Source organism: Ranitomeya imitator, chromosome 1 (genome assembly GCF_032444005.1).
Source record: "Ranitomeya imitator isolate aRanImi1 chromosome 1, aRanImi1.pri, whole genome shotgun sequence".
Lineage (NCBI taxonomy): Eukaryota > Metazoa > Chordata > Amphibia > Anura > Dendrobatidae > Ranitomeya > Ranitomeya imitator.
Window position 1 is genome coordinate 161,248,660 of NC_091282.1, and position 144,179 is coordinate 161,392,838.

The window sequence follows — 144,179 nt, forward strand, 5'->3', positions numbered from 1 at the left end:
ACTTCACACTCCGGCCACTAGGGGGAGAAAAAGGCTTTATTTATTGGGCCACTCCTCACACTGGTAAAACTAGGGACTGGGGAGGAAGTTAGTCAGAAGCTCACTGGGTTGGATTCAGGCAACATCCCATGGCAGGGGGTGTTGCAGGGAGAAGGCACAGGGGGGGTCCCTGTCAGGCATGGGAACTTGGCAGGTGCCTAGCGAACAGAACAGAATGTAACGGAACCACGCCTGCACACCCTGCGGCGGTATCCTAAGAAAGAGACACGAAGGGAAGGATATTGTGGAACCGTGTAAATGAGTTCAAGCACAAAGGAGAGCTAGTAAGAGTCGTGCCGAGAGAGAGAGAGGCAACATCTTACTGAGGCGCGTAGTCGGTGGCCGGAACACCGTAGGAGTAACTGACTTCAGGCCTTACTTCAAACTCCGCTGAACAGTTAATCATAGGTTGGCTGTCTACCTTACTACACCTACGAAGACATAGGGGGCAACATTGGGAGAGGGGCGTCTCTAGGGTCCCGGAAGACCTACAAGCCTTCCCGTCACACGGGTGGCGTCCTAGCCATAACATACCTGGGGGACGTTAGAAGCTAGTAACATCTGGAACCAAAGAACGAGAGAGAGCTGTAGAGAACGAATGAACAAGAACAGCAGTTGTGAGGATTATTCCGAATGCTCAGCAGGGTAGGACTACAACACACAGGCGCTAGTGGTAGGCAATGATTTCCATCTGAGAAGGAAACTCTGGATGTGCCCATCGGACCGGCTGGTCTCTGAGAACCCTGTTAAACGTACTCTGGATTGAGGATCCTGAAGCCTTCAGTAAAGAGGTAAAGAGACTGCAACCTTGTGTCCTCATTATTGACTGTACCTCACACCATCACCATCCACCTTACTGGGAAGCCCTGGGGACATACTTCACCTGTGGGAAGGTATACCATCCAGCTGCCATTCCATCACCCCAGTGGACCCCATAGCAGCGTCGGTCACCCTGACCGAACACCACAGGTGGCGTCACGAACCCCTGACAGACTGCTTTACTACTTTCATTGGACGCCCCTTAGCAGGGTCGCGGACCGGGTCTAGCCACCGTGACAGCCTCAGAACTGAACCAGAGAGGAGGCCCGGTACCGAAACGCGTGGCCCTGTGTCTGGGGGTGCTCCACATATGGGAGGGAAGGCAGCTCAATCAGATTGTACAAGGGGAAGAGGCAGAACAAAACCAATTTAGTAGCATTAATTAGTGGACAAAGCCACCCTAATTCAAGTAGAGGGGAAAAGTGGGTGGAACAGGAAGAAACAAACCCACACAATGATCAACCTCCCGTAACCATGGGTGAGATAATCAAAATAAGGGAGGGGAGTTTAACCCCAATATCCTCTATATCCTGGGATAAGCAGTCAGGGACCCCTCTCCAATATGGCTTGTGGTCCTCAAAAATAATTGTTGTGCATGAAGCCTTCATGCTTTCTTCTTGTACTGATGCACATATCTATTGAATTGTGAAATGCCTGATTTACAGACGTAGACATGAAAGCTGGCCCCTTACTCTGCATAAATAATAGATCAGGGAACATTAGTGCGGTAGTGAATTGATTCTCTGTTTTAGCATCTGACTGGTAAAGTGACATCAGCGTCCTGATTGATTGTCGATATTTATGCGCTTGAAGGATCAGCTCCGGAAATCTTTGGAAGACAGGCTGGTCAGCTTTTTTCTAGTGTTTCTTGAACCACTCTTGAAGGAACAAAAATTTTCCATTAGATGGCGCTGCTGCATTAAGAGTCAAGAAAGGGTTACCACAGCAGATAAGGCCTGAATGTGGATCCGCGCAACCACAGAACAGCGACCTGGGGCCCGAAATGATCCTGAGAACAGAACGTTCTGATGACAATATCCTGTATCGAGGCCGGTGTACCAGTAACGGGATATTAATACGTCGGAACATAACATGTTTTCTGTCTACACCTGACTTGTGGTTCTACATAGGCTTCAGTACATACATACTGTAAATCACCAGTGTCACATAGCAGGGCATAATGGTGTTTATTCTATGCGTGACTTAGGTCCTGTTCACACTGCCATCATCAGTCTAATCTATCAGGTTTGTGTTGTCTCTGATGGGCAGAATAACGCAATCTACTGCAATGTTCTACTCCACCTAAAGGCCCTGAGCATCTCCATAATATTCTGCTTGGCAATGAATGAAATGTCAAATGTCATGAACAAAAGGAGCAAATTATCATTGTCACGGCTGTGAAACACCCCCATGCTTTCAGATAAAATAATAGTTCCGATACAGGGAACCATACGTAGACTTTTTTTTTTAATTCAGTCATTGAGCTACAGTGGGGCAAAAAAGTATTTAGTCAGTCAGCAATAGTGCAAGTTCCACCACTTAAAAAGATGAGAGGCGTCTGTAATTTACATCATAGGTAGACCTCAACTATGGGAGACAAACTGAGAAAAAAAATCCAGAAAATCACATTGTCTGTTTTTTTTAACAATTTATTTGCATATTATGGTGGAAAATAAGTATTTGGTCAGAAACAAACAATCAAGATTTCTGGCTCTCACAGACCTGTAACTTCTTCTTTAAGAGTCTCCTCTTTCCTCCACTCATTACCTGTAGTAATGGCACCTGTTTAAACTTGTTATCAGTATAAAAAGACACCTGTGCACACCCTCAAACAGTCTGACTCCAAACTCCACTATGGTGAAGACCAAAGAGCTGTCAAAGGACACCAGAAACAAAATTGTAGCCCTGCACCAGGCTGGGAAGACTGAATCTGCAATAGCCAACCAGCTTGGAGTGAAGAAATCAACAGTGGTAGCAATAATTCGAAAATGGAAGACATACAAGACCACTGATAATCTCCCTCGATCTGGGGCTCCACGCAAAATCCCACCCCGTGGGGTCAGAATGATCACAAGAACAGTAAGCAAAAATCCCAGAACCACGCGGGGGGACCTAGTGAATGAACTGCAGAGAGCTGGGACCAATGTAACAAGGCCTACAATAAGTAACACACTACGCCACCATGGACTCAGATCCTGCAGTGCCAGACGTTTCCCACTGCTTAAGCCAGTACATGTCCGGGCCCGTATGAAGTTTGCTAGAGAGCATTTGGATGATCCAGAGGAGTTTTGGGAGAATGTCCTATGGTCTGATGAAACCAAACTGGAACTGTTTGGTAGAAACACAACTTGTCGTGTTTGGAGGAAAAAGAATACTGAGTTGCATCCATCAAACACCATACCTACTGTAAAGCATGGTGGTGGAAACATCATGCTTTGGGGCTGTTTCTCTGCAAAGGGGCCAGGACGACTGATCCGGGTACATGAAAGAATGAATGGGGCCATGTATCGTGAGATTTTGAGTGCAAACCTCCTTCCATCAGCAAGGGCATTGAAGATGAAACGTGGCTGGGTCTTTCAACATGACAATGATCCAAAGCACACCGCCAGGGCAACGAAGGAGTGGCTTCGTAAGAAGCATTTCTAGGTCCTGGAGTGGCCTAGCCAGTCTCCAGATCTCAACCCTATAGAAAACCTTTGGAGGGAGTTGAAATTCCGTGTTGCCAAGCGAAAAGCCAAAAACATCACTGCTCTAGAGGAGATCTGCATGGAGGAATGGGCCAACATACCAACAACAGTGTGTGGCAACCTTGTGAAGACTTACAGAAAACGTTTGACCTCTGTCATTGCCAACAAAGGATATATTACAAAGTATTGAGATGAAATTTTGTTTCTGACCAAATACTTATTTTCCACCATAATATGCAAATAAAATGTTAAAAAAACAGACAATGTGATTTTCTGGATTTTTTTTTCTCAGTTTGTCTCCCATAGTTGAGGTCTACCTATGATGTAAATTACAGACACCTCTCATCTTTTTAAGTGGTGGAACTTGCACTATTGCTTACTGACTAAATACTTTTTTGCCCCACTGTATATGAGTGCACCGCCAGATAGGAGGAAACAGTGGGAGCATACAACCCTCCAAAAGGGCCCCCACTCCCTCCATATAAGCATCTTCTACATGTCCTAATAATAAAAAATAATGTTTGCAATTGGGCTTATTAAAAGTTTAGCAGTTTTTAATTTTCACAAGCTTTTTGTTGCCTTTCACATTCAGCTTTGATGTAGTCCAGGGTTATAAATCAGCTATGAGGAGCTTAAAAAATAGATAAAAAATAAGACACAGATAGGAGCTACAAAATCTCCTGAATGAGCTCCCCGATTGAACCTCAGTTACCTCATTCTGCAGCCAGCTACACCAAATTACAAAAATGGTTTTAAGCTAAAAATGCATGAATTCAAGTAAGAAAAAATAAATAATCCCTACGACTCTCAGCAGGATTTACCCCTATAATAGGATCACTATGTCAGCCTAGCAACAATGGTTATAAATTATAATACTGCCGCAGAATTTAGTGTGAAAAAGCTTGAAAATGAGTATTGAGCACAAAGATTGGTCTGGTCCAGCAGTAGTCTGTGGCTTCTGGACCTCCTACTACCTGGGGCATTCCAGGAGCCTCATTTGATTAGTAGGCCGAGACCTCATTACAGCGCAGGACAATGCAGGCTTGGCATCACAGGAGTCTACTAATCCTGGCAGGCACTAGAGACAGCAAAGGAAGGGGGATGTGATGTCCCACAATTTAGGAATCATACAGTATTGTATTGGCATTGTAGAGTTGCTGTTATATAGCTATGCAATAAGGGTTTTCCCTTTTTAGAAGTTTGTCCTCCCTCTCTCCTTGTAGCCCAGGTCTGATGTCAGTATCCCCGCCTCACACAGCATCCACACAGGGTGAAGGACAATTGGCCCAACAAAGGCCACCTGAGCAGGACCCTGAGCTTCCGCCATCACCTCCACCAACGTACAGAAATCTGTAAAAACTCTTTTATTGTGTTTGTTTTTTTGCCGCATAACCATGTTTTTGTTTACTTTGTGCTGTAATAGCACTGTGTTATGTTGTTCATAAACCCCCCCCCCCCAAAACAAATTTGGGATAAAAAGCCATATGAAAAAAATATGGTTTAACGTTAACAACAAAAGGCTTTTGCTATGATTAAAATATATAGTCAAAAGCCAATCGACGTTTGTGGGACAATCATTTATACATCACACACATATGCTCTGTTCATAACCATCTGGTAATTAAGTAAATACAACACACAGAGTTCAGTATTTAAAGAAAAATGTAATTTTTTGAAGATAATATAGTTATAAATTTAAGAAATCACAACTGAGAAACAGCATAATCTTGCCAGGGAGTAGCACCCTGAGGAGAAACAAAATAATTTGTGAAAATATCTATTACTTTTAGTCCAGAAAGGGGACGGCGCGGAGGAGGACCATGTGGTGTAGGCCTACTCACATTGGGCAACATTTCTTCACCAATAGCAGATGGGGAGCAATCATGAAGTCTAGTAAAATTGTGCAAAACACACGCTTTAATTACTTCATTAATAGTAGACTCACTCAGCTGAATGGCAGACTGGAAGACACGCCATGTGGCACACAAAATCCCAAAGGCACACTCCACCAGTCTACGCGCCCTGGAAAGCCTCAAATTAAATACACGCCGCAGGTGATCCAGGTTGCGCCTGGAATAAGGCCTCATGACATTCCTTGTCAATTGGAAGGCCTCATCTCCCACAAGAACATATGGCAGTGCTTCAGCATTGCAGCCTGGGAGTTCGTGTTGTGGTGGTGGGAGGTCTAACTGGTTGTCACGTAGCCGCCGACCCATAATGGACAAATTGAGCACCCTAGAGTCTCCTGTTTGCCCATAGACCCAAATGTCTAGAATTATAAACCTGTAGTTACTGTCAACTACAGCTAAAAGAACTACAGAGAAAAACTGATTATAATTGTAGAATTGGGAGCCCGAGTTCGGCGGCTTACGCACCCTGATATGTTTCCCATCCAGGGCTCCGATGCAGTGTGGGAAGTCACAAGTGTCATTGAACCCACAGGCTATTTTTAGCCAATCAGCCATTTTTGGCTTAGGCATGTAAAGTTCCTGGAGTTTAGCCCATATTTCACTACATGTTGAGCGCACAATTCCAGAAATCGTGGACCGCCCAATGAGAAACTGCAGGTGTAGTCCCGCATAAGACAATCCAGTTGACAGGAAGCTGAAAGGACATAAAAAATAATATTAGATAGGTAACAATAGTTTACACAAAACATGGAAAAGCGCAAGTATGTTGTAGATTTGAAGACACAGGAATATCAATGAAAATAATATATATTTACCTAGGGTACCGTATTTTCCGGTGTATAAGACGACTGGGCGTATAAGACGACCCCCAACTTTTCCAGTTAAAATATAAAATCTTATCAAAAGTCGGGGGTTGTCTTATATGCCGGGTGTCATCTTATAGGGTGGGTGCGGAGCAATCTGCGGTCGACGTATATAGTGGGGGGGGGGGTCCCGATGACGAGTTGAGGGAGCGCCTCACCAGGAAGGTGTAAGTGAAGCAAACTGTCAGCGTCTGGGATGCCAGGGGTATGCAAATAAGAGAGAGAGCGATGCTGTGCCTAGAAAAACACTCCTCTTTCACTCATCTGGCTCGCCCTTGTATCCTATTATCTCTTTCTCTGCCTCTGCTTCACCTACACCTTCCCGGTGAGGTGCCCCCTCTCCTTGTCATTGGGGTCGCTCCCCCCACAATATGCGGCGACCTGCCCTATAAGACGACACCTGGCGTATAAGATGACACCCAACTTTTGAGAAGATTTTCATGGGTTAAAAAGTAGTCTTATTCGCCAGAAAATACAGTACATAAGTACAACATTACAAATACATATTTTGAATGTGCTTTTGCCATAATTTACACATATATTTTAAAATAGCTGCTAGCAAACAACCCTTACAAAAAACATCATCAACATACAGTATGTGAGGATGTTGAATACATACCGTAAGGTAAGGAGAAGACGCTCCTCTGCGGATATGCTTTCCCGCATCCTGGTGTCCTGATACGTGAGTCGTGGACGTATTGTCTCCAACAAGATATCAAATGTTGGTATTATCATTCGACAGTATAGGTAAAACTTATGAAAAAGCCGCAATATTTGTCCCAGTATTTCTTATAGCGTCCCTATGCGTTTCGCCCTCTCCCATCAGGGCTCATCAGGTTACCATAGATAGGAGTGTGCCGAAGTGTCTATAGTAATAAATGATCAGTGTGGATGCACCAGACATGATCAGACAAGTGACCAGATAAGTGACCTACTGTGGTGGCTTTAGGAAGATATTTTATTGCATTATGAACCATGACTTATATTGTATGACATCAGGCTGCTCTGTTTCTGCTTGGACATTGAGCCCAAGATGATTGGGATATTGTGATTTTTATCTAGCAAGCTATTTGTCTGCAACAGCCCGGTATCATTGTTCTATTAATTCAGGGCATTGATATGATATAAGGACTCTGCTAATGTATTTACACTGGTGGTGATTCACCCAATATGTCGATATGGGAAGCATACAATGATCTCATTTCTAGTGAGACCGTAATGATGCTGGGGCAAGTCGTGGTCACTGTGACATTAATGCAGCCAGTCTCTATCTATCCTAGTTGTATCTATTTAAGATATTTACCTTAGTTGTACTGGCCTAAGCATTTAGGGTGACTATATCTCAATTACTAAATTATCAAAAAAAAAACCCTAATAGGTCAGTACCTTAGATTTATGATACTTCATTGATTGATTATTTGTTGCAAATTTATTGCAGATTTTTCTAGCTAGATAGAGCCTTGTGTGAGTGTTGTTGGGTTTGGGCGTGGGTAGTTGGTTGGTGACACCTAGGGCTAGAAGGGACAGTCGACGAGGAGTGGGGGCGCCACATCGATTTATAGGGTGCCAACCTCCACTGTCAGGAAGGGCTAGTTCACTAGGAGCCCTCTGGGGTCATTTTAAGATTTTTTTTCCCTTCATTTGGGACATTATTGGCCCTATGTTCACAATTTTACCCAGCTCGGGTGTTGGTAATTTGTATTTTGTGTTTTTTTCAAACTATGGTTAGCATCTTTAAATGCATATTTATTAAAAGTATTTTTTTAGGGTTCTTTTCTTTTTGCGTTTTTTTCATCAATTATACCCTGTTTAAAATTTATTCTGGTGTTTTTTTTATAGGTAAAACTTATCAGCATGTGCACGCAGAGCTGTATAGAGCCTCTAAAAATGGCCTTTAGTGAGGCGTTGGGTCACCCACATTCTTCTTCTCCTCCTTTGCGGATTAACAATCACAGGGTATGGCTGCCCAAACCGATGCGACAAGACCCAGTTATATAACACCCGCTGAGTTGGGGTGAAGTGCAGTAGGTCAGACATGGTGCAAACGTTACCACAACACACCAACAGGTGCACAACCACAAAATGGCCATATGGGAGGGTGCCACCTGTTGTACAGGCCTTAAATAGGGTTGGTGATGCTGATTTAAATTAATTTCAGGCTACAAAACCGTTAAATGTCCATTTTGTCAGGTTGCATGGAAAAAACGCAGTACGGATGTCAAACGGATTACATACGCAACATTACATGCGCAAAATACGCGGCCACACCTTGCCAATGGATTGCATATGGAACACTATTTCTGGATTATTTCTGCGTATTACGGCGGTAAAAAAACAACCGTATTTTCATACGCCTAGTGTGACGCCGGCTTAAGGCCGGGAACACACATACGCGAGATACGGACGAGTCTCGCAGGTGAAAACCCAGCTCTGGTGCTGGCACTCCAGAGCGGAGCGTGCAGCTCCATGTATTGCTGTGCGGCTGCACGCTCTGCTCCGGTTTGCCGGCGCCAGAGCTGGGTTTTCACCTGCGAGACTCGGCCGTATCTCGCGTATGTGTGATCCCGGCCTAAATGTAAGGCTATATTCACATGCAAAATGTATGTTTTTTCAATCAAATTAAAAGCTTCTTTTACAGTACCAGCAAAACCTATGACACTTCACAATTCTCATTCACAATTTTTTTTCCTGACTGAAATTGAGAACTACAGTTGTTGTTTTTTTAAATCTGCCGCATGTCAACTCTTTCAGTGTTTTTGCAGTGTTTTTTTTTTCACCCACTAAAACCAATGTAAAGTGAGAAAATACAGCAAAAATGCATCAAATGTATTTAAGTATTTTAGGTAAATAAAATTAACTTTAATAAACATGTAATCTGCACCCAAAGTATGTGTGAACATCGCCGAAGTATCTCTCCTTAGCGGTTTCTCACTTTGAATGAGAGACCATTATGTGTTGTGAAATGGGGACAGGGCAAGTGGTCGGGGACTGCATTATGTCCGCCAGGCATAAGTGTGGATGCAGGAAGTTTGTTGTATATCTCATCCTGGAAAAGCTGGGTGAGGTATAAGGAATTGAAAAGCTTGACATCCCTAGCCCACGCCATGTATTGTTTAATGAATGCCTTGGTAACGGTTTTCAGGCCTGGACTTTTGTGGAATGCTAGGCACCTTTGGTAGCCGGCCTGCCCGACCTTCCCCTCATAGACTGGTTTTCCCTGTAGTCCTGGGGTCGTGCTGATGCATTACTGGATTTAGGTTAGTAATGGAGGAAAATTGTCGGAAGAGACAGAAGCCTTCTGTTCAAGAGACTAATTGACGACTGCCAGTCTCCAGTTCGTGCTATTGGTGTGAGGTGAAACACAACCTTTCTGATCCTTTTTCGGGTGGTTGCTGGTCGGCCGCCTGTGTAGTCAGTGAATCTGAAGCCTAGTTAGTGTTCACCCCAGTGGGGGCAAAGTGTGTTTTATTCCTTGATGTTAAGGTTTTACACTTATTTTTTACACCAACAATAAAGAACAGGAGAAACCCTGTTAAAACCAAACTTCTGTGTCTGTAGCTACAATAACAGTGTATGTAAACTGACATAGTACAGCATATAGTGGACCCTATGGCAACTTCCTGGAAACCATTTTTGTACATAAGACATAAAATGGTAAGTAACAAGCTGCTAAAAGCTTTGGAAATTAGCTAATTTGGGTCACATATACAACTAATTTTATATATTCGAATACACATTTGATTGCGTTACGATGCAGGGTAGGATCGAAGATCAAAATAAATTTTCTTGTTTTCTTGATTTATTGCTCCTCTGGCGATGATCTTATTTTATTCTCGCTCTTCCTGTGACTATTCCAATGTTTTATCATTATTAAAATGCTCCAAATGGTACCAGAGATATGGGCCTGCTCAGTGGCTCACAGGATCCTCTGGGGCGTGTCTTTAGACTGCTTTGCATTATAAGCCACATCCCCTTAGTAAAGACCATAAAAATATGCACTGCATAAAAAGACCCAAAACTCAAGTACTGATTGTTGAATTAAAGAAATAAGGAAACTGTATTTTATTCCTGCAGAATTCCTGCATTAAAGCAAAAAAAAAAAAAAAAAAGGCCACTTTTGACTTGTAGGGCTAGGTTGACACCAGGGTTTTTCATGTGGGTTTCCTTTTCTGCAGCCAAAACCTGCTCTCTTGGCAGTAAAAACATTGCGTTCAAAACTCCCGTGTTTCGCTGCATTTTTGTCATGTTTACATGTGTGTTTTGTCTACAGTACATGCTTAAGAAAATTCGTTTTGTTCACCAAGAACACTTTAAAAATGCTTGAAATGTAGAGAAAAACACAATTTCACTTTCTCATTGCTTTCAATGGGTGAAAAATGCTGAAAGAGTTGACAGCTAAAAATTAAAAAAAAAACTGCAGTTCTCAGGCTATGTGCACACATTGCAGATTTTGCTGCGGATCTGCAGTGGTTTTGACGCTGCATATCTGCATCAGTTTTCCATGCGTTGTACAGTACCGTGTAAACGTATGGAAAACAAAATCCACAGTGCACATGCTGTGGAAAAAAATGCGCGGAAACGCAGCGGTGTTTTTTCTGCAGCATGTCAATTCTTTGTGCGGATTCTGCAGCGGTTATTGCTCCTCAATAGGAATCCGCACAAAAACCGCGGTAAATCCACGGCAAAGCCGCGGGTAATCCGCAGTGTGATTTACCCGCGGATTTTGCAAAAACAGTGCGTAAAAATCCGCACACCATTCCGCAACGTGTGCACATAGCCTTAAATTCAGTCGGGAAAAAGATATCAAGCCTGTGCATGAGATTTCTGAAATCTCAGAGTTTTTGCTGGTACTATAAAAAGACGTTTTTAAGGTATAGAAAAAAAACAAAAAACCTGCTGAATGTGAACATAGCCTTAAATGACTGTTTTAAGTTCTTATATTTTATGCGCAGGGAGATGGATAGAAGAGAAGTAGCGCAATTCACCATTCCTCTCCAGCACTGCTTAGGTTAGACCAGTCTTTCCCAGACTTCAGTCCTTATGCCACCCCCACCAATAGATCATGTTTTCAGGATTTCCTTAGTATTGCACAGGTGATGAAATTTTTATCAAGGCATCACAAATTGCCACGGATTTTCTCATTTGTGCAATACTAAGGAAATCCTGGAAACACGATCTGGTGGGGGGAGAGATGGGCACATAAGGGCTGGAGTTTAGGAAACACTGGTGCACAAGACCCTGTCTATAGTTAAAGCGGTAGGTATTCTCATCTCCAAAATCCTGTCACAAAATGTAGTAGGTGCAATAATAATAATATTAACAAATACCTCCAATTAGAAATGTAGTATAGTTCTCCTGATAACCTATGTCGCTTACCATGTACATGGCATTGTAGTAGCTTAGGTATCCATGGTTACGACCACTTTCGACTGTCACTGTATGAGTGGTCATAACTAGGTAAGACCTCTCATGAGGTAATAGACATAGGTTATCAGGAGAACTATACTATTATTATAATTGTGGGTATTTGTTATTATTATTATTATTATTATCTACTACATATTAGGATAGGATCTTGGAGTTGGGAATACACCTTTGGGTATGTGCACAGGTAGGGAAAAGGTGCAGAATTTTCTGCACAAAATCCGCATCTCCTAGCAGAATCTGCAGCCGCGGATTTACCGTGGTTTTTATGCGGATTTTGTGCAGAATTTATGCGGAATTGATGCGGATTTTCAGCGGTTTTTGCCTCTGCAGATTTTTAACATGGAGGGGTGCAGAAACGCTGCAGATCCGCACAAAAGAAGTGGCATGCACTTCTTTGAAATCTGCAGAAATTCCGCACTGATTTTTCCGCACCGTCTGCACATCTTTTTTTTGGGCCATTGAATAACATTATACTGTACATCACAGTGCGGATCTGCAGCGTTTCTGCGCGGAAAAAATCCGCTGCGGATCCGCAGCAAATCCGCATCGTGTGCACACAGCCTTTAACTACAAATTTATCAGTAAATATATGTGTGCTATATGATGGAAATCTATAGAAACAAAAAGAAGGTAAAAACAATCTTAAAAAAATGCTCACTGAGCTAGAACAAATATATAATAAAATGTAAATGGCAATCCTTATCGAGTACAATAATACTGCCAATCTCCATGAAACTATCTACCTGGTCCTATGCTGAACTTTTCACATTCAACTATTATATCTTAGCATTTATAGACAGCAATGGGGAACTGTAACTCATAACTGATGGCCTACCATATACCCTTTTATGAAGTTGTCACAGATTCAAGGAATAAATACTACTCGTCATGCCATAGATATCAATATGCTATAGAGAAAAGAGTTTTGTTTTTTTGACGGAGGTCAAGATATATGATTAATTCACACCTATCAATATTATAAAAATGTCATCTGAGCACCTATATTAGCGCAATATAGTATAGGATATGTGACAATTCATGTAAATATATCAACATTATTGAAATGCAACTTTGCCGCAAATATCAGCACCGAAAAAGTGCAGTGGTTAAAATACATTATTTATGTCAACTCATACACATACAGTTAGGGCCAGAAATATTTGGACAGTGACACAATTTTCGCGAGTTGGGCTCTGCATGCCACCACATTGGATTTGAAATGAAACCTCTACAACAGAATTCAAGTGCAGATTGTAACGTTTAATTTGAAGGGTTGAACAAAAATATCTGATAGAAAATGTAGGAATTGTACACATTTCTTTACAAACACTCCACATTTTAGGAGGTCAAAAGTAATTGGACAAATAAACATAACCCAAACAAAATATTTTTATTTTCAATATTTTGTTGCAAATCCTTTGGAGGCAATCACTGCCTTAAGTCTGGAACCCATGGACATCACCAAACGCTGGGTTTCCTCCTTCTTAATGCTTTGCCAGGCCTTTACAGCCGCAGCCTTCAGGTCTTGCTTGTTTGTGGGTCTTTCCGTCTTAAGTCTGGATTTGAGCAAGTGAAATGCATGCTCAATTGGGTTTAGATCTGGAGATTGACTTGGCCATTGCAGAATGTGCCACTTTTTGGCACTCATGAACTCCTGGGTAGCTTTGGCTGTATGCTTGGGGTCATTGTCCATCTGTACTATAAGGCGCCGTCCAATCAACTTTGCAGCATTTGGCTGAATCTGGGCTGAAAGTATATCCCGGTACACTTCAGAATTCATCCGGCTACTCTTGTCTGCTCTTATGTCATCAATAAACACAAGTGACCCAGTGCCATTGAAAGCTATGCATGCCCATGCCATCACATTGCCTCCACCATGTTTTACAAAGGATGTGGTGTGCCTTGGATCATGTGCCGTTCCCTTTCTTCTCCAAACTTTTTTCTTCCCATCATTCTGGTACAGGTTGATCTTTGTCTCATCTGTCCATAGAATACTTTTCCAGAACTGAGCTGGCTTCTTGAGGTGTTTTTCTGCAAATTTAACTCTGGCCTGTCTATTTTTGGTATTGATGAATGGTTTGCATCTAGATGTGAACCCTTTGTATTTACTGTCATGGAGTCTTCTCTTTACTGTTGACTTAGAGACAGATACACCTACTTCACTGAGAGTGTTCTGGACTTCAGTTGATGTTGTGAACGGGTTCTTCTTCACCAAATTAAGTATGCGGCGATCATCCACCACTGTTGTCATCCGTGGACGCCCAGGCCTTTTTGAGTTCCCAAGCTCACCAGTCAATTCCTTTTTTCTCAGAATGTACCCAACTGTTGATTTTGCTACTCCAAGCATGTCTGCTATCTCTCTGATGGATTTTTTCTTTTTTTTCAGCCTCAGGATGTTCTGCTTCACCTCAATTGAGAGTTCCTTTGACCGCATGTTGTCTGCTCACAGCAACAGCTTCCAAATGCAAAACCACACACCTGGAATCCACCCCTGACCTTTTAACTACTTCATTGATTACAGGTTAACGAGGGAGACGCCTTCAGAGTTAATTGCAGCCCTTAGAGTCCATTGTCCAATTACTTTTGGTCCCTTGAAAAAGAGGACGCTATGCATTACAGAGCTATGATTCCTAAACCCTTTCTCCGATTTTGATGTGGAAACTATCATATTGCAGCTGGGAGTGTGCACTTTCAGCCCATATTATATATATAATTGTATTTCTGAACATGTTTTTGTAAACAGCTAAAATAACAAAACTTGTGTCACTGTCCAAATATTTCTGGCCCTAACTGTATAGGCAACAACGCTGTTCATATGCGGTTTCATTAGCGCCATGTAAGCACAGCGGTTATTCTGGTATAATTTCTTATCCTTGCTGCTCATATTCAAAAACAATCCGCCACCGCAAATACTCGTGCCAATGTAGACGTCGCAGCGGGCGACTCTAACCTTCATGTCCCAATAATAATGAACACAGTCAATACTTCTTTTCCATGTTAGCATATTTAGACAGTAAATTGGTAAGTCCATAAAATAATATTCAATATGTAATTTTAGATGACAAGGCTCAAATATTCAGATGGCAGTGGTTTCCCAAATTGTAAAAAATGGCAATAATTAGGGTAATGTCCAATGAAAATCTTATTCACAACAACAAGGGGTTTTCTACTTTCAGGAAGGAGGACCTCAAATGCTCTAAAATAACAGAGAAGGTGCTCATCCTCCATGGATCTAGTGGCGGCTCCCCGCCGCTGCTTGCTCTCGGTGATTTTGATGCAGCGGTGACGTAATGTTGATAGCAGACGTCACCGCTGTAGCCAATCGCTGAGATCAATGGCAGTGCTGAGGCAGACTGCATGAGCTGCTGAACTCAGTGACAGGTTACAGGGGTGATGTGTATGTTCTATGCAAGGTCACCGCTGTAGCCAATCACTGAGATAAATGGTAGCGCTGAGGCAGACAGTATGAGCTGCTGAGCTGAGTGATTGGTTACAGGGGTGATGTGAGCGGTCTATGTAAGATCACAGCTGTAGCCAATCACTGAGATAAGCAGCAGTGCTGAGGAAGACAGAATGAGCTGCTGAGCTCAGTGATTGGTTACAGGGGTGATGTGAACGTCTATGTAAGATCACAGCTGTGGCCAATCACTGAGATAAATGGTAGCGCTGAGGCAGACTGCATGGGCTGCTGAGCTCAGCGATTGGTTACAGGGGTGATGTGAACGGTCTATGTAAGATCACAGCTGTAGCCAATCACTGAGATAAGTAGCAATGCTGAGGTAGACAGAATGAGCTGCTGAGATCAGTGATTGGTTACAGGGGTGATGTGAACGTCTATGTAAGGTCACAGCTGTAGCCAATCACTGAGATAAGCAGCAGTGCTGAGGTAGACAGTATGGGCTGCTGAGCTCAGCGATTGGTTACAGGGGTCATGTGAACGGTCTATGTAAGATCACAGCTGTAGCCAATCACTGAGATAAGCGCCAGTGCTGAAGTAGACCGTATGAGCTGCTGTGTTCAGTGATTGGTTACAGGGGTGATGTGAACGGTCTATGTAAGGTCACAGCTGCAGCCAATCACTGAGATAAGCAGCAGTGCTGAGGAAGACAGTATGAGCTGTTGAGCTCAGCGATTGGTTACAGGGGTGATGTGAGCGGTCTATGTAAGGTCACAGCTGTAGCCAATCACTGAGATAAGCAGCAATGCTGAGGTAGACAGTATGAGCTGCTGAGCTCAGTGATTGGTTACAGGGGTGATGTGAGCGGTCTATGTAAGGTCACAGCTGTAGCCAATCACTGAGATAAGCAGCAATGCTGAGGTAGACAGTATGAGCTGCTGAGCTCAGTGATTGGTTACAGGGGTGATGTGAGCGGTCTATGTAAGGTCACAGCTGTAGCCAATCACTGAGATAAGCAGCAATGCTGAGGTAGACAGTATGAGCTGCTGAGCTCAGTGATTGGTTACAGGGGTGATGTGAGCGGTCTATGTAAGGTCACAGCTGTAGCCAATCACTGAGATAAGCAGCAATGCTGAGGTAGACAGTATGAGCTGCTGAGCTCAGTGATTGGTTACAGGGGTGATGTGAGCGGTCTATGTAAGGTCACAGCTGTAGCCAATCACTGAGATAAGCAGCAATGCTGAGGTAGACAGTATGAGCTGCTGAGCTCAGTGATTGGTTACAGGGGTGATGTGAGCGGTCTATGTAAGGTCACAGCTGTAGCCAATCACTGAGATAAGCAGCAATGCTGAGGTAGACAGTATGAGCTGCTGAGCTCAGTGATTGGTTACAGGGGTGATGTGAGCGGTCTATGTAAGGTCACAGCTGTAGCCAATCACTGAGATAAGCAGCAATGCTGAGGTAGACAGTATGAGCTGCTGAGCTCAGTGATTGGTTACAGGGGTGATGTGAGCGGTCTATGTAAGGTCACCGCTGTAACCAATCACTGAGATAAGCAGCAATGCTGAGGTAGACAGTATGAGCTGCTGAGCTCAGTGATTGGTTACAGGGGTGATGTGAGCGGTCTATGTAAGATCACAGCTGTAGCCAATCACTGAGATAAGCAGCAGTGCTGAGGTAGACAGTATGAGCTGCTGAGCTCAGTGATTGGTTACAGGGGTGATGTGAGCGGTCTATGTAAGGTCACCGCTGTAACCAATCACTGAGATAAGCAGCAATGCTGAGGTAGACAGTATGAGCTGCTGAGCTCAGTGATTGGTTACAGGGGTGATGTGAGCGGTCTATGTAAGATCACAGCTGTAGCCAATCACTGAGATAAGCAGCAGTGCTGAGGTAGACAGTATGAGCTGCTGAGCTCAGTGATTGGTTACAGGGGTGATGTGAGCGGTCTATGTAAGATCACAGCTGCAGCCAATCACTGAGATAAGCAGCAATGCTGAGGTAGACAGAATGAGCTGCTGTGCTGTGATTGGTTACAGGGGTGATGTGAGCGGTCTATATAAGGTCACCACTGTAGCCAATCACTGAGATAAGCAGCAATGCTGAGGTAGACAGTATGAGCTGCTGAGCTCAGTGATTGGTTACAGGGGTGATGTGAACGGTCTATGTAAGGTCACAGCTGTAGCCAATCAGGTATCAGGACTCAGAGCAAAATAAAGATCAGGAGTAGGAAAGCAAAAGGATTTCTCACTAATGTGAAACTGTTCACCAGCTCTGTGAGACAACGGACACCAACAGAACTGATCAGATGAATTCACAACAATCAAGAGTTTGTAAAGCCAATGGGAACAGATCCTGAGCCGGTCTTGGGTGCAGGAATTCCTCCACCTTACTGGAGACACCACGGGAACTGAGTCACCATTACTTGACATATTAATCGGCAGCTTCATACCATAATGATGACACATTTTGCCATTATCTATTAAATAGGGAGTAAACTACTGAGTCACACGTCTCCAATAATTACTGACGCTTTTATAGTAAAATGCATTAAACGTCTCACATTTCAACTCCATTTTCTGGCCAAGGAATTTATCATCTAGAAACATAGGAATGGTACGGAGCATTTTTCAGAAACATCTATTTTTCCTTATACAGATTGTTTTGCAAAGAATGAATTTAAAAAAGTTCAAGGTCACATTATTAAAATATGGAAAATTTCTGTTTGAAGAAATATTATTATTGGCTATAAATGAAAGTCTATGACTGTTATATACAGTATTTGACCCTTGATAAAGCAACGAGTGATGTGGCGATACATGGGATATACAGCACCAAAACTTCCCTTCAGTCTTTTGTCCTTTATGGTTTTTATATTGCTTGATTTTATTATTGTACATTAGCTACGATATGTAGCAATTGCTCTTCTTGCTGTGTGGGATCTAGTTCTTGTACTGCGCAGGGACCTTTGTTGATAGGAAGAATAGGGTTGTTCTGGCCTTTATCATGGCAAACCAGTTTGAGTTCTGTATATAGCAGCACATTGGTACTTTTTTTTTTGTTTTGTGAAACCATTTCCTTAATATTTTAAGAGACAATGTAATTGCATGCATAATCTGCCCATGGGATGAATAGGGCGAGGACATGTCCTGTGCTTCCCTCAGATCCAGCCACATGTGGCATTGTGCTGGTCTGTTGTGCTCGTCTACACATCAGGCGCAGGCATTGTCCCAAATGCAAGTTTTGCTCTTTTTATTTGGTCTTTGGGGGGATGGGGGAGATACTGAAGAGAAATGTTTAAACAACCATGTCCCCTTTTTACAGGTCACACATTGTATTCCACATTTCAAATCCGAGTTAGTTACATTGAAGTGAAAGTTATACAAACAACTAAAATTGAAGGGGTTGTCTGGGACATTTTTTACTTTTTACTATGGGCCTAAGCGCCAACAGGCATGTAGTTACTAATTACCTGCTGGCAGAGCGGTCACCGATAGCTCCTAGCGGCTTTCGCTGACCTCTCGTCAATAAAGCAGCTGTTTCTCTTCCACTCTGCTGTGTCAATGTGGCGCGACCGCCGATATCATGCCGACTGACTATCTGTGGCTAGTGATGAGCATACTCGGTACTTGGGTTTTCCAGGGCACGCTCGGGTGTCCTCCGAGTATTTGTAACTGCTCGGAGATTTAGGCTATGTGCACACGTTGCGGATTAGCCTTAGGGTATGTGCACACGTAGTATGGTCCGCTGCAGTTTTTCCTGCGGATTTATCACGTTTTCTATTGCGGATTCCGCTGCGGATTTACATCTGCAGTTTTCTATTGGTGCGGATTCCGCACAAAGAATTGACATGCTGCGGAAAAGAAAACGCTGCGTTTCCACGCGTTTTTTCCGCAGCATGTGCCCTGCGGATTTCGTTTCCCATAGGTTTACATTGTACTGTAAACTCATGGGAAACTGCTGTGGATCTGCAGCAAAATCCGCATCGTGTGCACATAGCCTTAGGAATTTCTGGTGCGGATTCTGCCTCTCCTGGCAGAAAACCCAGCTGTGGATTTTGTGCGGATCCGCAGCGTTTTTTGTGCTTTTTTTTTTGCGGATTTGCTGCATTTTTTACCCCTGCGGATTTCTATAATGGAATGGGTACAAAAACGCTGCAGATTCGCAAAAACGTAGTGACATGCTACTTTTAAACCACAGCGGATTTTCCGCAAAGTGTGCACAGCATTTTTTTTTTCTCATTGATTTACATTGTACTGTAAATCAATTGCGGATCCGCAACGTGTGCACATATCCTTCGTTTCCTTGCATGCAGCTGCATGATTTACAGCTACTAGCGAGGTTGATTACATGTGGGGATTTCCTAGCAACCAGGCAACCCCCACATGTACTCAGGCTGGCTAATAGCCGTAAATTATTCAGCTGAGGCAACGAAAACTAAATCTCCGAACAGTTACAAATACTCGGAGGTCACCCGAGCATGCTCATCACTATCTGTGACCACTTTGAGCCAGCGAACAGGCAATTAGTACGGTAACTACCTTCCTTCTAGTTCTCGGGCCCATAATAAACACATTTCTGGAACCATTTTATTTTTTTCAAGGCTGGAGTCACACTTAACGTTATATAAAAGAAAAAAAAAAAATCAGTCTTATGCTCACTGCTGAGAGTCAGGCTATGTGCACACATTGCAGATTATTTGCGTTTTTTTAGCATTTTTGCGCTATAAAATCGCAAATAATCTGCATATATTAAGCATCCTATCATTTTTAATGAAATCCACAATTTCTGTGCACATGATGTGCGTTTTTCCGCCTGAAAAACGCATTGCGGAAAACTAATGAACCTGCTCATTAATTTTGCGGTTTTCCCCACTGTCTAATGCATTGGGAAATGTCTGGGAAAAAACGCGCAAAAAAACACATGCGGAAATCTGGCAGAAATGTCCGGATTTTCACAGGAATTTTCTGCATGAATTCCTGAACGTGTGCACATAGCCTTACACCAGTGTTCTCCATATGGTAATCCGTGTGTAGTGTGTTCGCAATGTAATGATGCGATTTTTTTTTTTCAGCCATTTGTCCGTATGACATATGTATGGCTTTACATTTCTCACATTTTCCCAATTTACCGTCCAATTAAATTAACTGGCTCAAGAGTATGAAATAAATAAAAAACTAATCAAAGAGGCCAAACATTGGGTCCACAAGAATAGTCCTCAAATCTTTCAAATAGAGGCCCTGCTAGTGTCTAGTTTGCCCTGGTTTGTGAAAAACATATGTGACAGGCTAACCTTAAACACAACTGAGCGGGTACTTTTACATTGCGTCTTGTCTCAACATTTTGGGGAGCCTTGCCCAGTGATTGTTGATCCTTGGAGGCGCGTTCCTGGAATTTTTATAGGTTGCCAGTACAAGCAGCATGCCAAACTTCTTAGCCGATGCAATTTCCTGGCTTCAGGAAAATGTGTGCGTATTTGTCGCATGCTATACAGATTGTCCGCGTGGTGTCCAAGTTGTTATCGCACCCATAGGCTTGCATTAGTGAGTATCGGACGACATGCGTGTTCAATCGCAGCATGCTCGCATGCCAAATACGCCTGAGGGAAAAAAACGCTGATCTGAATGGCCTCATTGAATAACATTAATCTGAGTGCAATGTGATCTTTTATCGCATAACACTCGACCATATTGGACAGTAGTGTGACGCTGGCCTAAAAGACGGGGCTCGCACCTTAATTAGCAAAAGAAGCCTCTAAATCGTGGGGAAATATACCAAACCGTTTCTAGACACACATGACCATGTCTACTCAATGTTACTTTCTAAAACAGTTATTGGAGAATAAGCTTTAAAAATGAGAAATGGCTTCATAAACTTCACACGATTGCTCTGTTTTTGGCACATTCTACCATTAGAGTAAATATTCTCAGAGAATAACCATAGCTTGTGATTTAGAGAGAAAGGCTATAGATCGCCCTACTCATACCAACATCACCACTTGCGCTGGCTATAAGCAGCATGCTGGTATGTGCGTCTATGAATATACAGTAGCTCTGGTCCTTCACAGGCTTCATGTGCCAGGCATCACACACAGAATGCCAGTGAACTAGTTTGTCTGCTTGCTAAGGAAGTAGGTTTAAAGGCTTGCACTGAAACTCCGCATTCAGCTAGATTTACATACACACCTGGTATTCTCACATGCAAGTCATCTCTGGATGTCAAGCACATCTAATAATTACAGCCTAGGTTTAATTCTAATTTCCTGGGTGGCTCCCGAGTTCCACTCCCTATGACAGACCGCATTTAAGTTCTTGCACCGAAGGAGGAAAAGATTTTGTCCCTTGTTTCTCAAATGGTGGACAACAGTGAAGACTCCTCTTCGGGTACGTGCAGTTATTTTCAGGTAGATTCAACCTGAAAAGAACGAACATACGCACTGCAAAATAAATTGCTTTGTTTTTGTCGTCTTTTTGAGATTCAGATAACCACTGCAGGCTACGAAAGTCGTGAGGCCATTAAAAGTAGTGACCTGACCATTTTTCAGGCAGCCACCCGCCGGTGTATTCATGAAGTGCCTTCATAAACTCTGCAGATATAGTCTACAAGTTGTCATCTGTGCATACCCTCATCGTGCAGAACTGCAGTTTCTAATTGTGCATTTTAGGACTATTTGGATTAATATGGCTCATTAAGAGTTTTATTTTATTTTTTTTCAATCTGCGCAAAGCTGGTGGATTTATAGAAAACTAAAGTTTGTGGGGTAGTTTTGGTGGTGGGTGGTAGACAATCCCTTCAATTTAAGAAAAGATTATCCACACTATTGACTTAATATTTTTATAGGCTTATTCCTGGGATGGCGTTCTACTCACTCCCTGCCAAAAATAGGAAAAAATGGTGGCACCTTTAGGTAAGGCTAGCAGGTGACACTGGTCATTTGCATAACCCAAAGAAAAAGGTGTCCCTTAGTGTCCAGCGATAGATTAGCAAGTGTCACCCACAATGTTGTCTGATGTGAAACTCGAGTGAATCTTTCGTCCAAGAGTCTTTATTTTTTTTTATAAGCCACATCAGATGCGTTATGTCAAATGCTACAACATAACACCATGGAAAATTGGATGAAGGATGACACTGATCTTCACACCTATTGTGTTGTTATTAATTGGGTTCTCTGTGAGTGAAATCGAAGTCCCTCAAGAAAGGTTTTTTTTGGGCCCTCCCAATAAAAGGGGTTATTGTTCCTATAATGCAGCCATTTCCAATGCACTAGAGTAGGAGAAACCAGAAACTATACCTGTCTAAATAAAATTTCAGAGTATTGTAATGATTTTCAGGGGTAATAAAGGTTAGACTTCCAAATGATGAAGCATTCAATTTTCTATTCCTGGAGGACTATATTCATAAGCTCAGCAAGAAAAATAAAATACTTCCAGTAGGGGCACTTATACATTTAAACCACATCACTAATATTGTATAGGACCCCTTATGCCATCAAAACATATTTTACCCATCAAGGAATGGTGGATCCTAGTGTCAATCATATTCAATACAATGGAGCAGCACTCCAGAAGGTGGTTGTTATGCTTCACGTCGTATCTGTTGGAACATTCAAATCTACTATATAATTGTCTAAGGGTCACTTCCGTCTGTCCTCTATGGCCGCTCTTTCCTCCCCGCAGTCAGTGCCCGCTCCATACTCTCCTCCAGTCATCCCTCACACAGGGTTAATGCCAGCGTTACTGGAGTGCGGTGTAACGCACTTCGGTTACGCAGCTATTAACCCTGTGTGCAGCATCAATAGTAAAAAGATCTAATGTTACAAATAAGAAAAAAAAAAAAAAGTTATTCTCACCCTCCGACGTCACGTCCTGTCCTCGGCAGTGCAAGCGGCAGGTTCCGGTGCGAAGAATGCTATGCGAGAAGGACCTGCCATGACGTCAGTCATGTGACCGTGACGTCATCACAGGCCCTGGAACTGAAAGCTGCCGCGTGCACCGCACACAGGCGACAGGACTACAAGGGGCCCTTGGATGGAGAGTATGTTTATTTTTTAACCTGTTACATACGTGGTTGGGCAATATACTACGTGGCTGGACAATATAGTACGTGGCTGGACAATATACTACGTGGTTGGGCAATATACTACGTGGCTGGGCAATATACTACGTGCCTAGGCAATATACTACGTGGGCTGTGCAATATACTACGTGAACATGCATATTCTAGAATACCCAATGCGTTAGAATCGGGCCACCATCTAGTTAGAGCGTATAACTGGCGATCTTGACTGCACAGCAACATTTCTGGTAAAATACCCTTCATCAAGCTTGTGGCAGAATGGGTATAGTATCTTAGCCAGTTGAAGCAATGTACATGCACTCATCCATTCATTCTAAGCACGGTCCGTAGTCTCCCCAGGAGGTCTGCAAGAGAACTTACCAGTACAAAGCAAGCAGCAATGTGTTGGAAAGGGAAAATTCAGCACATTCATCTGACAAGAAGTCCTTTATTATAAATGCAATAAAATAAGTCCATACAGATATTAAATGAACGCACTTGTTTTATATGTCTGTATGGAGATACTCATTATAAAGGATTTCTAATAAAAGGGCTTATCTTTCTAGTTGCCAAATTTCCCCTTTCCAGTGTTAAATTGCTGTGCTGCACCAGCAGGATCAGGTACCGACCGGCTTAATATTCTCAGCTGTGCATCCCACAGACACGTGAGGGGAGCTATAAACTCCGCTGCTGTAATGCCCCCATCAGCCATTACGTTCTATGGAATCTGACCAGACATGTTACTTTTCTCCCCACATGCAAAGATCCTTTGGTAGGTACTAACTGTGGCATTCTTGAAACCGCTTATCAGATCATTTTGTAAATGTTTTGACCTTCTCTTCTAGCCATTGCAATATGGACTTTGTTGCTCATATTTGTTTGCCCGTTTTTCCCCACCATTCACTGGCTGTTCGATATATTCCACCCCACAACTAGTGCCATGATTAGGAGATAGGCAAAGTGAACAAAGTCTTCAATGGAAAAAAACAACAAAACTCAATTTTGTGATGCTCAAAGTTAACATTTTATTAAACAACTGATTTTCTTTCAACACAGTGGGGTAACATTGGCTCAAAAATTAGCTAAAAATACCCCAAATCCATTTTACCATTGAGATTTTTAATACAGCATTGTCTGGAACATTTCAAAAAAGTTACAATTTGTGCAGGGTCAACAGCAGTGGTAAAATGCAGTTACTCTAATGTATTGTTTTAACACATAGTGTCATTTGGAGTAACTCTGTAGAGAAGTTTAACGATGTACATTTGGGAAAATGTGTCCAACAAAGAGCATAAAGGAATCCTTCATACAATGGAGTTCTTAAAACTCTTCTCAGGCTGTGTTTAAATGGGACATGGGTATTGAGAATGGATTTCTGGAAATGCAATCATCTGGTTGTAACTCTGCTTTGGCAAGGCAGCTCTTCGGAACAGAACGCAAAGCTGAACATGCTTGTGATACATTTGCCCGTGAATGGCATACCATATTCCTGTTTGGGGGAATGGAAGGTCTGGGTCACCTTTTTGAGGCAACTGTATTCATTCCACATTGTTGCTACACAGGCAAATGTTCAAATGCAAGAGACAATTTTATCAAATCAGTTGCATGTTTTTTGGATCTTCACATTCATACTGAACAGAAGGGAACAATCAAGACATTATTCCTTCCAAAATTACACATTCCCCTCAACATACAATAAAAAAAAAAAAGTAAAATGGAAGGATAACAATGATTTACAAATCAATAAAAGGCAGGTACCCTCTATGACAAGGTAATACATAGAAACAAGTTCGATCTAACAGTAAACAGTTCAACTAGAACAATTGAGAGCATCCGAGACTGGGGAGAAGGATATTTCCCAATTTCAATTGATAACTTCACATTTGTCAGTGGCAATGAGTTGGAAGATGCAGTTATACATTAAACTTATCCACAAAATGTCAATCTAGTTGGACTTCACACAACAACTGAAATAAACCATGCATTACCAACAGTCCTTGGTCTACTTGAAGACCCCAAGACATACCTAGAAAGACATGAAGTCTTCCAATTTTGTTATAAGTCACTTATGATATCAATACTGCAAAGGTCTTAGGGTATGTTTCCATGTGCCGGATTACATTCGGAGTAGCTGCGGATTGAACGCTGCATACAGCCACAGCGTTCAATCCGCAGCGTCCAGATGTTACAGCATAGTGGAGGGGATTTTATGAAATCCCATCTCCACTATGCGTGCAAACAAGCATCTGGCGGCCCTGCGTTTACGGACATGCGGCGCGTCTTTTTACAACGCTACATGTCTGTTTACTTAAGGTAAATCACAGGGCCCTATGTATGGGGTGCGGAGATTCCAGATGTGCGCAATAAACATATCCGGAATCACCGCGTGTACAGAAGGGGGCTGTGCGTTGGGTGGAGCGGGGTTTCCGCTCCGTCCAAAGCACCGTGATTATGGACCGTGGACACATACCCTTAGAATTGTTTGTTCAAAGTAGGAATGTGAGATACAAAGTATATTACTATAGCAAAAAAATGTTAAAAGTTTTTTTGGTTTAAGACTAGGTGACCGTAGCTTTTGTGACATGTTGCCTGATGTAGAAGACTTGTTCTCCAGTAAAATTGGGGCATGATAGTTACTGGTGCTGCAACTTGCAAATGTTTTTATACTGGAGAAGTTTCTTTGTGAACTTCTACCCATCACAAAAATCAGTCGGACATTTTGAGGTGAAGCTCTAGGACAAACCCAAGGATGATTTTACCAGCTGCGCTTGCATCGCGCTGTAGTAGTCTTCAAATGAAGATAAGACATTAGACCATTATGCCATTCAGCTGCTAGTTGCAACATGTCCATAGTTCTACATCAGGCAAAAGTTAGTAGTAGCATTAAAGTTTACACATTGCAAGCAGAGGATGCCAGAGGCCTAATACATTACATCTAATGGAGCATGGGACGGTTGCCTGCAGAAAAACATTCAGAACTGGAAGCCGACTGATTGCTATAAACAATAGCTCCCTCTTATTGTTTTCATACATGACCTCACCCAGTTTGTGGATTAGGCCAACATGTATCACAAGAATGTAGAATCCATTCACTTAGAAATAATTAAAGCATTTGCCACCAGAGACTTGATGCTTCAGGTAATATTGTTCCCACCCACAAAATTATTCGTCACATATTGAAGGCAGCTATAATTTAAGGACAATGCAGGGATTCACTTTAATGCACATAGTGTATCTTAATTCAGAAATTGCTTTCCAGCATTAATACATTGTCTTGTAAACCAGAAAGTGTGCCAAAAAAGTGGGACTGGATTGATTAAAAAGGTATGGACACAGCCAACATCTGCAGGACATTCATGGAGGGACTTTGTTCTTTTCCATACTGAATTTGGATGGGTGGGGGATGATAAAAAAAGGCTGTTTTAAGATGTCTACACAGAAAATACCTTGCTTTTATAATCTGTTATAATCAATGGCCATTGTACAAATTTGTAAAATAAGCTATCAACAAGGAAAACTAGGTTTTGGCATGACTTCTGATCATACAGGGAGATAAAGTGACAAAAGTGCGTCTCCTTTACCCAATCTTTCTGGGGAGGTCTGCTGTATGCGTGGACAGCTTAAAGAATTATTCCCCAAATCACAAGTTATCCCCTATCCAAGGGGTAACCCGCAGATCACCAAGGTCCCGGTGGTTGGATCAGCAAGTTTACCCATAGATGGAGGCTCTGCAGCAGCCCCATCTTGAACAGGGCAGTGGGGCGCATGCTTGACCTCCGCTCTATTCATTGTCTACGAGATTGCCATAGAATCAGAGCACCGTACTTGACTGACCATTTCTAGCAGCCCCAATTACAAGGAATGGAGGGGAGACCAAGTGTGTGCACCTCGGCTCCAGCCAACATACGGCTGCAGAACCCTTATCTCAGGAACACTGGAGATCTCAGCGATCAGCAAGGTGTATTCTATCCACCTGGATTATTGCCAAAATCATAGGTTTAGTTATGAAGTGTTAGAATTCTTTTCTTCATGGCTGTCACAGGATTATTGCAAACTGTTCCATCCTCATCTCAAAACTGAATAATGGCTTAGAAAGGGGACGCTGAAGGGGACCTTGTAAACTCTGAAATGTAGTCAGGATTTGTAAAGCTTTTACTTGTGGATTAGAAATGCAAGAAATGTTATAACATCCCCTCCATGAAAGTGGTTTTTGGCCCCGAAGAGCTGTATAATGCCGTCTCTTGTGCACCACCAGTACCACACTGAGGGCACATAAGACACGCTACATGGAGCCATCACATGGTCTTCATTTAGGATTCCTTAATAGCACGAACCTTCTGGTTTACAGAGACACGAGAGCAAGCACGTTTAATGCCGGAGGCAATGTTTATTACAGATACTGACAAGCATTTTTTTGGCAAATATTCCAATAATCACATCAGTAAACATTATATCTCCCTTTTTCATTGGCAGCACTTACGATGAGGGGGGAAAAAAATGGATTTCAGTTTACCCAGAACGCAAAGAAAATCCAAATAAAGTGTTCCCACATGGACCTTTTATTTTTAGTTTTAATTAAAGTAAACTGATACATTGCATGAAATGCAACTTTGTGCTGTCTGATGATCACAGTATATCTTAAAATTAAATATATCTGTACTTTAGTTAAGCTCCTGGTTCGCAGGAGGAAAAAAATCTTTAAATATACATGTAGGTAAATAGCGTCTTTGCATAATCTTTTTCAAAAATACTTTATATCCGTATATAAATAAGTTACCTACATGGTTACATTTCTTAATGTGTCACCCAAAAAGGTTTCTTGGTTACACCTCTTCACAAGAAGTAAACCTTCCCCCGTTCTTTACAGAACGGGCCCCCGCTTGGTTTGATACCCGCTCCCTCATTAACCCTCCCTTCACTCCTTGATTTCAATAATGCTGAAATTCTTGAAATGGAAATTGTGATGTTTTCCACAATACAAGTAGCAAAGTCATAGGAAAAACCCATACAATAACACTCGCGAGTTGTTTAAAACCTGAGCGTTTGGCCCATTACATAGCAGCTTTGTGATTTCATCATGCATGCTCACACCCACGCAATCCTTGCACACGTACAAGCACACTCCTAGACGCTGATAGGCCACAGTGTGCTTCCCGTTGCTTTAATAAGAGGGGAAGCGGTGTAGCTAATACTTAACTACACGACATATAAACAGGCAAACACCTTAAGGCATCCATTGAAGTGGGGGGAGGGTATGATTTCAAAGTTGAAGTTTAGGTTAAGGACAGGTGTACTTTTTTTTATGTAATTCTGTCTCAACCCTTAATGTTTTTTGTGTGTTTTTTTTTTTTTAAATACATTTTTGTGCAAATTTTTTTTTAAACCTTCAACCATTTAAAGTTGAAAATCTTGCATTTAAGAAAGGTCAGAAGACAGACATTTATCCAAAAAGCACATTATGCTACATAAAACTTAGAATGCGCAGTTTATCAAGTATAGTCACTGGGGTGCCAGGAGGTATACTGATTTCCACAGATAAATGAGAGTCCAGAGGAGGAGGAAGAGCAGAAAGCAGCTTTTAAATAAGCGGGATAAAAGGTAAGGTTGGGCAACAGGAGAACGAAAGGAAATTAAAAAAAAAAAAAACTCAGTCTTGCTAATACTGAAACTCTTGAAAAAAAAGTTTCTTTGCTTTATCCTAGCGTAACACATCTGGAATTTTAAATAAATAACGTTAAGTATTCACATCTTGTTTAAGCAGAGCTTTAGTGCCAGGACTCTGCCCGTTGTTGGTCAAATTCTCCTATTAGTCTTTTGATGTGGGCAAGCTTGTTGTGCAGGTATGCACATCGATATTTTTCTTCATAATAGTTCGGACTTGCCTGGAAAGAAAAGAGAACATGTGTCAGCTTCCAATTAAAGTACCCCAGGTGCAGAATGGTAGAAGTCAGGCTGTACGGCAGACCATTATGTTCCCTACTCCCCCTATACACGAGTGCTCTGCCAAGCACAGACGTTGGAAACTGAGAAAGGAGAAGACCTGTCGCGGCCTCTCACCCCCTGAACACAAAAGGATCAGGCATTGAAATTCCAATTACCTGATCGTTCTCTAATGAACTCTTAGGGTATGTGCACACGATGCAGATTTAGTGCTGAACTGCAGCAGATTTTTCTGCTGCAGAAACGCTGCAGATGTGCACTGTGATTTACAGTACAATGTAAATCAATGTGAAAAAAAAAAAGCTGTGCACATGGTGCAGAAAAATCTGCGCAGAAACGCTGCAGATTTCAAAGAAGTGCATGTCACTTCTTTTGTGCAGTTCTGCAGCGTTTCTGCACCCTCCATAATAGAAATCCATTGGAAAAAAAAACGCATAAAAAACGCGCGCAAAAAACGCACCTGCGGATTCTGCCAGGAGATGCAGATTTAGTGCAGATTTTATGCAGAAAATTCTGCACCAAATCTGCATCGTGTGCACACAGCAAAGGGAATTTCCATGCCAATGATAAATAAAACAAGGAAATAACTTAAATAGCAAGATACCTTACTAATATATCTGTCTGGCGTGGTTTCAATGGTTGATGCTCTAGACCAGTGGTCCCCAACTCCAGGCCTCGAGGGCCGCCAACAGTGCAGGTTTTCAGGATTTCCTTAGTATTGCACCTGTATCACCTGTGCAGATGATCACATTACCACCGATGCAATACTAAAGAAATCCTGAAAACCTGCACTGTTGGCGGCCCTCGAGGCCTGGAGTTGGGGACCCCTGCTCTAGACCTGTGTCTTCTATGGCACTTCTGGTCCTGTCCTTGAACAGCGTACCTTAACCCCTTTATGACGTATGATCTATAGGTACGTCATGGTCACCTCCTGATGTGGGCTCTGACGCTGAGCCCACATCTTTTCGGTATGACCGCTGATATGATCAGCTGTAATGTGCCTTTAACAGCCGTGGGTGGAACTGCAATCCATATGCGTTAGTCAACATGTTAAATGCCACTGTCGATCACTGATAGCGGCATTTACTGTAACTTGCGATTACCAGAAGTGTGTCACAAAGGTGCCCATCGGTGCCCTTGTGACATTATTGTGGGGTATCGATGGACTGGCATAACAGCTGAGGGTCGGTAAAAGACCCAGTGCCTATCATTGAAGATCTATGGATGCCGGCCCATGGCCGGCGTACATAGGAGTTCATTTTGGCTACACATAGAAGGGCTGAAGCCTTGCTATGAGTAGCACAAACAGTCGGATGATCACAGATTCAAGTCTCCCAAGGGGACTATTGATTGAAGAAAGTAAAAAGTGTAAAAAAAAAAGTTTTAAAAAATTAAATATAAAAAGTTCAAATCACTCCTTTGCCCCATTCAAAAAGAAAAAACAAAAAAAAAATTACATGGTTGACATCAAGGAGTTCAGAAACGCCCAATAAAAATCTAAACTAATCAGATCGGTAAATGGCATACAGAGAACAAAATCAAGAAGCCAGAATTTCCCCTTTTTTTGGTCACCGCAACATTGCAATAAAATGCAACAGGTGATCAAAACATCGTATCTACCCCCAAAATGGTATCAATAAAAACCGCAGCGCACAAAAAATAAGCCTCATCCCGCTCCAGATCACAGAAAAAAAAAAAAAAAAAGAGAAGCTACGGGTCTTGGACTTTTTTTTTGCAAACTAATCTTTTCACTACTTAAGTAAAAAAAAAACCTGTAGACGTTTGGCATCTACAACTCCATATTTACCTGGAGTATCATAATGGGAGGGTAGTTTTTCGCTCACTGTTCATTTCAATATTAAAGCCAGTCTCATTTGTCCAATTCATACAAAAGTGGGCTGACTTCGCAATTAAATTAGTAGTCTGCCGGGCTCAGATGTCAGCACAGGAAGGACAGCAGGGGCAGGGAACAAGTATCAGAGCAGTGACCGGCAGATCGGAGCACTGGGGTTAATTGAAACATTAGTAAGGTATTGAACTTTAAAGATCAAGTTTTTATTGGCTGGAAAAGCCTGTAATGTCAGAAGTTCTATGCCTTGATGAGCAGACAGGTGTACCTTGCAATGTTCTATTATACATACTCATGTATGTACACACAGTGAGCTCTGCAAAAAAACAGAACTGTGGCTGTAAACCAAGTGGTACATCAATGGAGTCAGGGTCTCTTCCTATATCAGGCTGCTCTAAGATTAGGTAGCAAAAACCTGCTGACAAATTCCCTTTAAGGGAACTACATTGATCTGAAGTAGTCTATCAAAATAAAACCTATAAGTACAAAATGTATTTGATTTGTTACATTCTTTATTGTGGTAGAAATTCTTACCGCTTTAAATTTGTTGTACTCCTTAATAACCTCTTGTTGCACAACCTGCAAAGAGAAATACAAATGTTAATACAATCCCGACAAAAAACAAACAAACAAAAAGCTTTCAAGATAGATAACCCCTTCACGACATGCGCCGTACATTTACTGCGCATGTTGTGTCGCTCCCCTTGATGTGGGCTCACAGTCGGAGCCCACATCTTTCCTGGCACATGTCAGCTGTTTAGAACAGCCGACATATGCCCCTAACAGCCTTTGGTGGAATTGCGATCCACCCCTTTCTGTTAGCCTGTTAAATGCCACTGTCAATCTGACAGCAGCATTTAATATGATCGCGACGGAAGTGCCGTCACTAATCCTGCCCATCGGCGCCCGTGTCACATGACTGCAGGTCGCCGATGGGTTGGCATTACAATCCAGGGACTGTAGCAGACCTCTGTGGTTGTCATTGCCAGATTGCTTTGAGCGCCGCCCAGTGGTCGCCGCTCATAGCAAGTCAACAAGGCGATCTAGTCTCCCCATAGAGACTATCGGAGCTAGTGAGAATTCAAAGACAAAATGTCAGAATGACATTTTTTGGTCACCGCAACACTGCATTTTAATGCAGCAACGGGCGATCAAAAGTTTGTATCCACACCAAAATGGTATCATTAAAACAGTTAGCTCAGCGCGCAAAAATTAAGCCTCACCCAGTCCAAGATCATGAAAAATGAGACTACAGGTCACACAAAAAAAAAAAAAAAGGATTTTTTTCCACCACTTAACCTATACATTATCTACAAACCTGGACAATCATAATGGCAGGTCATTAGCATCTGGTGAACATTGTAAAAACAAAAAACAAAAAAATCCCAAAAATTGTGGAATTGCACTTTTTTTGCAATTTCACCGCACTTGGATTTTGTTTCCCCGTTTTCCAGTACACAATATGGTAAAACCAATGGTGTCGTTCAAAAGTACAATTTAATTCACAGCCAACTTCATGAATATTAGACATTTAATCCATCCAACGTCTCTGCAACATTGCCTTTATCAATGATATCTGTGGGAGATTCTGTAGGCGGGCTGCCGATGCTTCAGTGCTGCGATCCCATCAAACTGCAACTTTTTGAAATCCAATTACATCTGACTTATAGAGTGACGAAGGTTTTCATCTTATAATCCCTTGTTTTTTCCTTCAGAGAAGCACTCTCATTTTTTGAGTGCACCACTCTTTACTAACTTGATTTAGTTCAAAAGTACAACTCGTCCCATGATAAACAAGCCCTCCCATGGTCATATTGACCGATAATTACAAAAGTTATGGCTCTGGGAAAGAGCGAAAAGTAAAAACGAAAAAAAGGCTGCAGCGTGAAGGGTTTAAAGTAGGTGACCATGAATATTGGAGGACTTTTTTGTGCTACAGAGCAGTTGCAATTTAAAGAAACAATTCACTTCAAGGCACAATAAGTTATTCTACCATGTCACGCTTACCTGATATTCTTTAGAGCCAGGGGTAACACGTTTCCTCTGTGCATCCAGATGCATAAATTTCCTAGTGATTTTGTCTATTCGGGCATGCAGTTTGCGATATTCGTCATATTCAGAGTTGAAGTCCTCTTTGTAGCTCTGCCTCTGCTCTTTGGACACAACAACTGTGTATTTTCTACAAAAATAGTTGAAAGTTACAGTGAGCCACTCATGAAGACAACCGCACTTATTCAAGCTTCATCAAAGTTTCACGGGATTAGGAAGCCCATTTTTAAAAATATGAAGATTGGGAACTAGCTGAAGAGAGTTAGAAGGGCACATCCATTTATTCTCGTCTCCACTGAGACAACTTCACAGGTAGGTCAAATATGAGGTGTCCTCAACCAATAAAAGCCCTCTAGGTTTTCTGTGTGAATGTCTGTATGGCTTGATTTTTTTTTTTTTATCAGACAGAACACAGACCAGGACATTCCAATTGTGATGCTCAACATCGGTTCAGAATAGGACTTGCTTTGAGTTTGAAGGATCTCCTATACTCGGATGTGAGAGACTATGGGACCAAGTGCTGTATGACGAAGGAGGGGTGTGTGGGAGATGAACAACAGCTGGACATTTCACACAGAGGTGTGAATACACCTTTAAAGGGAATCTGTCAGTAGGATCAAACCTTCTAAGCAGTCTATAAGACATGTAGGTCATAGGAAGCTGACTAACATGACAGCCAGGACCTGTCTACACCCATGACTGTTAACCTGTTACATGCCATTAGCAGTGATCGGCATAGGGACTACTCATTTTATGTGCCCGTGTGATGCGATTGCAGGGTACTGATGAGCTGCTATAACAGCAGGGGTCTGCTGGAGACCTCCGTACTGTGTATAGTACAAGCAATCAGGTAACGGGTTCAAGTGCCCAAGAACCTTGTAGTGTCCACACATTTTGCCCGGCTTGTGCTTCTGGAGATATACACCCCAGAAACTAAGTGGGCCAACTAAGTGGGCCAACTAAGTGGGCCAACTAAGTGGGCCAACTAAGTGGGCCAACTAAGTGGGCCAACTAAGTGGGCCAACTAAGTGGGCCAACTAAGTGGGCCAACTAAGTGGGCCAACTAAGTGGGCCAACTAAGTGGGCCAACTAAGTGGGCCAACTAAGTGGGCCAACTAAGTGGGCCAACTAAGTGGGCCAACTAAGTGGGCCAACTAAGTGGGCCAACTAAGTGGGCCAACTAAGTGGGCCAACTAAGTGGGCCAACTAAGTGGGCCAACTAAGTGGGCCAACTAAGTGGGCCAACTAAGTGGGCCAACTAAGTGGGCCAACTAAGTGGGCCAACTAAGTGGGCCAACTAAGTGGGCCAACTAAGTGGGCCAACTAAGTGGGCCAACTAAGTGGGCCAACTAAGTGGGCCAACTAAGTGGGCCAACTAAGTGGGCCAACTAAGTGGGCCAACTAAGTGGGCCAACTAAGTGGGCCAACTAAGTGGGCCAACTAAGTGGGCCAACTAAGTGGGCCAACTAAGTGGGCCAACTAAGTGGGCCAACTAAGTGGGCCAACTAAGTGGGCCAACTAAGTGGGCCAACTAAGTGGGCCAACTAAGTGGGCCAACTAAGTGGGCCAACTAAGTGGGCCAACTAAGTGGGCCAACTAAGTGGGCCAACTAAGTGGGCCAACTAAGTGGGCCAACTAAGTGGGCCAACTAAGTGGGCCAACTAAGTGGGCCAACTAAGTGGGCCAACTAAGTGGGCCAACTAAGTGGGCCTTCCTCACCAGGTTAATATCAAATATCTGGGCACTAACTGCAATTCAGGCACACCGTTGGCCTCAGGAGGGGAGGGCATTTGGATATGCGCGTGCCGATTTTGCTGCACTTCTTTTTGAGATTGCCATGCCGCTTTTCCAAAGCCTTTGAGCTTCCACTGATTTACATTTATGTTAACACAAGGCCCTCAGTGGGGACTTTCTGTGGATTGAGTAGAAGCTTCTATTGATGCCATTTTGGGGTATAGAACATTTTTTTTATCAGTTCATATTTATCCTGTGCACTACCTTGAGTGCTTACATTGAGGTTTCCATATAAATGAAATACATATGAAATAGGTGATTTAGATGAAACCCCCGAGGGATACACTCAATGAGGAAGGAGAGTTTTTCCATACTCCGATTGGCCTCTGTTCAGCACTGGCGGACCTCGCTTTTGTACATGCCTGAAAGGACTGACACCGCAGGATCATAGGCCAGAAGGCGCTAACAGTGCCTCAATCTGCCTCGGAGAATCTTCCGATTTTTGAGAGGCAGAATGATCAAAAATCGGCAATTCAGGAATATTTTTTTTTTTAATGCCAATCGCCATGTGGTAAAAGTGATAAGACAGCTTTATTCCTCAGGTCAGTACAATTACAGAGATACCCCATTTATACGATTTTATGTTTTGAAGTTTTTAGACAATATAAGCAATTATACAGACATTATTTTGCATCGCTTTATTCTGAGAGCCAAGAGTTTTTTTTTTTGTTGTTTTTTTTTTCCACTGATGAGCTGTATGGCGGCTTGTTTTAGGTGGGACAAGATTATGAAAAATTTCCCCCAACAATGTCAGAATGGTTTTTTCTTTGTTTCACAATTTTACAGCACATGGAATTTTTTTAGTTTTCCAGTGCACTATTAGATTAACTGAATGGTCATTTAAAACTACAACTACTCCCGCAAGAAACAAGCCCTCATACGTCTAAGTGGACAGAAAAATAAAAGTTATGGCTCTTGGAAAGGAGAAGAGAAAAGGCTACTTACATCATATAATCTGGGGGCTCGGATGTAGAGGAAGGGTCTGATGTTGTGCAGGTTTCTTGAACGTCTGAATATGAAAAAAATATATATTCTATTTAGCATAAAGTTATAACCGAAAAATAATGGACATGAGAGTGATTACATTAGTTTGGAAGTATATTTATACCCTCACCTAAACAGTTTTTGTGGACTACCACCATCTTTTATGTCATAGCTCGGAAGGTAAAAATTATAATTCTACACTGGTTTAGATACAACTGGAATTGAATGCAGACTAGATTGACAGATTTCTACTGAAAAATGCACAACTATTTAGACTTTACCATGCCTACGTCTACAAGGACGTATATAACCATTATAGCAGGATATACAATGTATGAACGTTTATAAACCAAAGTTCTACCACCACACTGGAGAGAAAAAAAATACATTACACTGCAGAATCCTATAAACTTCCATCAGAGACAACACCCTGTAAGGACACCAAGATAAGCCATCCTGCATGACTCCGCAGAAAGACTAATTACTCAGCTTTTTAGCTTTGAAAGATATGTTAAAGGGTCCACATTGTGCTGGGATAAAAACATATGTTCTGGACATTTTTTTCTAGTGATTGAAACAAATACACCGCAAGTCTGCTGTACAAGTGATCAGAACATTCACAAATCTAACATGAGAATAGTACTTGTGAGAATTCAGGGAATCTGATGGAATATCCTATACACCTAAATTCCATATATCACTGCATCCCTCTGAAGAGAATGAATAGACTGACCATTATCCTGGTAAATCCAGTAGGTCTCTGCATAGTATGACACTTAGCACGGCTCTGGTCGGCAGTAAGGGACTACTAACTTCATTGCTGGACCAAGGTTGTGTAATCTCTGCTCAACCCTAGCGACCGGTCATCTTTACTTATTACCAAGACCACCCAATATTGCAAACACATTTTCTCACTCCAACACGTGTATAACTTGGTGCAGAGTACTGTAATTTTACCTTTCTTTTCATCTGGCTTGGGGCTTATTTCCATCTTTACAATTTCATCTTTTTTCAGGAGAACTGGCTTTTCTTCCACGGGTTCGGTATCCAGTTTTTTCCGGTCCTTGTCCTTGGGTTTTTTGGATCTTTTTGTTTTTTTGTGCAATGTGCCATTTTTATTGTCCGTGGGTTCAGATTTTCCCAACTTAGTTGGCACGGATATAGAATTATTTAAGGTAGTCCTAGAGGTATATTTATTTTGCTGGTCCTCGTAGGTGCTGCTATTTTGACTGTCCATGGGCAGATCCTGTGTCCCCCTACCCTCAGGGGTACTGGGAGAGTTGGAGTTAGAGTTTATATTTTGTGGGTTTGAAGCTGGAAGGCGTGCAGGCGGAAGTGTAGGAAGTGCAGGGGTGGCAGCAGCGGGCGGAGGTGGTGGCGGTGCTGGTTTCTCATTGGCTGAACCTAAATGTCCATTTAAAGTTGGCTGCACTCTATTTGTAAGATGAGAAATCCTTGGCTTCTTATTCATTAATGGATCAATGAAATCAGTATCCAGAAGACGTTTCTAGGAATAATTAAATATGCATGCATTTTAGAAATGAAAATGGCGTAAAACAGTTAACTACTGATGGCTAGGTCTTTATAAAAAGCATAGACCAACGCTCAGAGAAAGGCCTCAGATACTGGAGAGAGCAGCAGTTATGTATGATAACCTATTCGGCATTAGCTTGTTAAAATGCTGCAATGCTGAGAGTCCACTAAATAATGACAAGTCACAGACACGTTATGTTATTTAGTACAAATGTAAGCACTGCCATCAAAAACAAATACCAGCCATCATACACTTACTAAGTGTATTTAGGTCTCTCTGGTTATTTATCATACGCTTTCCCAAGCATCAGGTTAGATTCATCTGCAGTTGAATCGCATAACCCTTTCATGATTATTTTCATTTCTTTGCTCTTCCCAGAACCATAACTTTATTATTCCCTCAATATGGCCATGCGAGGGCTGGCTTTTTTTTTTTTTTTTGCGGCACGAGCTGTACTTTTGAACGACAACATTGGTTTAACCATATGCTTTTTTTTGGTTTTGATTTTTTAATGGTGTTCACTAAATGCTAAAAACAAAGAACCTTGACAAGTTTGGTATCTATCCAAGTGGTGAAAAAAAAATCCAAAGTTTGTATAAAAAAAAAAAAAAATCTTTTTCAAGTCTGGTAGGATTTGTATTGTTCAGGGTCTTAATTTTTCTCTGTGCCGATATGACATTTTAATTGATATTTTTGAGTAGATATGATGTTTTTGATAGCCTGTTATTCAAAAAAAAAAAACAGCAATTTTGGAATTTTGATTTCTTTCTCATTACGTAGTTTACTGTGATTGGATTAATAATTGTTATATTGTGATAGATCAGGAGATTCTGAACACCGCAATATCAAATGTGTATTTTTTTATTGTTTTATTTTAAATGGGGCAAAAGGGTGGAGCGACTTGAACTTTTATATTTTTAAACACTAACTTTTTACTTGCCTCACAAGTCTCCTTGGGAGACTTGAAGCTGTGATCTTCTATTTCTTGTACAAAAATCTTCTATAAACGTTGACCCATGGCGGCGGTGGTGGTTTTCTGCAGTCCCCTGGATGTCAAGCCAACCCATCGGCACCCCACAGTCATGTGACAGGGGTGTCAATGGGCCGGGTTTGTGATATGCTTATTCTGCGATCATGTTAAATGCCACTGTCAATCTGATAGCAGCATTTAACAAGTTAACAGCAGCAGGTGGATTACTAATAGCATATCAAATCAGCCGTCATGTGCTGGCAAAGATGTGGGCTCAGCGCTGGAGCCAGCATCAAAGGGGAATACACAACCTACAACATACCTAGAAGTCATAGGTTGTGAAGCTGTTAAAATTGCAGCCAGGCGGTTACCGAAAGCATGAATATCAGGTGGAGATTAACCTGTAACTTCCCATAAGTCATCTGTTTTTTGTCATAGGGGAGCATGGAGCGGTTATAATCACTATACTGTGAGTGTGGTTGTAATCACTTGGCACACGCTGCAGAGACTATGTGCCATCACGTTTGGTCACATGAAGAAATCATTTACACAAGCAGACATTTCCATAGACATATACAATACCTGGGCAGGAGATGTAGATGCAGCACTTAAAGGCGGAGAGTCTGATTGACTGGAGCTGGTAGCATTCTGATTAAGCTTTCTGTTAAAAACGAAACCACACGAGATTAGAACATGACAAAATATCAGTAACCAACCTTAATATGGTTGACTAATGTACAAATCTATAGAGAATGTGCTCTGAGGTCTGAAAAAGTGCCAACATATGAAGGTTGCTTTTCTGTAACTCGGGACAGATACCATATACAACTAGCAATAGCCGCTCAAGCAAAAGTAAAATAAAGGAGGACAAAGCTACAATACAAGACACATGTGCTACTACAAGTACAGCAATGACAGGCACAACAGTAGGAGAAGCAGCCTCACAAGGCTAGACCGGAGCTCCCACCAGCCTAACTCATGGCCATAACCCCTTTTACTGCTAGAACAAGAACTAGTGACATCAAGAATGCGGACTTACTAGCTAGATGGGAATTTACTAACTAAATGAGAATAACTGCACAAGTCTCAGTCTGTCAACAATTTCACAACAGGCACGTACCTGGAAAGGACTTTGTCTAATAACTGTTTGTCAAGCTCCGAGTAACCAGGCCAATCTCGCTGGATTTCCTTGTAAACATAGTCTTTAAGAGTATATGAATTGTCCTTGGAGTTCAAATTGGCAACCTAGTGAGGAAAGAAAAGAATAAGGCTTTCACATTAGCTGAAAGGCACAACTGTTCATAGATGAAATTTTGCTTAAATAATTTTTGGTGACAAACAGGACAATACAGCCATTAGCTGGAGTTCAATTTTGTCTACTGAAGCCAATCCTTAAGTCAGAATTCAAAGCAAGTTACATAACCAAAAAGGTCATAATCATGTATTTTTTTGTTTAATTTAAGATGCAAGGATACAATCTCAGCTACAGATCGCTTAGCCAAGACCCACATATACCTTGAAATTAGGGCACTACACATTGCCAACTTATTGGCACCCTGCAGCTATAAAATCAGATGCATCTCTTCCCCAAATGTGTTCATGTGTTTCTATTAATACACATCATACTATACTTAGTCCATCACTTACTACTACTCCACAAGACCCGGAGCGCTCCACAACCGGGCATGAAAGTTCCGAGCACATATTGGATTACTCCACAACACAGCCTTCTATAGTCTTCAGCTGGTCCAGGTCCTTTAAAAGGCCATGCTAAATAAGCCAAAGCCCACAGTGCAACAGTATAGCCCTTCAGCATGCATCTATTAATCCTCAATACAACCAATATTAAGAATCATTTCTAACAATACGACATTTTATTTTGGAATGCAATGTCATGAATGTTCTGTCTGAACTGGAGCAATAGACTGTGGGAAATGATGCTGCAAAGCTGAATGCATAGCTGCACGTCCTACACAAGTAGCAGCCACACATCAATTGCAAAGCAGTGTGGGGGTAGAGCAAGAAATACTGGATTTAAGATATATTCCTTTCAAGATTCACTTGAGGTTTTACTCTTGAAAGTGTATCCTTGCAGGGCACGTCACTAAACTGGGTGCACAAGTGTGCGTAAGGTATCAATATATGGCAGCATCTAGAAATAGGTGAAGGTGGTTATACTGGAGGTCCCTCTTGGAGCCCACAACCTTCTACAATATATCCTAGAGCTTCATACTGGATGTAGAGACCATAGGGTTACAGATGTTTGCTCTTCTAGGCACTGAGAGCCACATAAGACGGCCTTCTTTCTCAGTACTGCGGGTGTTTGGCTCACTGGCAGGGAAGAGTACAGGGTTGCACTGTTTCAGAGGTTGCAGAGCACAAAGACTCAGTCTGTGCCATTTAACCCACTACTGAGATTACAGTTAGACTACAAGAGGGCACAAACAGCATGGGGGTTTGCATATGGAATCCAAAGGGAAAAAATAGAAAGCATTCCATGCCTTCAAAATGTTTGCATTAAAATGCAAAGTTCTGGAAAATGAAATGTATACAGGGGACGATGTAGTGCTAAGCAGAAATTCCCAAACATCCAGCTAGTGCAGCGCCCAATAAGGGTGTGCATGCATTCTGTAACAAACCCTCAGCTCCCTGCAGCTAAATATAGAGGCCAGTATGCCAGTGCGGATGATGAGCTAGCACTGTATGCCTGCTGACAGCTGAAATGTAATGTAACAAAGAACTCACTTTCCCCTTGTGTAAGGCCTCTTTCACACTTCAGTCTTTTGGCGTCAGTCACTACCGACATAGTGACGGATTGACGGATCCGTCACAATTGTTGCGAAAACGGTTCTAACGGATCCGTTTTTTTGACGGATCCGTTACTTGGGGGTTGTCTGGGAGAAGTATCTACTTTTTGGAGCATGCGCAATTGAAAAAACGGATTGGGGCGACGGATCCGCCGAAAAAACGGTTGCGGCGGATCCGTCGCCCATAGGCGCCCATTCTATGGAATGGCGGACGCGACGGATACGTCGCGATCCGCCATTTCGGCGTTGACAAAAAACGTTCCAATGTCCGTCTATTTTCAGAAAACGTCCGCCAAATGTCGACGGATCCGTCGCATGGCGGATGGAACGGACGACCATCCGTCACAATCCGTCACTAATGCAAGGCTATGGGAAAATAACGGATCCGTCAAAAAAAATGACGGATCCGTTATTTGAGGAAAATGGCGGTTTTAGACTGACGCCAAATAACTGAAGTGTGAAAGAGGCCTTAGGGGTTGCAGAATTAACCCTTATGGAGGGAACTTTCTATACCATCTCGGGGTAGCAAAGTCAAACCGTCAATATGCTTAAAATATGATAAATACTTCATTTTATCCAAAGAGAAAGGCGCTGCACTATTATTGTAGTCAAAACTACCTTATAGTGCAAGTGTGGACAGTGACAGCTCAACTACAGTGACATTGTGGGACAGATGGACCTACTGTAATCTGTCAGACAATCCATCTGCACAGAAGTCATGGGGGTGCAGTAACTGGAAGCCATGAGGCTACTGTGGACAGAACCCAATTAACAGAGCGTGTACATAGAAGAGCTCAAAAATTACACGTAGGTGACTACATTAGGGAACATTTACTGTTTATTGTCCTCGTTTCTTGCTTTTTTGCTTAGCTCCACCACGAAAGAGCTGTGATCGGAGACTACACTTTCGCCTGTGCCTGCAGGGAGTCTGAGACACACCCCCTTGTCTCACATTGGTAGAGGCTGCTGCATTCTCCTGCCCCCTGCAGATCTCTCCCCACAGATTGGCTGATGTATATAAACACAAGCCAATCACACTCAGCAGGAAGTCTGAGTATGGTGAAATGATGGTCTCACCAGCAGATTACGAAGCGACCCATAAGCGGAGTAGAGAACTGCCACATTTACTGAAGCTGGGCTCACTACATGATCTGCGCCTGAAAACCGCCACCAATGTCTGCACAGGTTCATACAGGTGAGCAGTGCTGGTGATGTGCACATAATTAGGAATAGTTGTGTGCATAGACTGACATTGTTCTCAGCAGCATGTGTCCGGTTTATACAAGGCATTTGCTGCCAAGAACAATTATTTTTATGCAGGCTTAAAGAAGCACTCGAACTAAATCTGTCTAAATGTGTTGTGTAAGTACAATACTCATTGATTGCAATCTTCCCCAGTTTCCAACGCCGCTCTAGTCCACTTATTACTCGTGACCGAAATTCCAACTTGCCACATCACACCGGGGTTGGGTTTGTGCGAGAGGCGAGTCACTTTTACGGGGCACGTCTATGAAGTGTCAGAACGAGACCACAGACATGCATTGTAGAAGTGACTTCCGGCTCATACAAACCCCAGTGTGAACCGGGAAGTCCGATATTCAGTCAGGAGATAAGAGCACAGCAGCTGGGAACCAGGGAAGACTGCCATCGGAAGGTGGTTTATTGCACTTGCATTACACAACACCTCTAGACAGTTTATCAGCGCTTCTTTAAAGATCATTTCACAAAGCGTTTTGATCGTTAGTCAGGCGATCAGCAGCTTGTTTACACTGCATGATTATCAGGAAACCTGCTTCCCTAGGAACGCTCATTCAGGATACTTGTGTAAATGAGCTGTAAGGGAAGAAGAGTCTTGGTAAAGTCTCATTCAGAAGGCCTTTGTTTCACACACAAGATCTACCCAAGCTTTAATGGATAGAACCTGTGACTATTACGGTTGCACAGGAGTGGTCGACACCCAGACATGACAGATTTGGATCATAGTAATGTATCAATGTCGCCAAAGTAAAACAAGTGGCCTGACAAGTGGTCAGGAGTGGCCAAGTCCTTCAGACATCAGAACATTTACTGAGCTTAGACTGTACAAATCGCTACAAGCAGATAATCTGCCATCCGTGCAATATGTCCAATGAACATTAATGAAAAGTATAAGGATCACAAAAGTCCTGAAACCCCAGAAGATGGAGAAGAACAATGAGAAGGCAATTTAAAAAAAAAGTAATCCACAAAAATGGAAAAGATGTAAAAATTGCACTTATCTAAAAGCATGTGTGAAAGGCACAGTCTAAATGTATGTCTATTTTGCGTGAACTATTCTTACCTGTGGCAGGATAACACCAAGAGAGTTCTTGTCTTTTTGATTAACACCATCTTTATGTAAACGAGCAAGTATCTCTGGTTTTTTATATGGCTTCAGTGCCAGAAGATGAATCACCCTCTCCCTGTACGGCCGCTGTGCAATACTGTTGCCGATATTTGTCTTTCGAATGGTGTTTGCTGGATTAATTGGCGTGGACCTTTTCCGTTCTGGTGCTGTATCTAAAATACTATTTGCTGGTTTACGAATCTGGACCCTCTTCCCTATAAGATCAGCAAAAAAACAAATACAAGTTAAAAAAAAATATATATATAAAAAAAAAAAAAAGTCCAGAAGTTGCCAAATTCCATCACCAGCATATTTCTATACTCCAGCTGTGTTCAGTGATCACATGGCCCCTGCACACGTGCGCGGCCCGCACATCTTACAACACTGGCACAATTAGGTTTGTCAAAGTTAAATAGTTTCTTTCTTTTGGACGCTGGCATTCATTGCCAGGACTTGTGCAGGAAGAAGGGCACGGCAGGAGCACTTAAGGTTACTATGTGTCACGGGCATATTTCCAGTATAAAATGAAAGCTTCCCATTCAGATCCTATATTTTATTTATGCAATTTTTACAGGAAATGCCTGTAGATGACCAATTGAAAATAGGAGAAAAAAAAAGGACTAAATATGCCCAAAAGACTAGGTTTTTAACTAAATCCCCCCTCCAATTTTTTTTTTGCAAGATGAGGGTTGGGTAGCTTAATTTAACAATTGACCCTTTTGTTATTCAGAAGTCACTAGTGGGGGCATTTGAGGTTTTCTTTAATCTCCCCTTCTAAAAACACATGAATGTAAAGAACATTCAGGAGGCGGGAGATGGCCGACAGCTAAGGAAGGCTTGGCCATCAGTGATCACATGCGCGCAGCCAGTTCTACATGGGATACATTAACGTTATTTATGGATTATTGGGCAACAGTATTGTGGCTACTAGCCTCATTTATTGTGTAACCAGCAGAAATTGTGCATAAAGACCAAAAACCTTTAACCAATACATACCTAAAAACGGGCCGCCAGGTTTTATAACCTTTGTACTACGGCTTCGAGTTTCTTCTTCTGCTTGGGTCATGCGGTCTCTTGTAAGCTGGTAGGAGTCATTGGTGGCACACACAGTTATCTTATTTTGAATGAATCCCAGACAATTTAGTTTTGATACACCATTGCTAAAAAACAAAACAAAAAAGTATTGGTCAATGGGAGAAATGGAAACCGGTAAAGAAAATCACTAATCACATTACAGTTGCTACAGACACATACGCAGATGATTAGTTTAATAAGTGGAGGACACTAACATTTGTCCACATCTCTACAGGCTGCTGCACCACAGACCAATGCTGTGCCAATAACCAGTCTTATTTTGAGTTGTGACTCTGCTTATAGTTGCAAAAATATAAAAATGAGGACGATACATTTAGTATATAATGAGCGCAAGATATTTAGGAGAATTTTTTTATTTAGGAAAAATATACTGTATATACTCGAGTATAAGCCGAGATTTTCAGCCCAAATTTTTGGGCTGAAAGTGCCCCTCTCGGCTTATACTCGAGTCAAGGTGGGTGGCAGGGTCGGTGGGTGATGGGGTGAGGGCGTTGAGGCATACTTACCTGCTTCCAGTGATCATGACGCTCCCTGCCTGTGCCACGGTCTTCGGTGCTGCAGCTCTTCCACTGTTCAGCGGTCACGTGGGACCGCTCATTAGAGAAATGAATAAGCGGCTCCACCTCCCATAGGGGTGGAGCCGCCTATTCATTTCTCTAATCAGCGGTGCCGGTGACCGCTGATAGAGGAAGAAGCTGCGGCACCGAAGACCAGCTGTACGGGGGAAGGAGCCGGATGCCGGGAGACGGTAAGTATCGCATATTCACCTGTCCCCGTTCCAGCCGCCGGGCACCGCTCCATCTTCCCGGCATCTCTGCGCTCTGACTGTGCAGGTCAGAGGGCGCAATGACGCATAAAGTGTGCGCGTCGCTCTCTGCCTGATCACTCAGAGCGGAGAGACGCCGGGACCGGACGCTGGGAGCTGCAAGCAAGAAAGGTGAGTGTGGCTTTTTTTTGTTATTGCAGCAGCAGCAATGGCACAGATATATGTGGAGCATCTATGGGGAAATATGAACGGTGCAGAGCACTATATGGGGCACAGCTATGGGGCAATAATGAACGGTGCAGAGCACTATATGGCACAGCTATGGGACATTAATGAACGGTGCAGAGCACTATATGGCACAGCTATGGGACATTAATGAACTGTGCAGAGCACTATATGGCACAGCTATGGGGAAATATGAACGGTGCAGAGCACTATATGGCACAGCTATGGGGCAAGAATGATCTATTTTTATTTTTGAAATTCACCGGTAAATGCTGCATTTCCACCCTAGGTTTATACTCGAGTCAATAAGTTTTCCCAGTTTTTTGTGGCAAAATTAGGGGGGGGTCGGCTTATACTCGGGTCGGCTTATACGCGAGTATATACGGTAATAATTCAGCCCAAGTTATATGCAGGTGGCTGTTCTGCAGCTGACTGCCAGGGAAAAACAGGCAGTAAAAATATTAATCGCTGTCCATGTAATACAAGGACCACTGGATTCTGCCAAAAATAGACCAGATCTCACAGGAAACGCTGTCCCGTCTCCTGGCAGTCCTGAGTGGTGGCTTCCCTCTAATGGTCAGGGCTGTAACTAATAAATGCAGGAGAAGCAATCACACAAGGGTACGGAAAATTAAAGTAGGCCAAAAGGTTTTGTTTTTTTTTTTTACTCAAAATGGAAAGTCTATTGCCATTAGAGACCTGGTCTTAGTTGGGGGCCCTGCTCAAGATTTTGCTGTGGGGCTCATAAGATTCACGTTAAGCCACTAGCAGCAGTTGTTGTCATGAGTCAAACCCTCTTAAATGACCCAATGTTGAAATGTTTTTGTGACATTTAAAAAAAAAAAAAAAAAAAAACCTGACCATTTTGTTCTGATGGCTTAAGGTACCTTCACACATAACGATATCGTTAACGATATTGTTGCTTTTTGTGACGTAGCAACGATATCGTTAATGAAATCGTTATGTGTGACAGCGACCAACGATCAGGCCCCTGCTGGGAGATCGTTGGTCGCTGAATAAAGTCCAGAACTTTATTTCGTCGCTGGCTCTCCTGCTGACATCGCTGGATCGGCGTGTGTGACACCGATCCAGCGATGTCTTCACTGGTAACCAGGGTAAACATTGGGTTACTAAGCGCAGGGCCGCGCTTAGTAACCCGATGTTTACCCTGGTTACCAGCGTAAAAGTAAAAAAAAACAAACAAACACTACATACTTACCTACCGCTGTCTGTCCCCGGCGCTGTGCTCTGCACTCCTCCTGCACTGGCTGTGGGCGTCGGTCAGCCGGAAAGCAGAGCGGTGACGTCACCGCTCTGCTTTCCAGCCGCTGTGCTCACAGCCAGTACAGGAGGAGTGCAGAGAAGCAGAGCGCCGGGGACAGACAGCGGTAGGTATGTAGTGTTTGGTTTACTAAGCGGCCCTGCGCTTAGTAACCCGATGTTTACCCTGGTTACCGGCATCGTTGGTCGCTGGAGAGCTGTCTGTGTGACAGCTCTCCAGCGACGCTGCAGCGATCCGGATCGTTGTCGGTATCGCTGCAGCGTCGCTTAATGTGAAGGGGCCTTTACCTTTCAATTTTGCCCAGCCACCCCCATCAAAGAAGTTTACTGTGCCAAACTCTTCATTAAAGCCCATTTAAAAACACAAGGACAATGCCAATATAAACCAAAGGAACAGCAATAAATAAAGAAAAACTGCAAACACCCAAACATTTCTTTACCAACATGACTGACTATATAGCGCTAATTCGGTCCATAGAATAGATTAATATTGGCTGTAGGTTTGGCTTACCTTGACACCGTTTGCTGGATACAATCAAAGCTGCCTTGGGGGTTATCTTTTCCTACATTTGATAGATAGAAGTTAAAGTTGTGCATTTCATTGTGGCAGTCTGACTTTGGAATCTTGATATTCTAGAAACAGAAAGGAGAAAGTGTTTAATGTCCAGAAATAACCAGTACAATACCAGCTTGGAAAGGCAGTATAGTGATGAAATGCTTCTTTATTTGATTCACTTATATAGCGCCATTAATTCCACAGCTCTTTACAGACAATGTCCCCATTGGGGTTCACAATCTAAATTCCCTTTTAATGTCTGGAGTGTGGGAGGAAACCCAGGCAAATACGGAACATACAAACTCCTTGCATGACCCCATAACACCAGAAAAATGTGTTTGATCTATGCAAACAATTATGTGGTGAATATAGTAAACTCATTACTAGTTTGTAATTTATCTGGAGGAATTGTGTGCGGCCATAAGAAGAATGGCTAAGTACGGTAAGTCTGACAGATCAGTAATTCTTAAGGCCTGGTCACATTATGTTTCAGGTTTACATTTAGCATGTACGCAGCAAAGGGATCCCATGCTACATTCAAAAATGTCTTTCTGGCTTCAATCAAGTCCTTATACATAGATTGTATTATTTCAGCCTTCAGAGTCCAGTAAAAAATTACATTAAACCTTTTTTAATAGGGAAGTTTGTGAAGAAAGCCACTATCCAACCAAAACGTTCAATACTTTTTCGTGTTTGTTATATGTATGCCATAATATCCCATGGATGATGGCTGCTCTAACTGCTGAATCCGTCCACACTGACTCTTGGCATTTGTGTGCATGTCATGATCTTTTCATATTCCTTAAAGGGAACCTGTCAGCAGGATTGTGCACTGTAACCTACAGACACCGTCAGGCCGCACCGTTATACTGATTACAATGATACCTTGGTGAAATCAGTCTTGTGGCTGTTTAGTTTGTATGTGCAGCTTTGACCTGACCCTAAATTTACATAATTATATTGGAAAAACCTTCTGAAGGCAGGCGCCAGCTGTGACCAGCGCTGGGGCACCTTCTTGGAGGCTTTATTTCTTTTTTTTAAAGAACTTAAATAAAACTACACATGTCCCTATGTACCCAATGTTAAAGATCGGTACGCAGGATGCATGCAGAAGTAGGCGGAGCTAAGGAAAGAAGTCCGCAGTGCCACGCTGCGGACTCGGATGCTAATGTGAACTTGGCCTTACTGAGCACAATCTTGCAGACTGGTTCCCTTTCGGGTATGTGCACATGATCAGTGGGTACAGGTGAAATTTATTTTATGGAAGCTCACGTCTCCACAAGATGAATAGACATGCTCTGGTCTGGTAACGCCATGTTTGTCTCCACGGGTGTGCCGCGGGAGTCCTTGGATGCATAGTGGGCACAGGGTTTCTTGAAATCCCATGCACTATGCAGTAACAGCTGGCCGCTGCCCAAATACGCAGCGTTCAACCCACAGCGTTTACTGATCATGCGCACCTACCCTTAAAGTAAAGCCTGTCACATTGGGTGTGGGATACCACTGAGCAGTCAGCCTCCATTTAACATGCATGAGTTTGTTTTTTTATGTATATGCTAGAAAGGATATAAAAAAAATATAAAAACAAGCGTGCTGTGGGCAGGACCTTAGAAGATCTAAAAAAAAAGTTTTTTTTTTTAAAAATGTACGTTTCAGCTCACCCTGTCATGATGTAAAATCCAGTTTAATGAGCCATGTGGTGCACAGAATGAAGGAAGATATAGAAGAGATTTATCCAGCCTCGTCCCGCGGTTTAATAAAGAACCCATGGACTACAGCTTGTAACCGTACACATTTATGTTTTACATGTTTGTATTTAAAGGGAACCTGTCACCCCGTTTTTTGAGATATAAATACTGTTAAATAGGGCCTGCGCTGTGCGTTACTATAGTGTATGTAGTGTACCCTGATTCCCCATGTATGCTGAGAAATACATTACCAAAGTCGCCGTTTTCGCCTGTCAATCAGGCTGGTCTGGTCAGGTGGGCGTGTTCACAGCGCTCCTTTCTTCCCCAGCTTTCCGTTGGTGGCGTAGTGGTGTGCGCATGTCCAAGGTCCGAATTCCCATGCAAACTCGGCTTTGGGAAAATGGCCGCCGTGATCTCTTGTGCGCACGCGCGGCATCCCGCGGCCATTTTCCTGAAGCCCCGTGCAGCAGAGCACTCCAACTGCGCACACGCGGCCCCAGGAAGATGGCCGCCCCCACCGATGAAAGGGATGACAGCGCAGATCGCGCGCTGTTTCTTCACGTGGGCGCAGGGAATTCGGACCTTGGACATGCGCACACCACTACGCCACCAACGGAAAGCTGGGGAAGAAAGGAGCGCTGTGAACACGCCCACCTGACCAGACCAGCCTGATTGACAGGCGAAAACGGCGACTTTGGTAATGTATTTCTCAGCATACATGGGGAATCAGGGTACACTACATACACTATAGTAACGCACAGCGCAGGCCCTATTTAACAGTATTTATATCTCAAAAAACGGGGTGACAGGTTCCCTTTAAGGAATCTAATAAAAGCTATTTTATTGAACATTGGGATGATTGCGGAAAACCTATTGTGCATCCTTAGCAGATCTAGTTAATTACAGACAATGAAGCCAAGATTTCAGTCTGCTTGCTACACCCTTCACCGTCTTTCCACCTGGAACCTTCCGTACACTACTGTACAGCTCGGTATAATCTCTGAACTGCAGGCACCCCCCATCACAGTCTAAGGACCCAATGCTCTGGCATCAAGCTAATAAAAATTAACAGGGCGAGTCATGATTTATTATAAGGTATACTGTATTTAGAAAAGAAAAAAAAAGGGCAGAGGTGTAAAAGTGCCAGAAGCCCGGCAATCTGTCAGTGATGAAAGTCTACAGGTAAATGATCAGTTGACATTCTTACACAAGCTCCAGCATTGGTCAATATCACCTAGGCAAAGATTAACTTCCAAACATAAGGTAGCTGAACCAGCTGGACAGGTTCAGGACGACATGACGGCTGGAAATACCAGCTGTGGTTTTGCCCAGCACAACATATGTAAGGTGACATGTCTAACAGTCTGGAGAGTTACCACTCAAAGAGACAACATAAAATGACTGTCTAAACCAAGCCCAGGTATTCTGTACATGACAGCGGGGCAGTTCAGTGCCCTTCCCACCTCTCTGCCGCTTGTACTGACAGCTGTGTCCTGGCAGGAGCCAAGGAAGAGCAGAGAATCAAGGCACACGGTGAACGTCTGCGCCCATCATGGGTGCGCGGAGCATCTGTGCATGATTAGTTTATCAACTGCCCTTATTCTTTTAACTCCATATGTAAAAAAGATTAACACAGGAATAGAGTGGAAAACTGTATTTAGCATGAGGCATCAAGCAACGAGTTAGGAAGATAGTGACATGTATGCATTTGTATTTAAATAGCTCTAATTATTTGCTCCAATTACTTTGGAAGGTTTTTAACAAGACCAACTGATTTGCCCCCCACTGGGAATCTGGCTGCAGCGACATTCCCAGATAATCTCCACAAGCCTCAACCCTTCTGCAAGGAAAAAGGAAGGGGGAGTGGAGGTGCTTAGTCTGGAAAGCTTAAATGGAAAAAAAAAAAGAAAATCTAGAAAGCAAAGTCACAATGTTTTACAGGAAATAAAGCCACATTTCACAGTATTGATAGGCAGGACCTGCTGTGGCTGCCTTCCAAGGCAATCATGAAAAATGCACTAACAGTTATCAGTCTGGCAACCACACCAAGCCTTTCCAAGAAAAGGAGTGCGTCACAGAAAGCAAATAGTGTTTGTTTTTTTTCTTTTTTAATTAGAAACTTGCAAAGCATGGCTATTCAGGCATAACACCCCATTATAAAGGACATGCTGGGGTTGTGTGGCCAACGCACTGTTCCATGTCTGGAAATATGATGTGGCACTACAGCAAACGCTGCACATTTCACCCTCAATGCCACCAGCTGTCACAGATTTCATCCAGACTAAAGCAATAGTGGCCTGGCGATAGGTGTTGGCACAAGTGCCCGATGTTTCCAGCTTTAGACTACTGCCTAGCTTTCCTCTGCTAATGCTACATGGACTTTCAGAGCCACTTTTCATTCCAGCAATGATTCTTGTCCCTGTTGTGCTTGGAGATTTTTGGCGATTAATGGCACATCTTGTGGCTACAGACTACATCTACACTGCAATTCCATGATATCACTGACCAATGTCCAATCTATAGAGATCACAGGAGGCTGTGTCTGCTAATGCAGAGAAGCCCTCTCTTAGGCTTCTTTCACACTTCCGTCGTTACGGGGCCGTCGGAAAGTGACGGCGCGACGTACCGTCAGACGCGGTGAAAATTCGGCACAACGTGGGCAGCGGATGCAGTTTTTCAACACATCCGCTGCCCTTTGTAAAGTCCCAGGGAGGAGGGGGCGGAGTTCTGGCCACGCATGCGCGGTAGGAAATCCTGGATCCGACGTACAAAAAAAACATTCCTATGAACGTTTTTTCGATACGACAGTCCGCCAAGACACGACGCATCCAGTGCACGACGGATGCGATGTACGGCCATACGTCGCGATCTGTCGGCAACACAAGTCTATGGGCAAAAACGCATCCTGCGGGCCCATTTGCAGGATGCGTTTTTTCCCCAAAACGACGCACTGCGACGGAGGCCAAATGATGCAAGTGTGAAAGTAGCCTAAGGCTAGCTTCACATTTGCATCTGTGTGCAGCGTATCATCCACAACCGCATGCCAACGCAGCGTTTATCCACATCATCTTACGAATGACGGCAAAAATAAACAATGCGTGTGCATGTTTTGCCTGCGTTTTTTATGCACATGCGTTCGATATTTCCAGGAGGGCCTGTCTCAATCGGTTCCTGGACATGTGCAGTCTGAAGTACGCAAGCGTTCCCATAGACAGTAATGCGATTTTTTTATCACTCATCCGCCTGCGCATATTTGAAAAAAATTTTACGCTTTCAAAAATGCAACATGTTGCGTTCACCAGACCACCGCACAACGACGCATGCGTAAGCAAACGCAGGCGAACACATGCAAACACATGTACCTGCATCCACAATGTAAAAGATATGAAAACATGACATGTGGATGTATGCGTCAGAAATACTGTGGACAACTGCAAATGTGAAACCGGCCTAAGTGCTGCAAAACCAGGCGCAACTCATGGGAAAAAGTGTCACCTTTTCTGGAGGCACGCAGGCCATTTTAATTTTTGATTGGAAACAGTTGCTGGACTCTTCTGGATGGAATCGCAAACTCACACTGTCGACTCCACCAGGCAGAGGCAGAAAGGACAGTTTGCTTCCATTTTGCAATAAAACCCCATGGACACATGCAGTGTGTGTAATATGTTAGGCACCATCTTATCTCATGCACTGAACAGGAATGTACAGGATGTGCAAAAGGTCTAAGGATTTGTGTCCACTGTCTGGATTACATCCAGACTAGCTGCGGATTGAATGCTGCATACAACCGCAGCGTTCAATCTGCAGCATGCAGAAATTACAGCATAGTGGAGGGGATTTTAAGAAATACCGTCTCCACTATGCGTGTGAACAGGCACCGACGGCCCTGCGTTTCCGGACATGTGGCGTGTCTTTTTAGAACGCAGCATGTCTGTTTACCTTGCGGCAACGCTGCGTTGCCACAAGGTAAATCACAGGGCCCTATGAATGGGGTGCCGAGATTCCAGATGTGTGCAATGAACACATCCGGAATCACCGCGCGTATAGAAGGGGGTGGCACTTTTGGGTGGAGTGGGTTTTCTGCTCCATCCAAAGCGCCAGCAATCCGGAACGTGGAACCTTACGCTAACAGATCTTGCATGAACTAATGTTTAGGGCCAAGGTCAAACTGTTTTTCCAAACAATTAACAGTTATGGAAAAAAAAAAAAAAAAAAGAAAAGCTGGAAAATTAAAGTATGGCGGGGGTTTTAAATCTGCAGCATGCTCATTCTTGTGCGGTAGTTCAATGCAGGCTTATTCACAATGTTTAGTATTATCGGAATAGGGAGAAATTCACAGCCAAACCTGCAACAAAATCAGCAAGGAATCAGTGTGCATTTTGTCTGCAAATTTGTTAAACCCAAAACTGAAATTTTCCGGAACATGCAAGCGCCATCAACTTAAAACAGAAACTTTTCAGCACAAGACAAACCAAATGTTTGTACATCCGTTGGCATTAAGCCCACCCTGACATATTCAACATGGCACAACATAAGAAGATAGTCATCCATAGGATTCATGTATATAGTATAGAAATGTGTGGAATGAGAACAAGAGGGTACTGCCAATATGTGGAGCGCCCCAAATCTGCACTCCATGTTACTGTAAGAACCATATGTGCTTGTTTGGCTGCAAACTTAGGCCAGTTTTGTTTTTTTACATAAACTTCCCGTGTGAATGCAGGCATGACGTTTACATCTACTTTGGACAAACCAGGCTTGTTACAAGGCCCATGGCAATGAGCTCGGTGTCCCCCTGCAGCGACCCCTACAGTCACTGAAGTGTTCAGTATCCCTGCAGCATTATGGATCGGCCACTTTACAGCCAATCTGAATGTGTGTGTTAAATGTGCAACTGTCTAACATACAAGAACCGCAAAGTTCTTTATTACGATGAGAAAGAAACGTGATGTCATTCAGCCTCCTCCATTGAGAAAATATGCAGGTTATAGGAGGTGCTAACATGGAGTTCTGTTTCAACATGTGGATGGGACAAAAAAATAAATTGCTGAGAAAGGAGCTGGGCTTCAGTAGTAAGGAAAGCTGCGCAGAACTTCAATAAAAAGGACATATGAGTAAGTTGCATAAATATATTTAAGATTTGTTATAAATGTGGACAGTCCTTTTAAAAGGGAACCAGTCACCAGTTTAATATGCAGGCACCTTGTAATAGAGCAGGGGGAGCCAGGCAGATTAATATATACAGTTCTGAGTGTAGAGATTAAAAATAACTTGTGTTTTAACCATTTACTCCTCTGCTCTCTGGGATTTTTGGCTCAGTGGGCGGTCCCATCAGTGATTGCTCTACATACACCTCTATAAAGAAAGCGGTCAGCGATGGGACCACCCACTGGACCGAAAATCCCAGAAAGAGCAAAGGTTTAAATAGCTAAATTACTCAGTTTAATAATTATACCTGCTGCACTCTAACATGATGGCTTCAGTTTGGACCGGTTCCCTTTAAGCATTACACAATGCCAAATCAGTAGGTTGTCTAAGGCAGGACAGGTCAACCATGGCAAGACATGCTGTATGATTTTCCAGACTTCAGTGTGGGGGAGAACACAAATGATCCCCATTTTAGCCCTAAAGGGACATTACCAACGTTGAAAGCTACTACCTACAGGAAAGATCATAGCCCTCTGATTGGTGAAGGTCAGACCATTGGGACCCCCAACAATCCAGAGGAAGGGCCATTGAAAAGGGAGCTAGGCAGAAAAAAATATTTCAAGGAGCAGAACATTTTTTTTTTTTTTTTTACACAAGACTAAAACCAAGCAGAGGGGAATGTTCACATACCTTATAGCCACATTAAATTTTATTACAAAAATCTAATACTTGTGTTTTACATCTCTGCATCCAACTAGAGATCAATTCTCAAAACTGCATGTGAAAAGCAGATACTGTACCTTTAAATTGCTATAAACATGGCAGACATAACAGACTTGTGGGTGTACGTATACGTATGACTTGTGTTCTTGGACAGGGGGGCTTTGATCAAACTAAAAAGGGCCAAAAAGGGCAGAAACCATGTGAGCAAAAAAAAAATCTTGACACGAAGAATGAAAAATGTGAAGTAAAAGTTTCTGATGTCAGGAGGAATAAATGCTTACACATTGTACAGTGAGCCAGGACACCCATTTACCATAAAGCCGTCACAAAAGCATTTCACACACAAGAGCTCTAAATACAGCCAAGAAGCTGTGAATACTTACTCCTTGGAGTCCCTGAAATTGAATGGATGGTCGTGCAGGCATAGAGTTCTAGAAAAACAAAAAATGAAATGTATTAGAAGTGGAGAAGTTTCATTTATTTGAAATATACTGTCCCATAAGAAGAACACAGAGGACCATATAGACCATCATTGGATCAGCAGGGATCCAGGCTGAAATGGCACACTCCACCCCCCACACCAGTACCACCATTTTCCCTTAAGGGCATGTGCTCAAAGATCATATTCTCAGAAACATTTCCACAATCAAATTGTTTCGTTACAAACCGGATTTGTTGCACATCACATGCCTTATTCTGCTGTGGATTTTACCTATTCATTTCAATGGGGACACCAAATCCACATTACACTGCTGGTCTGGCATTGATGTAAATTTTAGTACACTTTTGAAAAAAAAATTTAAAATATTAAAAACCACCATTATGAATAAGTGCAGGAATTATGTACAGAATTTAGATGCAGTGTATTTTATGTAGATTTCTAAACTGAAATAAGCAGTGTGCACATATAGGGGGTCTCAAATGAAGAAAAAGGACTGAAACCTTGGAAGTGCCGACCATGGTGACCAGACGAGACCACACATCTGCTGCCAAAGGTCTAGCAACAGGGGCGGTGATGGCAGCACAGACAGTAAACATCAGCTCAGGTATGGGCTCAATAGCAATGAACAAAGCCAACTAAACATTTAAAAACCAAAAGTGCTCTTGGATAATCTAATTCATAGCCAATTTATTAAAACAAGAAGGTCCAATAAAATGGTTCCCAGTGCAAATTTCACACGGATTAGAAAGGGTGCTCCTTCTGGATGATCAGTGCATAGAAGAATGTCTAATATGCGGGCGAGCAAAACGTCATTTACACCTCATGATGACAAACAAGCAATACAGACTAGCCCTAATGAGCTCAGCATGCAACTCAATTTGCAACTTGGAACTTTGCTAATCAGATTCTTTCACAGATCCTACTAAAGTCTAAAGCCCCCCCCCCCCCCCCCCCCCCCCGTCACACACAGCGAGATCGCTAGCGAGATCGCTGCTGAGTCACAAGTTTTGTGACGCAACAGCGACCTCAGTAGCGATCTCGCTATGTGTGACACGTAGCATCGACCAGGCCCCTGCTGTGAGATCGCTGGTCGTGTCGGAATGGCCTGGACCTTTTTTTTGATCGTTGAGGTCCCGCTGGGTAGCACACATCGCTGCGTTTGACACCTTACCAACGACCTCATGACAGGAGTCCCTCATTGAGGTCTGTTAATCGTCATGAAATAGCTGCCATGTGACATCGTTGTACAGGTCGCCGCATCGCTGCTGCGTCGTTGGGGAGATCGCACTGTGTGACATCTCACCAGCGACCACATAGCGACCCAGCGACCACATAGCGACGCAGCAACGATCCCTGACAGGTCGTATCGTTGTCGGGATCGCTTTAGCGTCGCTAAGTGTGACGGGGCCTTTAAGCTGGAGTCACACAACGATATCGCTAACGATATCGTTGCAACGTCACGCTTTTGGTGACGTAGCATCGATCCCGCTAACGATCTTGTTATGTGTGACAGCGACCAACGATCAGGCCCCTGCTGGAAGATCGTTGGGGAATGATCAGGACCTTTTTTTGGTCGCTGATCACCCACTGTCATCGCTGGATTGGCATGTGTGACGCTGATCCAGCGATGTGTTCACTTGTAACCAGGGTAAATATCGGGTTACTAAGCGCAGGGCCACGCTTAGTAACCAGATATTTACCCTGGTTACCATTGTAAAAGTTAAAAAAAAAACCAGTACATACTCACATTCTGATGTCTGTCACGTCCCCCGGCGTCCACAGGGTTAAAACTGCTTTCGGCAGGAGCGCTGCTAATGCACGCACTGCTGCTGAGAGCTTCCCTGCACTGACTGTCAGCGCTGGCCGTAAGCAGAGCACACGCTGTTACTGCAGGCGCTGACAGAGCAGGGAAGCTCTCGGCAGCAGCGCGTGCATTAGCAGCGCTCTTGCCGAAAGCAGCTTTAACCCTGTGGATGCCGGCGGGGGACGTGACATCAGAATGTGAGTACGTAGTGTTTTTTTTTACTTTTACAATGGTAACCAGGGTAAATATTGGGTTACTAAGCGCGGCCCTGCACTTAGTAACCCGATGTTTACCCTGGTTACCGGGGACTTCGGCATCGTTGAAGACAGTTTCAACGATGCCGAAGTCGTTCCCCTGATCGTTGGTCGCTGGAGAGAGCTGTCTGTGTGACAGCTCCCCAGCGACCACACAACGACTTACCAACGATCATGGCCAGGTCGTATTGCTGGTCGTGATCGTTGGTAAGTCGTTTAGTGTAACCAAAGCTTAAGGTACCGTCACACTAGACGATATCGCTAGCGATCCGTGACGTTGCAGCGTCCTCGCTAGCGATATCGTCCAGTGTGACAGGCAGCAGCGATCAGGCCCCTGCTGTGCTGTCGCTGGTCGGGGAAGAAAGTCCAGAACTTTATTTGGTCGCTGGACTCCCCGCAGACATCGCTGAATCGGCGTGTGTGACACCGATTCAGCGATGTCTTCACTGGTAACCAGGGTAAACATCGGGTAACTAAGCGCAGGGCCGCGCTTAGTAACCCGATGTTTACCCTGGTTACCATCCTAAAAGTAAAAAAAAAACAAACACCACATACTTACCTACCGCTGTCTGTCCCCGGCGCTGTGCTCTGCTCTCCTCCTTACCCGATGTTTACCCTGGTTACCGGCATCGTTGGTCGCTGGAGAGCGGTCTGTGTGACAGCTCTCCAGCGACCAAACAGCGACGCTGCAGCGATCCGGGTCGTTGTCGGTATCGCTGCAGCGTCGCTAAGTGTGACGGTACCTTTAAAGGTATGTGCACACGATGCGGATTTTGCTGCGGATCCGCAGCAATTTCCCATGCGTTTACAGTTCAATGTAAACCTATGGGAAACCAAAAACGATGTGTACATGCTGAATAGAATACGTGTGCACAGACTCCAGATACTCTAGCCTATACGGCGATTTAGGAGTACTGCGTGTGGACGGCTATATGTTGGTAAGATGCAACACATACCAACTTGTCTGGTAGCCTGATAAAAGCAAAAAAAACACATATATACATATATACATAATATCCCGTCCCATCTATTACCATGAAACATGGGATTAACATTGGCAATGGGGCTAATCGCTGTGCAGCCCTGTGTAACTGATATGTGCAGACGGCAATATTATTATTATACATTTTTATAGCACCATTTATTCCATGGCGCTTTACATGTGAAAAGGGGCAAATATAGACAAATACATTAAACATAAGCAAAAATCAAGGCACACAGGTACATAAGGAGGGAGGACCCTGCCCGTGAGGGCTCACAGTCTGCAGGGGATGGGTGAGGATACACTAGGAGAGGGAAGAGCTGGTTGTGTGGCAGTTCAGTAAGTTCAGGATAACTGTAGGCTTGTCGGAAGAGGTGGGTCTTCAGGTTCTTTTTGAAGGTTTCTATGGTAGGTGAGAGTGATGTGTTGGGGTAGAGAGTTCCAGAGTATGGGGGAAGCACAGGAGAAGTCTTGTATGCGGTTGTGGGAAGAAGAGATAAGAGGGGAGTAGAGCAGGAGGTCTTGTGAGGATCGGAGGTTGCGTGCAGGAAAGTACCGGGAGCCCATGTCACAGATGTATAGAGGAGACAGGTTGTGGATGGCTTTGTATGTCACTAAGAGTTTTGAACTGGAGTCTCTGGGTGATAGGAAGCCAGTGAAGGGCTTGGCTTAGGGGAGAGGCTGGGGAATAGCGGGGAGGCAGGTAGTCAGGCAGCAGAGTGTAGGATGGATTGGAGTGGTGCAAGAGAGGAGGCCAGAGAGTAGGAGGTTGCAGTAGTCAAGGCGGGAGATAAGGGCATGCACTAGTGTTTTTGTGGTGTCGCAGTGAAGGAATGCGCGGATCTGGGAGATATTTTTTGAGTTTGAGACGGCAGGAGGAGGCAAGTGCTTGGATATGTGGCTTGAAAGAGGGCAGAGTCCAGGAACACCCCGAGGCACCGGGCATGTGGGACTGGGGAAAGTGAGCAGCCATTGACATTGATGGATAGGTCTGGTGGAGGGGTAGAGTGAAATGGGGGAATATGCAAACTGTTTGGGAACAAATCGATTATATTAAAAGGGGTTTTCTAGGCTCCACATATAGTTACATAGTGCGACTACAGACTGACGAATCCCGACACTCCAATATGCATACATCGACTGGCAGCTTATCTCTGGGGAAAACAATGCTATTGGTAGTCAGAAATCAGATATACGCTATCGACATCTCCCTATCAGTCGGGCGCCTCCATACACCTTATCCCATTGGCTGAACCTGTTGATATCAGTTCAACCAACAATCTAATGTCTGTGGGGGGCTTTTAATCTCTATTCAGAGGGTCCCAAACCATATTAAGCAATTTCAACCAGATTATATTCCTTCTTGGCAACTAACAAGGTAACCCTGGTACTCACAGTCACAAGCTGTCATTCTCTAATTGAACATAAACATAGACCATTGAACAATTCCTGCTTTCTAGAACAAATGCACTCTGACGGCTGCCAAAACCTTTATGTCTATTCATAACTTGATACTTCTGACCGGATATCAGGCTCCTTGGCAAACCACACACCAGCAAACTTGCAGGAACTAGCAGTTGTTCCAATCAGCAGATTCAGTGAGTAAACCAGATCTTCTGATAAAATAGGATCATCAACATAGCAGCCAAACAAGTCTGTTCAGGGAAGCTAGGAAAATATTGTCTCTACAAAGTTAATTTGGTTTGGATAATCCCATTTAACAGGTCATCCGTGAAAATCGGTATGATTGGACAGCAAGTCTCGCGACCAGAGAGCGAGCCTGGATACGTACGAAGCGGTCACTCGGGTTCGGAGAGCTGCAGCCAGTCCGCGCATTGAAGTCTGAGGTTGGACTGATTTGCATGAGCCAAAAATGTGTGCTGAAAAGAACAAAAACTAAAAAGGCCTTTTAGACCGTGAAGAGCTTTTCATGAACCAATCAACCCAACTGCATCAGGACAATAAGGGCTTGTTCACACACTGCGTTTATGCTGCATTTTACTGTACCAGTGAATGAGACTTCTGATATCTCATGCTGCTTGTTTCACCTTACAGATTTGAACAAAACATTTTTGGGCAAAAACTGCAGCATGTCAATACTTTCAGAGTGTTTCCCCAAAAAAAGTGAAGCATAAAATTCAAGTGAAAACGCATAAAAATAAATAAATACTGATTTTACAGAGAATTATTCCTGACAAAAATGAGTTTGCAGCAGAATAATTGGCCACAAATGCCAAATGCACGCACATACCAACATCGCCATGCATGACAGTGGGTTACATCCTCCTTTACATGTGCTAAGAGGAGCCATACCTTTACCTTGGTTATGTCAAGTTATTGCCGCACTTTTCACCACAGCAGGAGAAACTGCACATCACTGGAAAACCACAGAACCAATGTCACTAATTGTGCATCTGATTTTGAAGCAGATTGTGCATGGACAAAGCGTTTTTTTCCACCTATCTCAATGGAAGAAAAAAAAAATGCAGCAAGTCTGCCATAAAAGATGACAGTACTGACATGCTGTGGCAGAAAAAGCTACTTTGGTAAACTTACATGAGAAAATATTTGAAGGAAATCTCACTTTTCTGAATGTAATACTTAGCATTTTTCTAGAATGAAAGCCCTCAGCAGAGAGCTACATATGACAGTCAGGTCAGAGGTCGGAGTACCAAGGACAGGCTGCACTGTTCGGAGCAGCAATCAATGCAGTGGGGATATAGAAATACCCAAATCACCTGAGAATGTTTATAGCAAACGTTAAATAGCTCAGGATGCCATTCGGCACATCCTTGCCAGTTTATCCAGGTGATGCACGTGGAACCAACCCAAAATTAATTGAAGAAAGTAAAAGTTTAGCTATTTGCTGTCACAATTAACATGACAATGAATAAACGTTTTGACCACAGACGAAACTTTGAACCAAAACACTGATGAACAGGTCATGTTCTTATGTACCAGAAAATTCTGCATGAGGTTTGAGGGGAAATAGCCATCCAGAAGGAAAAGGACCATACAAGGTTCCCATTCACATAAATAACCAGTCTGAACCACTTTAAGAGCAAATATCGACTAATGTGTATGGCTGGGCTGGCATGGTGAACATTCACCAGATGGTATTTCAACCATAAAGCTACTTTATAACTTCCACATGAATTCAAAGGGCTGGAAATCCCCTTCATTCAAAAAAAAACAAAAACGTGTAGTCTATATTGCTGGGATGCCTGGTGTACGTGATCTTGGTGGGACGGGATGCTTGGTGTATGTGATCTTGGTAGGACGGGATGCTTGGTGTACGTGATCTTGGTGGGACGGGATGCCTGGTGTACGTGATCTTGGTGGGACGGGATGCTTGGTGTACGTGATCTTGGTGGGACGGGATGCCTGGTGTACGTGATCTTGGTGGGACGGGATGCCTGGTGTACGTGATCTTGGTGGGACGGGATGCCTGGTGTACGTGATCTTGGTGAGATGGGATGCTTGGTGTACGTGATCTTGGTGAGATGGGATGCTTGGTGTACGTGATCTTGGTGAGATGGGATGCTTGGTGTACGTGATCTTGGTGAGATGGGATGCTTGGTGTATGTTATGCATCTTAGATGCTACAGTACCGCATTGCTTTTGGAGCAGAAAGCATTTTTTTGTGCTTGTTTGGCTTTTTCTTTAATTTTATATACAAAATCAAGACCGCTGAAAAGCATAAGCTGCCTAAGGAATAGTTAGGTCACAGCTGTCGAAGCCTGAAGCACATAACAGAAGTTAAAGGCAGAATATGTACACATCAAGTTACCTGAAAATGCCGCTATGAGCACCAACCCCTCCAAAGAAATATCCTGGTGTGGTGCAATGGCCTTGCAAAACCTTTATTTATGCCCTCACCAGTTTACACCACTTGTGGCTCATTTCTGCAGTAGGGAAACTTCGCATACTGTATATTTTATAACATCTTCAAAAGAAAAACTTCACTGTGAAATTAAAAAACCCAAGCTGATGTAACAAAGCCTAAGGCCTAGAGTTCTCGCCCATGAATGGCACTCTTAAAGGAGCTTTCCTCTTAAATGTTATTGCATAGCCTTGCGGATGTTGAAACTAGGCACAGCAATAGACACTTCCCTGCTCCCAGTGATTGGCTGTAGCCGGTAAGAAATCATTGGGCTCAACAGCTCATACAATCTAAAGCAGGAAAAGGGTTTTGAATACATTTTTTAGTACAGAAAAACAGATTCTACACAATTGCATTTTTTACATGCAGTTTTTCGGGATCACCATAGGAGCCTAGAGTAAAACACGAGAAAGTGAACAGATCTCCAGCATGCTTAAAATAGGCAGGAGATCATGAAATCACATCCACTTTGCTTGGACAGTACAAAAAAAGAAGATTTTCCAAACAAAAAAACAGTAAAAACTGGTCATTAGTTTTACCCAGAAGGTGGAGAGATATGCAGTCACTGCAAAGCCAAAGTGGATCCAAAAGTAGGAAGAGAGGAAACACTGCTGCTTGTAACTTCTACAAATTCCTGGGCTACGCTCATAAAACTGCTACAAAAATTGGCAAGCAAATAAAATGCCAACTTATGACTTTTCCCATGGATTCTGCCCAGTTTAATGCTTTATTGGCATCGCAGCTCTCTACGTCATCACACAATTAGCCAGACACTTGCAGAAGGCATACTTTAATTTATTAATGAGGCCTCAGGGGGTCCGGCTCTCCTGTTATTTGTTCACAAGATGTCATAATGCAGACGCTGACAAGGTAGCCCTCATACATAGCTATGCAACATTAATTCACAGCGGCAGCAGACACATGCATACAGATTGCTGGGGTTAATCTATCAAGGGCCTGACATTTAGCATTGCTTAATATTTAGAGAGGCACACTGGAGTAAAGACCAGCTGGATTTCCTGACCAGATCCATCAGATGAGGTGGGGGGTGGAGGGCAGGAACAAAAGCAGCATTGCTGAAAGGCAGTGACGCAAGATCCCTGACGAGAAGATAAATAAATGCTGGCTGTGGATTTTCAGCTGATGTTTATCACTTACAAGAAAGTAGCTTCCCCCTTTATAGGAACTGTAATATGTAGCGCACCGGCGGCACGACTTACTGGCTGCACGACTTACCGGCAGCACGACTTACTGGCTGCATGTCCTGTTATACTCCCCAGAGGCAGCTACAGAATTCCCTGCTAGTAAGAAATTAAGCATATACATTGAATCGTGCCTGTGTACTTACCAAACCAATCAGGATGATTGTAACCCAATAGCGCCAAGTCTAACAGAAAACCATTGCTTTCGTCCCTGTGCACACCGCGTACACCCCAAGGCTATAAGCCCACGATTCGGAACTAGCAGAGCCGTCTATTGAACGCAGGTAAGTCCCCTTGTGTTCACTGAACCGTGCGGATTTACTGCATCCAATACATTCTATTGATTACGTTTCTGTTGCCGAGACTAGCGTGTCCGCAAGAGAAATTAACATGCTGCGGTCCTGAAAGACGCACCACATATCAGTCTCTGAGGGCGATCCGCAGGCGCACATGCACAGTGGACCTGGGGTTTCTAGAAATCCCATCCGCCGTGCTGTCACATCTGGCCGCTGCAGTTTTGACAATGCATAAATACGAAGAGTCAAAACTGCAGCAGCTCCTAATCATGGACACGTACCTTTAGGCTATGTTCACACGTTGCATTTCTGCTGTGTTTTCTGCAGGCAAAACCTGCTCTCTTGGCAGTAAAGAAGCTGCTTACAAAAAGCAGGTTTTGCTGTGTTTTTGTTGCCTCTTGTGTATGCTGATAAAATTTAGTGCACCCAAAGCAATCATGATGCAACTTCATTAAGGTTTTTGCACCAAAAACGTACCAAAACCTGATACCTGAATTTTTTGCTGTTTCTTTCACTTACCCATTGCTTTCATTGGCTGCACTGACATGCTGCAGTTTGCAAAAACAGCAGCTTTCAAAATAAGTCGCGTGTGCATGAGATTCCTGAAATGTCATCGCTTTTGCTGTGGTACTGTAAAACAGCTTAGAATTTGCACACACAAAAAAAAAAAAAGCAGCAAAAACATGTGAACATAGCCTTAGGCTACTTTCACACTAGAATTGTGTGACGTACGTCGCAATGCGTCGTTTTGGAGAAAAAAAACGCATCCTGCAAAGTTGCCCACTGGATGCGTTTTTTTTCCATAGACTTGTATTAGCCGACGCATTGCGACGTATTTTGGCGGACCGTCGGCACAAAAAAAAGTTGCATGTAACTTTTTGCGCGTCGTGTGTGCCATTTCCGACCGCGCATGCGTGGCCGGAACTCCGCCCCCTCCTCCCTGCCAGACATTACAATGGGGCAGCAGATGCGTTGTAAAACTCCATCCGCTGCCCCCATTTTTTTTTTTTAAGTTTGCGTCGGTACGTCGGGCCGACGCATGGCGACGGCCCCGTACCGACGCTAGTGTGAAAGTAGCCTTAGAGTAACATTTTATCACAGATCAAAAGTGAGTACTTTTAGGTACACTTTTATACTATGCATAATTTGCAGTTTCCCATTTGCCTGCACAGAAGTCATTGAAAACTGTGGTATGGTCAGCACCATTTACAAGGGGCACCAGAAACTTGAAAACTACCATACTTTCAATTTCTTTGTTTAAAGATGCCTTTAATAGGGTATTGAGAAAGGCTGCCCTGTAACAACATAAGCAGAGGCTTTAGGGTATGTGCACACGTTGCGGATTTTGCTGCAGATCCGCAGCAGTTTCCCATGAGTTTACAGTACAATGTTATGGCTGGCAATCAGGCAACACAGCGTGCAGTAATCAGCGCACATACAGAGATCTGGCAAAAACCCAAAACAATAGGACGAGCTCTGAGACGTGGAATCTCTGTAGACTGCAGTACCTGATCTATCCTCACACAACTGGAAGCAGCAGTGGATTGCGCCTATCACTACCTATGCAACTCGGCACTGCCTGAGGAGCTGACTAGCCTGAAGATAGAAATACAAGCCTGACTTACCTCAGAGAAATACCCCAAAGGAATAGGCAGCCCCCACATATAATGACTGTTAGCAAGATGAAAAGACAAACGTAGGAATGAAATAGATTCAGCAAAGTGAGGCCCGATATTCTAGACAGAGCGAGGATAGCAAAGAGAACTATGCAGTCTACAAAAAACCCTAAAACGAAAACCACGCAAAGGGGCAAAAAAGACCCACCGTGCCGAACTAACAGCACGGCGGTGCACCCCTTTGCTTCTCAGAGCTTCCAGCAAAAGATAATAACAAGCTGGACAGAAAAAACAGAAAACAAACTAGAAGCACTTATCTAGCAGAGCAGCAGGCCCAAGGAAAGATGCAGTAGCTCAGATCCAACACTGGAACATTGACAAGGAGCAAGGAAGACAGACTCAGGTGGAGCTAAATAGCAAGGCAGCCAACGAGCTCACCAAAACACCTGAGGGAGGACGCCCAGAGACTGCAATACCACTTGTGACCACAGAATTCACAACAGTACCCCCCCCTTGAGGAGGGGTCACCGAACCCTCACCAGAACCCCCAGGCCGACCAGGATGAGCCACATGAAAGGCACGAACAAGATCTGGGGCATGGACATCAGAGGCAAAAACCCAGGAATTATCTTCCTGAGCATAACCCTTCCATTTGACCAGATACTGGAGTTTCCGTCTAGAGACACGAGAATCCAAAATCTTCTCCACAATATACTCCAATTCCCCCTCCACCAAAACAGGGGCAGGAGGCTCCACAGATGGAACCATAGGTGCCACGTATCTCCTCAACAACGACCTATGGAATACATTATGTATGGAAAAGGAGTCTGGGAGGGTCAGACGAAAAGACACCGGATTGAGAATCTCAGAAATCCTATACGGACCAATAAAACGAGGTTTAAATTTAGGAGAGGAAACCTTCATAGGTATATGACGAGAAGATAACCAAACCAGATCCCCAACACGAAGTCGGGGTCCCACACGGCGTCTGCGATTAGCGAAAAGCTGAGCCTTCTCCTGGGACAAGGTCAAATTGTCCACTACCTGAGTCCAGATCTGCTGCAACCTGTCCACCACATAATCCACACCAGGACAGTCCGAAGACTCAACCTGTCCTGAAGAGAAACGAGGATGGAACCCAGAATTGCAGAAAAATGGAGAGACCAAGGTAGCCGAGCTGGCCCGATTATTAAGGGCGAACTCAGCCAACGGCAAAAATGACACCCAATCATCCTGGTCAGCGGAAACAAAACATCTCAGATATGTTTCCAAGGTCTGATTGGTTCGTTCGGTCTGGCCATTAGTCTGAGGATGGAAGGCCGAGGAAAAAGATAGGTCAATGCCCATCCTACCACAAAAGGCTCGCCAGAACCTTGAGACAAACTGGGAACCTCTGTCAGAAACAATATTCTCAGGAATGCCATGCAAACGAACCACATGCTGGAAGAACAAAGGCACCAAATCAGAGGAGGAAGGCAATTTAACCAAGGGCACCAGATGGACCATTTTAGAAAAGCGATCACAGACCACCCAAATGACAGACATCTTTTGAGAAACGGGAAGGTCAGAAATGAAATCCATCGAAATATGTGTCCAAGGCCTCTTCGGGACCGGCAAGGGCAAAAGCAACCCACTGGCACGTGAACAGCAGGGCTTAGCCCTAGCACAAATTCCACAGGACTGCACAAAAGCACGCACATCCCGCGACAGAGACGGCCACCAAAAGGATCTAGCAACCAACTCCCTGGTACCAAAGATTCCTGGATGACCGGCCAGCACCGAACAATGAAGTTCAGAGATAACTTTACTAGTCCACCTATCAGGGACGAACAGTTTCTCGGCCGGACAACGATCAGGTTTATTAGCCTGAAATTTCTGCAACACTCTCCGCAAATCAGGGGAGATGGCAGACACAATGACTCCTTCCTTGAGGATACTCGCCGGCTCAGATAACCCCGGAGAGTCGGGCACAAAACTCCTAGACAGAGCATCCGCCTTCACATTTTTAGAGCCCGGAAGGTATGAAATCACAAAATCAAAACGAGCAAAAAATAACGACCAACGGGCCTGTCTAGGATTCAAGCGCTTGGCAGACTCAAGATAAGTAAGGTTCTTATGATCAGTCAAAACCACCACGCGATGCTTAGCACCCTCAAGCCAATGACGCCACTCCTCGAATGCCCACTTCATGGCCAGCAACTCTCGGTTGCCCACATCATAATTACGCTCAGCAGCAGAAAATTTCCTGGAAAAGAAAGCACATGGTTTGAACACTGAGCAACCAGAACCTCTCTGTGACAAAACCGCCCCTGCACCAATCTCAGAAGCATCAACCTCGACCTGGAACGGAAGAGAAACATCAGGTTGACACAACACAGGGGCACAGCAAAAACGACGCTTCAACTCCTGAAAAGCTTCCACGGCAGCAGAAGACCAATTAACCAAATCAGCACCCTTCTTGGTCAAATCGGTCAATGGTCTGGCAATGCTAGAAAAATTACAGATGAAGCGACGATAAAAATTAGCAAAGCCCAGGAATTTCTGCAAACTTTTTAGAGATGTCGGCTGAGTCCAATCCTGGATGGCCTGAACCTTAACCGGATCCATCTCGATAGTAGAAGGGGAAAAGATGAACCCCAAAAATGAAACTTTCTGCACACCGAAGAGACACTTTGATCCCTTCACAAACAAGGAATTAGCACGCAGTACCTGGAAAACCATTCTGACTTGCTTTACATGAGACTCCCAATCATCTGAGAAGATCAAAATGTCATCCAAGTAAACAATCAAGAATTTATCCAGATACTCACGAAAAATGTCATGCATAAAAGACTGAAAAACAGATGGAGCATTGGCAAGTCCGAACGGCATCACCAGATACTCAAAATGACCCTCGGGCGTATTAAATGCCGTTTTCCATTCATCTCCCTGCCTGATTCTCACCAGATTATACGCACCACGAAGATCAATCTTAGTAAACCAACTAGCCCCCTTAATCCGAGCAAACAAGTCAGAAATCAATGGCAAGGGATACTGAAACTTAACAGTGATCTTATTAAGAAGGCGGTAATCAATACACGGTCTTAGCGAACCATCCTTCTTGGCTACAAAAAAGAACCCTGCTCCCAATGGTGACGACGATGGGCGAATATGTCCCTTCTCCAGGGACTCCTTCACATAACTGCGCATAGCGGTGTGTTCAGGTACGGACAAATTAAATAAACGACCCTTAGGGAATTTACTACCAGGAATCAAATCGATAGCACAATCACAATTCCTATGCGGAGGAAGGGCATCAGACTTGGACTCTTCAAATACATCCTGAAAGTCCGACAAGAACTCTGGGATGTCAGAAGGAATGGATGACGAAATAGACAAAAATGGAACATCACCATGTACTCCCTGACAACCCCAGCTGGTTACCGACATAGAGTTCCAATCCAATACTGGATTATGGGTTTGTAGCCATGGCAACCCCAACACGACCACATCATGCAAATTATGCAGTACCAAAAAGCGAATAACTTCCTGATGTGCAGGAGCCATGCACATGGTCAGCTGGGCCCAGTACTGAGGCTTATTCTTGGCCAGAGGTGTAGCATCAATTCCTCTCAACGGAATAGGACACCGCAAAGGCTCCAAGAAAAATCCACAACGTTTAGCATAATCCAAATCCATCAGATTCAGGGCAGCGCCTGAATCCACAAACGCCATGACAGAATACGATGACAAAGAGCACATTAAGGTAATGGACAAAAGGAATTTGGACTGTACAGTACCAATAACGGCAGAGCTATCGAACCGCCTAGTGCGTTTAGGACAATTAGAAATAGCATGAGTAGAATCACCACAATAGAAACACAGTCTGTTCAGACGTCTGTGTTCGTGCCGTTCTACTTTAGTCATAGTCCTGTTGCACTGCATAGGCTCAGGCTTACTCTCAGACAATACCGCCAGATGGTGCACAGATTTACGCTCGCGCAAGCGACGACCGATCTGAATGGCCAAGGACATAGACTCATTCAAACCAGCAGGCATAGGAAATCCCACCATTACATCCTTAAGAGCTTCAGAGAGACCCTTTCTGAACAAAGCCGCTAGTGCAGATTCATTCCACAGAGTGAGTACTGACCATTTTCTAAATTTCTGACAATATAGTTCTACATCATCCTGACCCTGGCATAAAGCCAGCAGATTTTTCTCAGCTTGATCCACTGAATTAGGCTCATCGTAAAGCAATCCCAGCGCCTGGAAAAATGCATCAATATTACTCAATGCAGAATCTCCTGGTGCAAGAGAAAACGCCCAGTCCTGTGGGTCGCCGCGCAAAAAAGAAATAATAATCAAAACCTGTTGAATAGGATTACCAGAAGAATGAGGTTTCAAGGCCAAAAATAGCTTACAATTATTTCTGAAGCTCAGGAACTTAGTTCTGTCACCAAAAAACAAATCAGGAATCGGAATTCTTGGTTCTAGCATCGATTTCTGATCAATAGTATCTTGAATCTTTTGTACATTTACAACGAGATTATCCATTGAGGAGCACAGAGCCTGAATATCCATGTCCACAGCTGTGTCCTGAAGCACTCTAATGTCTAGGGGAAAAAAAAGACTGAAGACAGAGCTAAGAAAAAAAAATGATGTCAGGATTTCTTTTTTCCCTCTATTGGAAATCATTGAATTGGCTCCTTGTACTGTTATGGCTGGCAATCAGGCAACACAGCGTGCAGTAATCAGCGCACATACAGAGATCTGGCAAAAACCCAAAACAATAGGACGAGCTCTGAGACGTGGAATCTCTGTAGACTGCAGTACCTGATCTATCCTCACACAACTGGAAGCAGCAGTGGATTGCGCCTATCACTACCTATGCAACTCGGCACTGCCTGAGGAGCTGACTAGCCTGAAGATAGAAATACAAGCCTGACTTACCTCAGAGAAATACCCCAAAGGAATAGGCAGCCCCCACATATAATGACTGTTAGCAAGATGAAAAGACAAACGTAGGAATGAAATAGATTCAGCAAAGTGAGGCCCGATATTCTAGACAGAGCGAGGATAGCAAAGAGAACTATGCAGTCTACAAAAAACCCTAAAACGAAAACCACGCAAAGGGGCAAAAAAGACCCACCGTGCCGAACTAACAGCACGGCGGTGCACCCCTTTGCTTCTCAGAGCTTCCAGCAAAAGATAATAACAAGCTGGACAGAAAAAACAGAAAACAAACTAGAAGCACTTATCTAGCAGAGCAGCAGGCCCAAGGAAAGATGCAGTAGCTCAGATCCAACACTGGAACATTGACAAGGAGCAAGGAAGACAGACTCAGGTGGAGCTAAATAGCAAGGCAGCCAACGAGCTCACCAAAACACCTGAGGGAGGACGCCCAGAGACTGCAATACCACTTGTGACCACAGAATTCACAACAGTACAATGTAAACCTATGGGAAACAAAACGCTGTGCCCATGCTGCGGAACAAAACGCGTGGAAACACAGCGTTTTATTTTCCGCAGCATGTCAATTCTTTGTGCGGAATCCGCAGCGTTTTTACATCTGCTCCAATAGAAAACTGCAGATGTAAATCCGCAATAGAAAATGCGCTAAAAATCCGCAGGAAACACCGCAGCGGTTTTGCCCTGCGGATTTATCAAATCCGCTGTGGAAAAATCCGCAGTGGACCACTCTACGTGTGCACATACCCTTAGAAGTTATGCTTCCTCATGGGCTAGAGGATAACATGCCAATCACTGGGAGTTTGATTGGTGGGATATAAAGAACCAGAACTGTGCAAAGCTTGGTTCTTATAGTTGTGCAGAAGAGCTACCAGGTTAAGCCATCTCCAGCGGTCCGATTAAGAACACCCCACTTCAGTCACATGGAGCTCTATGGAGGCACAGTTCTCAGGAACGGCGAGGATCCCAGTGGGCAAAGCCCCAGCAATTGGAAAATGTTCCCCTATGGATCGAAGATAAATGCCAAACTTGAAAATACCCCATATGCACACATACATACCATGATTCCAACCACTAGTGCAGACTGATTAGTGTGTGGTCTTTTATTACACTGGAGTACAGATTTATATAGTGTGGAAAAGCAGAATTGGATAACTGCGTGATCTGAAAATTACTAGTCACATGATAGGCGAGCTGTGCACATAAAACTAAACCCACAGCCCCTGTGTAACCTTTACCCTGCTTGACCTCACACCTCTGACATCCTAGACCCCTGCACATAGTCGCATTAGGGTATGTGCACACGTAGGTTGGATATCATCTCTGCAGATTTTTCCGCACCTGTTTTTGTAAATCCGCAGGTAAACCGCACTGCGGATTTACTGCTGAATTACCGCGGTTTTTGTGCAGATTACACCTGTGGATTCCTATTGAGGAACAGGTGTAAACCGCTGCGGAATCCACACAAAGAATTGACATGCTGCAGAATAAACAACGCAGCGTTTCCGCGCTGTATTTTCCGCAGTATGCGCACTGCGGATTTTGTTTTCCATAGGTCTACATGGTACTGTAAACGCATGGAAAAAAGCTGCGAATCTGCAGCGTCAACCATTGCAGTAAAATCCGCAGCGTGTGCACACAGCCTTACGGTCTATTCAGTTCTTCAGAGTATGGAGCAGAAACCTCCGAAACCACAAGGAGCTCAAAAACCAGAGACGATTAGAATACAGCCGTAAGACAGACATTGCATTTTTTGCAAAACTCTGTAGTTGCATAAACATTGTAACTGGCATTTTCATCCCAATCCCAGCCGGCTTTGCCAAAAGGGGCAGCACATTGGCAGGATGGGGCAAGGCTAGGCTTGTCCCCTATATGAAAATATGTGCACTTTAGAAATGTAAAGGCACATCTTCCTCCTATCATTTACCATGCCGGTCTTAAAGGGAACCCATCAGCATGAAACCGAATTGCAATCTTCAGGTCTCATGCTATAAAGCCGGGGGAGCCAAGTAGATTACGGTAAGTTTTGTGAGGAAAGATTCAGTAGAACGTTTTATTCATTTATTCCTCCTCTGTGGGATTTTTGGTCCAGTGGGCAGTCCTATCCATGATTGACAGGTGTCTGCATTCAGAGAGCTGTCAGTCACTGATAGGACCCCACACTGGATTAAAAATCCCACAAGGAGCAGAGAAACAGGTATACAGAATCTCACAAAACTATAATTATGTATACTATATTCTACTAACCTATTCACCCCCTCCTATATATGCAGATTAATCTGCATTTTCATGTGATTTTTTTTAATAAATCAGCCCCTCCATGTGTGGTTTGAAAGTTAAGAGATTCTGCTCAAAAAACTCCTATATAAAAACTACACTTAGTTCTCTCTGCAATTCCCCTATACTTCTAAATGATCATACTTGTGATCCATATTTTCTCTTATGGACTTCTGGACACTGGGGCTGCCTGGAGCACCATATGGCAGCACAGGATACAGCACAGGGACTTGGCATACAGCAACTTCCACAGTGTAGAAATCCTTGTAACTACAGTCAAAAACAAGTTTGACAATATTTTGGATGTGCTGCATATTCAGGTGGATTTGCAATTTGATAAACTGGGCAAATTAAAAGCAGATGTCAGAAAGTATCAGCAGAAAGAACTGATCGAGTCGTCCTTGTACATTCAGAATGAATAAACCTCGAGCAGAACACGTCAGGTTTTCTCAAGTACGGGCGCAGGGCACATCGGAGACGTCACGTTGGTGTGGTTGGCGAGTTCATTGGCCCGAGTCAATGCAAATGAGTATGTGCGCTGGTGAATGTTTGGGTGATCCGTTCAATCTGACCTTTCCTTGGTGGGTAAAGTCTACAGCGCTTTGATAAGTGAATACATAATCTGAGTGAGGAATACACACAAGGACAGAACTATATCAACAGCTACAGAGAAAACCAGCCACATGACATCACCAGGATTTCACTGAACTGCAGCATTTTACAGACTCCAATGTATGATTTCAAGATCTCAATGTAAAACGTATGCCAAGGAAAATGTTCCAGAAGGACAGTGGAAAGTGCAGTCTGTGTTGTGCTCCCAAAAATAAATGCTTGTAGCTCACAGACCCAAGTAGATGAAGAGTTAACAGAAGGGGGAAGACCTCTGGGTGAATGTGCGCAGTGCCCAAAACAAGCCATGCAAGGAACATTTGGAAAAAAGCATTTGTAGAGCTCACAACAGGTAATTAATAGAGGAATGAAGGATAACTAGCTGAGAGCATGACCCCTTATCCTGAAATAGGATCACATACTACTCGATGTGAATATTTTTCTGCCCAATGATGACAGAAGTATTCTAGGAGTGATACCTTTACTGGCTAACCAGAAAATAATATGTTTGCACGCTTTCAGGATTACCTGAGCCACTGTGCCTCAGTAGTCAGACGCACTGTCTACCCAACATGTACGTTTCTCTGCCGGTCAGGTGGATACCTGTGCCAACTTTGTTGTAATGCCATTTCAAAAAAATAAATAAATTGCTGGTTCTGTGTATTAAATCAGTGAAGTTAATGAGAGCAGATATATTTTAATGAATTAACTTTTCCCCCCGTTTTTAACAATCTATTTCAAACAGATGATTACCAGACGTGCGTTTGGAGTTAAGGTTCATTTCCATGGATCAATCGGCGGCACGATATGATCCGTGATCATTTCAATGCGCCCTGAGCACGTATACTAAATCGCTCGGTGCACATATGCTGCCATTAATCTCAACCGATGCATTGCCGAGAACGATCACCTTTTAACAATGCAAAAAATAATTCCACCCGATAAACGAATATCATCAGGTGATAGACAGCCTGTTTACACAGCAAGAAAATTGTGAAACGAAAACCTTTAATAATGATCGTTCAAAAATCTGTAAGAGTCAATGGCCCTTTAAGCTGACATGGTTACAGTATAACTGATTGTCTGCTAAAGACAGGGACAACGTGTTCATTCTGTGAGTAATCTGATCCGCCTGCATTAAGTGGGGAAAATTTGAGCTATGCAAGTTTTCTTTCAGGCCACGCTGGACGATCTAACAGCAGGGGCCTTTAAACTGCTTGCGATTATGTGAGTGAATCACTCTTCACAAATTCTCCCTCAAGTCCCAGCTGACTGTGTGTAAACAAGAGCCAAGAAGAACAACAGTGAGCAGTGGCACAAGGGGTCACTAGGCCGAGCCCAGAGTACACCATGGCTTGTGTCCATGCACCATTTCCTGCTCGGTTTATAGTCTGCTAAAATGAGAGACCAGATCCTCCTGGCATTTTAGGTGTTCTTATATGGTCAGACTGATTGATCTTACAATTAAGTAATGCTGAAGAAGAATGCGGCCTGTAGTTTGGATATGTTACATATTTAGATTATGGTGGAAAAATCTCCATGAACAAGATTTTTCCAGTTGAGAAGTGAGGCCGCCGGTGAATACAAAAAACCTGCAGGCGTTTCAGACTGACACCTAATACCAGGAACAGTAGATCCCTTTTACAGAAAACAAGAATTGCACAATAAGCAGTTTCCTGTGCGGGATTTTTGGGGCATTAGGTCTCTTTTCTTTTCATTAAAGCCTCCCTAATCAAGGCAGGCAGCACTGATTAATCCTGTCAAGCAGAGCAGGAGCAGTACTTAGCTTAGGAAGTCATGTGATCACATTTAAAGGGAAAAAAATGGTGGAAGTGTCAGGACACGTTGTTACCTGCTGTAAAAGAAGCAAATGTACTTTGTACAGGTAACAGGGTGCTGTGCGACCAGCTGATCTAGTCTGCAAGCCATCACCATTCAAGAACCAGCCACAACACAAGCAGTAAATGCTAATAAATCTTAAGATATTGGGACATACACCTTAAAGGGGTTGTCCGGTCAAAACTGACAAGTTTGTGACTGCAGACTTATGAATCCCCCCAGAGCACGAGTGGTGCTGTGATGATTCTCAGCCAGAGCGTGCAGTCTTGTTTGCCATACACTTGTATGGAACAAGGTCGCACCTTCTAGTTGTCCACTTCACTGGTCGGGATGCGACCGGATTAAGGCCCCGTCACACATAGCGACGCTGCAGCGATACCGACAACGATCCGGATCGCTGCAGCGTCGCTGGAGAGCTGTCACACAGACAGCTCTCCAGCGACCAACGATCCCGAGGTCCCCGGTAACCAGGGTAAACATCGGGTAACTAAGCGCAGGGCCGCGCTTAGTAACCCGATGTTTACCCTGGTTACCATCCTAAAAGTAAAAAAACAAACGCTACATACTTACCTATTGCTGTCTGTCCCCGCTGCTCTGCTTCTCTGGTCTGGCTGTGAGCACAGCGGCCGGAAAGCAGAGCGGTGACGTCACGGCTCTGCTTTCCGGCGCTCACAGCCAGACCAGAAAAGCAGAGCACCGAGGACAGACAGCGATAGGCAAGTATGTAGCGTTTGTTTTTTTACTTTTAGGATGGTAACCAGGGTAAACATCGGGTTACTAAGCGCGGCCCTGCGCTTAGTTACCCGATGTTTACCCTGGTTACCAGCGAAGACATCGCTGAATCGGCGTCACACACGCCGATTCAGCGATGTCAGCGGGACCTCAACGATCAAAAAATGGCCCAGGCCATTCCGACACGACCAGCGATCTCACAGCAGGGGCCTGATCGCTGGTACGTGTCACACATAGCGAGATCGCTACTGAGATCGCTGTTGCGTCACAAAACTTGTGACTCAGCAGCGATCTCGCTAGCGATCTCGCTATGTGTGACGGGGCCTTTATCGGTTTTGACCGAACAACCCCTTTAAGGGCTCATTCAGATGTCAGTTTTTTTTCCTCACGTATAAGAAAAGATGGACCATGAAAACCGATAAAGTTTTATCAAAATCAAATACTTGGAAGTATCAAAAACCACTATTTAAAATATGACCTCAAGGAAAAACTGCAGCATCAAAAACAAGATAATCCAAAAAAGCAAAAAACGCCAGCAACTAAATTTATCTAAGAAATGCTACAAAAAATCTGCAACATAAAGAACCAACCAAATACTTCTCATGAGAACATAGCCTCAAAAAAAAAAAAAACCTGACAGCTGTCAGGGACAGAGACCATGCGACTAGTCAGACAGGTGGGACCTCTTGCAACTTTTTCCTGCCCACTTCCCAGGATTGACAAGTCTCCTATATGTGCATATTAGGAAGAGACCAGTTAATAGAGGGCGGCTATTAGGCTATGTCTCCACGTTCAGGATTCTCTGCACTTTGGACGCAGCGGATACCCCACTCTGCCCAAAGTGCCGCCTCCTGTTGTACACACAGTAATTCCGCATGTGTTCATTGAACACATCCAGAATCACCGCATCACATTCGTAGACTGGATAATGTTTACCATTGTCATGAAGTACAATATGTCACGAGAAAGCAATGTTAGAATCACTGGGACCAGTTGAAGCGTTCCAGAATTATTACCTCATAAAGGGACAGTGGTCAGAATTGTAAAAATTGGCCCGGTCATTAACGTGCAAACCACCCTTGGGGGTAAAGGGGTTAAGGGCTATGTGCACACGTTGCAGAATGTGGTGCAGAATTTTCTGTATAAAATCCACATCTCCTGGCAGAAACCACAGGTGCAGATTTGCCGCGGATTTAGTGCGTTTTTTATGCAGAATTTGTGGATTTTGTGTGGATTTTATGCGGTTTTTACCCCGGTCAGAAAGGGTGCAGAAACGCTGCAGATCCGCACAAAAGTGACATGCACTTCTTTTAAATCCACAGCGTTTCCACGCGGATTTTTCCGCACCATCTGCCCAGCTTTTTTTTCACATTGATTTACATTGTACCGTAAACCACAGTGCGGATCTGCAGCGTTTCTGCGTGGAAAAATCCGCTGCGGACCTGCACTAAATCTGCATTGTGTGCACATAGCCTTAGGCTGTTTCCACGGTCAGGAAACCTTCAGGATTTGCTGCATGCAGCTGCAGCAGCCGAACGTTACAGCATAGTGGATGGGATATTATGAAATCCCGTCTTCATGATGCGTGCAGGGCCGCATCTGGTGGCCCTGTATAACCGAGCATGCGGCGCGTCTTTCCAGACTGCAGCACGTCTATGTATCTTGCGGAGACGCTCTATCTCCGCCAAATAGTGCCTGCTCTGAGCAGGCTCTGTGAAGCCACCTCCCTCCCTGCAGGACCCGGATCCGCGGCCATCTTGGATCCGGGGCTCGAGCAGGGAGGGAGGGAGGTAAGACCCTCGCAGCAACGCGATCACATCGCGTTGCTGTGGGGGGCTCAGGGAAGCCCGCAGGGAGCCCCCTCCCTGCACGATGCTTCCCTGCACCGCCGGCACATCGCGATTATCTTTGATCGCGGTGTGCCAGGGGTTAATGTGCCGGGGGCGGTCCGTGACCGCTCCTGGCACATAGTGCCGGATGTCAGCTGCGATAGGCAGCTGACACCCGGCCGCGATCGGCGGCGCTCCCCCCGTGAGCGCCGCCGATCGCACTGGACGTACTATCCCGTCCATGGTCATAGAGGCCCACCCCACATGGACGGGATAGTACGTCCGATGTCAGAAAGGGGTTAAAGTATGTTTTCTCTGAAACACACCTGACTGGGATACAGACAGTGCCTGATGTGCTGCACACAAATTAGGTAACATGTACACAATGGGGAAAAGTACGGTATTTGATACACTGCTGATTTTGCAAGTTAACCCACCTACAAAAATTTGAAAGATCTGTAATTTTTATCATAGTTACACTTCAACTGTGAGACGGTCTAAAAATTAAAAAAAAAATAAAAATAAACAGAAAATCACTTTTTTTTTTAAATTGCATGAAATAAGTATTTTATCACCTACTAACCATCAAGAATTCACAGACCTGTATGGGTATGTGCACACGATGCGTATTTTGCTGCGGATCCGCAGCAGTTTCCCATGAATTTACAGTACAATGTAAACCTATGGGAAACCAAAAACGCTGTGCCCATGCTGCAGAAACGCAGTGTTTTATTTTCCGCAGCATGTCAATTCTTTTTGCGGAATCTGCAGTGTTTTTACATCTGCTCCAATAGAAAACTGCAGATGTAAATCCGCAGTGGAATCCGCAATAGAAAACGCGATAAATCCGCAGGTCAATATGTCTTGTGTTTATTTATAAAAAATATCAAAAACTTGAAAAAAATATTTAAAAAATTAGCAGTTTTCAAAGTTTGAATAATTATCCCTTTAATCCAGATGATCATACCACAGCAAACCATTAATAAATAACATTTCCCACATGTCTGATTTACATCAGCACCATTTGTAAAACGTTATTTATTTTGTTAGCATTTTAGGAGGTTTAAAAGTGTAGAAGCAATTTTTCATGGAAATTTACAACATTTATTTTTTTAGGGAACTATCCATGTTTGAAGTGACTTTAGGGGTCTCATATCAGCACCCCCTGACATTGAAAACTGCAGTCAGGTAGTTTATTAACCCTTCAGGTGCTTTACAGCAATTAATGCAAAGTGGTATGACAAATGAAAGTGTATTTTTACCACCTAAATGTAACTAACTTCTGAACAGGTTACTACAGCTGTCAGACTAAGGCCACTATTTGGTCATGAATTGCCATTGCAAACATCAAGACCACAAAATCATGATCTGAGGGCACCAATGGGGGTAAAGAAGAAGCCCCCACACAAACATTTAAATTGCTGTAGTCACTATTGACAGCAGCATCTAAGGGGTTAAACAGATATGGACGGTGCAAACACTGATGGTGGCTGATGCAGCAAGTTGTCAGCTATAGTGTACAGCAGACAGCTGCTGGATTGTCACCTGTATGGGTTTACTATTCTTTTATATCTCAGGTCAGTTAAAAGATGTATTGGCTGTCATTAAGGGGTTAATCTATTTTCAGTTTTATGCTAATGATCTGCTCGTGCCCCTAGGGCGGGTCTGGAGGGGGGCTGGTGTATCTGGTGCTCTGATTAGGTATTCAAAAGGCAGACTGCTGACAGGTCACTGATCCCACACTGACCCGCCACCTAGTTTACATAAAGAATATCAGTATATACCAAAAAAAAAAAAAAAACCACCTGCAAGCAGCAGCATAATCGCATGCTTTATGTGCCAATACATTTTTTGTAACGTTATTCAGCTTGAAAAAAAAAAATCAATTTGAAAATGGCACCTGCCGCACCTGTGCAGTATCAGGTATCGGTGTCTATAGCTGTGATCCGATGGCTGCTACTGCGCATGCACCGGCAGCAACTTACTGGGGAAGAAAAAAAATTCCTCTTCCAAAATGGCGCTGCCTGCGCAGTAGCAGATCAGAGATAGCAGAGAGCTGCCACTGTGCATGAGTGAGTGGTGCCATCTTGGAGGAGGAATTTTTTTTTCTTCCCAGTAAGATGGCGCAGCCGTCACATGTACAGTAGCAGCTATCGGATCACAGGTATAGACACATAGCAGCTACAAACTGATTTTTTTTTCCCCCCCAAGCTGAATAACGTGAAGAAAAAGTATTATTGGCACATAAAACATGCGATTATGCTGCAGCGCAGGTGTCACGGCTGGTACCTGCCTGCAGAAGTTTTTTTTTTTTTTTAAAGTACCGTATATACAGATATTCATTACGCAAACTAGGGGGCTGTCAGCAGTCTGCATTATGAATATCTAATCAGAGCACAACAAACAGACCCCACTCCAGGCCCACCCTAGGGCACGAGCATATCATTAGCACAAAACTGAAAAAGATTAAAGAACAACCATAAGACCGATTTAATCAACCAAGATATCATTGTAATCAGTATAACTGCACCGACCTCACACTGTAGGTTACTGTGCACAATCCTGCTGACAGGTTCCTTTCAAGCATTTCACAGTCAGAGCAGCCTTGCCAGTCTCCAGACCTGAACCCAATAGAAAATCTGGAGGGAGCTGAAACAATGCTGCCCAATGACAGCCCTGAAACCTGAAAGATCTGGAGAAGATCTGTATGGAGGAGTGGGTCAGAATCCCTGCTGCAGTGTGTGCAAACTTGGTCAAGAACTAAAGGAAACGTCTGACCTCTAAGGCTACGCCCCCACGGTCAGTATTAGGCCGGGATCACATGCGAGAAACACGTCCGTGTCTCGCATGTGAAATCCCTCCTCTGGCGCCGGCACTCCAGAGCGGAGCGTGCGGCCGCATAGCAACACATGGAGCCGCACGCTCCGCTCTGGAGTGCTGGCGCCAGAGCTTAGATTTCACATGCGAGACACGGACGTGTTTCTCGCATGTGTGATCCCAGCGCTAGGCAGCGCTTTGGACGCAGCACATGTCCAAAGCTGCCGGCTTTTGAATGCAGGTGATTCTGCATGTGTTCATTCAATCACCTCACCCAATACATTGGATTGGTGATATTTATCTTGCGGAGACTGAGCGTCTCCGCAAGATACATAGACATGCTGCAGTCTGGAAAGACGTGCCGCTTGTCTGTCTCAACAGGTAAGCTGGAGGCGTCTGTGCATGTATAGTGGAGATGGGATTTCTTAAAATCCCATCCACTATGCTGTAACATCTTGCGGCTGCAGATGTACACAGTGTCCAAACCGCAGCATTTACTGACCGTGGGAACATACCCTAATTGCAAACATTGTTTTTCCACTGTATCAAATACTTATTCTATGCATTAAAATGCAAAAAAAATGTGTAAAAATCATTAAAAAACAAAAAAACAAAATCACATTGTATGATTCTCTCAGTTGAAGTGTACCTACGATAAAAATTAGACCTCTATTCTTTGTAGGTGGATAAACTTGCAAAATCGGCAGTGTATCAAATATTTCCCCCCCACTATCAGCTGTCAGGTTCACTTTAACCCAGCTTGAGACAATAGCTGAAGTTTTATTTACTACAGGAACTCCTTTTTGCAATATGTTGAGAAACATTTTACACTTTACTGTTCAGTAACATATGGCAGATTGAGCAGTCCTTGTGCCTGTAATAAATCAATTTCTACTTTCATTACCAAGGTAATCTTGCTAAAATTCATTATGCAGATAATATCAGCAGATAAAAGTGGTGACACATCTTGGCCAACGCCTGTGCAGCATATGATTATTGTACAGCTATGGCTGTGCTAAATGTGAGCCATTTCCAAAGAAGCTGCAACCCCCTTCAGTGAAATGCTCTGGGGCCTGGTAGCCACAAGGAGGATTTAGAGCCTTATCAGTCCATGTGAACGAGTCGACAATGACCTGAAAATTGAGCAAATGCTGATTCACCGAGTGATCTGGTTTTTTACGGTAAAAAGTCAGTTAGCAGCAACACATCACCCCCATGTAGGTTGGAGGTTACACCAAGCAACTGGCAGCGTTAAATAATGGCTACAACTTCATAGATTGGGGACTGTATAATAGACAACTAAAACAGGCTGGCCTCACTTGCCATGCACACAGAACGATCATAGATCTGTGCACATAGAATCATTGTTCTCAGAAGTGCATAGCGATATTCAGGTTGCATTCACACAGTCATGCTCTCTGCATTAATCTTCCAAGTAAATCACCATTTCACCTGCATGAACATCATAATGGCTGCATGGTTTAGCAGTTGAATCAGCTGTTTCCCCGCAAGATAAGGGCAACCGTAAAAGGACCATGCATGACCCTTTCATGTGAACGCAGCCTTAAGCTTACAATTCATTTTACCAGAGATCGGAGAATCACATTTTCCACATTGGTTGCCAATCGCAAGACCCGTTTATAATGAGTATGGAAAAACAAGCATTTTTAATAAGAATTCATGTTAACTGGCCAGTCTAAATGCACCCCAACAGTAGATGTGCTGCCAATAAAGATGTGGGGACAGTGATTGTACTCATTTTTCCCCATACATTTTTGTTGGCCCATGTCAATGGGACAGTATAGGCTATGTGCACACGATGCAGATTTAGTGCAGATCCGCAGCGGATTTTTCCGCGCAGAAACACTGCAGATCCGCACTGATTTACAGTACAATGTGAAAAAAAAAAGTGTGCACATGGTGCGGAAAAATCAGCGCGGAAACGCTACGGATTTAAAAGAAGTGGATGTCACTTTTGTGTGGATCTGCAGCGTTTCTGCACCCTTCCATTATAGAAATCTGCAGGGGTAAAAACCGCATAAAATCCGCATCAATTTCGCATAAAATCCACGGCAAATCTGCACCCGCGGATTCTGCCAGGAGATGCGGATTTTGTGCAGAAAATTCTGCACCCCATTCCGCAATGTGTGCACATAGACCTATACAGTAGATGCAGTATGGAGACACCAGATTCCATATGGTGGCCCTATAAGCCAGTAACAAACTGCATTAAAGCAGTCACCAACATAAGGTCAATCAACACTTTGCATGGGTAACAGGATCCACACTGAATGACGAAGATGCAATTTAAGCATTTATGGGGCAATTTCATTGCAGGTGAATGTACATGGTGATCAATCCAGCAAGTGAATAATGTAAGGTTACTATTAGTTTAATTAAACCACTCAAGACAATAATACTCAAAATAAAGTAATAATTCTCATTAGTCTTGTCCGCACAGAGAAAAGCTGAAAAAAAGGCCTCACAGGCCCAAGGCTAGAGAAGTGAAAAGTGACAGCTCAGCAGAACTCCACAGACTGAATGAATGCGAGACCAGCTGGCACCGTGGCAAGGACAGCAGAGCTGTATATGCACTGGAAGCCGCACTGCTATTTAAAAGCTGTCACCGTGAAATACTGCTCCAAATAAAGCAATATTATCTGAAATGCCACCCATGTCCAGCCAGCCCCAACCATGCTCATACTTGCCACATATACAGAATTTTATGGCAGCAACCTCCCCATATAGATATCACTAGTTACCAGCAGACCGCAAGTTACAAAACAACGCGAAGACACATTAGTGATATTTCTATAATTAAATAGAAATCATAATTTAATTTACACCATAAACATTCATTTCAAGGGAAGTTCCAGAAAACTGGAAAGCGGATTATCGGCTCTGGTAGTGGCCAGTGAGTGTACGCCATAGGAGGTGGCCACATTAAAACACATTTAGGCAGTGTTAACCCCCCAACCCCCACAATCCCAAACCAGGGGGCGGGGGTGTGTGAATAGGACTGACAACACTGCATTATGAGCCACACTCGAGCTTTTACAGAAGCTATAAAATAATTCAGCTCTTCTATACAGGTACAAGTATAACGCCCATGCAGATACATAGTCAGCCACCAGATAAAAATCCCATCCCAACAATGGCCAGGATAGAAACCAAGACTAAGGCTGCCATAGCCATCACCGACGAGTGAAGTTCTAAAGTCAGCCCCACCTGCTCTATATAATATAGAGCCCGCAGGACAGGCCCGCTACAAGGGAGGACAGGGCCATGGGGACAGGGCCGCTACAAGGGAGGGCAGGGCCATGGGGACAGGGCCGCTACAAGGGAGGGCAGGGCCATGGGGACAGGGCCGCTACAAGGGAGGGCAGGGCCATGGGGACAGGGCCGCTACATGGGAGGACAGGGCCATGGGGACAGGGCCGCTACAAGGGAGGACAGGGCCATGGGGACAGGGCCGCTACAAGGGAGGACAGGGCCATGGGGACAGGGCCGCTACAAGGGAGGGCAGGGCCATGGGGACAGGGCCGCTACAAGGGAGGGCAGGGCCATGGGGACAGGGCCGCTACAAGGGAGGGCAGGGCCATGGGGACAGGGCCGCTACAAGGGAGGGCAGGGCCATGGGGACAGGGCCGCTACAAGGGAGGGCAGGGCCATGGGGACAGGGCCGCTACAAGGGAGGGCAGGGCCATGGGGACAGGGCCGCTACAAGGGAGGGCAGGGCCATGGGGACAGGGCCGCTACAAGGGAGAGCAGGGCCGCTACAAGGGAGAGCAGGGCCGCTACAAGGGGGGACAGGGCCGCTACAAGGGGGGACAGGGCCGCTACAAGGGGGGACAGGGCCGCTACAAGGGGGGACAGGGCCGCTACAAGGGGGGACAGGGCCGCTACAAGGGGGGACAGGGCCGCTACAAGGGGGGACAGGGCCGCTACAAGGGGGGACAGGGCCGCTACAAGGGGGGACAGGGCCGCTACAAGGGGGGACAGAGCCATGGGGACAGGGCCGCTACAAGGGAGGACAGGGCCGCTACAAGGGAGAACAGGGCCGCTACAAGGGAGAACAGGGCCATGGGGACAGGGCCGCTACAAGGGAGAACAGGGCCGCTACAAGGGAGGACAGAGCCATGGGGACAGGGCCGCTACAAGGGAGGACAGGGCCGCTACAAGGGAGGACAGGGCCGCTACAAGGGAGAACAGGGCCGCTACAAGGGAGAACAGGGCCATGGGGACAGGGCCGCTACAAGGGAGAACAGGGCCATGGGGACAGGGCCGCTACAAGGGAGGACAGGGCCATGGGGACAGGGCCGCTACAAGGGGAGGACAGGGCCGCTACAAGGGGAGGACAGGGCCGCTACAAGGGGAGGACAGGGCCGCTACAAGGGGAGGACAGGGCCGCTACAAGGGGAGGACAGGGCCGCTACAAGGGGAGGACAGGGCCGCTACAAGGGGAGGACAGGGCCGCTACAAGGGGAGGACAGGGCCGCTACAAGGGGAGGACAGGGCCGCTACAAGGGGAGGACAGGGCCGCTACAAGGGGAGGACAGGGCCGCTACAAGGGGAGGACAGGGCCGCTACAAGGGGAGGACAGGGCCGCTACAAGGGGAGGACAGGGCCGCTACAAGGGGAGGACAGGGCCGCTACAAGGGGAGGACAGGGCCGCTACAAGGGGAGGACAGGGCAATGGGCGGGAGGGGGCAGATACCGGGGCACGTCACCCGGGAGGGGGCAGATACCGGGGCACGTCACCCGGGAGGGGGCAGATACCGGGGCACGTCACCCGGGAGGGGGCAGATACCGGGGCACGTCACCCGGGAGGGGGCAGATACCGGGGCACGTCACCCGGGAGGGGGCAGATACCGGGGCACGTCACCCGGGAGGGGGCAGATACCGGGGCACGTCACCCGGGAGGGGGCAGATACCGGGGCACGTCACCCGGGAGGGGGCAGATACCGGGGCACGTCACCCGGGAGGGGGCAGATACCGGGGCACGTCACCCGGGAGGGGGCAGATACCGGGGCACGTCACCCGGGAGGGGGCAGATACCGGGGCACGTCACCCGGGAGGGGGCAGATACCGGGGCACGTCACCCGGGAGGGGGCAGATACCGGGGCACGTCACCCGGGAGGGGGCAGATACCGGGGCACGTCACCCGGGAGGGGGCAGATACCGGGGCACGTCACCCGGGAGGGGGCAGATACCGGGGCACGTCACCCGGGAGGGGGCAGATACCGGGGCACGTCACCCGGGAGGGGGCAGATACCGGGGCACGTCACCCGGGAGGGGGCAGATACCGGGGCACGTCACCCGGGAGGGGGCAGATACCGGGGCACGTCACCCGGGAGGGGGCAGATATTGGGGCACGTCACCCGGGAGGGGGCAGATACCGGGGCACGTCATGGATGGCTCCCTGCCCTGTGCACCTGGAGACCAGGGACCAGCTGGTTCACAGACCCGGCAGCCACGTCCGCCCTCACCTGTAGCCGGAGCCGTTCCGGGGAACTTTCCAGACTTTCCCGGACTCCAGCACTAACTTCTGTCACCGTACAGTCATTACAGGGGTCGGTGACCAGAGTGCCCCACTTCTATCCTGTCCGCCATGTCACTTACCTTAGTGTTCTGGTAGTTCTCCAAGGCTCTGAAGGCGGTCTCAGTGAGTTTAACGTGAAGCACGGTGGTCTGGTCCTGTGTCCCCCTCTCGCAGGACAGCCCGTACCTCCCCTCCTCACTAAGAGCCGCCATCTTCCTCGCTCACTCCCTCGTCCCCTCCCGACTTGTCGCTGAGCAGTGGGTTTTGTATCTCGCAGCCTAACTTGCTTTCGAGTGAACGAAGCGGAACATGCAGCGCTGATTGGCTCCCGGCTCCTCCACTCCGCGCACGTATAGGCCTGCGGTGCACATCTCCCAGGCTCTTTATACAGGGGGAGGCGGCTTTTCCTTTTCGTGTGCTAATTCAATGACTGTTGTGACGTTGAGCGGTGGGCGGGGCTACCCGTGACGTACGAGGGACAAGCAGCGAGTGTATTCTGACATTGCCGGTGACGTCGGCTCCCTGCTGAGCTGGGGCTCCAGTGCGTCCGCTGCCGCCGGCCAGTGTGCGCCGGGGAGCAGCAGCGTGTATGTCTGTGCTCCTGGGCCACAGTGCAGCCAGGAAGTGACGCTGTGCACTCAGTGTAGTGATGTTAGGGGGGATTCCCATCCCAGGGAGGGTCAGGCCATGTTCACACCTGCAGTATTTGGTCAGTATTTTACCTCAGTATTTGTAAGCCAAATAGTAAGTAGCTCCATCGTACAGTGCATGTTGTATATAGGGCTCCATAGACCGGTGTGTGTCCGGGGCTGCAGTGCCCTTGCTGACGTCCCCCCACGTCTTGGTGACCGACCCTTTGTGGTAGTGATGGCGCTGATCCGAGCTCTTCAATGTGCACTCAGCTAAGGTCCAGTTTCAAATAGCGAGAGCGACGTTCCCACTTTGCAAACCAAGGTCATCGTTCTCGGCAGCGCAGCGTCTTCCGTAATCCGGATCTGTGCTGCCGAGAGCAGTGGCAGCGGCTGTGCGCTGAGTGTTACGGATGGATCAGTGCGTAACAGCGGAGGGTCGGGCAGCGAGCGCCAAACCCCAAACATGTCAGCACTCTGCGCACCGTGCACAGGTCTACGGCGTCGGGGCTGGGATTACGGACCCTCACATCAATGCTGGACATTTTGTAATAAAATGTAGAAAGCGTGTGCCAATGCAATGTCAAAATGAAGCCGTGTTTCCACATGGAAATGCTTTTTATTCTGCAGAATGTCCTCATCAAAGCACACAATTGTCGATCTGCTCTGATTATTGCCGTGTTTTATGCATATTTTCTGATTTTGGTTCAGATTTTCTGCATTCTTATTAAATGTAGAACCAAAAACACATGGGCTACTTGCATAGTGAGCAAGTCTGTAGGAACCTGTTCACACCACCAAAGAACTTGAAGACACAAAAACGCACAGAGAGGTCAAAAATACTCTGTTGTAAAAAAAATTAATAGTAAATAAGCAAGTGCTAGTCAAAAAATTAAAAAAAAACAGGGTTTTTAGTTAATACGTTTTTTTGCAAAAAAATGTATGTTAAGCTGCTCCACCAATCGCCAAGGTATACCCATAATAGAGCAGTCCTATCTAATGTATATAATCCCTATCTGATGTATTTAAAAATTTATTTATTTATTCTTTATTCTTTTTAAATGCTTTTTTTAGAACAAAAATTCTGGGGTTCTACACTTAAAAACACTGCACAATGCACACGTAGATGGAACCTCTGCGGATTTTTCCGCACCTGTTTTGGTAAATCCGCAGGTAAACCGCACTGCGGATTACCTGCGGAATTACCGTGGATTTAACGCGTTTTCTTTGTGGATTTTGTGCAGATTCCACCTGTCTTTTTACACCTGCAGATTCCTATTATGGAGCAGGTGTAAACCGCTGTGGAATCCACACAAAGAATTGTCATGCTGCGGAATAAACAGCGCTACGTTTCCACGGCGTTTTTTTCTGCAGCATGTGCACTGCGGATTTTGTTTTCCATAGAGTTACATTGTACTGTAAACGCATGGAAAGCTGCTGCGAATCAGCAGCATCCAATTCGCTCCGATCAGCAGCAAAATCCGCAGCGTGTGCACATACCCTTACTGCACAAAAAATACAGGAGGAAAAAATGCAGCATTTACACTAGGAACACGGCCTTATAGCTGCAGCTTCTCTGGCTGGCGCTTCCGCTAGTATCCAATCTTTATGGTGCAACGAACTCCACAATGCAGTGGAGTTCCCTTACGTCCACCAGCACGTTCCACTACGTCCACCAGCACGTTCCACTACGTCCACCAGCACGTTCCACTACGTCCCCCATCACGTTCCACTACGTCCACCATCACGTTCCACTACGTCCACCAGCATATTCCCTTACGCCCACCAGCATGTTCCCTTACGTCCACCAACATGTTCCACTACGTCGACCAGCACGTTCCACTACGTCCACCAACACGTTCCACTACGTCCACCATCACGTTCCACTAGTCTACCATCACGTTCCACTACGTCCACCATTACGTTCCACTATGTCCACCAGCATGTTCCACTGCATCCACCAGCACGTTCCCCTACGTCCACCAGCATGTTCCACTACGTCCACCAGCACGTTCCACTACGTCCACCAGCACGTTCCACTACGTCCACCAGCACGTTCCACTACGTCCACCAGCATATTCCCTTATGCCCACCAGCATGTTCCCTTACGTCCACCAACATGTTCCACTATGTCCACCAGCACGTTCGACTACGTCCACCAACACATTCCACTACGTCCACCATCACGTTCCACTAGTCCACCATCACGTTCCACTACGTCCACCATCACGTTCCACTACGTCCACCATCACGTTCCACTATGTCCACCAGCATGTTCCACTGGGTCCACCAGCACGTTCCCCTACGTCCACCAGCACGTTCCACTACGTTCACCAGCACGTTCCACTACGTCCACCAGCACGTTCCACTACGTCCACCAGCATATTCCCTTACGCCCACCAGCATGTTCCCTTACGTCCACCAACATGTTCCACTACGTCCACCAGCACGTTCCACTACGTCCACCAACACATTCCACTACGTCCACCATCACGATCCACTAGTCCACCATCACGTTCCACTACGTCCACCATCACGTTCCCCTACGTCCACCAGCACGTTCCACTACGTCCACCAGCACGTTCCACTACGTCCACCAGCACGTTCCACTACGTCCACCAGCACGTTCCATACAATATAATACAAAGGAAGTGTTCCAAAGTCATGTACTGGGGTACTGGGCACAGTGATACTGGAGTACTGGACATACTGGTAGTGGTACTGGGGTATTGGGCTCAGTGGTAGTAGGGAACAGAGCATTGTGATACTGGGGTACTGGGCATAGTGGTATTGGGTTATTGGATACAGTGGTGCAAGGGTACTTGGCGTAATGGTACTGGTGTACTGAATACCATGGTACTGGCTATAGTTATGGTAGAGTGATGGGCACACTGGTAATATGGTACTGGGCGCAGTGGTGTAAATACCAAAGGAGTAACAATGTATTTGCTCAGAGAATAACCTGTGTTTCTAGGATGTGATGACGGCCATGGCCGCCAATGATTTAGAGAAGAAAGTCTGAACTGCGTTGATGTGAGTGCACAATATATAAAGTAGTGCAGAGTATTATAGACGATCAGGAAGGGGTGCAGTAGGATAAAAAGTTTTTTATTAAGGTTTGTTTGTTGTTAGGAACCTATCTATGGAGTATGGTGCTCAGTTTATAATGGACCATGATTTACATTTTTTTGCAAATAGAATCTTGTCTCTTAGGGTATGTGCACAGGTATTCTTGAGGTCTGCGGATTTTTCCACAGTGGATTTGTGAAAACCGCAGGTAAAAGGCACTGCGTTTTACCTGCGGAATTACCACGGATTTACCGCGTTTTTTGTGTGGATTCCACTGCGGTTTTCTATTATGGAGCAGGTGTAAAACCGCTGCGGATTCCACACAAAGAATTGACATGCTGCGGAATGTAAACCATTGCGTTTCCGCATGTTTTTTTCCGCAGCATGTGCACTGCGGATTGCGTTTCTCATAGGTTTACATTGTACTGTAAATGCATGGGAAACTGCTGCGGACCCGCAGCTGCGGAAACGCTGCACATCCGCAGCAAAACCCGCAGCGTGTGAACATAGCCTTATAGAGATAAATGTGCTAATCTGTAAAAATGAACTCTCTTCAAAGCCAGAATTGCATTATAACATAAAATAGACTTTTTATGAATTACTTTCAGATAGCTGATTATTTGAAGCCTCTTGTCTATGTGTCTGAAATCTCCTAACTGATTTTTTTTTAGTTGAGAAAGAGACTTGTGAAAGCCACAATACCCAGGAAACATGAATCAGTTATTACAGAAAAGATGCACAAAGATTACATTTTGAAAACATTAGTTCAGCTAACTTAGTGCTTGCCATACTCATGTAATAGTTGTCAGTCTACGGCCATTCTTAAGTTAAAGGGAACCTGTCACCCCGTTTTTTGAGATTGAGCTATAAATACTGTTAAATAGGGCCTGCGCTGTGTGTTCCTATAGTGTATGTAGTGTACCCCGATTCCCCACCTATGCTGAGAAATAACTTACCAAAGTCGCCGTTTTCGCCTGTCAATCAGGCTGGTCAGGTCGGGAGGGCGTGGTGACATCGCTGGTTCTTCTTCAGCTTTACGTTGGTGGCGTAGTGGTGAACAAGCAGCGTGCGATCTGCGCTGTCATCCCTTTCGTCGGTGGGGGCGGCCATCTTCCTGGGGCCGCGCGTGCGCAGATCGAGTGCTCTGCTGCACGGGGCTTCAGGAAAATGGCCGCGGGATGCCGCGCGTGCGCATTAGAGATCGCGGCGGCCATTTTCCCAAAGCCGAGATGCAAACTCGGCTTTGGGAAAATGGCCGCCGCGATCTCTAATGCGCACGCGCGGCATCCCGCGGCCATTTTCCTGAAGCCCCGTGCAGCAGAGCACTCGATCTGCGCACGCGCGGCCCCAGGAAGATGGCCGCCCCCACCGATGCAAGGGATTACAGCGCAGATCGCGCGCTACTTGTTCACCACTACGCCACTACGCCACCAACGTAAAGCTGAGGAAGAACCAGCGATGTCACCACGCCCTCCCGACCTGACCAGCCTGATTGACAGGCGAAAACGGCGACTTTGGTAAGTTATTTCTCAGCATAGGTGGGGAATCGGGGTACACTACATACACTATAGGAACACACAGCGCAGGCCCTATTTAACAGTATTTATATCTCAATCTCAAAAAACGGGGTGACAGGTTCCCTTTAAGTCCCCATACACTTGCACCTTCGTTTCCGTCAAGAGCTCATAAGTTAAGAGGAGGAAGACAGACACTGCAAATCAAATAATCGAGTTGAAATTCAACATGCACTATCGTTTTTCCTCAACCTGCTCCAAACACCCAATACACATTTGCTGGTTAGTTACTCTGGCTGAAATCTAAAGGTCCCCATTCACTTTACACTTTAGACTAATGTCTGCTGCACCCGCCAATATTGACGGCCGACGCTCTAATGTGTATGGGGGAACCGGTCAACTGATGGTGGAGATGTTAGTTGAAAATATCTGATTTTTGCAGCCGATCACTTTGTTCTCTCGATGGTAAGCCTTTAGAAAAGATGTCTGTTGGCAGCTTTCAATGGGAACACACGAACCCTCGGCCAAATAAGCGCTCCTATATATAAGAGAGCCAGCAAGATGAAACCATCATTCGGCTGGCAGCCATCTAATGTTATGGGAACCTTCATATCATACATTTACCTAATATCCATTTGGATCCTTGCTATTTCCACCAACTCCCTCATACAGATAAGATCTACCAAGCATGACGTTTTCTGCTGTCAATTTCCCTTAACCATCCCTAGAAGACTCTGTCTTTGGCTTCACTAATGCTAGCCATACTTATTCAATAGGTGTCTTCTTGGGGGAGATGAGGTTGAACATTTTGAAATCCCTCATGCTCAATCTATGTGTCCCCCACTATCCGCCCTTGTAGACAGGCTGTCTCCATATATATTGGATTATTGGCAAATTCTGATGAAATTTTCAAGACATGTAATACATGCAGCAGGCTACAACGGCTTTGTTCTACCTTCTTCTGTATTAGCATCGCATCAATGATTAACCCTGGAATAACATAAGTTGCACAGATATAAAGGACACCCCACCAATTAATATTTCTACTCCCAACACATTCATCATTGCCTCAGGCTTTTCGCATCTCACTGGGTATCCAGACTATAATAGTTAACATGAAAGGTCTATTTTTCCACAAGATGCCCATGGATGCCCAACAGTCCTGTATAGATCGGATACCGGATGGCCCGCATCACCGAGATATGTCAGATGATAAAAGTGTGTGCCATGATTTTTTATGGACATGCAGACATCCCCATATGATTGATGATACTTACACCACTACAGTTATTGAAACTATTATAAACCTATCATTTTACTGCTCCAGACATGACAGGGCCTCATATGGGAATTACACAATGGCAGAGTGTTTGTGAAAGATTATCTTTAATTATCCTCTTGTTGCTTTATGCAATCAGCTTGACAGATCTCTGACAGTCTGAGGAGTCCAAAGCTCAGTAGCAGACATGTCCTAGTATGTGTGAGCGTGTCAATGATTCTGCTGTAAAGGGAGACTCCGCTGATCATTGACATTAGAAAGCTCAGACATCTCTGTTGTGATGGGAACCAAAATGCCCTCAGGCCTCCTCTATATATGTTTTTTTCTGTTTCTTTTTGGCTTTAAAAAAACCTCAATGATATATACTTTTTTCTTGTTTTTTTGTGTTCTGATACTACAAACATATAAGAAAAGTTTTTTTCATAAAAGGGCTGAGGGAAGGAATAATACAATATCTATCATAGTTTACTACTCACTTCTATACCCATGTGTGCCTCTAATTTAATGCAGGTACTTATTTATTTTTATTATGTCAGATTCCATCATGCCATATTTAATAGATGTTTCCTTTAAAACTTTCATATGAGGAAGAATACCTCCATTATTCAGTGCTGTACAGAGGTTTCATATGGCAAGGCAGTGAGTAGCTATGACTCTGCATTAGGTGTACATGGTAAGCCCATACACAGGGTTGCTGCAGTGAGTAGCTATGGCTCTGTAGTAGGTGTACATGGGGAGCCCATACACAGGGTTGTCGCAGTGAGTAGCTATGGCTCTGGAGTAGGTGTACATGGGGAGCCCATACACAGGGTTGTCGCAGTGAGTAGCTATGGCTCTTGAGTAGGTGTACATGGGGAGCCCATACACAGGGTTGCCGTAGTGAGTAGCTATGGATCTGGAGTAGGTGTACATGGGGAGCCCATACACAGGGTTGTCGCAGTGAGTAGCTATGGCTCTGGAGTAGGTGTACATGGGGAGCCCATACACAGGGTTGCCGCAGTGAGTAGCTATGGCTCTGGAGTAGGTGTACATGGGGAGCCCATACACAGGGTTGTCGCAGTGAGTAGCTATGGCCCTGGAGTAGGTGTACATGGGGAGCCCATACACAGGGTTGTCGCAGTGAGTAGCTATGGCTCTGCAGTAGTTTTACATGGTGAGCCCATACACAGGGTTGCCACAGTGAGTAGCTATGGCTCTACAGTAGGTGTACATGGTGAGCCCAAGCACAGAGTTGCCGCAGTGAGTAGCTATGGCTCTACTGTAGGTGTACATGGTGAGCCCATACACAGGGTTGTCGCAGTGAGTAGCTATGGCTCTGGAGTAGGTGTACATGGGGAGCCCATACACAGGGTTGTCGCAGTGAGTAGCTATGGCCCTGGAGTAGGTGTACATGGGGAGCCCATACACAGGGTTGTCGCAGTGAGTAGCTATGGCTCTGCAGTAGTTTTACATGGTGAGCCCATACACAGGGTTGCCACAGTGAGTAGCTATGGTTCTACAGTAGGTGTACATGGTGAGCCCAAGCACAGAGTTGCCGCAGTGAGTAGCTATGGCTCTACTGTAGGTGTACATGGTGAGCCCATACACAGGGTTGTCGCAGTGAGTAGCTGTGGATCTGCAGTAGGTGTACATGGGGAGCCCATACACAGGGTTGATGCAGTGTGTAGCTATGGCTATGCAGTAGGTGTACATGATGAGCCCATACACAGGGTTGTCGCACTTAGCTATGGCTATGCAGTAGGTGTACATGGTGAGCCCATACACAGGGTTGATGCAGTGAGTAGCTATGGCTCTGCAGTAGGTGTACATGATGAGCCCATACACAGGGTTGTCGCAGTGAGTAGCTGTGGATCTGCAGTAGGTGTACATGGTGATCCCATACACAGGGCTGTCACATTTAGTAGCTATGGCTATGCAGTAGGTGTACATGGGGAGCCCATACACAGGGTTGATGCAGTGAGTAGCTATGGCTCTGCAGTAGGTGTACATGGGGAACCCATACACAAGGTTGCCAACTGTCCAGAAATTCCAGGACAGTCCGTAAAAATAGGGCACGTTTTTTCCTCTGTGCGTAAAAAAAACTGTTAAAGCTGATTATCTTGAAGCTGAAGACACTTATGCAGATTATTCTATTATTCTGACTGTAATTATGATCAGATTACAGTGGATGCAGCTGATGTCTTCATATCAGAATTATGGGCTCTAGTCATGGATCACTTATAATCATAGTGATTTATTATGGTTTTCCAATGTATCTATAAAAAATATTGTCTGTCCATGATTTTTTGATAAGCCGTCCAGAAAAAATAAAGAGTCAAGTTGTCAACCCTGCTCATAAACACTAGATAAAGCTCAAAAGAAATCTATTTTAACCATAATGAACAGTTACTGGCTGGTTCAGTGAAACAAACAATTCTTTGTTTCAACCAATGACTGACAAGTGAACTTTCATAATTGTGTTGGATTTTTTTCAGCTGATGGTAATTTTTCTGTTCATTTTTATCCAATGCATATGAGGTTTTTTAAGCTTTTTGGTATAGGATGTTAATGGTGACTATATCATCCACTTACGATTCACCTGTCATAAATCATGACTATCTTAATGCAAGTGAGGCGCAATCATAGACTGCTTCCCTGTAGCCGTACACGTGCCCTAAATACCGGGCATGCAGAGGGCACTGGGGCTTGTTCCCCACCACAAGTGCTACCATACAGCACTGATGGCACTAATTGAATAGGTTGCATTTGTAATAGATCTGGTTTACTGAACGCACATCAGCTCTATTGTGGCTCCCATGTACATAATGTCTGATGTACATAACTGCTGATTACAATGATTTGGCCTTGGAATGTGGATCTCATTTTAGCAAAAATGTTTTCAGCAAAATATTTTTGCCTCATATAGAAAATCCTCTCCTAAATCATGCTATAATCTACAACTATAAGGCTATGTTCACATGTCCCCACCAAAAGAATGGATCCAGCAGCAATCTATTGGCAAAAAAGTTGTGCAGACACATCTTTTTTGTCCGTTTTTAAAAAATATTGATTTCAGCTTGATCCGTTTTAACATTGAAGTCTGTGGAAAATGGATCCGTCCTTCTTTCATTTGAAAAAAGGATTCGTTTTTTTCCTTACTGGATTAATTTCAAATGGAAGAAAATGGATGGCTATCTAACAGATCCGTTTTGCATAGGCTTCATTGTTAAAAAAGAAAATTGATCCAGCTGAAATCGTTTTTTTTAAAACGGACAAAAAAGTTGTTTTTTCACAACTTTTTTGCCAACTGATTGCTGCTGGATCTGATCTAACAGATGATTACTGGACATGGGAACATTGCTAAGTATAATCGGAGAGAAATTCTTCATCAGATACTACGGTAACAATTGGTTGGAGCCATTTCTGTTGTTTGATCTTTATGCATATGTCCAAGACCATCCCGTAAAGATTAGACTGTAGGCAGACATCAGGCCATTGTCATGATTTTCATCTCATGTTTGTGGTTGGCTTTCTAGTGAAACTTTGCAGACAGTAGGTGTAATGATATGTTTAGGGAACACAGAGTATTCTTCCAAAATTAAGCTTATTGGAACTGCGCCTGGCCTGTCTGAGCAGAATAACCACAATGTTTGCAGACTTTTATTTTGATGCTAATGAGACACAGGAAAAGCCTGTAAATTGCTGTCCATAAATCCCTATCTTGTGTTACCCATTTCTTGGCTTTGTGCCTTTGAAAATAAGTAAGCCTTTATTCCACAAGGACTGTCACTTGCAGAGGTGTGACCTTCAGGTATTGATTTGTGCGTTCTTCATGCACAGCCAGGAAGTTCTTCTCTCTTCTGACTCTTGGACTACCTGGGATTTAGCTCCCATCCCCCCAGCTAGTCACAACAGCCTCCTACCTTACAACTTTGTGAAATCACCCAGCAGGTCTTTAGAAATTTCCACATCAGGCATAAATTTTAACCAAGGCCAACATCTTTCCAGACGATGATCGTGTGTCATTAACCTGGCTAAAACTATCTGATGTTAAATTTCATCTCACAAACTATTATTATTGTTGGAAATGTCCGTTTTGATCAACTTTAGGCAAATGTGTATGAGAACATTAAGTTTTATTCTCCAAAAAATATGAAGGCAAGATCAGTACTTTATGTAAGAATGCTCATTCATTGTAGCTTCAGCAATTCTGGTGCAAACCAGAATAAAACTGTTATCAGTAGATAAGAATGGAGAACCCCTTCAAACAGGATGTCTAGCTCTGGGACTGCCATTACAACCTGAAGGACAATATTTGCAGGACTAAAACCCGCCATACACACTCCCATACACAAGAGTGCTCATTCAGCGATGTCCTCTATGAGAGACGCCAAAAGACATGTCAGCTTATCTCCAAAAGAACAGTCTGAGATCGGATATGTGCCATCAATATGTCCCCATCTGTCCCCATACACATTAGACTGTCAGCTGGACGCGTCGATGTCAGCGAGTTCCCCAATGTGTATGATGGCCTCGAGAATAAGTTTATTACACCACCATTAAAAAGCTTAGTGCCCACTATGCAAGTTACCACTTGTCTACTGAATGGGCAACAATTTGCTAATCGCTGGGGGTCTGACCAGTGGGACCCCCTCTCATAGTCAGAGCATAGCTCTGAAATCACCTTTTAGATTATAATGGTATATCATATAGGCACCATTGCTCAAATTATTGTCTATGAGACTGGCAGCTTAGTATGTTTGGTTACCTCCCAGTTGTTGGAATCAGTGGGGGTCCCAGCGATCAGACTCACAGCTATCGCCTATTCAGAATGTTGAGCTGAAATAACCTCTTTAATCCTATTTATTTCTTGAGTCCTGCTTAGCATTCATTTTTGTTTGCAAATTAAAGAACATACAAATGTCTAGCCTCCCAATTTTAAGCAATGATCAGTTTAGTAACGGAAGTCATATTATTTTCAATCCCCAGAATATGGTGAAGTGACAAAGGGTTACATAGTAACATAGTTAGCAAGGCCAAAAAAAGACATTTGTCCATCCAGTTCAGCCTATATTCCGTCAGAATAAATCCCCAGATAGATAATGGTTCATAATAACCATTTAGTATATAAATGTTAATATAGTCATACATGGGTCACTACTCCTCCTTGGTCAGACCTCATCTGAAATACTGTTTCCAGTTTTGGGCACCACATTTTAAAAAAGACATCAACAAACTGGAGCAAGTTCAGAGAAGAGCAACCAGAATGGTGAGCGGTCAGCAAACCATGTCCTATGAGGAACGTTTACAGGATTTGGGAATGTTTAGCTTGCAAAAAAGAAGACTGAGAGGAGACTTAATAGCTGTCTACAAATATCTCAAGGGCAGTCACATTGTAAAAGGATCATCTTTATTCTCATTTGCACAAGGAAAGACTAGAAGCAATGGGATGAAACTGAATGGGAGGAGACAGATTAGATATTAGAAAACATTTTTTGACAGTTAGCGTGATCAATGAGTGGAACAGGCTGCCACGAGAGGTGGTGAGTTCTCCTTCCATGGAAGTTTTCAAACAGAGGCTGGACAGACATCTGTCTGGGATGATTTAGTGAATCCTGCTTAGAGCAGGGGGTTGGACCAGATGACCCAGGAGGTCCCTTCCAACTCTACCATTCTATGATTCTGTGAACCAATTTAAAGGCGTCCATACACATTAGAAGAAAGTTGTCTGAACCCGCAGATTTTGGTGGGACCAGATGACCATCTATTCTGTATGGCGGCCTTCCTACTCTCCCAAAAACTGATGATGTCAAAGAAGTGAAGGGTCGGGTAGTTGAAATTTCAACACCTGATCCCTTTTTGTCTCCACTTGGCTGACTAGTCACATGTATGGGGGAGTCAGGTGAGATAGCTGTCAACCAACTGTTTGGCAGACAACTGTCTCCAGTGTATGGCCAACTTAACCTCTGTCCCTGTATCTAGTTATATAAAGGTTTTTGGAGACTTTTTGAAGAGGAGAACCACTCAAAATCACTAAAATAGGTTGTCCAACATGTTGGAAAATATATATTTTATGAAAAATTCTTCCTTTTTGCTATAGCCAGAGTTTAGAGAATCATCAGATGCCCCATCTTCCATAGTTGTTAGCTTGCAAAGTGGACAGGTTAGCATGGTAGTAGTTCTGTACTGGTCGTTTGAAACCAGCTGGAAAAGAGCGTCCCTCACTGTGTTTTGATACTCCTAGCAGCAGCGCTGAAGTGAGTGAGTGAGAATTTGATTCCATTTTCTAGTCTTTCCATGGTGAGACTATGTGGCAGTGAGGCCCACATTGGGTGACTCTGGGAAACACTGCAAGTATTGATATTTGTAGGCTAAGTGGGGAAATTAATAGAACTGCAATCTCATATAGAAACTTGGAAATAGACAATTCATGATCTTACATTTTATTAATAGGAGGCGTTATACAGTAAGCAGAATAACAAAAAGAAAAGTAGAAAAACACATTTATGAGTGAATGAGTTTACAGCTGTATGAAAATTAAAATGAAAACTTGAAAACTCCCCCATCCATTCTCAAAAAAGAAAGATTGTGCATGTTTGATTTCAGTATTCCTGAACATTTTTTCTGAAGAGCTCATTCATATGTTAGTTTTTCACATGCATGTGCTATCTATGTATTTCACGGACAGCACTTGTACCTGTGAGTTTATGGGGCTGTTCCCAGTGACTCTTTCCGGACTGAGTGGTTTGTGCAAAATCGCAGAGACATGTCCGATTTTGAGTGTTGGGTCAAACTGAATATCTATGGGTCCGTGAAAGAAAATCGAACAGTACTCGGGTGCCATCTGGGTGCAATCTGTTTTTCACCAACTGATAGATAGGAAAAGGTGGAGAAATTTTTTTTTGTTTTCTCATCAGTGAAAAATAAATGATAAAACTCTGATGAGACTGATCCAAATCACTGATGATGTTTTCTTGCATGAGAAAAATCCCTGAGGTTTGAATGAGGCCTAATTGTGCCTGCAGGAGAGTGTATTAAAAGAAAATCTGCTATCCGATTTTTAGGCCACGTTCACACATTCGGTATTTGGTCAGTATTTTACATCAGTATTTAAGTGGAGTAATCAGAGGAAAAGTATAATAGAAACACATCACCACTTCTGCATTTATCACCCACTCCTGGTTTTGGCTTAAGGTACCTTCACACATAACGATATTGTTAACGATATCGTTGCTATTTGTGACGTAGCAATGATATCGTTAATGAAATCGTTATGTGTGACAGCGACCAACGATCAGGCCCCTGCTGGGAGATCGTTGGTCGCTGAATAAAGTCCAGAACTTTATTTAGTCGCTGGACTCCCTGGAGACATCGCTGGATCGGCGTGTGTGACACCGATCCAGCGATGTCTTCACTGGTAACCAGGGTAAACATCGGGTAACTAAGCGCAGGGCCGCGCTTAGTAATCCGATGTTTACCCTGGTTACCATGCTAAAAGTAAAAAAAAACAAACAGTACATACTTACCTACCGCTGTCTGTCCTCCAGCGCTGTGCTCTGCACTCCTCCTGTACTGGCTGTGAGCCGGAAAGCAGAGCGGTGACGTCACCGCTCTGCTTTCCGGCTCCCAGACAGTACAGGAGGAGAGCAGAGAAGCAGAGCGCAGCGCTGGAGGACAGACGGCTGTAGGTAAGTATCTAGTGTTTGTTTTTTTTTACTTTTAGCATGGTAACCAGGGTAAACATCGGGTTACTAAGCGCGGCCCTGCGCTTAGTTACCCGATGTTTACCCTGGTTACCGGCATCGTTGGTGGCTGGAGAGCGGTCTGTGTGACAGCTCTCCAGCGACCAAACAGCGACGCTGCAGCGATTCGGATCGTTGTCGGTATCGCTGCAGCGTCGCTAAATGTGAAGGGGCCTTTACAGATACTGATGTAAAATACTGAACAAATACTGATAGTGTTAATGTGGCCAAAATCTAGTAGCACATGGACAATACACTGACCCATATTATTCAATAGGGCTGTTCAGATGAATGATTTTTTCCTTGGTGCGAGCATCCATGTAAAAGAAATCACAACATGCACTACTTTTATCCGAGTCTTAGCTGAGACTCACTCATTCAAGTCTATGGGTGCGAGGTAAAAAATCTGATCCCACACGGACCATCAGAGTGTCATCCAACTGTACAGATTTCTATTATAATTATGTGATCATGTACATTTAAAAACTGAAAGACATGGAGTCAAAACGGTCTGGCTATAGTAGGTGCAAATATCTTTATTGTTACATAATACATTTTTTTTAAATTATTTTCAATCAAAATAAATAGTTCAAAGGAATTAAGGCTGATCATGAAAGACTCAGGTAAAGCGAGTCTGCGGTCAACACATAGCAATATAGTATAAGGATCCGGGGAATCATGTTCCTGAAAAAGTGTACCCAGATTAATAATTATGTTAGTACGCCTTTAAGAGGTCGATACTAAAGTAACTGATTCAGGAGTGGTTCTTATCCATGTGAATTCCTGTGTGACTCCAGACTCCCAGCCCCGACGCGTGTTTCATCCTGTTGTAATGTGCTTGTATGAAAGTGGTTTGCACACGGACGTGACAGGGATGTCATAAAATGTAAACAACGGACACGTGGATGAAAATCTGATGAAAATGATAAAGAAAAATCAAATTTAATGAATGAAAATCAGAAGCTTTTTTATACACTTGTATGCAGGCACACTTAGGCTGATAAGTGCCACCGCAGGTGTCTGCTCACACTGTGAATGCATGGACACTTGGATGATTGTGCACGTGTATGGATAAGGCTAGGAGACATGGTTTCATGAGTTTTTATTGCCAACTGGTTGGAGACTTGATTTTTTTCCCAGTAAATGGTCGGCACCGATTGTCTGGGAGTTAATTATTCTTTTGTTCCTTTGGGCTAAAAAATGGTGTCTAGGCCCCAGTTACCTAAAGTATATCATTAACATATGGTGAGTAAATAAAGAGTGTTTATACTAATAATCTGTACTTCTAGGTGAACAATATCTGCTGGTTAGAAAATGTATTTAACATGTAAATGTTAGCCTTTCTGTCAGGAACCATTGTATTGTTTTGTGACTACACCCTTATTCTAATTGCATAGCATAAAAGACACATGGTCCATATGTGCATACACATCATGGTCCAAAAACAAAATTCAATGGTTGTTGATGGTCTGAAATAATTCCAGCTGTGTGGCCTGAAGTTTCCCACAATGAATAAATCTCAATAACAATCCAGCTGTAGTTTACGTAAATTGTAGATGCAATTACATAGAGTAAAGGTCTCTTGCTACACTGACAAGCCCAAACTTTCTTGAGCTATCCATAGACAAAGCACCAAACAAACAATGTTTTGATTTTCAAAGGGTTTGTGCAGTAGCTTTCTCCTCCGCCCAGTCGAATTAATTAGAATCTGAAACATGCTTGATACCTGCCGGGCGTAGGCTGTTTCTTGTTCTGCCTGATATAGAGAAGTGTCCCACCTTCCTCCTCTAAGGCTTCATTTAGATGCCAGTTTTTCTCACGCATGGGAAAAAAATGACTGATTATTTTCATCAGACTCCGATTAGAGTTTCGTCCAAGTATCATCAGTTTTCCTAGCACATGGAGAAGAAAAAAGTCTCTTCACCTTCTCCTTTTTGATTGTCTGTGAAACTCAGGAGTCATCACATTTTTTGTCAAATCCATAGCTTTGCATTTCTGATTTTGATCCGATATTCAGAGCAATATCGGACATGTCTACACGATTTTCTGCGGTTTGCTCAGACCACAAAAAAATCACGGACATGTGAATGACCCCATAGACTATCATAGGCACAAGTGCTATCCGCAAAAACCATGGATAGCACTCGTAAGCGAAAATCGGATGTCTGAATGCAGCCTAAGTCCTCATTCAAACATCTGTGGTTTTTCACGTTGGCAAAAAAAACGGTCATAGTGCCTTCAGTGTTTTGGATCTGAGTTTCAGCAGTACTTAGTCAGTGTATAGTTTTTACCATTAATTTCATAAGGAGTTTTCAAAACTTCTCCGATTAATTACAATATTAATCACAGACACGTCCGTGTGCTGTCTGTGATTTACATGGACCATAGATTGGTATTTGAAAGACTTGCCATGACGTCACGGTCATGTGACCGCGACGTCATCACAGGTCCTGCGCTAATACCAACCCTGGGACCGGAACCTGCCGTGGACTACAAGGGCTCCCTCGGAAAGGTGAGTATATGTTTATTTTTTATTTTTTCACCTGTGACATACGTGGCTGGGCAATATACTACGTAGCTGGGCAATATACTACGTGACTGGCCAATACACTACGTGGCTCTGTGCTGTATACTACTTCGCTGTGCTGTATACTACTTGGCTGGGCAATATACTACGTCACTGGGCAATATACTACGTGGCTCTGTGCTGTATACTACGTCACTGGGCAATATACTACGTAGCTCTGTGCTGTATACTATGTGACTGGGCAATATACTACGTCACTGGGCAATATACTACGTGGCTCTGTGCTGTATACTACTTCACTGGGCAATATACTACGTCACTGGGCAATATACTACGTGGCTGTGCAATATACTACGTCACTGGGCAATATACTACATGGCTGCGCAATATACTACGTCACTGGGCAATATACTACGTGGCTGCACAATATACTACGTAACTGAGCAATATACTACGTGGCTCTGTGCTGTATACTACGTCACTGGGCAATATACTACGTAGCTCTGTGCTGTATACTACGTCACTGGGAAATATACTACGTCACTGGGCAATAAACTACGTGGCTCTGTGCTGTATACTACGTCACTGGGCAATATACTACGTCACTGGGCAATATACTACGTGGCTGCGCAATATACTACGTCACTGGGCAATATACTACATGGCTGCGCAATATACTACGTCACTGGGCAATATACTACGTGGCTGCGCAATATACTACGTAACTGAGCAATATACTACGTGGCTCTGTGCTGTATACTACGTCACTGGGCAATATACTACGTAGCTCTGTGCTGTATACTACGTCACTGGGCAATATACTACGTCACTGGGCAATAAACTACGTGGCTCTGTGCTGTATACTACGTCACTGGGCAATATACTACGTAGCTCTGTGCTGTATACTACGTCACTGGGCAATATACTACGTCACTGGGCAATAAACTACGTGGCTCTGTGCTGTATACTACGTCACTGGGCAATATACTACGTCACTGGGCAATATACTACGTGGCTGCGCAATATACTACGTCACTGGGCAATATACTACGTGGCTGCGCAATATACTACGTAACTGGGCAATATACTACGTGGCTGGGCAATATACTACGTGGCTGGGCAATATACTACGTAGGCTGTGTAATATACTAAGTGGACATGCATATTCTAGAATACCCGATGCGTTAGAATCGGGCCACCATGTAGTGTTCTATAAATGACAATAAAAATGATATCATCAGAAAAGCACATTATGGCAAGATTGGCACATCTGTCAGTAACTGTGGACATTTGGTATTTGGCCACATTAGGTTATTTTCAATAAGATGTCTTAAAGAGTTATTTCATTGGAGTTAAGGTGGTTAGATAATTTTGGCTGATCCTACAAGTAGTTTTCTGAACTGATTGCATATTTTATAATTTGCAGATCATTAGTAATAACTGGCAGATATCATACTTGTATGGGTAGCTGGTAATCTCCATCTTTGGGCTCAGTTAAACGACCATAGGTTCTCTCCTCTGAGAGAATCAGGAGGATTATGCTATTGATATTGATCAAACGCTGATCAGTGTCAGCTTACTGTGATCCTATTCTCTCAGATGAGGGAACCGTAGCACACTGCGAGGTGAAGATGGAGAATGAAATTCTGCCATTATGTGAAAAAAGACTAATAAATGGAGGAAGTTTAGTATTATTAACGCATGTTTTGCATATGCTTATTGAGCTTGAACTTTATTTATTGATCTTTGTTGGAGTTTAGACGTGCCCATAGTACCTTTAATAGTGCCTTTAATAGGCCATTTATTTTTGGTTCATTCTCCATTATGTGAGTCTGCGGATAGTCCGAGTGGAGTCCAATGCTTTCCACGCACCTATAGACTTGAATGGGTGAGTGGCATCTGTTTTCAAAGTGAAATTATAGCCTGCGGCACTTTTTTGTTCACTGACAGAAAATCAGACATCAGCACTACCCCATTGAATAACATTGGTCCAAGTGCTATTCGATAAAACATCGGATAGCACTTGTCCGATGTATACGCTCCTGAGAGAGAGCACTTCTAGTAAAACTGTGAACGTCAATGTTGTATTTGGCAGTGTAGAAAGTAACATCTATGCTAATGAAGATTTACTCCTGCAGCAACTGTGTATGCAGAAGATTCTATATACAGAGCCTCCTCTAGCCAGAAGAGGCTCAGGAATGTGTGCAGTGGCGGAGACATCACTGTGCTGGCATTGTGCACTGCTCACTTCTCAATGTAGACCTCTCTGTTTCTTTGGAATGTAAATCACTATATGGGAAGCCCTTCTGCTCTATGCACTTCCTCTGACTTAACTCCTTTAGTGCCATTTATGACTCAAAAATCTCAGGCACTCTGCTACAAACAACATTTTATTCTTGTTTTAAACTTTTTTTGGCAACACTAGATTGTGTCATTTCAGATGTATTATTGTCCACCTTTGTGATTCCAAACTAAGAAATGTTTGCTAAAGACACATCTGCAAACACCAATAAATGAATGAAGGAAAAGATCAGTAATAAAGTATTTCAATGGTTTATCCCGATTTGATGATTTGATGTCACTGTTAAAAAAACACACTGCAGCAGAGTGTGACACATTGCGTCCTAGTACACATGTCTCCTGGGAGGTAACAGTGAGTCTCCTTACCTAGAGTCTCCTTACCTAGAGTCTCCTTACCTAGAGTCTCCTTACCTAGAGTCTCCTTACCTAGTTTCAATGAAACTGTTGTCTGTCAACTATCTGAAAACAGCCTTTAGATGAGGGGTCTCCAACTCGGCTGGTTATATGGCCCGCATATAGAAAAAAATTTAATTAGGGGGGCCTCATTCTTTGAAGGACAAAGTGACATTTTGAACATTTTTGCCGTGTTTTTTAAGTTTTTAGAGCTTGGGTCATTATCGATGTGGTGATAACTAGTGTTGAGCATTCCGATACCGCAAGTATCGGGTATCGGCCGATACTTGCGGTATCGGAATTCCGATACCGAGATCCGATATTTTTGTGATATCGGGTATCGGTATCGAATCAATAGGGATGTGTAAAATAAAGAATTAAAATAAAAAATATTTTAAACAAAGAAGCCTCCCGGTTAGCAGCGTGAAGTCCAGGGGCCGCCGGAGAGGTGAGCATATCAATATTTTTTATTTTAATTCTTTATTTTACACATCCCTATGGATCCCAGGGCCTGAAGGAGAGTTTCCTCTCCTTCAGACCCTGGGAACCATGAGAATACCTTCCGATACTTGATGTCCCATTGACTTGTATTGGTATCGGATATCGGTATCGGCGATATCCGATATTTTTCGGGTATCGGCCGATACTATCCGATACCGATACTTTCAAGTATCGGACGGTATCGCTCAACACTAGTGATAACAAATGCGCACTCGTATTGTATTTATGCCCCCATATTGTAGTTACAGTATGTCCCCATCCAGGTCCCCATATTGTAGTTATGTTCCTATCCAGGTCCCCATATTGTAGATACTGTATGTCCCCATCCAGGTTCTCATATTGTAGTCACGTCCCCATATCCAAGTCCCCATATTGTAGATATGTGCCCATCCATGTCCCCATATTGTAGTCATGTCCCCATCTAGGTCCTCAGATTGTAGTTAAGTCCCTAGGTTTTAGAGGAAAATAGAAAAAAAAGTGAAGCAAAAAATGTGCTCAATTCTATGGTCCTCATATTGTAGTTATGTCCCCATTTTGTAGTCATGTCCCCATATATAGGTCCCCATATTGTAGTCATGTCCCCATCCAGGTCCTCATATTGTAGTTATGTCCCTAAGTTTTAGAGGAGGAAAATAGAAAAAAATGAAGCAAAAAATGTGGTCAATTATGTACTAATATTCCCCATCCTGGTTTATATTTGTCCCCAATCCAGGTATACATGGCTCCCTCGTCCCTATCATGGTATGCATGGTCCCCTCATCCCTATCCTGGTATGCATGGCCCCCTCATCCTTATCCTGGTATGCATGCCGCCTCATCCCTATCCTAGTATGCATGGCCTCCTCATTCCTATCCTGGTATGCATGCCCCCTCATTCCTATCCTGGTATGCATTGCCCTCTTATCCCTATCCTGGTATGCATGGCCTCCTCATTCCTATCCTGGTATGCATGGCCCCCTCATCCTTATCCTGGTATGCATGCCCCCTCATCCCTATCCTGGTATGCATGGCCTCCTCATTCCTATCCTGGTATGCATGGCCCCCTCATCCTTATCCTGGTATGCATGCCCCCTCATCCCTATCCTGGTATGCATTGCCCCCTCATCCCTATCCTGGTATGCATGCCCCCTCATCCTTATCCTGGTATGCATGCCCCCTCATCCCTATCCTGGTATGCATGGCCCCATCATCCCTATTCTGGCATCCATGGCCCCCTCATCTATATCCTTTTGTGCATTGGCCCCTCCTCCCTATCCTGGTATGCATAGCCCCCTCATCCCTATCCTGGTATGAATAGCCCCCTCATCCTTATCCTGGCATGCATGTTCTTCTCATCCTTATCCTGGTATGCATGGTCCATTTATCTCCATCCTGGTATGCATGGCCCCCTGTTCCCTATCCTGGTATGCATGCCCCCTCATCCGTATCCTGGTATGCATGGCCCCCTCTTCCCTATCCTGGTATGCATGGCCCCCTCTTCCCTATCCTGGTATGCATGGCCCCCTCTTCCCTATCCTGGTATGCATGGCCCTCTCATCCCTATCTTCGTAGACGTGGCCTCCTCATTCCTATACTTGTATGCATGGTCCCCTCAATTCCCAATGCTGGTATGCATGTGAAGGGTTCTAGCAGGAATGCGGGATGCCATGAGGGATGGGAGGCAGAGCAAGTGTTAATAGGTTTATTTACACTGGAATACTCCACGAAGGGAGGTAAAGAGTAAAACAGTACCCATGGTAAAGTGAAGCTCCCTCATCCTTATCCTGGTATATATGGTGCCCATCCCTATTCTAGTATGCATGTATGCATGGCCCTCTCTTCCCTATTTTGGTATACATGGTCCCCCATCCCCATTATACTGGTATGCATGGCCTCCTCATCCCTATACTGGTATGCATGGCTTCCTCATCCCTTACGGGCATGCTTGGCCTCCTCATCCCTATTTTGGTATGCATGGCTCCCTCATCCCTATCCCTATCCTGGAATGCATGGTCCCCTCATCCCTATCCTGGTATACATGGCCTCCATCTCTATCCTAGTATGCATGGCCTATTTTCCCTATCCTGGTATACATGGTCCCTCATCCACATCCCTATCCTGGTATGCATGGCCCCATCAGAAAAACCTTAAAATACATAAACCATTATACTTACCTTCCCCGCGCTCCCTTGCAGCATCATGTTCTGATGCCATCTGCTGATTTATGATTGTAAGCAGTGCATGGCAGTGACGTCATGCGCTGCTAACAAGCAGAGGACATCTGCCGGAATACTCACTGCTCTCCACGCCACTATAGGAGTGGAGAGCAGTGAATATTCATTGATCTTTAATAGCAGGCACAGTAGCTGGCTTCCTGCGGCCAGGTGATCACTACTTTATCACTACTTTAGGGGAATGAACATTCACTGTTCCCCACTCCCATAGGTGTGGAGAGCAGTGAATATTCATTCTCTTTAGTAGTGGGCACAGTAATCGCCCAGCTGCAGCAGAAAGCCGGCGGCTGCTCTTAAGGTACCGTCACACATAACAATATCGTTAACGATATCGTTGCTTTTTGTGAAGTAGCAACGATATCGTTAACGAAATCGTTATGCGTGACAGCGACCAACGATCAGGCCCCTGCTGGGAGATCGTTGGATGCTGGGGAATGATCAGGACTTTATTTTGTCGCTGGATCACCTGCTGACATCGCTGAATCGGCGTGTGTGACGCCGATTCAGCGATGTCTTCACTGGTAACCAGGGTAAACATCGGGTTACTAAGCGCAGGGCCGCGCTTAGTAACCCGATGTTTACCCTGGTTACCATTGCAAAAGTAAAAAAAAAAACACTACATACTTACATTCCTGTCGCGTCCTTGAGCGTCAGCTTCCCTTGCATCCCCCAGTGTCAGCGCCGGCCGGCCGTAAAGTAGAGCACAGCGGTGACGTCACCGCTCTGCTTTCCAGCCATCGCTTACACAGTGCAGGGAAGCTGACGCTGGGGGACACGACAGGAATGTAAGTATGTAGTGTTTTTTTTTACTTTTACAATGGTAACCAGGGTAAACATCGGGTTACTAAGCGTGGCCCTGCGCTTAGTAACCCGATGTTTACCCTGGTTACCCGGGGACTTCGGCATCGTTGACAGCTCTCCAGCGACCACACAACGACTTACCAACGATCACGGCCAGGTCGTATCGCTGGTCGTGATCGTTGGTAAATCGTTAAGTGTAACGGTGCCTTTACTGTGCCTGCTATTAAGGAGAAATGAATATTCACTCCTCTCCACTCCCATGAGCTTGGAGAGTTGTGAATATCCATTTCTCTTTAGCAGCGGGCACAGGGGTGAGCCGCGGCAGCCGACTCTTGCTTCCTGTGACCAGCAGTTCTGCTGCTTCCACTCCCTCATCTCCCCATCCACAGCCACAGCAGGTACATCATTTCAATTGGATGTGCGTCTAATGACACACATTCAGCTGAACTAAAACGCTACCATCGTTGGCCCCCTGAAGTGGGCAGGGATGCCAAGGGGTCTACAGTGCCTGTGGGCCGCATGAAACAGCCTCATTGGCCGTGTGCTTGAGACCCCTGCTTTACATCCTTAGCAATGACTTTCTTTATATATATATATATATATATATATATATATATATATATATAAATATTTTCGTTGATCTTTCACTTGGCTGCACATAAAAATAGACACAGGAACTTTGTTTCTTTAAATCTTCCACTGGTTTATTAAAGGTACTGCATAAACCCAGTGCAGCATTATCAAAACAAATATGGCCTTTCTGGCCTAATAGGAAAACAAAAAAACATAATGTATGGTAGAGTCCGTGTTCCTGGAGTGATCCGCTCGCTCAGGAATAAACAACAAAAAATTCAGCTTTACTTATCATGAAAATACAGCTCTGGAGCTTGCACCTCCAGGCACACCCAACACTGAATGAGCCAGAGTGCTCTGGAGTCCACCTACTCTAGAGCTGTTCACTCAACCTAGCCCTAAACATGGCCGTTTAATCAGTCTCAGCACTTAGTGTGCTGGAGCATTTTCATGGGTTCATATCACTGAAGCTAACAACCGCAGTGATACAAATCTCACCTCCAGTACTTGCCAGTGACTTTGTCACTATATATGTAAATATATATTTTTTTGATAAGATTTTTATAATACAATCATTTTTATAAAAGAAAAGAAAACAATAAGAACACATATTATAACTGATGAGTCCATCAGAAATTGTAAAAAAAAAACCCAGTAAGCATAAATACAATAGAATACAATATAATACTGTTTCTAGTTCAGCAACAATTTTTCAACCTACAGATTGTTTGTCACAATTTAGAATGACACATGCAATTTCTTGGGGTAGTTTTTGAGCCAAAGTTGGAAGAGGATCCAATAACCCCTTTCTGACATTGGCCGTAATACGTCCCTGTGCCCTGTGCCTTATTGACGGGATGGATTATTATAGTTCAAAAGTGAAGGACAGCATCCAATCCGGGTGAAAAGAGATAAACAATTTATTGTGCCTTAAATGCGACGTTTCAACCCCATTGGGGTCTTTATCAAGCAATGGGGTTGAAACGTCGCATTTAAGGCACAATAAATTGTTTATCTCTTTTCACCCGGATTGGATGCTGTCCTTCACTTTTGAACTTTGGTATGTACTCCTCCACTTGGATCCTGTGGAGTTAGGACGAGCAACCATTATATACCACAGAGTGCTGTTTGCCGCCATTTTGTTGTTTGGGATGGATTATTATGTCATTGTCATTTTGCGTGCACACAAGCTGTGTGTGCGGTCACCGCCAGCTGTTAGCTGATTCTGACACCAGGCAATAAGTGCCAGGAGTGGTCCTGCAACGCTCCCGGCACTTTAACCCCCTAAATGCTGCAATCGAATTCCGGGAACCAGCAGAGGGATGACAACCCCTCTGCCTTTGGATCGGAGATTCCGTGGTGTTACGCGGGGTCCCGATTATTGGCATGATTACCCGATGTCATCATGACGACATACGGGTCACCAGAGCTAGGAAAGTTGTTTGATCATGCACAGTGCATGATAAGCAACTTTCCCTGTTAGTGCAGAGCTGACAGTTTGTACAGCATGGGAATGCTGCTGCATCCCCATGCTATACAAGCAATCAGCCTGCAAAAAATGATAGTTCCATAGTGGAACAAAGTAAAAAAAAAATGGAAAAAAGTAAAAACATTTTTATTAATAATTGTAAAAAGATAAAAAATAAATTAAAAAATAATAATATAAAATCAAATAATATTGTACCCATAAATAACATTTGAATGAAAAAATATATAAACATATATTTAGTATCGCCACGCCCCAAATGACCCGACCTATAAAACTGTCCCACTAGTTAACCTCTTTATAGAACACCATAAAAAATAAATAAAAAACAAGATCATACCAGCGAACAAAAAGTGGAATAAAACGTGATCAAATAGACAGATATAAATAAACATGGTACCACTGAAAACAACATGTTGTCCTGCAAAAAACAAGCCACCATACAGCGTCATTAGCAGAAAAATAAAAAAGTTATAGCTCTCAGAATAAAGCGATACAAAATAATAATTTTTTCTATAAAATAGTTTTTATTGTGTAAAAGCACGAACATAATTTTTTTTATAGATGTATCGCTGTAATCGTACTGCGAGAAGAATAATACTGCCTTATCAATTTTACCACACACAGAACTACATTAACCCTCCAAAAATTCCTGAATTGCTGTTTTTTTGTTCATTCTGCCTCCCAAAAATCATGTTAAGCAATCAAAAAAGTCATGTCTCTGAAAATGTTACAAATAGAAACGTCAACTCATCCTGCAAAAAACAAGTCCTGAGATGACTCTGTGGGCCAAAATATGGAAAAATTATAGCTCTCAAAATATGGTGATGCAAAAAATTTTTTTTTTTACAATAAAAAGCGTTTTTTAATGTGTGACAGCTGTCAAACATAAAAACCCAATATAAATCAGGTATCACTGTAATCACACCAACCCGAAGAATAAAGTTGTCTAATCACTTATACTGCATGAGGAACGGCATAAAAAAATAAACAAAATCAATTCTTCACCTGCTGGTGATTTTTTTCATTCTGCCTCCCGAAGATCGTAGTAAGGCTCGGCACACATTTATCCTGGGCTGTGTGTTGAACACTTACACAGGGGTTTCCGTGTAAATCTCTGAAATATATGATTCAGACGTAACCTCTGGCAGAAGATTCCCTATAATGAGACAGATGGAGGCACTGTGGACGCTGTCTGACCTGTGATTTGGCTATGTCCATCTTTGTAGAATTTCATAAAAGTTGCCATCGACCACTGCTGAACAGAGGCCAGATGGAGTCCAGAGTAACTCTGCTGTCTCATTATAGTGAATGGATCCTTCAGGGATTCATCTGAATCACGTCACTCAGACATTTACATGGATCCCCCAAAGTAAGTGCTCAGCGTAGAGCGCCCGATAACTGTGATCCCAAATATTATGTAAAATGTTCCCAATAAAAGCTTCAACTAAATCCACAAAAAAGCAAGTCCCCAATCAGATCTGTCATCTGTTAACGGAAATATAGGGGGCTTGTACATTACTGATAATATAAAGGCTCTGGGAAAACAAAATGGCTCCTCATTCTCCAAACGAAATTGAGCAAATTCTGTGCTCCCATATCCAAATGCCCCTTACCTTCTGAACCCCACAGTGTACCACATATAGTGTTCATATGTATGGCATTTCTGAAGCGATGAGAGCCCGCCTAACTTACAGGTGCATGTCTCCAGCAGCACAGGCTCGGCTTAATGTACTGGTGACTGCAACGCCATTGGTATAAAATTCTGTGACACACCTGTGGTGTCAATATGATCACTGCACTGCTATACAAATTCATTGAGAGGTGTAGTTTGTAAAATGGGGTCACTTATGGGGGTTTTTGCTGTTGTTGCACCTCATGGGCTCTCCCAGTGGGTCATTGCACCTGCAAACCATGACAGTAAAATTTGGTGCTCCTTGCCTTCTGAGCTTTGCATTGTGCCTGAAAATATTTCCCGATTTCACGTAGGGTATTGGCACACTCAGAAAAAAATGGACCTCAGTTTGTTGTAAAAAAAATGTCCTATTAGCCCTTAGAAAAATTAAAAACTTGTGTCTAAATCAACATTTTTGTGGTAAAATTTTTAATTATTCTTTCTTCACCGCTTAATGGTATAAAATTATGTGAGACACATTTGGTGTCAATATGATCACTGCACCACTTGATGAATTCATTGGGGAGTATAGTTTGTAAAATGAGTTAACAAATAGTGGGTGTCTGTAGTTCTGGCACCTCAGGGGCTCTGCCAATGAGACATGGCACCCTCAAACCATTCCAGCAAAATCTAAACTTCAATATGGTGCCTCTTCCATTCTGAGCTTTGCATTGTGTCTCAAAAGTAGTATTCCCCCACATATGGGGTATTGGCGTACTCAGGAGAAATTGCACAACAAAGTGTATGGTGCAATTTGTCCTGTTCTCTTGAGGTTAAAATAACATTTTTGTGGGGAAAATGTGATTTTATTATTTTCACGGCTCATCATTATAAACTTCTGTGAAACACTTTGGGGTTCAAGGTGCTCACCACACATCTAAGTATATTCCATGAGGGGTTTCATTACCAAAATGGGGTCACTTTCGGAGGGTTTCCACTGTTTAGGCACATCAGAGGCTCTCCAAATGGGACATGACATCCGCTAATGATTCCAGGAAATTTTACATTCAAAAAGTCAAATCACGCTCCTTCCCTTCCGAGCCCTGCCATGCACACAAACAGTAGTTTTCTCCCTCAAATGGGGTATCGTTATACTCAGGAGAAGTTGCACAAAAAAATTGTATGGAGCAATTTCTCCTGTCCCCTTATGAAAATGCAACATTTGGGTCTAAAAGCATTTTTGTGGGGAAAATGTGATTTTTTTTTAATTTCATGGCTCAATGGTTATAAATGTCTATGAAGCACCTAAGGGTTCAGTGAAATTAGAAAAGTGCACGCCAGATGTTCACACCCATGGTACATACTAGAAGAATAGGGTTACTGGATGACTTAAGGTACCGTCACATTTAGCGACGCTGCAGCGATATAGACAACAATGCCGATCGCTGCAGCATCGCTGTTTAGGTCGTTGTGTGGTCACCGGAGAGCTGTCACACAGACAGCTCTCCAGCGACCAATGATGCCGAAGTCCCCGGGTAACCAGGGTAAACATCGGGTTACTAAGCGCAGGGCCGCTTATTTTAAACAGTATTATTCATATCTTCCCTGCAGCAAACGCTGCTGCAGGGAAGATATGAATCGCCGATTCAGCACGATGCAGGGGACAGCGCTAAACTTTAGCGTTGCCTCCTGCACGGTGCGTGTGGTACCCAGTGGGCACACGGGCGGCTCACGTGTGCAACACTGATGTGCCACGTGTGCACACGGACACACGGACACGGATAACTCCAGTACCGTTTTTGTACGGTACTGGAATTATCTGGACGTGTGAAACCGGCCTAAAGCAGAGCACAGCGGTGACGTCACCGCTGTGCTCTGCTTTATGGCCGGCCGGCGCTGACACAGTCAGTGCGGGAAGCTGATGCCGGGGGACAGACACCGGAATGTGAGTATGTACTGTTTGTTTTTTTTTAACTTTTACATTGGTAACCAGGGTAAACATCGGGTTACTAAGCGCGGCCCTGCGCTTAGTAACCCGATATTTACCCTGGTTACCAGTGAACACATCGCTGGATCGGCGTTACACACGCCGATCCAGCAATGACAGCGGGTGATCAGCGACCAAAAAAAAGGTCCTGATCATTCCCAGCGACCAACGATCTCCCAGCAGGGGCCTGATCGTTGGTCGCTTTCACGCATAACAATTTTGTTAACGATATCGTTGCTACGTCACAAAAAACAACGATATCGTTAACGAAATCGTTATGTGTGACGGTACCTTAAGAGTAGCCGCCGGCTTAAGGTACCTCCTTTACACAGTAGATATAAAGTCTACTTTATCACCCTGCTGTGTGGCTGAATGCAACCTATTATTCCTTGGAGCAGCCTATTAAGGTATTATAGACTCTGCCTGTTCTGGTTGTCAATAGGATTACTGACAAGGAGACAGGTTGACCTTATTAATCCTTTTATATTGATAAGTGTGTTATGAAACTCAATCAGTTTGAAGTATATGAACAGTATTTTTTCTGGTTGAGGCGACCATATTTTATAGTCGTTATACGGACCACAATGTCTGGTCTTACTTATGCCCTAATTTCTAGGCATATAGGTATATATAGGTATATATAGGTATATATAGCTATAAGTTTAGGTCGGGAGACTCACGGTCAGTCCAGGGAAATTAAATATGCCCATCTGCATGTGCCACTTTCTTTTTTGCTGAAATCAGAAACATTTTCCAAAATTATTTATGCAACAGTGATAATTATCTTGTGCCAATAAAGGATGCTGCTGATAAATGTGTCATAATAATGATTTGTATCAGAGATCATTCTTAGGCCACGTTCACATCCCAGTATTTGGTCAGTATTTTACATCAGTATTTGTAAGCTAAAACCAGTGGTGAAACAAAGAAGAAAATGATAAGGACTCGCTCACACTGGCGAATAACATGGTCGCGTGCAATCCAATGTTATACTTTGAGGGAGTGCAGTTATACTTTGTTTCATACAGTATTATTGGCACCCCATAGCTCTCCTTACAGAATAATGAGCCCCATATATTGCTCCATACAGTGTAATGAGCCCCATATATTGCTCCATACAGTATTATGGGCACCACATAATGCTCCATATAATATTATGGGCACCACATAATGCTCCATACAGTATAATGATCCCTATATAAAATAATGGATCCCATATATTACTCCATACAGTGTATGATGGGCCTCATATAATGCTACAGTATATAATGTGCCCCATATATTGCTCCAAACAGAATGGGCCCCATAACATGCTCCATATATAATGGGTCCCATATAGTGTTCCATATATAATGGGCCCCATATGATGCTCCATATGTAATTAGACCCATATGATGTTCCAGTATATAATGGGCCCCTTATATTGCTCCAAACATAAAAAAATGAAATAATCATCACTTCTCACTGGCTGCTGCTCTGCTCCGGACTCCTCAGCGTCGGCGTCTTCCGGCTCTGTTCACAATATATACTGTGTTAAAGAGTATAGAGTGGAGCTGTGTATATAGTACATAGTGTAGAGATGTGCCAGTGTATGTAGAGTGAATTCCACACTATATACTATATACACAGCAGCACACTATATAAACATCTGTACATTATATACTATATGTACACAACAATATATACATAAGTATCACCTATGTATTGTAGTTATAGCAGTCACAGTATCACCTATATAATATTTACAGACTGTTGTATATACAGTTAGGTCCATATATATTTGGACAGAGACAACATTTTTCTAATTTTGGTTATAGACATTACCATAATGAATTTTAAACAAAACAATTCAGATGCAGTTGAAGTTCAGACTTTCAGCTTTCATTTGAGGGGATCCACATTGAAATTGGATGAAGGGTTTAGGAGTTTCAGCTCCTTAACATGTGCCACCCTGTTTTTAAAGGGACCAAAAGTAATTGGACAAATTCAATAATTGTAAATAAAATGTTCATTTTTAGTACTTGGTTGAAAACCCTTTGTTGGCAATGACTGCCTGAAGTCTTGAACTCATGGACATCACCAGACACTGTGTTTCCTCCTTTTTGATGCTCTGCCAGGCCTTCACTGCGGTGGTTTTCAGTTGCTGTTTGTTTGTGGGCCTTTCTGTCTGAAGTTTAGTCTTTAACAAGTGAAATGCATGCTTTATTGGGTTGAGATCAGGTGACTGACTTGGCCATTCAAGAATATTCCACTTCTTTGCTTTAATAAACTCCTGGGTTACTTTGGCTTTATGTTTTGGGTCATTGTCCATCTGTAGTATGAAATGACGACCAATCAGTTTGGCTGCATTTGGCTGGATCTGAGCACACAGTATGTCTCTGAATACCTCAGAATTCATTCGGCTGCTTCTGTCCTGTGTCACATCATCAATAAACACTAGTGACCCAGTGCCACTGGCAGCCATGCATGCCCAAGCCATCACACTGCCTCCGCCGTGTTGTACAGATGATTAGGTATGCTTTGGATCATGAGCTGTACCACGCCTTCGCCATACTTTTCTCTTTCCATCATTCTGGTAGAGGTTGATCTTGGTTTCATCTGTCCAAAGAATGTTCTTCCAGAACTGTGCTGGCTTTTTTAGATGTTTTTTAGCAAAGTCCAGTCTAGCCTTTTTATTCTTGATGCTTATGAGTGGCTTGCACCGTGCAGTGAACCCTCTGTATTTACTTTCATGCAGTCTTCTCTTTATGGTAGATTTGGATATTGATACGCCTATCTCCTGGAGAGTGTTGTTCACTTGGTTGGCTGTTGTTGAAGGGGTTTCTCTTCAACATGGAGATTATTCTGCGATCATCCACCACTGTTGTCTTTCCTGGGCGCCCAGGTCATTTTGCATTGATGAGTTCACCAGTGCTTTCTTTCTTTCTCAGGATGTACCAAACTGTAAATTTTGCCACTCTTAATATTGTAGCAATTTCTCTGATTTTTTTTTCTGTTTTCGCAGCTTAAGGATGGCTAGTTTCACCTGCATGGAGAGCTCCTTTGACCGCATGTTTACTTCACAGCAAAACCTTCCAAATGCAAGCACCACACTTCAAATCAACTCCAGGCCTTTCATTTGCTTAATTGAGAAAGACATAATGAAGGGATTGCCCACACCTGTCCATGAAATAGCCTTGGAGTCAATTGTCCAATTACTTTTGGTCCCTTTAAAAACAGGGTGGCACATGTTAAGGAGCTGAAACTCCTAATCCCTTCATCCAATTTTAATGTGGATACCCTCAAATGAAAGCTGAAAGTCTGAACTTCAACTGCATCTGAATTGTTTTGTTTAAAATTCTTTGTAGTAATGTCTATAACCAAAATTAGAAAAATGTTGTCGCTGTCCAAATATATATGGACCTAACTGTACATTATATAGGTGATACTGTGATTAGCAGTAGCAGTATCACTTATGTATTGTATATACAGCAGTCTGTATACATTATACAGGTGGTACTGCAAGTGCTGTATATACAGACAGCAAAGTGTCCATATTGGGACTCACCCAGGTCCCTGAGATGGGGAGAGGATGCAGAGCTGAGGTGGGTCCATGGTCGGGAGTGCAGGGGAGCTGATACCTGCCTGGGACTGGTGAGTAAAGCAGGAAACAAAAAAGATGCTCTGACGCTGGTACTCCTAGTGTCAGACAGAAGAGCCCTGCGCGCGCCTCGGTGGCCCTTTCAAACTTGTGAATGAAGGCTCTCATGCTTGCACACACTGACAGCGGCTGCAGCCGCGCGCATGCATGAGCTGACAAGGGCCGCAGCCACGTGCACGCACGCGCTGACAAGGGCCGCAGCCGTGTGCACGCACTGATATGGGCCGCAGCGGCCCTTTCAGCGCGTGCAAGCGAGAGAGCGCGAGCACACAGGACCTTTAGGCTACATTCACATTCGCGTCTTTGGACGCAGCGTCGTGGACGCAACGCACGACGCACGAAAGACGCAAGTAAAACGCAGGCATTTTTGATGCATGCGTTCAACCTTTTTTTATATATATATAGGGTCTTTTCAGTGTCTCTATTTTTTAAGTAAAGAACGCATGCGTCGTACAAAGCACAACAACACAAGTACTTGCGTCTTCTGCGTTGCCAATACACTTCAATGGAGTTTTTGACGCATCGACGACGCAAATGCAACGCAAGTGCGACTCATGCGTTTTTTTAAAAATTTTGGACGCAGAAAAAATGCAACATGTTGCGTTTGCCGCACCCTGCCAGGTGCGTCGAAACGACGCATGCGTCGCGAAACGCACCAAAACGCATGACAACGCATGCCTATGCGTCCCCAATGTTAAAGATAGGAATGCATGACGCATGCGTTGTTTTGCGGCAACGACGCTGCGTCCAAAGACGCGAATGTGAACGTAGCCTAAGTTCACTTGTCCAGTGATCATCAGCTAGAACAGATTCAGCTGCAATCTGTTGACAAAGAAGTTGGACATCTCTACAACTTTTTTGTCCGTCTGAAAAAAACGGATTTCAACTGGATCTGTTTTTCTAACATTGAAGTCTATGGAAAACAGGTAGCCATACATTTTCTTTCAATTGAAACATCAGTTTTTTGCAAACTCGATGTGGAAAAATAAATATTTACTGTAACATATACTACTGGACATGGGAACCTTCATGTGAACCTTCAAGTAACCATTCATTTGAAACTGATCCAGTAAGCAAAAAATGGATCCTTTTCATACGGGAGAAAAACGGATGGAAATTTATTCGATCTGTTTTCCATAGACTTAAAAGTAAAAAAAACGGATCCAGTTGAAATCAGTTTTTTTCAGGCAGATAAAAAAGTTGTTCCTGCACAAATTCTTTGTCAACGGATTGCTGCTGGATCCATTCCAGTGGATGATTACTGGACATGTGAACATTGCCTACATTTGTAGCATTAGAATAAATTTGTGCGCTTGTAGAAATAAATACATTTAGCAGTCATAACGATATCCGTGATTAGCCGCTGACACTTTTTTTGCACAAGGTTTCTGATGTAGTTAGTGATTTGTTCTCCAGCTTACCGACATATGTTGCTTCATACAAAATAAATTTATCTGCGGCCACAAAAGAGTCACACAGATCCGCTCACTGTCACTTTCACATTGTCTGCCATTGACTACTTTTTTTTTGTCTTTTTGGCCTTTTTCTCTCCACAGCTTTCTATGTGCCAGTAACTCATTGCTCCCTCTGTGACCTCATGCTGATGACATGTGAACACTCAGCGGCCTCTTCTGATTTATCATCGCAGGATCATGCCAGAGTCCAAAAGCAGATAATACCCTGAATCCACATGTCACCACTGCCTCCCTGACCCGTCATCATCTGGGCTCTTTAGGGTTGAATAAAATACAATCTACCATATGTAAAACCCGTACTAATAACATTCTGAAAACTCTCTATAAAACTGTCTGAAAAGTTTCACAAACAGTCGTGCACAAGCATATACTGATGGTTTTATTGGATCCTGTATATGCTACGACGCAGAAAATGACATGCTAGAGCATTGCTTGGCTTATGATGTATTTGCCTTTTTCTGCAGTTTTTTTTCTAATGTTACAAAAAATACCTTTTTATAGCCAGATCCAAATCCATGTGCGGTATAGACTAGCTCACAAAACGAGTTACTCGAGTGTTGAAATGCACAGTTTGTTAAAATTGAAATCTGTCCTTAGCTCCAGCACTCATTACCGTGTTCCTGACTGCCGAAGAAACCTCTTCACCACAAGAACTGTTTGTCTGGAGCGAAAAATAGCAAATGTCCAAACTCACTTGCAGATCACCAAGTACCTTCAGGATCAACGAGACTCTCGCATGCATCAATGAAACGTCAAAATCTCATACTGTGGAAAATATGGTGCAAAATGGTTCTTCAATTAAGTAACATTCATAACCACAATATCCATATTCACATTCGGCACAGAAAGACATCAGTAACCTTTTTAACCATAATGTATAAGTATATAGTCAGCATAGTGATGAGCGACTGTACTCGTTGCTCGAGTTTTCCTGAGCACGCTCAGGTGACCTCCGAGTATTAGTGTTCGGAGATTTAGTTTTCATTGCCGCAGTTGAATGATTTACAGCTACTAGCCAAGCTGAGTACATGTGGGGGTTGCCTGGTTGCTAGGGGATCCCCACATGTAATCAAGCTGTCTAGCAGCCGTAAATCATTCAGCTGCCGCAATGAAAACTAAATCTCCGAGCGAGCAGTCATAAATACTCGGAGGTCACCCGAACAACGAGTACACTCGCTCATCACTAGTCAGCACCCTATTCAGAGTGCTATAGAAAGACAGTCCACGATTATCCAAACTAGAATCCCTGGGGAATGGTGGACTGTGCCGAATATGAGCATGTACGGTACATAATGGCTGTGAATTTTTGCTGTATGAAAAACACTTTGCATCATGCATACCATAGTGTGTGTTTTTCTCCCCATTTTTCTTGGATCTCATGGATGATGAGAAAGATCTCCATGCACAATGCCAGTCAGATAGGTAGAAAGCACGCTATGGGCTCATGCACACAACTGTAGTTTCAATCCGAGTGTTATCCATTATAAAAACTGGATCACACTCAAACCAATATTATTCAATAGGGCAGATGACCATTTTTTTCAATGACTTAATTAGTGTTTTTTTTTTTTTAAATCGCACCATGCACGATTTGCCTCTGTAAATTGGAGGAGACTCACCCATGCAAGTCTGGGGGAGCACCAGAAAATTCAGATGTCATAGTATACAAGTAGCATCCAATTTTCACGGATACATTGCAATTCTTTAACATAGGAAACTGTAAATGGTCCTGTACATGATCAATAGCTGCAAAAAAACGGATCATGTATGGACAGCACTCGGATGACAAGCGAGGGAAAAAATCATCCAACTTTTCTGGATGAAACGCTGAAGATTTTTGATACATTGATGTGAACCCACCCTCTCATTGGACTCTGGAGAAAGGAGCCGTCATGCAGTTTTGCTTAATATTCTTCCACCTGTAACATTTGTACCCAAGGGTATGTGCACACATTTAGTATTTGCAGCAGAGCGACAGGAAAAATACGGCGTAGAAGATGCACATTTTTGCCTTGTTTTTTTGTGTGCTTTTTATTCGTTTTTACTTGCATATTTTTTCCAGATTCATTTGAATAGGTGAGAAATGCTGCAAAATACTAAGGGTATGTGCACACGTTGCGGAAAGGTGTGCGAATTTTTCCGCACTGATTTTGGTAAATCCGCAGGAAATCCACACTGCGGATATGTGTGTGTTTTTTAACCCTTTACTAACATTGGATTAATAATGGATTGGTGCCTCGTTGACATCTCTCCATTATTAACCAGGCTTAATGTCACCTTACAATAGCAAGGTGACATTAACCCCTTATTAAACCATATCCCACCGCTACAGGGGAGTGGGAAGAGAGAGGCTAAGTGCCAGAATAGGCGCATCTTCCAGATGTGCCTTTTCTGGGGTGGCTGGGGGCAGATGTATTTAGCCAGGGGGGGAAATAACCATGGTCCCTCTCTAGGCTATTAATATCTGCCCTCAGTCACTGGCTTTCCCACTCTGGCGGGAGCTCACGCCAGTTTTTTCCGTGATTTAACCCTTTATTTTAACACCTAGAGTTCCCAAATTTTGCACACACACTACTAACATTATTATTGAGGGATATATAAAAATATAATGGATATGCAATAGTTTACTGTATGTAAACCATGTCTCATATCCTGTTGGGTTTGGTAAGGACTTAGCAAAAGCCGGCAATTGAATCATATACAGTATATAGACTGTATATATGTTTTCACGAATATTTGAGCCCATGGATCCATTCTGTGTCCATTTTGCAAGCCGGCGAGAAAATCTCGCTGTACGGATGCCATACGGATGCCATACGGATGACACATGGATATTTTTGAAGAAAAAAATCGCATCCTCGCTTTGAATACGGATCACTGTTCAGGAACTTTTCTGCGTATCTTGGCCGTAACAAAACGGACCGTATTTTTGTACGTTAGGTGTGACCCTGGCCTTCTACTTTTCCTCTGATTGTTCCACTACTGGTTTTTGCACAAGTTTGGACAGACTTGTGCATGGCCCCATAGAATAGCATTGGTCCGAGTGCGATCCAATGTTTTGTCGAATGGCACTTGTCATTTGCACGAGCCCAGATTAAATTGTCCCGTTAAAGCCTTTATTTATATTGCGCAATTGTAAGTCGAAACAGGCAAAGCTCCACTGATACCTTGTGTTCTTCTTTCTTTTTATCATGTACATCTGCTAATGTCAAAAACATTGGAGAATACTAACTAACATAACTATATTTGCTAAACTGCAAAGGAAAAAAACACTTTTCAAAATGCCACATCTTTTGCAGTGTCTGTTTGTGTGTGTGAAAAGAACGATGGTCAGATGCTAGCTGTAAGCCATTAGAAAAATATTAATTACGGTACAATACAAAAGCTGTGAGGTTTTTTTTAAAGTATTTTTCAAGAATTGTCTTTTTTAAAATCATTGACATTTTTTAACATGATATCAAATGAAGCAGCAGAATAGCCATAAGGAGAGGTACTGCTCTTTGCTGGCAGAGAACAACCTTGTGCAGAACAGGAAGTTACGTAATTAGTAACTACCTGCTTGGCAGATTTTAGCCTCATAGGGAAAAATAAACAAGGTTCAGGATAATCCCTTTAAGTAATTTGCATTATATGGAATGCTCAAACTGATGGCCTCAGGGAGCATAGTCAGGTCACCCAGCAAATCACAAATCATTCTATTCATAGTTAATGTTGCCTGGAACAATACTCAACAGACAAAAAACTGTGAATTCATTGAAATATCAAACAGCCAAAGTCTCCATTGTATGGGCAGCTAATGTTTTAGTGACACCTCTAAATAAACACATAATCAACACTACAACAGTGAACCAGAAAAAGACAAGTCCAGTAGTGTAGTTGAAAAAAGCACAACTTTATTTAGTAAAATACATAAGAGGTATGGGGGGGGGGTGAAAGACTGATTGTGCAATAGACGCAATTTCAATCACACTCACAAGATAATTCATGTGGACATATACTTGATCATGATAATTCATTTACAACCATTGGTATGAAAATCACTATAAATCCAGACAAAAAAAGTAATTTATTAAAGCACAATTAGTGCTCTAGCTTGAATTGGTATAATTAAATCAATGCTCTAGATATTCTAACCATTAGGCTATATCAATGCATGCAGGTAATCTGAAATGTACAATCTATTTTGTAAATATCATAAGTGCTTAGGAGAAAGTGCATGTGCGTTTCTCTATATAGGGAGTCCCACTCACTCCTCTCTGCCATACAGGTACAGTCTATTAAGGATCCTATTTGATGTATCTTACTGGATATAGCCTGCAGGCAATCCTTATGATACATACTTGGTGCGCTTTCTGTACAGTGTTCCTTCCATGATTTCGGACTCCCTATATAGACAAACGCACATGCACTTTCTCCTGAGCACTTATGCTATTTACAAAATAGGCTCTATTCTGCATTTCAGATTACCTGCATGCATTGATATAGCTTTAAGGGAACCTGTCACCCCCATAATCAAAGGTGAGCTAAGGCCACAGGCATCAGGGGCTTATCTACAGCATTCTGTAATGCTGTTTAAACCCCATAGTGACAGAGCTAATTTGGTACATAATGACCAAGCCAATTTTTACAATTCTGACCACTGGCTTCAAGGTATCCTACTAATTCTGAGGTTGTTCATTCGTGACATATTGTACTTCATGCTAGTGGTAAAATTTACTTGTTAAAACTTGTGTTTATTTATGAAAAAAAAACTGAAATTTGGCAAAAATGTTGAAAATTTTGCAATTTTCAAACTTTTATTTTTTGTTCCCTTAAATCAGAGAGTGGTGTCACACAAAATACTTAACAAATAACATTTCTCACATGTCTACTTTACATCAACATAATTTTGGAAACATAATTTTTTTTGTTAGAACGTTATAAGGATTAAATGTTGACCTGCGATTTCTCATTTTTCCAACAAAATTTACAAAACCATTTTTTTTGAGACCACTTCACATTTGAAGTGAGTTTGGGGGGTCAATATAACAGAAAATACCCAAAAGTGACACCATTCTTACTAAAGCTAGGGTCACATTGCGTTAGGGCAATCCGTTTAGCGCTAGCGGATTGCGCTAACGCAATGTTTTTAAGGGGCCGCATTTCGGGGTCGCGTTAACGTCCCCGCTCTCGCAGATCCCCGATCTGCGAGAGCGGGGAATGGACCTCGGGCGCGCCACGGACGCTGCAAGCAGCGTCCGAGGCGCGCTGCAAAAGACCGGCACATCGCTAGCGCGTGCCGAAAAGGACACGCGCTAGCAATGCGCTGGTTACATTGCGGGCTATGGGAGCGCTAAAGGGCGCGTTGAATGGCGTTAATTTCGCCGTGCAACGCTGTCCGTTAGCGCTCACACTAAAACGCAATGTGACCCTAGCCTAAATACTGCACCCCTCAAAACCACCTTTAAGAAGTTTATTAACCCTTCAGGTGCTTCACGAGAACTAAAGCAATGTGGAAGGAAAAAATTAACATTTTACCTTTTTCACCAAAAATTTACTTTGGAACCAAATTTTTTATTTTCACAAGAGTATCAGGAGAACATGGACCACAAAATTTGTTGTGCAATTTCTCCTGAGCACACCAATATGTGGGGGATAGCCACATATAGCAGGGCTCAGAAGGGTGGGAGCACCGTTTGACTTTTTAAACACAAAATTGGCTGGAATCAATGGTGGCGCCATGTTGCGTTTGGAGACCCGCTGATGTACCTAAACAGTGGAACCCCCCAATTCTAACTCCAACCCTAACCCCAACACACCCCTAACCCTAATCCCAACCCTAACCATAACCCTATCCACAATCCTAACCACCAACACACCCCTAACCCTAATCCCAACGATAACCCAAACCACAATCCTAACCCTAACACACCCCAACCCTATTCCCAACTCTAACCATAACCACAACCATAACCAAAACCACAACTCTAACCCCAACACCACCCTAAACCCAACACAATCCTAACCCCAACACAACCCTAACCCCAACCCTAATACTAGACCAACCCTAATCCTAGCCCAACCCTAACCCTAGCCCAACCCTAACCCATGCCCCAACCCTAACCCTAGCCCAACCCTAACCCTAGCTCTAGCCCCAACCCTAACCCTAGCTCTTACACCAACCCTGTCAATAGCCCCAACTCTAACCCTAATGGAAATAAATACATTTTTTACATTTTATTGTTTTTACCTAACTAAGCGGGTTTGATTTACTATTTTTTTTATTTTGATCACTGTGATAGGGTCTATCACAGTGATCAAAATGAGCCAATAGGAAAAATTTCCTATTGTTGCCAGGTGCTGGCTTGCAGATCTTGGCGGGCGCACTGTGCATGAGCCTGCCATTATCTTCCCAGAAGAAGACACCTCTAGCTGGGGATATCACGGGGGGATGCAGGTGGGTCAGGGGTCACAAGAAGAACTGGGGGGTCCTCTCCTCTGAAATTAAATGAGAAATCGTTTTTTTTGTGGTCGCCGTTATTATGGTGTCAGCTGATGGGATTACTGCTACCATCATCCAATTCCTGCTGCCGCTAATAACAGTGAGAGCAGGAGCAGCTGATGGATGTATTCATCTAACGGCTCATGCACTGTAAATAAATAATTTTAAAAAATGTGGTTAAGTCCCCTGTATTTTTGATAACTAGTCAGGCAAATCTCAAGTCTGTGGGCTGCAACCCTCAGCTGTTAGCTTTAGCAAGGCTTCAGCAGGGCAGGTTAACAAGAATAGAAGGGTCCCCTTGCTCTATTTCTTAATTATTTAAATAAATAATTTAAAAAAATGGCATGGAGTCCCCCCATTTTCGATAACCAGCTAAGCTAAAGCAGACAGCTGGGGGCTTGTATTCTTAGGCTGGTAAGGGACCATGGATTTTGCCCCTCCCAGCCTAAAAATAACAGCATAGAAGCCCACAGCCGCCCAGAAAAGGCACCTCTCTTCCCACTTTCCCTGTAGTGGGATGGGTGGTTCATATTTGTGGGTTTGATGTTACCTTTGTATTGTTAGGTGACATCAAGCCCACGGATTACTATGGGAAAGGCGTCTATAAGACACCTATCCTATAGTTATATTGTAAATAAAGACACAGCCAGAATAATGTATTTTATTTGAAATAAAACAAAATAAACTTTTTCTTTTTTATTTAAAAAGAACAAACACAGTTATACTCACGTACTGCCAAATTCCACTGAAGCCCTCGTATCTATAGATATATATAATCGTCTAAGGGGCACTTCCGTCTGTTTGTCTGTCTGTCTGTTTGTCTGTCTGTCACGGAAATCCAACAGGCTGCGACCAATCAGCGACGGGCACAATCCGGCCGCGAATTCGCCCCTTCCTACTGTCTGTCAGTGCCCCCTCCATACTCCCCTCCAGTCAGCGCTCACACAGGGTTAATGGCTGCGTTACACCACGTTATGCCGCGGTGTAACCCAGTCCGTTAACGCTGCTATTAACCCTGTGTGACCAACTTTTTACTATTGATGCTGCCTATGCAGCTATGTTATATACTGCGTGGGCTGTGTTATATACTACGTCTCTGTGCTTTATACTACGTGGGCTGTGCTATATACTACTATATACTATGTGGCTGTGCTGTATACTACGTGGCTGTGCTATATGTTACGTGGCTGTTATATGTTACTTGGCTGTGCTATATGCTACATGGGCTGTGCCATATGCTACGTGGCCTGTGCTATATACTACGTGGCCTGTGCTATATGCTACGTGGCTGTGCTATATGCTACGTGGGCTGTGTTTTATTTCTCTGCTGTATCTGTGCATCATGAATCGTGGTATGTGTTAAAGAGGGGGGGCCCACTGAGTCTCTTTCACCCGGGGCCCTCAAAAACCTGGGGCCAGCCCTGGCTTCACTGATTGGTCACGCCCGGCCGGCCGCGAACAATCAGCGAAAGGCGCAGTCTGGCCGTGAATTGGCGCGGAATTTGAACCACGCTTCGCTAATTGGTCACGCCCGGCCAGCCGAATCCTGTGTATAAATTGCATTATTCTGAAAACTTCATAAATAAACTACATACATATTCTAGAATACCCGATGCGTTAGAATCGGGCCACCATCTAGTCCTGTAATAAAACAAAAATAAAAAAAACAATATTCCTCACCTGTCCATCGTTCTGTCTCACGCCTTAATCCTTGTCTGGGGGATAAACAGTTTTCAGCCTGGACGGTGCCAAGATGCAGCCATCCTGGCCGAGAACCACTGGTGACTGAACTGCTGCGAGCGCTGCCTCAGTGACTTTTGGTGACATTGAGGTTATAAGTTTTGCTTTTGCACACATGGGCTGAAAAAAAAGTTTGTATGCACTTTTGGTATTTATATGCAATGCACTGCCTGCCCTTTTTTGTCTTTGTATCATTTGGTTACTGTCCTGTAACCAGCGGGCTGACACCCATTATCTGTTTTTTGGGGGCATGTCCTGCATTTATAAATATAAACATATTCAGCACATTCACTTGAGGCAGCGACATCTATGTACGCGAAACATATGTCAGAGTAGCATACCTATGAAGCAGCTTGATGGAAACAAGCATTTCATATTCACGATGGGTATGAGAGTTACTGCAATATAACTAAGACAAATGTGAATCTATGTAAGGTGTTGACCATTGTGTCTAATATTCTCTATTTGCTTTATGCATTCATATCAATGTAACTATCTTTGATACTAAATATATGAAATGTGAAGACACAAAAGAGAATAGTAAAACCAAAAACACTCAGTTTGAAAAAATGTTGCAGTAATCCGCAAGTGCTAGTAAAAGATGTAAAAAACAGGGTATTTGGTTGATACGTTTTTTGCAAAAAATGTATACTAAGCTGCTCTACCAATCTTCACGGTATACCCTTATCAGAGCAGTCCTAACTAATGTATGCAATCCCTATCTGATGTATTTAAAAACCTGATCATCTGTATATAACCTGTGTGAACAGGGTTCAGAGAGGAAAAATCCATGTGTGCATACAGGGTAGAACAGCTTTTGTGCAGATAGCCCAAGAGGAGTGGTGGAACTCCCCAGTCTTGTAGACACAAGAGAACAATTATGGAAACAGGAACACATGGGCTACTTGCACAGTGAACAAGTCTGTATGATCATGTTCACACACCACCAAGAAACCTGAAGACACAAAAGAGAATAGTAAAACCAAAAACACTCAGTTTGAAAAAATGTTGCAGTAATCCGCAAGTGCTAGTAAAAGATGTAAAAAACAGGGTATTTGGTTGATACGTTTTTTGCAAAAAATGTATACTAAGCTGCTCTACCAATCTTCACGGTATACCCTTATCAGAGCAGTCCTAACTAATGTATGCAATCCCTATCTGATGTATTTAAAAACCTGATCATCTGTATATAACCTGTGTGAACAGGGTTCAGAGAGGAAAAATCCATGTGTGCATACAGGGTAGAACAGCTTTTGTGCAGATAGCCCAAGAGGAGTGGTGGAACTCCCCAGTCTTGTAGACACAAGAGAACAATTATGGAAACAGGAACACATGGGCTACTTGCACAGTGAACAAGTCTGTATGATCATGTTCACACACCACCAAGAAACCTGAAGACACAAAAGAGAATAGTAAAACCAAAAACACTCAGTTTGAAAAAATGTTGCAGTAATCCGCAAGTGCTAGTAAAAGATGTAAAAAACAGGGTATTTGGTTGATACGTTTTTTGCAAAAAATGTATACTGAGCTGCTCTACCAATCTTCACGGTATACCCTTATCAGAGCAGTCCTAACTAATGTATGCAATCCCTATCTGATGTATTTAAAAACCTGATCATCTGTATATAACCTGTGTGAACAGGGTTCAGAGAGGAAAAATCCATGTGTGCATACAGGGTAGAACAGCTTTTGTGCAGATAGCCCAAGAGGAGTGGTGGAACTCCCCAGTCTTGTAGACACAAGAGAACAATTATGGAAACAGGAACACATGGGCTACTTGCACAGTGAACAAGTCTGTATGATCATGTTCACACACCACCAAGAAACCTGAAGACACAAAAGAGAATAGTAAAACCAAAAACACTCAGTTTGAAAAAATGTTGCAGTAATCCGCAAGTGCTAGTAAAAGATGTAAAAAACAGGGTATTTGGTTGATACGTTTTTTGCAAAAAATGTATACTGAGCTGCTCTACCAATCTTCACGGTATACCCTTATCAGAGCAGTCCTAACTAATGTATGCAATCCCTATCTGATGTATTTAAAAACCTGATCATCTGTATATAACCTGTGTGAACAGGGTTCAGAGAGGAAAAATCCATGTGTGCATACAGGGTAGAACAGCTTTTGTGCAGATAGCCCAAGAGGAGTGGTGGAACTCCCCAGTCTTGTAGACACAAGAGAACAATTATGGAAACAGGAACACATGGGCTACTTGCACAGTGAACAAGTCTGTATGATCATGTTCACACACCACCAAGAAACCTGAAGACACAAAAGAGAATAGTAAAACCAAAAACACTCAGTTTGAAAAAATGTTGCAGTAATCCGCAAGTGCTAGTAAAAGATGTAAAAAACAGGGTATTTGGTTGATACGTTTTTTGCAAAAAATGTATACTAAGCTGCTCTACCAATCTTCACGGTATACCCTTATCAGAGCAGTCCTAACTAATGTATGCAATCCCTATCTGATGTATTTAAAAACCTGATCATCTGTATATAACCTGTGTGAACAGGGTTCAGAGAGGAAAAATCCATGTGTGCATACAGGGTAGAACAGCTTTTGTGCAGATAGCCCAAGAGGAGTGGTGGAACTCCCCAGTCTTGTAGACACAAGAGAACAATTATGGAAACAGGAACACATGGGCTACTTGCACAGTGAACAAGTCTGTATGATCATGTTCACACACCACCAAGAAACCTGAAGACACAAAAGAGAATAGTAAAACCAAAAACACTCAGTTTGAAAAAATGTTGCAGTAATCCGCAAGTGCTAGTAAAAGATGTAAAAAACAGGGTATTTGGTTGATACGTTTTTTGCAAAAAATGTATACTAAGCTGCTCTACCAATCTTCACGGTATACCCTTATCAGAGCAGTCCTAACTAATGTATGCAATCTCTATCTGATGTATTTAAAAACCTGATCATCTGTATATAACCTGTGTGAACAGGGTTCAGAGAGGAAAAATCCATGTGTGCATACAGGGTAGAACAGCTTTTGTGCAGATAGCCCAAGAGGAGTGGTGGAACTCCCCAGTCTTGTAGACACAAGAGAACAATTATGGAAACAGGAACACATGGGCTACTTGAACAGTGAACAAGTCTGTATGATCATGTTCACACACCACCAAGAAACCTGAAGACACAAAAGAGAATAGTAAAACCAAAAACACTCAGTTTGAAAAAATGTTGCAGTAATCCGCAAGTGCTAGTAAAAGATGTAAAAAACAGGGTATTTGGTTGATACGTTTTTTGCAAAAAATGTATACTAAGCTGCTCTACCAATCTTCACGGTATACCCTTATCAGAGCAGTCCTAACTAATGTATGCAATCCCTATCTGATGTATTTAAAAACCTGATCATCTGTATATAACCTGTGTGAACAGGGTTCAGAGAGGAAAAATCCATGTGTGCATACAGGGTAGAACAGCTTTTGTGCAGATAGCCCAAGAGGAGTGGTGGAACTCCCCAGTCTTGTAGACACAAGAGAACAATTATGGAAACAGGAACACATGGGCTACTTGCACAGTGAACAAGTCTGTATGATCATGTTCACACACCACCAAGAAACCTGAAGACACAAAAGAGAATAGTAAAACCAAAAACACTCAGTTTGAAAAAATGTTGCAGTAATCCGCAAGTGCTAGTAAAAGATGTAAAAAACAGGGTATTTGGTTGATACGTTTTTTGCAAAAAATGTATACTAAGCTGCTCTACCAATCTTCACGGTATACCCTTATCAGAGCAGTCCTAACTAATGTATGCAATCCCTATCTGATGTATTTAAAAACCTGATCATCTGTATATAACCTGTGTGAACAGGGTTCAGAGAGGAAAAATCCATGTGTGCATACAGGGTAGAACAGCTTTTGTGCAGATAGCCCAAGAGGAGTGGTGGAACTCCCCAGTCTTGTAGACACAAGAGAACAATTATGGAAACAGGAACACATGGGCTACTTGCACAGTGAACAAGTCTGTATGATCATGTTCACACACCACCAAGAAACCTGAAGACACAAAAGAGAATAGTAAAACCAAAAACACTCAGTTTGAAAAAATGTTGCAGTAATCCGCAAGTGCTAGTAAAAGATGTAAAAAACAGGGTATTTGGTTGATACGTTTTTTGCAAAAAATGTATACTAAGCTGCTCTACCAATCTTCACGGTATACCCTTATCAGAGCAGTCCTAACTAATGTATGCAATCCCTATCTGATGTATTTAAAAACCTGATCATCTGTATATAACCTGTGTGAACAGGGTTCAGAGAGGAAAAATCCATGTGTGCATACAGGGTAGAACAGCTTTTGTGCAGATAGCCCAAGAGGAGTGGTGGAACTCCCCAGTCTTGTAGACACAAGAGAACAATTATGGAAACAGGAACACATGGGCTACTTGCACAGTGAACAAGTCTGTATGATCATGTTCACACACCACCAAGAAACCTGAAGACACAAAAGAGAATAGTAAAACCAAAAACACTCAGTTTGAAAAAATGTTGCAGTAATCCGCAAGTGCTAGTAAAAGATGTAAAAAACAGGGTATTTGGTTGATACGTTTTTTGCAAAAAATGTATACTGAGCTGCTCTACCAATCTTCACGGTATACCCTTATCAGAGCAGTCCTAACTAATGTATGCAATCCCTATCTGATGTATTTAAAAACCTGATCATCTGTATATAACCTGTGTGAACAGGGTTCAGAGAGGAAAAATCCATGTGTGCATACAGGGTAGAACAGCTTTTGTGCAGATAGCCCAAGAGGAGTGGTGGAACTTCCCAGTCTTGTAGACACAAGAGAACAATTATGGAAACAGGAACACATGGGCTACTTGCACAGTGAACAAGTCTGTATGATCATGTTCACACACCACCAAGAAACCTGAAGACACAAAAGAGAATAGTAAAACCAAAAACACTCAGTTTGAAAAAATGTTGCAGTAATCCGCAAGTGCTAGTAAAAGATGTAAAAAACAGGGTATTTGGTTGATACGTTTTTTGCAAAAAATGTATACTAAGCTGCTCTACCAATCTTCACGGTATACCCTTATCAGAGCAGTCCTAACTAATGTATGCAATCCCTATCTGATGTATTTAAAAACCTGATCATCTGTATATAACCTGTGTGAACAGGGTTCAGAGAGGAAAAATCCATGTGTGCATACAGGGTAGAACAGCTTTTGTGCAGATAGCCCAAGAGGAGTGGTGGAACTCCCCAGTCTTGTAGACACAAGAGAACAATTATGGAAACAGGAACACATGGGCTACTTGCACAGTGAACAAGTCTGTATGATCATGTTCACACACCACCAAGAAACCTGAAGACACAAAAGAGAATAGTAAAACCAAAAACACTCAGTTTGAAAAAATGTTGCAGTAATCCGCAAGTGCTAGTAAAAGATGTAAAAAACAGGGTATTTGGTTGATACGTTTTTTGCAAAAAATGTATACTAAGCTGCTCTACCAATCTTCACGGTATACCCTTATCAGAGCAGTCCTAACTAATGTATGCAATCCCTATCTGATGTATTTAAAAACCTGATCATCTGTATATAACCTGTGTGAACAGGGTTCAGAGAGGAAAAATCCATGTGTGCATACAGGGTAGAACAGCTTTTGTGCAGATAGCCCAAGAGGAGTGGTGGAACTCCCCAGTCTTGTAGACACAAGAGAACAATTATGGAAACAGGAACACATGGGCTACTTGCACAGTGAACAAGTCTGTATGATCATGTTCACACACCACCAAGAAACCTGAAGACACAAAAGAGAATAGTAAAACCAAAAACACTCAGTTTGAAAAAATGTTGCAGTAATCCGCAAGTGCTAGTAAAAGATGTGAAATGTGTAGTTGCTAAAACACTCTTTTTGTAGTCATCCTATTTTTATTGAATCACTTTGTTTGGCACATGTGCAATTTCAATAAAGGATTCATTTTATCTATAAAAACTCTTTTATAGCTTTTTTGTTTAAAGCCTTTGTGGAGATAGCCTTATTACAACTAAACTCTGTGGCTATTTGATAAATGTACCCACAAGATATATTTTGTTTAACCCATTAACGCTGATCTGATCAGCTGTCATGTGCCCCTAACAGCCACTGGTGGAATCGCGATCCACACCCGTGGCTGTTAACCCTGCCCACAGGCGCTCCTGTCACATGCAGGAGACCCCTGTGGTTGTCATTGCCAAACTGCTATGAGCGCCGCAATGCCCAGGTTTTTATTCCTTTCTGCATGTGGTAAAATTGATAAAGCAGCTTTCTTCTTTCAGTCAGTATGATTACACATTTATATACAGTACAGACCAAAAGTTTGGACACACCTTCTTATTTAAAGATTTTTCTGTATTTTCATGAATATGAAAATTGTACATTCACAAAGAAGGCATCAAAAGTACGAGTTAACACATGTGGAATTATATACTTAACAAAAAAGTGCGAAACAACTGAAATTATGTCTTATATTCTAGGTTCTTCAAAATAGCCACCTTTTGCTTTGATGACTGCTTTGCACACTCTTGGCATTCTCTTGATGAGCTTCAAGAGGTAGTCACCGAGAATGGTTTTCACTTCACAGGTGTTCCCTGTCAGGTTTAATAAGCGGGATTTATTGCCTTATAAATGGGGTTGGGACCATCAGTTGTGTGGTGCAGAAGTCAGGTGGATACACAGCTGATAGTCCTACTGAATAAACTGTTAGAATTTGTATTATGGCAAGAAAAAAGCAGCTAAAAAAGGAAAACGAGTGGCCATCATTACTTTAAGAAATTAAGGTCAGTCCGAAAAATTGGGAAAACTTTGAAAGTGTCCCCAAGTGCAGTGGCAAAAACCATCAAGCGCTACAAAGAAACTGGCTCACATGAGGACCACCCCAGGAAAGGAAGACCAAGAGTCAGCTCTGCTTCTGAGGATAACTTTATCCGAGTCACCAGCCTCAGAAATCGCAGGTTAACAGCAGATCAGATTAGAGACCAGGTCAATGCCAAACAGAGTTCTAGCAGCTGACACATCTCTACAACAACTGTTAAGAGGAGACTTTGTGCAGCAGGCTTTCATGGTAAAATAGCTGCTAGGAAACCACTGCTAAGGACAGGCAACAAGCAGAAGATACTTGTTTGGGCTAAAGGACACAAGGAATGAACATTAGACCAGTGGAAATCTGTGCTTTTGTCTGATGAGTCCAAATTTGAGATCTTTGGTTCCAACCACCGTGCCTTTGTGCAACGCAGAAAAGGATGGACTCTACATGCCTGGTTCCCACCGTGAAGCATGGAGGATGAGGTGTGATGGTGTGGTGGTGCTTTGCTGGTGACACTGTTGGGGATTTATTCAAAATTGAAGGCACACTGAACCAGCATGGCTACCACAGCATCTTGCAGTAGCATGCTATACCATCCGGTTTGCGTTCAGTTGGACCATCATTTATTTTTCAACAGTGCAAAGACCCCAAACACACCTCCTGGCTGTGTAAGGGCTACTTGACCAAGAAGGAGAGTGATGGGGTGCTACGCCAGATAACCTGGCCTCCACAGTCACCAGACCTGAACCCAATCGAGATGATTTGGGGTGAGCTGGACTGCAGAGTGAAGGCAAAAGGGCCAACAAGTGCTAAGCATCTCTGGGAACTCCTTCAAGATTGTTGGAAGACCATTCCCAGTGACTACCTCTTGAAGCTCATCAAGAGAATGCCAAGAGTGTGCAAAGCAGCCATCAAAGCAAAAGGTGGCTACTTCGAAGAACCTAGAATATAAGACATAATTTGAGTTGATTCACACATAGGGGTGGAGCCGCATATTCATTACTGTAAATGAGCGGCCCCACGTGACCGCTCATGCAGTACAAGGTGCGGCCAGGACAGGAAGCAGCGAGGGAGCCGGGTGAGTATTTTAATCACAGCGTGGGGGATGGGGCGCAGAGGTTGGGGACCTGGATCTGGATTTTACACACTATCATTCATATCTTCTCTACAGCAAAGACTGCTGAAGGGAAGATATGAATGGGGCTTCAGCACGATGCAGGGGACAGCGCTAAACTTTAGCGCTGTCTCCGGCACGGTGCGTGTGGTACCCAGTGGGCACACGGGCGGCACAAGTGTGCCTCCCGTGTGCCACATTGATGTGCCACAGAAACGCAGCGGCACACGGACACAGATAATTCCGGTACCGATTTTTCCGGTACCGGAATTATCTGGACGTGTGAGACTGGCCTTAGGTGAAGGTCTAAATCATTAAGGCTATGTTCACACGCTGTGGATTTTGCTGCTGATCCGCAGCTTTTCCGCAGCTGCGGGTCTGCAGCAGTTTCCCATGCATTTACAGTACAATGTAAACCTATGGGAAACACAATCCGCAGTGCCCATGCTGCGGAAAAAAAGACGCGAAAATGCAGCGGTTTTACATTCCGCAGCATGTCAATTCTTTGTGCAGAATCTGCAGCGGTTTTACACCTGCTCCATAATAGAAAACCGCAGGTGTAAAACTGCAGTGGAATCCACACAAAAACCGCTGTAAATCCGCGGTAATTCCGCCGAAAATCCGCAGGTAAAACGCAGTGCCTTTTTCCTGCGGTTTTCACAAATCCGCTGCGGAAAAATCCGCAGACCTCAAGATTACTTGTGCACATACCCTAAGAGAAAAAGAAATCCAAATTTACAGTGCCCTTGTTTTCAAAAAGGGGAAGCTAACGCCACCCAAATATTTTTTCTTATCTTTTGCACACAGAATAGACTTTACTTGAGTACATCATATTATTTTGAGTCACTGAGTTCTCCTTTACTCATTAGCAAAGTGTTAACTTCTAATTGTGCTTAAGCATTTCTGAGTTTCCATTCATTCCTTGTTGCAGCTAATCTCTTCCCTGTTTTCATTGTTCTTTTGTCCTTAGATCTCTTTGTGAATAAACTAACTCAGATATTAAATACCTTTTTTTTTAATTTATTTGTGGACCATGCAGCATATACTTTATAAGTAAATTAAGTGGAATTAGTTATTTGAGCCATTTCCATGCATTTTCGGCTCTGTGATGTCATGATACCGCCTGTGTTAAGTCAGGTAGGAAGCAGTGTTATTTACTTTATATCATGCAGTGGAGAAGCGAGCTGGCGAGTGTACATCCGGCTTCCTGCAGTATGTGCCAAGAACATTTCTGCTGCTACAGTTTTGCAATCCAGCCAGTAAATAAAGGCCAAATCATAAATGGTTTATTGACAGAATATTCAGTCTAATTTGCACATATTTGGCAATGGCTGAAATGTAATCTCTAATAATACAATATTAAGTAAATATCAAAGAAGAGAAAATGTTTATTAAACTGAAGCTACGCATTTTAAAACCCATTTTCCCCCAAAAAATGTATTAATGGATTCATTTATTTTTCAAATCCCCTCTTACAACGTTATGAATTAAATGTAGGACAATTCCTTCTTTCAGGCCGGGGTCACACGATTGATGATTCTGTCATGCAAGAGAATCAGCTTGATTATGATAGTGAATCTTAGCTCAGACTCTGATCTGATTTGGTGTCATCTTACTGTGATCTGATTCTCTTGCATTTGTGGTGCCCCTGGGGTCCAGTCACCACAGAAATACTGCACCTCACCCAGAGGTGTGGTATCCCACTTTCAGGTAAGGAGGGAGCACTACCCAGGACTCTAAGGGCTCTTTTCCATTTGCGAGAAAAATGTCCGTGTCTCGCATGTGAAAACCAAGCTGTGGCGCCAGGACTCAAGAGCGGAGCTTGCGGCCGCATAGCAACACATGGAGCTGCACGCTCCGCTCCCAAGTGCCGGCGCCAGAGCTTGGTTTTCACATGCGACACACGGACGTATTTCTTGCAAATGGAAAAGAGCCCTAACACTCACATCCAACACACACCAGTTCAGTCAGTGCGCCTGGGTGTACCCTTAGGGAGAAAGGCCTCATCCCAGGCTGGATAGGAATTGGTGTTGGGAGTGGGTGGGGTAGGTATAGTAGGGGAGGAGCTAATTAGCAGGGAAAGTGAGGAGAAGGAGGGAGGAAGTGGAGCTGAACAGACGTGCGGGTCTGCAGCTCCTGACAGAACGGAAGAAGAGTGAAATAGAGACAGAAAGAAGCTCTCAGAAGGACAGAAGGGTCCTAGGGGCACGGGAAGCACAGAAGCCACCCGTGGGGCCCGTATCCAGATGTGGAAAGACCAAGTCACAGTAAGAGGATCGGCCCCAACTTAGTGAGAAACTGCAAGTCTAGCTAAGAAACCGGAGGCTGTGGCTTCTGTAAGAGTCACAGCCACATCCACCCATACTTCGCCAAAAAGGCAGCTGGAAAGAATCCAGGGGGTGTAGGGGACGTCGCCCGACCAGGTTCGATGCTGCTGGCTTGGGGCACTGTGGGTAAGGTGCTGGGAAGGAGAAGTGGAAGCCAGCGTAGAGACGGCTATAGAAAGGCATATGAAAATAGTCCTGGAAAGGCGCATCCCAATCTACCAGGCAGTTTGCAGGACCACAGGCCTGGAGGACACAGCACACCCGGCTGGGTGTCATAAAGAACTGTAAGTAAAAGTCTGGAAACTGCACCTTGCTGTGTCCTTTGCGTTATTCCAATCGCACCTGCCCGGCATAGCCACCACCACCATCTTTTATCTCTACACTACATCTGCCCTTGGGTTAGCTCTAGCCGTGGAGAGCTGCACCAACTCTGCTGCATCACTATCTGCCCCAGAAGATCTGTACTGCAGCGTTGGCCACCACCTCATTGCCGAACACCATGGGTGGCGTCATGAACATTTCACCTTCTCTCCCATTTCTCATTTTCCATTTACCACAAAAACATTGCTTTATTATTGGACGCCTGGGGCAACGGACCGGGTCACTGCTGTCGTGAGCTTTCCCTTTAAGAACTGCTGTGTCGTACCCGGTATCAAGTACCCCACGGCCCCATGGGGCGCGCCACATGAAAGAATCTAAGCACAGGTGTGGATAAGATGGATAACTTAATTTCTCCATCTTCTCTATTGTCTGTCATATGCATCTATAGACTTGAATGGATGAGCTTCTCCAAGTTTCCGAAGCCTTTCTCAGCATGCTGCGATTTTTCGTTTGTCATGCCGGATCGGTATGAGAAAAAAATAGCAGATCTGCACTGCCGCGTAGTATAACATTGATCCAAGTGCTATCTGATAAAACATTGGATAGCACCCATCCAATATATACACTTGTGTGAGTGAGCTCCAAAAGCAATACTCGCAGCGACTCACTGTTAACCCCGGGAGAAGCTACAGATGGCCACACTCCTCTCCTGTAGTAGCTGCTGAGACACTATGTTAAATATGGCTGTGCTTAGTCCTCCGGATTAGGCTACTTTCACACTAGTGTCGTACGACGCACGTCGCAATGCGTCATTTTGCTGAAAAACCGCATCCTGCAAAGCTGTCTACAGGATGCGTTTTTTCTCCATAGGCTTCTATTAGCGACGCATTGCGACGCATTGCCACACGTCGCAACCATCGTGCGACGGTTGCGTCGTGTTGTGGCGGACCGTCGTCACTAAAAAACGTTGCATGTAACGTTTTTTGGTGCGTTGTGTCCGCCATTTCCGACTGCGCATGCGCGGCCGGAACTCCACCCCCTCCTCCCCAGAGCTCACAATGGGGCAGCGGATGCGTTGTAAAACTGCATCCGCTGCCCCCGTTGTGCTGCGCTTTCACAGCATGCATCGGTACGTCACCGCAACGCATTGCGTCGTGCGTCGTACAACGCTAGTGTGAAAGTAGCCTTACAGGACCCTCTCTGTGATGCTCACATGCCATAATATGGGGCTCCTACTGAACAACCCTTTTAACTTCTTTCCTTCCAAGGATGTATCTCACGTGTTCTTGCAGAGTGGTTGCTTAGTAGCCAAGGGCATATGAGATACATCCTGGCCTCTAATAGCCATATCTCAGCTATAACACTGCACTTGTAATGACCAGAGGTCCGAATAAGATCCAGTGAGTCACAAACCAAGACCAAGGCAGAAATCTCCAACGGTATTTACTCAAAGGCAAAATAATCAAGGTAATATGGAGAATATTAAGACAGATGCACCCCAAAGATACACCAATTCAGCAGCAGCTGAAATCACTGTGCCACTCAAAGGTCTCCTGAGAACTGTATACTACAACAGACTAGTAAGAAATTTACCTAACAGGCAACTAAAAACAGGAACAAGTGTAAATTGAATGTAGTGTTATTAAGGGAGCCCCTGGAATGGCACACTGAGTATAACTTACACAACTCTAATATAAGATACACCTCTAAAGTAACAATTTAACACTCTGAGCAGAGATACCCGGGTATCTATAACTATGGTACCGTATCCTGAGATGGATTTCCTCTCAGGCAGGAATCCGCACAGGCTGCAGCCAGTTCATATTTTCAGCGCCAATAAGTTACAGCAAACTCCTCTTGTCTTGTCTTGTCGGCCGATGCCGAGCCCAAACGCCGGGGACTTAGTTAGTGGTCTCACGATGTAGTCTCTGCTTCTGTAGCTCCTAGGAATGCTTCCACGACAATCCGTCCGTCTCTGTATCAGCCGTCTGTCCAGACTTGGTTCTCCACTCAATGCACAGGGAATCCACAGACTTCCAAATACGTACTGGGTTCTTAGTAAAGTCTCAGTCTTTTGTTAAATAAAGGGTTAACTCCTCTCCAGGAAACGTTAGCCACACAAGTCTCTCACAGAGTTAAACAAAAGGTTAATTCTTCTCCAGGGGAACGTTAGCAACAAAAAGTCTCTCAAAAGCTTCTTTTCCTCCAAAAACACTTGCAGTAAATCCACACAGTCTCTCTTTAAGATATCACAGCAGCTTCTGCCTTTGCTTCCCGCCTTTTTCTCTCTCAGCTCTCACTTCCAAGTTTCACTTTACACCCGAGACACTAGACCCCACCCAGCAGCACACATTGTCTCTGGGAGTTTTGCACGGTCTGTTCTCTTCTGCAATAGGCAAAAACCACAGGGTCCTAGTGCCCTCTCAGTGGGACTACAGTTCACCCTCTTACACACTCAGATGACAACCGAGTGCAGTCAGATGTTTTACATTCACCCATAAACTTGTAGAGGTCCGTGTGATCCGATTCTCGGATGCACTCTGCTGCAGTGGTTTTCTCATGCCAAATTGGCATGAGAAAATAATTGCAGATCTGAGCTGCCTCCTAGAATTAACACTGGGCAGAGTGCTAGTCTATAAAACATCAGATAGGACTCAGCCGTGTTATGCAATTATGTGAGCAAGCCCCAAGGCTATGTGCACATGTTGCATATATATATATATGTATATATATATATATATATATTTTTTTTTTTTTTTACACATGGATCCCTTGTATAGCCGTATGTCGGTTTTGCAAGCCTGCGAGAAAAACACGCAGTACGGATGCCATACGGATTACATACGGAGGATGCCATGCGCAAAATACGCTGATACACCCTGCCTACGGAGGAGCTACGGACCACTATTTTGGGGACTTTTCACCATATTACGGCCGTAATATACGGACCGTATTGTTTTACGCCGAGTGTGACTCCAGCCTTATACTGATTACAATGATAGCTAGGGTGATGAAATCTGTCTTGTGGTTGTTGTTTAATCTTTATTTTCAGTTTTGTGTTAATGATATGCTCGTGCCCCAGGGCGGCCTGTTGGGGGTCTTCATGTGGTGCTCATATTAGGTATTCATCTGTATGGCTTCTGCCCCCTATTTTACGCACTAATTATTATATCTCTTGAAAAGAAAAATCACGTTCAGCAGTCAGGCGGTGGTGCCTGCACTGCAGCCTGATCGCATATATTATAAGACATTAAACTGTTTAATTTGCTGATATAAATTTTGGAAGAAAAAAATTCTGTCTCAAAATGGCAATATCATTTATTGGTGATCCGACAGATGCTACTGTGCAGGCGCCGCCAATGCCATCTTGGTGGAGACAATTTTTTTTCTTTGGCAAGATGGCGCTCGTTGCCTGTGCAGTAGCATCTATCGGATCGCCGATAGATGCTATTAAGCAGGCGTGCCTGGCGCCATTTTGAGACATAACGTTTTTTCATTATTCTGGCATTTGGCAAGTATTAGTAATTATGGTAATCCTAATTGACCTAAACAGGGAAAAGTTACTCCCACTTAGGATCTACTTCTCATACAAATCCGCCACCTGGCCTTAACTTTATATAAAAACACAACATTCTCCACCCCCACTCCCTTTGAGCGACTCTGTAAGGCGAGTCTCACACATCCAGATAATTCCGGTACCGGAAAAATCGGTACCGGAGTTATCCGTGTCCGTGTGTCCCTGCGCTGACGTAGGCCATTTGTGTGGCACACGTACGGCACACGTGTGCCAACTGGGTACCACACAGAGCTTGCAGGAGACAGCGCTTATCTCTAGCATCTGGTGCTGAAGCCGCCATTCATATCTTCTCTCCAGCAGTGTTCGCTGGAGAGAAGATATGAAAAATCCTTTTTTTTTTTCGTGTTTAAAATAAAGATGCCTGTCCCCACCCCCCTCCCACCCCCTGTGCGCCCGCCCGCTGTTAATAAAATACTCACCCGGCTCCCTCACTGGTGCTGCTTCCTGTCCTCGCCGCAGCTTCTCCTGTATGACCGGTCACGTGGTGCCGCCCATTACAGTCATGAATATGCGGCTACACGTAAAAAAAAAAAAAAGGATTTTTCATATCTTCTCTCCAGCGAACGCTGCTGGAGAGAAGATATGAATGGCGGCTTCAGCACCACGTTGGGGGGACAGCGCTTACTGTAGCGCTGTCTCCTGCACGGCACACGGACTGCACATGGACAGCGTCCGTGTGCGGTACGTGTTTTACACGGACCCATTGACTTTAATGGGTCCGTGTAATCCGTGCGCTCCCACGAATACTGACATGTCTCCTTGTTTTGCACACGGACACACGGTCCGTGAAAACACGCTGACATGTGCAGAGACACATTGATTTCAATGTGTCTACATGAGTCAGTGTCTCCGGTACGTGAGGAAACTGTCACCTCACGTACCGGAGCCACTGATGTGTGAAACCGGCCTAAAGGGAATCCCTCTACAAAGGATTTGATCATGGACATTTAGGGTATGTGCACACGTATCTGTGAGGGCTGCGGATTTTTCCACAGCGGATTTGATAAATCCGCAGTGCAAAACCGCTGCGGTTTTTCCTGCGGATTTATCGCGGTTTCTATTGCGGATTCCGCTGCGGGTTTACTGCACAAAGAATTGACATGCTGCGGAATGTAAACCGCTGTGTTTCCGCGCAGTTTTATCCGCAACATGTGCACTGTGGATTTCATTTCCCATAGGTTTAATAATAATAAGAATAATTTTTATATGGCGGCAACATATTCCGCAGCACTTTACAATTAAACGGGGACATGTACAGACAATAAATTCAGTACAAGTTTACATTATACTGTAAACGCATGGGAAACCGCTGCGGATCCACAGCAAAATCCGCAGCGTGTGCACATACCCTTATAGTATACTGTTCACGCCGCCATCAGACCCCCCTTCTAAACATGCTTACATGATAAAGTGGGAGAGATACCTGGGGAGGGAACTTCCGCTTCCTATCTGGCAGGTCATGTGGTCTAAGGCAGCTAAATCGTCACCATGCATAACGCAAAAGGAAAATCAGTACAAGATACTGATGCATTGGTATCATACGCTGGAGGTTTTACATAATATTTACCCTGCCACGTCAGATAAATGCTGGAGATGCCTGGGGGCTGTGGGTTCATTGCCACATATATTCTGGGATTGCCAGGCTATATCCCCATTCTGGAAGAGAGTACAGGGGTTGATTTCTCAGGTGTTAAGGTACCGTCACACTAGACGATATCGCTAGCGATCCGTGACGTTGCAGCGTCCTCGCTAGCGATATCGTCCAGTGTGACAGGCAGCAGTGATCAGGCCCCTGCTGTGATGTCGCTGGTCGGGGAAGAAAGTCCAGAACTTTGTTTCGTCGCTGGACTCCCCGCAGACATCGCTGAATCGGTGTGTGTGACACCGATTCAGCGATGTCTTCGCTGGTAAGCAGGGCCGCGCTTAGTAACCCGATGTTTACCCTGGTTACCATCGTTAAAGTAAAAAAAACAAACGCTACATACTTACCTACCGCTGTCTGTCCCCGGCGCTGTGCTCTGCACTCCTCCTGCTCTGGCTGTGAGCACAGCGGCC

General features: G+C 43.9%; 1 protein-coding gene across 1 annotated transcript; it reads right to left on the reverse strand.

Annotated features, from left to right (window-relative positions):
* Positions 1–24,197: 24,197 nt before the first annotated feature.
* Positions 24,198–86,281, reverse strand: ELL2 (elongation factor for RNA polymerase II 2). The gene is made up of 12 exons (XM_069751995.1): positions 86,126–86,281; positions 55,355–55,402; positions 47,368–47,489; positions 44,486–44,649; positions 43,445–43,704; positions 39,438–39,562; positions 38,900–38,978; positions 36,771–37,320; positions 35,775–35,838; positions 32,994–33,165; positions 31,521–31,565; positions 24,198–29,079 (listed from the first exon to the last, which is right to left on the reverse strand). The coding sequence occupies exons 1-12, from the start codon at positions 86,255–86,257 to the stop codon at positions 28,963–28,965; spliced, it is 1,878 nt and encodes a 625-aa protein (XP_069608096.1). The 5' UTR covers positions 86,258–86,281; the 3' UTR covers positions 24,198–28,962.
* Between the last annotated feature and the right edge of the window lie 57,898 nt (positions 86,282–144,179).

Bases quoted from the DNA above. Each gene is read 5' to 3' on its own strand.
- ELL2 (XM_069751995.1), bottom strand. From the start codon at position 86,257: ATGGCGGCTCTTAGTGAGGAGGGGAGGTACGGGCTGTCCTGCGAGAGG. The intron at 35,839-36,770 runs GTAAAATTACAG...TTTCATATTCAG, and splicing joins CAAGCCAGATGAAAAGAAAG to ACGTTCAAGAAACCTGCACA. The intron at 29,080-31,520 runs GTAAGAATTTCT...TTTTCTTTCCAG, and splicing joins AGTACAACAAATTTAAAGCG to GCAAGTCCGAACTATTATGA.